The sequence below is a fragment of the Myotis nattereri genome (assembly GCF_964212035.1).
Source record: "Myotis nattereri genome assembly, chromosome: 11".
Classification (NCBI taxonomy): Eukaryota; Metazoa; Chordata; class Mammalia; order Chiroptera; family Vespertilionidae; genus Myotis; species Myotis nattereri.
The window spans coordinates 6379549-6517259 of record NC_138086.1 but is presented as its reverse complement, the minus strand read 5'-3'; the positions used below and the strand labels follow the sequence as shown (position 1 = coordinate 6517259).

At 56.1% G+C, this 137711-nt stretch overlaps 6 protein-coding genes across 7 annotated transcripts; 3 read left to right on the top strand and 3 right to left on the bottom strand.

Moving 5' to 3' along the window:
- Positions 1-29924: 29924 nt before the first annotated feature.
- KCNH2 (potassium voltage-gated channel subfamily H member 2) lies at positions 29925-62143 on the bottom strand (the record flags this gene model as incomplete). Its single annotated transcript, XM_081102108.1, has 15 exons — positions 29925-30480; positions 31691-31868; positions 32167-32359; positions 32436-32708; positions 33346-33445; positions 33711-33904; positions 34904-35156; positions 35622-35821; positions 36105-36492; positions 37025-37453; positions 41704-41915; positions 42607-43071; positions 44101-44265; positions 59111-59341; positions 62068-62143. 15 exons carry the CDS (start codon positions 62141-62143, stop codon positions 30331-30333), a joined length of 3507 nt encoding a protein of 1168 aa, XP_080958234.1. The 3' UTR covers positions 29925-30330.
- A 16433-nt stretch (positions 62144-78576) lies between these two features.
- Positions 78577-96404, top strand: NOS3 (nitric oxide synthase 3). The gene is made up of 26 exons (XM_081102742.1): positions 78577-78771; positions 80032-80134; positions 80441-80589; positions 80777-80939; positions 82149-82240; positions 82317-82458; positions 82677-82816; positions 82920-83094; positions 83679-83780; positions 84287-84481; positions 84579-84652; positions 84827-84971; positions 85183-85287; positions 88474-88541; positions 88878-88994; positions 89092-89266; positions 90947-91079; positions 91193-91271; positions 91387-91574; positions 92074-92246; positions 92487-92697; positions 92777-92864; positions 93964-94085; positions 94832-94980; positions 95274-95468; positions 95569-96404. The coding sequence occupies exons 1-26, from the start codon at positions 78605-78607 to the stop codon at positions 95728-95730; spliced, it is 3612 nt and encodes a 1203-aa protein (XP_080958868.1). The 5' UTR covers positions 78577-78604; the 3' UTR covers positions 95731-96404.
- On the bottom strand, positions 96292-104074 carry ATG9B (autophagy related 9B; the record flags this gene model as incomplete). The annotated part of the gene is made up of 14 exons (XM_081102741.1): positions 96292-97151; positions 97314-97452; positions 97539-97662; positions 97849-97945; positions 98122-98255; positions 98432-98668; positions 99124-99303; positions 99494-99647; positions 99787-100541; positions 101963-102104; positions 102812-102973; positions 103132-103196; positions 103350-103393; positions 103525-104074. The coding sequence occupies 13 exons, from the start codon at positions 104072-104074 to the stop codon at positions 97328-97330; spliced, it is 2769 nt and encodes a 922-aa protein (XP_080958867.1). The 3' UTR covers positions 96292-97151; positions 97314-97327.
- Positions 104075-106895: 2821 nt separating this feature from the next.
- On the top strand, positions 106896-124224 carry ABCB8 (ATP binding cassette subfamily B member 8). The gene is made up of 16 exons (XM_081101971.1): positions 106896-107080; positions 110694-111006; positions 111347-111502; positions 111577-111671; positions 111814-111919; positions 113159-113320; positions 113423-113508; positions 113622-113719; positions 114085-114190; positions 117999-118032; positions 118167-118303; positions 118469-118563; positions 118699-118832; positions 119520-119667; positions 121424-121674; positions 122313-124224. The coding sequence occupies exons 1-16, from the start codon at positions 106986-106988 to the stop codon at positions 122436-122438; spliced, it is 2142 nt and encodes a 713-aa protein (XP_080958097.1). The 5' UTR covers positions 106896-106985; the 3' UTR covers positions 122439-124224.
- Positions 124225-125029: 805 nt separating this feature from the next.
- ASIC3 (acid sensing ion channel subunit 3) lies at positions 125030-129674 on the top strand. 2 transcript variants are annotated; one of them, XM_081101972.1, is made up of 13 exons: positions 125030-125068; positions 125657-125845; positions 125984-126525; positions 127209-127359; positions 127580-127707; positions 127891-128092; positions 128186-128242; positions 128341-128488; positions 128711-128802; positions 128879-128958; positions 129068-129139; positions 129287-129345; positions 129489-129674. In XM_081101972.1, exons 1-13 carry the CDS (start codon positions 125047-125049, stop codon positions 129565-129567), a joined length of 1821 nt encoding a protein of 606 aa, XP_080958098.1. In that variant the 5' UTR covers positions 125030-125046; the 3' UTR covers positions 129568-129674. The 2 variants fall into 2 exon arrangements, with proteins under 2 accessions (XP_080958098.1, XP_080958099.1); XM_081101973.1 differs by lacking the exons at positions 128879-128958; positions 129068-129139; positions 129287-129345 and having other exon boundaries at positions 128186-128488; positions 129489-129623.
- Positions 129675-130668: 994 nt separating this feature from the next.
- On the bottom strand, positions 130669-134633 carry CDK5 (cyclin dependent kinase 5). The gene is made up of 12 exons (XM_081102405.1): positions 134488-134633; positions 133800-133888; positions 133642-133709; positions 133443-133503; positions 133290-133346; positions 132532-132627; positions 132333-132407; positions 132076-132172; positions 131838-131907; positions 131220-131280; positions 131038-131118; positions 130669-130948 (listed from the first exon to the last, which is right to left on the bottom strand). The coding sequence occupies exons 1-12, from the start codon at positions 134522-134524 to the stop codon at positions 130862-130864; spliced, it is 879 nt and encodes a 292-aa protein (XP_080958531.1). The 5' UTR covers positions 134525-134633; the 3' UTR covers positions 130669-130861.
- Between the last annotated feature and the right edge of the window lie 3078 nt (positions 134634-137711).

Genomic DNA, 137711 nt, shown 5'->3' with positions numbered 1-137711 from the left:
ATGAAAGTAGTAGCTCGTGCATATCTCTGAAGGTCACGAAATATAAACCTGATGTAAAATCTCTGTCATCAGTGATGCAGCAGCAAAAGTCCCACTGAAATATCAAACGGAGTCATAAAGTTTTCTGTCGGACTATCAGTGTACATGTATACATTAAAAAATAAATGTATTTTTCATCATCATATACTGTGTTTTTGTCGCTCGAATGAATTTTATTATTTCTTCAAGGTTCTTCACATATGTACACCTTAAGAGATATCAAGTAGGCATAACATGTTCTCAAAAAAATTAGGGTTGGCAGAAGAATTTTGAGTCAGAGATTTTGCTGGTTTTGGTACACACTCACAAAAAGGTTGCCCACCCCTGCACTAGACTCTTCTCACACAGCTTGTGTCTGGGAGTCTTCCTCTGGGCTTGGGGCAGGATTGAGTTGAGCCATTCAGCCCCTCCTACCTACTCTTCCCAGGGGTGTCTCTGTCCCTCAGAGGTGCAGAGCGGTGGAACCCGTTCAATCAATGTCTACTTGGACACCAGCATCTCGCCCCAGCTCTACTGCCTCTCAGACCCTTTTATTACCCACTCTCCATGTCTGACTCCCTGCTAGCTGGCCCTGGTCACAGGACCAGCCTCAAGTGAGCTGTGAGGGGATCCTTGGATCAGAAGGCACAAAGCAAGGTTATCTTGTCCTGTCCTATATCTGAGGCATGTCTTTCTACAGCCCTTGGTTCTCAAGCAGGGGTGATTTTGCTTCCCAGGATCTGATGATGTCTGGACACATTTTTGGTTGTCACAACTAGAGGTGGGGGTAGGTGGCATTGGTGGGTAGAGGCCAGGGATGCTGCTAAACATCCCACAAGGCACAGGGCAGCCTCCCATGACAAGGTTATTTGCCTAAAATGTTAACACTGCAGAGGCTGAGAAATGCTGTTCTGTCCCTTCCCCTTACAATATGTTGGAAAGAGGGATATCGCAGACTTCTTTCCCCCTGTCATGTGGTGAGTCATTGTTATACCTAATTTGACTCCTACTTTGGTGTTTTCTCATTGAAAGTGGGGACAGCCTTTCTATCCTCTACATGTAACAGAAAAACTATTCTAAAAAGCTGACTATAGTCAAGGACATGTGCCTGGGTTGCAGGTTCCTTCCCATGGTCAGGGAGCAAACAAGTCTTTCACCATAGGAGAAAAGGCAGAATATTCCTGCTAGGAAAGACCTTTAGGAATATCTCTGTGGGCCTTTTTGGTTATTAAAAATGAGGTTCCTAGAGATAGGCCTGGCTAACTGAGCTCAGGGCAGGGATGGAAGAACAGAAATAATTTATGGGCATCCTGGAAGAGAGAGTTCAGGACCCAGAGATGAGAGGGAGAAGGATCCAGGAAGAACTTTGGAGCAGGAAATGGCCAATGAATTCTTCAGAAAATTGATGCTTGATCTTCAGTGTTGTAGTATTTCCTACCTGTAATAAAATCACTGTCTGTGCTGCATAAGCCTTCAGGAGAAGTCCACTACACACATCACTGTGTGATAACAGTGCTTTGGGGATGGAGGAAGGGGAGTTTCCAGGAGGACACAGATGCAAAGTGGGTGAGGCAGAGAGGAGAGAGATGATTAGAAGGCAGACAACATCTTTTCTTCCTCTCCTGTAATCTCTTGTCATTGGTTCTCACTGATGAAACTTAACTGGAAGCCAGTTGGCGAGGAGTTTGGGATATGTGTATTTCAGATTTCCAGCCCTCACAATACAAAGGCAAGTATGGAAGGTGAGTATGGGTCTAGGACCAACAGACAAATAATTGGTGCATGGAGGAGAGCAATGTTTACAGTGCTCCACTTTCCAGATGAGCCTCACTCCGAGTATCTCTTCTTTTAGGGATTAAATTTTATTTTTAATATGGAAAATTTTAAACATATACAAAAGCACTAAGAACAGCATACTCACCCTTCATGCATCTAAGTTCAATAGTAATCAGTTAATGTCTCAGCTACACCATTCACACCCCTAACATCAGATTATTTTGGTACAAACCCCAGAATATTTCCTATTCATCTGTAAATAGGAAATAACCACAATAGCATTGCCATACCTAAAACATAATAATTTCTTGATTTCATCAAATCTCCAGTTGGTGATTAAACTTCTTCAGGTGGCTCACACGTTTTTGAAAAACAATTTCTTTATTTGAATCAGAAAACCCATTAAGATCCATACATTGTAATTGGAAGATACCTTTTCTATAGGGCTCTCCTCCATATATTTTTCTTGATTTTTTGGTTTCATCGAAGGTTCTAGGTTATCTTTTAGAGTTTTCTCCAATTGGATTTTGCTGATTTCATCTTGTGGTGTAACTAACACTACAGTGACCAACTGACCCAGTTCTCAACCCGGAGCACTCCTGAGCACACCAGATTGGTCACTCACCCTATATTTTTCTCTGTCACCTATTTTTCTCATTAGTTGGTCATTAAATCTAGAGCCATTGTCATACTCAGGTTTAGTTTTCTGATAGAATTATTTCATAGTGGTACATTATTCTAACAGGGGGCACATAAATAGTTGGTTGCCTTTTGTGTCTGTGGCATTAGCTGGTATTCGTGACCATCACTTAAATCCATTCATTTGTAAAATGGTGATGTTCTAATTCTACCTTCCCTTCCTATTTGTTATCTGGACTTCTTGTTTTTTAATTCGTTTTTATTGTAATATAATTTACATATAACATTGTATTAGTCTCAGGCGTGTAACATAATGATTCTACATATGTATATATTGTGAATAATCTCTAAGTCTAGTTAACATTCATCATCACACAGTGACCATTTTTTTTCTTGTGGTAAGAACTTTTAATATCTACTCTTTTAGCAACTTTCAAATATGCCATACAATATTATTAACAATAATATTAATACACCCTCAGGACTTACTTATTTTATAATTGGAAGTTTGTACCTTTCGACCCCATTCACCCATTTCCCCTACCTCTCAATACCCACCTCTGGCAACCACCAATCTTGGCATCTATGACTTTGATTCTTTTAATTTAGATTTCACATATAAGTGAGATCATATGGTATTTGTCTTTCTCTGTCTGACATTTCATTTAGTATAATACCCTTGAGGTTCACTCATGTTGTCATAAATGGCAAGATTTCCTTCTTTTTATGGCTAAATAATATTCCATTGTATTATCTATAATAATAAAAGGGTAATATGCTAATTAGACCAGACATCTTCCAGATGTTGTTCCAGACGTCCTTCCTGACAAAACTGGGGCTGGAGGGATGCTGACCAGGGTCCCGGGTGCCTGCAGGCATCCTGAGAGAAGCCAACTGGAGTCCCAGGTGCCTGCGGGTAGCCCAAGGAAAGCCATCTGAGGTTCCAGGTGCCTGCAGGCGGCTGGAGGAGGGAAGCAGCCCAGGTCTCAGGTGCCGGAGGGAAGCCGGTGCCAGCAGCCAGGGGAAGGAAGGCCTACTCTTGCACGAATTTTTGTGCATCAGGCCTCTAGTCCTATATAATAAAAGCCTAGGTGGCAACACGCGACATCGTCACAAGATGCCACCGTGATATCGTCACATGATGGCTGCCCTATGTCATCACAAGATGGCCATTCCCACTTCATCACAAGATGGCCATCCCCATGTCGTCACAAGATGGCCTCCACAATATGGCCGCCCCCACATCATCACACGATGGCCACCACAAGATGGCTGGCAGGGGAGGGCAGTTGTGGGCAAAATCAGGCCAACAGGGGAGGGCAGTTAGGAGCAACCAGGCCAGCAGGGGAGGGCAATTGGGAGCGAGATCAGGCCAGTAGGGGAGGGTAGTTGGGGGTGATATCAGGTCTAGCAGGGGAAGGCAGTTGGGGGCAAGATCAGGCCAGTAGGGGAGGGCAGTTGGGGGCGATCGGGCCAGCAGGGGAGGGCAGTTGGGGTGATCGGGACAGCAGGGGAGCAGTTAGGTGTCAATTAGGCCAACAGGGGATTGGTTAGGGGGCAATCAGGCAGCAGGCAGGCGAGCAGTTAGGAGCCAGCAGTCCCAGATTGTGATAGGGATGTCCCAGATTGGAGAGGGTGCAGGCCGGGCTGAGAGACAACCCCTACCCCATGCACCAATTTCATGCACTGGGCCTCTAGTTTCCTTTATAAGTGATGTGGACTATTTAACCAATGTTCAAAGGTATTTTTCCTCTTTAATGTTCATTTGTCTAGCATTTGTCATTGTCAGCTGTGCTAGAATGATTTTCCTGAGGGGTACAGTGTGCCATTAAGTACAGTTTTATGTATTTCAGAAACAATTTTTCAAAATTCTAGTTTTGAGTATTATTCTGTTTTACAGATTTGTTTTTCTTCTTGGGATTCTAGTCTATGAATATTTGTTTGATCTTCTTCACCTATCTCCTGTTACTTTCTCTGGCATTCTTTTTATTTTCTAACTCATTCCTTTTAACTAAAATGTTTTCTTTTTTCATATTTTATTTCACTTAAGACATTACCCATTGTGTTTATTTGCATTTGTGATTATTTTAGCTTGGTCTTCATTTCTGAAATAATTTTGATTTCATGTCTAATTCTCCCATCTCTTTTCATACCTTCCTTTTCTCCAGTCACCTCCTTCCTGGGCTTCTCTGATTAATGACGTTCTTTCCCAGCTTCTATCATTTTATTTCCTTTAGCTCATTTTGGAACGTTAAGTGGCCAGCTTCTTTTATGTTCTGGCCTCATCACTCTGGTCTGTCCTTACTGGCTGTGGGATGTCATGCTACCCCCATCTCTCTTCTTTCCATTTTATGTGCTCTCACTTGGTATTTAGGAAGGTTTGAATTATTGTTCTAATGAGGGCATTTATTCTAATACCATTACATGACACTTTTTGTTCCTAGTTTTACTTACTCTTTATTAGCTTCCTGCTAGGAGCAATATTAAAATGAGCTGGTAACCTTTCCTTCTCACTCCCCTGTGTCTTCCTCAGCATATAATTGGAAATAACATTCTTTTATTTCCTGTTTCTACCTTTGAGGCAACCAGCAAGCTAATTCTACACTTTACATTTCTTCCCACTCTCCCTCCATCATTTTTGACAGTTGCATTATATCTACAGACACAGCAGTTCCCTTCTCTGTGGTCTCTCATAATTATCACGGAGTCTCAGCACCAGTCTAGCTGCCTGTCCTTATCCTGATGGGAATCCTAGGGGAGGTATCAGGGAGGGTCTTACAGAATATTCATTAATTTTCAGGTGTGTCCTTCAATTTTGATTCATCAAAATGAGTGTAGAGAGGGGTCAGGGTCATTCTCTGGTCACTTTCATCTTTAAATGATGCTATTAAAGAGGGACTGGGACTGAGGCAGGTCTGCCCCAACATGGTCTAGTGTGTAAATCATTTGTTCCTAAGTGTTCTTGGTTAAGGAAGATAATATCTTGTATTCACTAGCTGGTTATAAATTGCTCAGATGGTTTGGCCTTGTGTAATTATTTTCTCTAAATTTCCCACATTCCACCTGCCAAAGAATTTCCCTAGCTTCTTATTATCCTGCCTCAGAAGTATGTACGTGGTATTCATGAAATGCTAACCAATCATTGTATCCTGTGTGTTAGAAATGTCCTATTCAGGGCAAAGTGTCCAGAAGACACACCCTGAGCAAATGTAATAAAGATTTAGGAGTTGTGTTGATTTCCTAGGGCTGCCATAACAAAGTACCACAAACATGGTGGCCACAGAAGTTTATTCTCTCACAGTTCTGGAGGTTGAGGTGTTGTCAGGCCACACTCCCTCTGAAGGGTCTAGGGATGAATCCCTCTTGCCTCTTCCAGCTTCTGGTGGTAGCCAGCAATCCCTGGCTAGTGGCCTCATCATTCCAATCTCTGCCTCCATCTTCACATGGTCTTCTCTCCATGTGAGTGTCTGTGTCTCTTCCTTCCTTATAAGGACTCCTACCGGTCACTGGGTTAGGGCCTAATGCAGTATGACCTCATCTTAACTTGATTTCATCTGCAAAGACTATTTCAAAAAAACCTTCACTCCCAGGTACAAGGTGGACATGAGTTTTGGGGGACATTATTCAACCCAGTACAAGGGTGATAGACTACATACCAGTACATGTATAATAGGGGGGTTTCCTGGACAAAGAAGAACAAAAATGTCTCCAGAAGAAGAGAGTCAGAAAAAGGAGACATATGTAATACCCTTTGTAATACTTTAAGCAATAAAAAAAAGAAGAAGAAGAGAGTCGGAAGATTTCAGCCCACTTCCTCCCATCTAGGTCATCAATCATGAGGCATGTTCCCCATTAGTGAGGCATGGCCATGGTGACATGTTCTCTCCAGGCAGCTCAGGGCTCCTCCTGCGGTCCAGTGTGCCCTTGACTGTGTCCTTTGGGCTAATCTCCATGTGGACCCTGCACCGGGCAGGGGAGTAAATTTGGTTCAGAGAGAGCTTAGCTCCCTGCCAATCTTCAGAAAGGCCATAACCTGAGAAACTGTCAGAGAGAAGCTCTCTACGTCCAGACCCAGTGGGTGGCAGCAGAAGAGAAGGGCTGTTCTCTGCTCCCTATTCTGACCATAGAATTCATATAAATGAGCTTCTTTTTAAAAGCCTGAAACACTCACACAGGCAGAGAAGGAAACAAGGAGGCAGAACAGGTGCCAAGAGCTATAAATTTTCTCTGTCTGTCTGGAGCCATTATTCCATTGCCTGCAGGCACTCGCTGGGCAGCTCAGAGCAAATCAGTCACATCCAGGTGGATGCACGGGTGATTTAATTAATCGGATGTAGAGACCAGGGTCCTAGCTCTGGCTCGGGGCCTCTGCCAAGTTCTCAGTAGTCTAGAAATATCCCAAGGAACTTTTCTGACTGATGAGTAGAATCACTGTAGCCATACCTCTCTTGTTCTAACTCAGAGCCGATCACGCATCAGCCTATTTGAACAGCAGCAACAACAGAACAACAGTGACTCCGCTCCAACCCACCATTTCTGGACACTGTGTGTGTCCTTAGAGCATTTGCAGCTGCTTCACAATGAATTCAGGGGAGTCTCTCAGTTGACATGGTCTTATGCCTGATTAATGTGCCCTTTGCCTTTATGAAGCATTTTTTAAGAACTTAAATTCCATTGGAAATCAACTCTGTATTCTCTTTGCAACCTTTCTGTAAATCTAAAATTATTCCAAAATAAAAGATTTGTTAATATAATACATCTTTAAGAGAGAGAAAAGCTAAGCCACAGAGTAGAAGACAATATTTGCAAGGCATATAACCTACAAAAGACTCACATTTAGAGTATACAAAGAACCCTTACAAATTAATAAGAAAAATGCAGACAAACCAACAGAAATTAATGGATAAAAGAATGGAACAAGCACATTACCAAAAAAAAAAAAAATGGCCATTAAACAGAAAGAGGTGCTTTATTTCATCCAGGATATGCAAATGAATTATTTCTTTTTTAAATATATTTTTATTGATTTCAGAGAGGAAGGGAGAAGGAGAGAGATAGCAGCATCAATGATGAGAGAATCATTGATCTGCTGCCTCCTGCGTGCCCCCTACTGGAGATGGAGCCCACAACCCAGGCATGTGCCCTGACCAAGAATCAAACCTTGACCTCCTGGTTCACAGGTCAAGGCTCAACCACTGAGCCACGCACGCAGGGCTGAATTACTTCTTTAAGAATTTGTTGTTACTTTATTTTTCCTCTCCAGACCCTCCAATTATGTGTAATTTGGAGCTCTTTCACCTTCTCTCGCATCTGCCATTTTCTCCCTGTATTTGCCCTTTGGTTTGCTTGTCCTTCTAATTTATGCCTCCTTGTCCCTGTACTCAGAGATATCTGTTCTCTCTTGTGCTGTTTCCAGTGTTGTCTTCATTTCTGGGATGATTTTATTTTTGATTCTGCACTTCCCTGAGTTTTGACAACTTGGCTTTTCATATCCTTCTGTTTTCTCACCATCTTTTTCTTGAGCTGTTGCTTCATGAAGTTTAACAAATTCATGGCAAAATATTTGGATACAGTTTTTATCTGTTCCTTGCAACACATTTTTATGAGTATTTTTCATCTGCCAGTTTTTCTTTTATTTTCTATGGTACTGTGTTTTTTATGGATTTTTTTTTAAGTTCTAAATATTATCCATACTAGAAGCCCGGTGCACAATAATTTGTGCACTGACGGGGAGGCGGGGGGGGGGCGTCCCTCAGCCCAACCTGTGCCCTCTCACAGTCTGGGACCCCTCGGGAGATAACCACCTGCTGGCTTAGGACCGCTCCCCTGGTGGCAGATGGCACGCCCAATCCCACAGTGTCTGCCCCGTCTCCCCCAGTTGCAGATGGCAGGCCGGGATCCCGCGCTGGGACAGGCGGCCGCTCAGATCATGCTGCCACCCACCCCACCCCACACATGGCAGGCCCGGATCCCTGGCTGGGGTAGGTGGAGGCTCGGGATTGGGCTGCCGCCTGCGCTGCCCTACACACAGCAGGCCAGGATCTCCTGCTGGGGTGGCCAGAAGCTGGGGATTGTGCTGCCGCCAGCCCCAGGTGGGGCAGCGCAGCGGGATCTGCCTGCAGTATGCAAATTAGTCGCCATCTTTCTTGGCAGTTAATTTGCATATCACGCTGGTTAGCCCATGTGAGGCATAGCGAAGTTATGGTCAATTACCATGTTTGTCTATTATTAGATAGGATTTGAGCAGGTGAGTTTTTCCTGAACCAGATATCTTCAGAAGGTCCATAAGGATTAGGGTTCAGGGCCATTCCAGCTTAGAAAAAAATTTTCTTATAATTTTGAGTTTAATTTTTACTTTTCCCCACTAAATAGATAAAGGAAGGTATGGAGCTGTACTTAGGGGAGGAGAGAAATTCCCAGCAAACAAATCAATTGAGGACTGTACTCTTTTAAGAAAGGGACTGATGGAAACATTAGCTTTGGAGTCGGAAAGATTTGAATTCAAGTATGAGCTACAATAAGTGCTGGCTGCTGATTGTGTGACCTTGGAGACATTGCTTAAAGTCTCAGAACCTCAGTTTCTGCATTTATAAAGTGGGGGTGATATTATCTCCACACATGGGGTTATGGAAACTTAAAGAATATGTGAGCCCTGGCTGGTTTGGCTCAGTGGATAGAGCATCAGCCTGCGAACTGAAGGGTCCCAAGTTCGATTCTGGTCAAAGGCACATGCTGGGTTGCCGGCTCAATCCCCAGTGGGGGGCGTGCAGGAGGCAGCCAATCAATGATTCTCTCTCATCATTGATATTTCTATCTCTCTCTCTCCCTCTCCCTTCCTCTCTGAAATTAATAAAAATATTTTTTTAAAAGAATATGTGAAAAAGCAAATCACTAGTTATATAAATCAAGGCTATCTGCCAGGGCAGGCAAACTCCATGGTTTGTTTCTTGTTAGTGCAAAGTCCAGGCTGCTCAGCTCCATGCAGTGACAGAGATGAAGTTGGTTAATCTGTGCCTCTATCTCGCAACATGGGATCTGTACAGTTGCTGCCAAGTGGAGCTGGAAGAGGCATATTTGCTCTTTGTGCCTTGGGTGGAGCGGGCCACATGGCCCCACCAGGATGCAAGGGAGGCTGGGAAATATAGGGAGCACAGGGATATCGGGGGACACTCACATTTACTCACACAGCTCAGTGCTTCACTCCACCAGCGTGGTAATGTTTGCCTTTGCCTTTGCCTTTGCCTTTGCCTCTAATTGATCATTTCCCAACAATTCCTTTAGTGTATCCCAACATTGCCTCTGCTGTAACAACAGGAAAGGGAGTTTCACACTTTGAGACACAGGCCAGTATGGGGGGAAGACCAGGCATCACCCAGAGGATATAGTGATGAGCTTGACAGCAGGAAAGACATTTCTAAAAGAGACTGTAAACATATCTCAGGAAAAAAAAAAGGGGAAAAATACATAGGTTGGAGGAATTAGAAACTCTCTTTTTAGGATAGAGGAAAGAACTGGGGCTAGTGATAAATACAAATTTCTTCCTCTTGGAATATTCCGCCGAATCCACACAGAATGGAAACCCTTCCACTGAATCCCAGACGCACAGACCTCTGGGCAGCAGTGAACAGGTTCTACTTTATTTGACAATGTCTATTTTTATGATGAACCGTCTTCCTGTTCCTGTACCTTCCACTCATGGGTCCTGCTTCTTCACTGGGCAGCCCCTGCAGCCCCACTCTGTGACGATGACTCGATGGGTTAGATGCTCTATTCCCCTCAACCATTTCCTCTTCAGGCAGAACAACCCCCATTTCAGCCACAGCTTGTAGGATGTACTTTTGAGATGCTGACCACAAAAGGCACGGCAGCCCTCACCACTGGCCCAAAGGTGCTGGTTTCATCAGCCTGCAGAGCTTCAGCCCTGGTCATCCCATTGGGGCAGGTGGGCAGTAGGAGGAATAGAGGCCCCTCAAAGCTGAAAGCTTGACGCATAAAATCAACACAAATGGTAAGAGACAGTGCACCTCTGGGCCAAACATAAGCCACAGAGATGTCATTAGCAGAGCTAAAAAAATAATGTGATGGGGGGAAAAAGGGGATTTGGACATAGACGCAGCACAAAACGGGGACTCAGAGAGACGAAAGTTGACAGTGTCTGTCCAGTACAGTCTGGGGACTGGGACGTTGAATCTGAGTGACTTGAGCAATTAGGTCACAGGAGAGCTGGTCAGCATGGGCAGGAGAGTCACCAGTGCTCCTGGGTGGGGTGAAGTACCCCTCAATATCAGCCGCCTCGCTTGGATCTGATGCTACATGTTTAGATTAATAATTTCACCTCCAGGTTCCCTGATCCTAGAGAGGAAAATGTTCTGGTAGGAAACACGAGAATTCTGGTCACTGAAATGGGATCCTGTGCCCTGAGAATGAGTACATTGGTGTTTGGGTAATATCTCAGTAAATTGGGAAATATCAACCCTTCCCTGCTGCAGTGATGATCCATGGGTACTGTGCATCACTGAAAGTTGCTATCCAACTATTTTCTACGCTTTCTTATTAGTTGAGTGTCATGTGTCCAGCTAAAAAGACTCATTTCCCCAGACTCCCTTGCAGCTAAAGGTAGCCATGTGCCACCGTTCTGGCCAATGCAATGTAGATGGGCCTCGCTGAAGAGTGTGTTCCTTTTCTGGATAACAAAAAGTGAAGCCTTACTAGGAGAAAGCGGTTTTGCCCTTTTTTCATCTCTCTACCTAGGACATGGATGTGAGGCCTGGAAGTACAACAGCCATTTTGTGACAATGAGGATAAAAGCCATATAGGAGGGTGACAGAGAAATCAGAAAGAGGGGATCTGCTCTTTGATGACATCCATGAGCTGCTGCACCAGCCCTGAATTGCTTCTCTCCAGTCATTGTTAGAAAATTAAGCCCCTATCTGTTTAAGTCAAAATGGGTAGGGCTTTCTACTATTTACAGCAGAACATATTCTTCAGGAATACAGGTTCTAAGTGGAGTTTCTGAGTTAGCAAAGCTGAGAACAAGACTCTAGAACAGCGGTTCTCAACCTGTGGGTCGTGACCCCTTTGGGTGTCAAATGACCCTTTCACAGGGGTCACCTAAGACCATCGGAAAACACATATATAATTACATATTGTTTTTGTGATTAATCACTATGCTTTAATTATGTTCAATTTGTAACAATGAAATTGGGGGTCACAACAACATGAGGAACTGTATTAAAGGGTCGCAGTATTAGGAAGGTTGAGAATCACTGCTCTAGAATGTGGCTAATTGACACGGTGATGCACTTCTGATGCTCTTTGGTAGTCATCACAGTTTTCTTCTGATCATAAATATAGCTCATATATTCTGTGAAAATTCAAATGAAATAGTAAATCATAAAGAATAAAGAAAAAAATTCTCTCTAAGCTCACCATCCAGAGATAACCATTGCTTGCACAGTAGTAAATGCCTTCATAGATATCTGTGGGCCTATTTAAGTAATACATTTTTCACATAAATAGGATTGATGTTGTAACTTGCTATTCATTGGACAATTATGGGCATCTTTCTAGCAATTTTGTGAAGAAAACCCATTCTATTGTCTGATTAAATATAGATCCTCATTTTTAATTTTAACTATTTTAATATTCAAATACTGTTATTTAGTTAGGTACACTATAATTTAGCCAGCCAATCTTTGATTGTTATCTAGTTTTTTATATTATGTACTAGAAGCCCAGTGAATGAAATTCATGCACGGGGGTCCCTCAGCCCGGCCTACACGCTCTCACATTGCGGGACCCCTCGGGAGATATCCGACTGCTGATTTAGGCCCAATCCCAGCATGTCAGACATCCCTCTCACAATCCGGGATCACTGGCTCCTATCCACTCACCTGCCTGCCTGCCTGATCACTCCTAACCACTCTTCCTTCCTGCCTCATTGCCCCTAACTTCTCTGCCTGCCTGCTTGATCGCCCCTAACCGCCTCTGCCTCACCCCCCAACACCACGGCTTCATCTGGAATGAGGTCCAGAAGGTCGTTCAGCTGTCTGGTCTAATTAGCATATTATGCTTTTATTATTATAGATAGGGCTGCAGTGAAAGTTCTTGGATAAACATATTCAAGAACTTTTCTGATCATTTCCTAAGGAGTTCTAGAGGTGGGCTTACTGGCTCTGAGGGTTATGCAAGTGTGCCTGTGTCTCCCACGTGCCCTCCAGGCCCCACTGCTGCCCACTGTGTGACCCCTACATTACAAGGTCATTCTGGAGATGCCCTGGCTCTCTGCTGGTTTGCCCTTCCATGTGTCTAAGCTGCCTAGTCTCCGTGGACCCTGAGATAACTCAGCAGGGCTTTAATCACCACCTTTTCTCTAACACGTGCCCACAACGGCTGTTTAGTTTCCACATTTCTTAAACTCCTAGTATGGGCTAAATTGTGTCCCCTCTCAAAATCACATGACAAAGTCCTAACCCCCCAGTGCCTCAGACTATATTTGGAGAAACAGCCTCTAAGAGGTAATTAAGATAAAACGAGGTCATATGGGTGGGCCCTGATCCAATAGGACTGGTATCCTTATAAGAACAGGAGATTAGGACACAGACACACACAGAGGAAAGACCATGTGAGGACACTGGAAGCAGCTGGCTGTCTACAGGCCAAGGAGAGAAGCCTCAGAAGAAATCAACCCTGCTGACACCTTGATCTCAGACTTCTAGCCTCCAGAATGTAAAACATAAAAAATCTGTTGTGTAAGCACCCACTGGGTGGGATTTTGTTACAGCTGCCCTAGGAAATGAATGGAGACCCCCACCCCACCCTCTGGAACCACACTGAGGAGAGGGTTCCTTTTCTGTAGACCAAAATTAAGCTCAATTCAAGCTGTGTTTATAAGGCATTCTAAAATATTCAGCTTTCTAAGGGAGATATTATAATAGACTTTCTTTTTTTTTTTAAATTGTTGATTTTAGGGAGAGAGGAAGGGAAAGGGAGAGAGATAGAAACATCAATCATGAGAGAGAATCATTGATCAGCTGCCTTCTGCATGCCCCCTACCAAGGATCGAGCCTGCAACCTGGGCCTGTGCCCTTGATCGGAATCAAACCCAAGACCCTCCAGTCCACGGGTCAACACTCTATCCACTGAGCCAAACCAGGTAGGGCCAGCCTCTCTCTTGAAGAGGTCTCTCGGCACAGTTCTTTACTCCACCCCCCACACACACACACACCCCACCCCCAGGAGAGGTGGACACAAAGAGGTTAGTCTGCAGTCCACCTGGGGCTGTAGCCACACCAGTGCTTTTCTCCAGAGAGGCTGGCTGCTCCCTGCCCAAGCTGATGGGCAGTGATGACAATGGACTTCAATGTCCTAGTCCTCATGGGGGACTTGAGAAGAGGGGGTCCTCTGTTCTCCCACACAGATATTGTAAAGTAGCGAGCATGCGAAGTTTTCTAACCAAACCATCTATACTATTAAAAGAGTAATATGCTAATTAGACTGAGAGACCTTCCAGACAAAGCAGGGGCTTGGCTGGCCTGCAAACCACACCCAGGTCCTCGCCCAGGCCACCCCGCCCCCCGGTCCAGGCCAACCCGACCCCAGCAAGGACCCCCACCCCATCAGGGGGCTGGCTGGCCTGCAAACCGCCCCAGGCCCCTTGCCCAAGCTGCCCACTCCCCAGCGGGGAACCCCATCCCTATGGGAGTGTGGCCAGCCTGAAGACAGCCATCAGCCCCTCGCCCAGGCCAGCACCGTTTCCAGTGAGGACCCCCACCCTGATGGGGGCATGGCTGGCCTGCAAACTCCTGGTGGCCCCTCACCCAGGCTGGCCCCACCCCCCAAGGGGACCCCCACCCTGATCCAGAACCCCTTTCAGGGCAGACCAGCTGGCCCCCACCCATGCCTCTGGCCTCTATCTACACTAATAAAAGAGAAAAATGGTAATTGGCGTACGGCGATACCTTTTTCATTGGCTAATCAGGGCTATATGCAAATTAACTGCCAACTAAGATTGGCAGTTAACTGCCAACAAGATGGCGGCTAATTTGCATATGTAGGCACAATGCAGGGAGGCGAAAGGGAAAGCAGGAAGAAGCCCCCTGCCGCTGACAGTGATCGGAAAACCAGGGGGGAGCTAAGAGCCTTTGCCCTGCCCCCCAACCATGATCGGAGAATCAGGCGCCTTTTCCACCCTGGCCAGTGATAGCAGGAAGTAGGGGTGGAGCCAGCGATGGGAGCTGGGCACGGTCAAAGCTGGCAGTCCCAGGAGCTAGGGGTCCCTTGCCTGGGCCCAAAGCGAAGCCCACAATCGCGGTGCCCCCCGCTGCCACTGCAGGTCCCCGCTGCCTGGGCCGGACGCCTAGGCCAGAGGCGTTAGGCCTGGGCAGGGGCGGAGCCTGCAACCACGGGGAGCTGGGGGTCCCCTGCCCAGGCCTGACACCTCTGCCGGAGGCCTCAGGCCTGGTCAAGGGGCCGATACGGTGATTGGTGATCGGAGGGTGATGGGGGTCAACTCCTCTGGCTGAGGCATCAGGCCTGGGTGGGGGGCGGAGCCGGGGATTGGGGGGATATGATGGTCCCCTTGCCCAGGCCTGAAGCCTGGGTCAGAGGCGTCAGGCTTGGGCGGGGGGTGGAGCAAGCGATCAGAGGGAGATGGGAGTCCCCTGCCCAGGCATGATTCCTGGGCCAGAGGCCTCAGGCCTGGGCGGGGGCCAGACCCAGTGATCGGGGGGAGATGGGGTTCCTCTGTCCAAGCCTGACACCTCTGGCGGAGGCGTCAGGCCTGGGCAAGGGGCCGATCAGGCGATCGGAGGGTGATGGGGGTCAACGCCTGAGGGCTCCCAGTATGTGAGAGGGGGCAGGCTGGGCTGAGGGACACTCTCCCCCCCCCACACACACACACACACACACACACCCAGTGCACGAATTTCGTGCACCGGGCCCCTAGTCTATAGTAATAAAAGGGTAATATGCTAATTAGACCAGACATCCTTCTGGACAAAGCCATGGTGGTGGTGCCAAGGCAAAGGCAGTTAGGGGTGATCAGGCCAGCAGTGGAGAGCAGTTAGAGCAATCAGCCCTGCAAGCAGGAGAGCAGTTAGGAGCTAGCAGTCCCAGATTGCGAGAGGGATGTCGACAGGGATTGGGCCTAAACCGGCAATAGGACATCCCCCAAGGGGTCCTGGGTTACAGAGGGTGCAGGTCAGGCTAAGGGACACCCCCTTCCTGTGGACAAATTTCGTGCACCAAGCCTCTAGTCTATAATAATAAAAGTGTAATATGCTAATTAGACCAGACAGCCAAACAACCTTCAGGATGAAGCCACAGTGGCAGGGGCTGAGGCAAAGGCAGTTAGAGGCAAGCAGGCAAGCAGGAGGGGTGATCAGGCAGGCAGGCAGAGTGGTTAGAGGCAATCAGGCAAGCAGGCGTGTGATTAGGGGCAATGAGGCAGGCAGGCGAGCAGTTAGCCGTGATCAGGAAGGCAGGTGAGTGGTTAGGGGTGATCAGGCAGACAGGCAGAGTGGTTAGGGGCGATCAGACAGGCAAGCAGAACGGTTAGAAGCAATCAGGCAGGCAGACTAGCAGTTGGGGCATCAGGCAGACAGGCAGAGCAGTTAAGGGCAATCAGGCAAGCAGGTGAGGGGTTAGGAGAGATCAAGCGGGCAGGCAGAGTGGTTAGGGGTAATCAGGCAGGCAGGCAGGTGAGTGGTTAGGAGCCAGCAGTCCTGGATTTGAGAAGGATATCCGACTGCAGGTTTAGGCCTGATCCCGCAGGGGTCCTGGATTGCGAGAGGGTGCAGGTGGGCTGAGGGACCCCCTCATGCATGAATTTTGTGCACCTGTCCTCTAGTCTATAATAATAAAAGGGTAATATGCTAATTAGACCAGATGTCTTTCCAGACAAAGCCAGGTCCGGAGCGAAGCCCAGGTCCTGGGTGCCTGCAGGCAACCAGAGGAAAGCCAACCTGGGTCCTGGGTGCCTGCGGGTGGCCAAAGGGAAGCCCAAGTCCCGGGTGCTAGAGGGAAGCCAGTGCCAGCAGCTGGGGGAAGGAAGGCCTGCTCTTGCACGAATTTCATGCATCAGGCCTCTACTGTAAGACATAAAGACTAAAGAACATCCTGGCCCTCCTATTTACCCACTTGTTATCATCTCCATTAAGTATCTTGTGGGCCAGGACATCCTAGGCCTTGGGGTACCAGTCTCTTAGGGATAGTTTTCAAAATCCAAACATTCACAGGTGAGTAATATTATAATTGACAAATGGCCAAGGGCCATCCCCCTACCCACCACTTGCATAGGATCACCCTGCTGTTCCCAGCACATCAACTCTTTTATTTCCTCCTGGATAAGAGGAATAGGAGATTTCTATTTGCTTTTTTTTTTAATTTGTAGTAAAATACACAGAACATAAAATTTATCATTATAACTATTTTTGAGTGTATACTTTAATAGGATTAAATACATTCACATTGTAGGGCAACCACCACCACCATCCATCCTCATAACGCTCTTTATTTTGTAAAACTAAAACCCTATACCAAATAATAACTCCCTATTTCTCTCTCCCCAAAGCCCTTGGCAACCACCATTCTACTTCCCCATGTTTATGATTTTGACTCCTGTAGTACCTCATAAGAGTGGAATCATACGGTATTTATTTCACTTAACATAATGTCCTCAAGGTTCATCCATGCTGTAGCATGTGTCAGAACTTCTTTTCTTTTTTAAGGTTGGATAATATTCCATTTTATGTATTTACCACATTTTTTAAAAATATATTTTATTGATTTTTTACAGAGAGGAAGGGTGAGGTATAGAGAGTCAGAAACATCAATGAGAGAGAAACATCGATCAGCTGCCTCCTGCACACCTCCTACTGGGGATGTGCCCGAAACCAAGGTACACGCCCTTGACCGGAATTGAACCTGGGACCCTTCGGTCCACAGGCCGACGCTCTATCCACTGAGCCAAACCGGTTAGGGCTATATTTACCACATTTTGCTTATCTATTTATCCATTAAAGGACCCTTAGATTGTTTGCAACTTTTAGTTCCTGCGAATAATGATGCTATGAACATGGGTGTGCAAGTACCTCTTTGAAATTTTGCTTTCAATTATTTTGGGTACACACCCAGAGGTGGAATTAATCATATGAAAATTTCATTTTTAACTTTTTTTAGGAAACAGTATACTGTGTTCCATGGTGGCTATACTATTTTCCATTCCTATCAACACTGCACAGGGCTCCAGTTTCTCCACATCCTTGCCAACATTATTTTCTCTGTGTGTGTGTGTGTGTGTGTGTGTGTGTGTGTGTGTGTGTGTGTAGTAGGTATTATAGCATCTCCTTGTAGTTTTGATTTGCATTTCCCTAATGATTACTGATATTGAATATCTTTTCATGTACTTATTAGCCATTCGTAATCGTCTATCGAGACGTGTCTTTGTAGGTCCTTTAACCGCTTTTGGTTGTTGGGTTTTAGGAGTTCTCTATATGCTCTGGATATTGATTCCTTATCAGATATATGATTTGCAAATATTTTTCCCCCATTATTTAGGTTGACAGTGGTTTTTGATGCCCCCAGTCCCACTTGTCTCTTGTTGTTGCTGCTGTTCCCTGCACCTTTGGTGCTATGTCCAAGAAATCGTTGCCAAGGTCAATGCGTGAAGCATTTCCATTCTGTTCACACATTGTTTTCTAGGCTTTCTCCCGTCTTCCTTTGGTTCTTCAAGCACCTTAAAGGCAGTTGCTTCAAAGACTTTGCCTAGTATGTCTGCCATTAGGGCTTTTTCAGGGACAGTTTGTGTTGAATTATCGTTTTCCTTTGATGAAACACACTCTTTCGTTTGTGTGCCCTGTGATTTTGTTGTCGTTCCATAATGAACATTTGAATCTAATCATGTAGATTCCTCCTTCCCGAGGGTTTGCTTTTTTTCTTTTTCTTTTCTTTTTTATTGTTGTGGGTTGGCTGTGTGCCAAAGATCAGCCTGAGGTGCACACCTAATACCCTCTCAGGTTTCTTCTGAGCCTTTTCCTGGGCATGCACAGTCACTTTCTTTTTTTTTTTTTTTTTTAATTAAATCTTTATTGTTCAGATTATTACATTTGTTCCTCTTTTTTCCCCCCATAACTCCCCTCCTCCCAGTTCCCGCCCCACCATCCACCCTCACTCCCCACCCACTGTCCTCATCCGTAGGTGCACGATTTTTGTCCAGTCTCTTCCCGCATCTCCCACACCCCTTTCCCCCCCCAAGAATAGTCAGTCCATTCCCTTTCTATGTCCCTGATTCTATTATAATCATCAGTTCATTCTGTTCATCGGATTATTTATTCACTTGATTCTTAGATTCACTTGTTGATAGATGCATATTTGTTGTTCATAATTTGTATCTTTACCTTTTTCTTCCTCTTCCTCTTCTTAAAGGATACCTTTCAGCATTTCATATAATCCTGGTTTGGTGGTGATGAACTCCTTTAGCTTTTCCTTATCTGTGAAGCTCTTTATCTGACCTTCAATTCTGAATGATAGCTTTGCTGGATAAAGTAATCTTGGTTGTAGGTTCTTGGTATTCATCACTTTGAATATTTCTTGCCACTCCCTTCTGGCCTGCAAAGTTTCTGTTGAGAAATCAGCTGACAGTCGTATGGGTATTCCCTTGTAGGTAACTGAGTTTCTTTCTCTTGCTGTTTTTAAGATTCTCTCTTTATCTTTTGCTCTTGGCATTTTAATGATGATGTGTCTTGGTGTGGTCCTCTTTGGATTCCTTTTGTTTGGGGTTCTCCGCGCTTCTTGGACCTGTAAGTCCATTTCTTTCACCAGGTGAGGGAAGTTTTCTGTCATTATTTCTTCAAATAGGTTTTCAATATCTTGCTCTCTCTCATCTTCTGGCACCCCTATAATTCTGATGTTGGTACGCCTAAAGCTGTCCCAGAGGCTCCTTACACTATCCTCACATTTTTGGATTCTTTTTTCATTTTGCTTTTCCGGTTGGGTGTTTTTTGCTTCCTCGCATTTCAAATCATTGACTTGATTCTTGCGCTCCTCTGTTCTGCTGTCGGGAGTCTGTATAATATTCTTTATTTCAGTCAGTGTATGCTTAATTTCTAGTTGGTTCCCCAATATAACATCGAGGGTCTCATTAGTTTTCTTGTAGATCTCATTAAGTTTATCGGCGGCTTCTAAACAGTTCTTGAGAGACCTTAAAAGTGTGGTTCTGAACTCTATATCTTCCATTGACAATTTTGTCCTGTTTCTTTGTCTCCGCATTTTGTTATGCTTCCTTGGTGCACCCCCTAGTGGTCTTTGTTCGTGGTCTTATAGTTAAATCTTGATTGTTGTAGCTAATTCCAGGGAGGGTTTGACCTCCAGGCCAAGTGGCTATGAGAATCAGCTGTGTCAGCAGTGAGAGAACTTCTGTCCTCTAGGGAGGTGCTAATCTGGCGTTTGCCTGAGGCTATCCGGCAAATGCCTCTGTGCAGGGCTTGGGCGGGGCGGGTCGCACAGGATCAACAGGGTGGGCCGGAGAGAGCAGTTATGGCGGCTCTCAGTCCTGTCCCCAGGGGCTCTGCCTCTCTGAGTCCCAGCACCCGCTGCAAAGCTCGGAGAGAAAGCTGCACTCGCTCTGACCGAAGCTAGGCAGTCCCGCTTCTCCCGTTTGAGTCTGGGTCCCTAAAGACTCGCCCGGATCTGGAGCTCAGAGTCTGCGACTCTCTCCCGATTGAAAACGCCAACCGCGCCCTCCGCCGCCAGCCTGCTCCGCGCACTCCGCACCTCAGAATTTGACTTCAGCACTGCGCCTCCTCTGAGTGTCCGTATGCGTTTCTCTTTCCTCCTAGTTGTAGGACTTCCACTCAGCCAGCGTTCCAGTGGTTTTGGGTGATGTCCGTTCCGTCTTTTAGTTTCACTTTTGAAGTAGTTGTTCAAAGCAGCAAACTCCGGCGTTAACCTATGTCGCCATCTTGGTTCTCCATCCACAGTCACTTTCTAATTCCCTGTATATGCGGTTGCTTTTTTTAAAATTTTCTTTATTGATTAAGGTATTATATATGTGTCCTTATCCCCCTCCTTGCTCCCCCCGACCCCCACTCATGTCCTCACTCCCCTGTTGTCTGTGTCCATTGGTTAGGCTTATATGCATGCATACAAGTCCTTTGGTTGAACTCTCTCCCTTATTCCCAGCCTCCCCTACCTTCCCCCTGAGGTTTGAGCATCTGATTGACGCTTCTCTGTCTCTGGATCTGTTTTTGCTCATCAGTTTATGTTGTTCATTATATTCCACAAATGAGTGAGATCATGTGATATTTATCTTTCTCTGACTGGCTTATTTCACTTAGCATAATGCTCTCCAGTTCCATCCATGCTGTTGCAAAAGGCAAGAGTTCCTTCTTTTTACCGCAGCATAGTATTCCATTGTGTAGATGTACCACAGTTTTCTAATCCACTCATCTGCTGATGGGCACTTAGGCTGTTTCCAAATCTTAGCTATGGTGAATTGTGCTGCTATGAACAGAGGGGTGCTGTGGTTGCTTTTTAATGTCCTGGTCTTTTATGTCAGACTCTTAAGGGGGAAAGAGTCTTATTTATGAAATCTTCCCTGAATTCAACCTCAGGTATCAAATACATTACAAAAACACATTATTGTATGTTTTTCCCCTCTTAGTTTTATAGTTAAATCTTCTCCATTTAGATCTTTAATTCACCTGGAACTAGTTTCCCCAACAACTATTTACTAAACAAGTTCCTTCTACACTGACTTGTCATAACTTCTCTCTCATGAACCAAATTCTTGTATATACAGGGGACTATATCTAAGCTCTCTATTTTGGGTTATGGTGCAAGACTTTATTGTTTTATTACTATGGCCTTGGAGTATGTCTTTATATCTGATAAGATCAATTTCTTCTCACCCTTCTATTCTAAAATTACCTTAGTAATTTGGGACCTTTTATTATTCTTCCTTATAAATTTTAGAATAAGTTTAAGTTCCTAAAAAAGTACATTTGGAATTGATTAGGATTATAATTATGATAATATTTGGGTGGAAGTGACATTTTTATATTACATGGATTAGTTCATTTACTTAGATCTTCTTTTATCTCATTTAATAGAAGGCAAAAATTTCCTCCATTGAGGATGATGTATTTTTTGTTATATTTTTAGAGATTTTACAGGTTTTGTTGCTATTCTGAATGAGATCCTTTATTCTATATCCTAAATTGTCATATTTTTAAGTGGTTATTTTGGTCTAGAGAAAATGCTATTGATGTTTGTAAGTTGATCTGACATTTATCAAACAACCCTTTTATTAGTTCTAATAATTTGTTCAAATTTCTATGTAGATCATCATATTGTCGGAAAACAATGATATTTTAATCTCTTTCCTCTCAATTCCTATGTTGCTTATTTCTTTTTCTTGTTTTATAACATTGTCCAGGACCTCCAGTTCTTTGTTACATAATAGCAGCACTAATAGGCTTTTTATCTTGTTGCCAATCTTTTTTTTATATGTTTCATTGATTTTTTTAAAAATATATTTTATTGATTTTTTACAGAGAGAAAGGGAGAGGGACAGAGAGCCAGAAACATCGATGAGACAGAAACATCGACCAGCCGCCTCCTGCACACCTTCTGGGGATGTGCCCGCAACCAAGGTACATGCCCTTGACCGGAATCGAACCTGGGACCCTTGAGTCCGCAGGTCGTCACTCTATCCACTGAGCCAAACCATTTAGGTCATCTTGTTTCCAATCTTGATCAAATGTTTCTAAAGTGACACTAAGTATGAAGATTGCTGTGGGTTTTGATATACAGCCTTTAAAAGGCATGGAGAGAACACTGGCCATGAATCAGGCTGTTTTGGCTTCAAAACTGGGACCTGCCACTTACTAGTGTGATGATGACAGGCTATTTAAACTCTCTAAGTCTGAGTTTCCCCATTTGCAAAACTGGGAAAATAACCATACCTACTTCCCTGGGGAAGCCACATGGCAGGCTGTCAAATGTAATAATTCAGAAAAACGCTTAGCAGAGACTAGTAATTGTCAGCTATTGTATTCTTAACCCACACAAGGAACATCATGGACACACAAAAAGTTTCACGGGACTTTTAATGATATGCAAAATGCTTTTGGTAAAAAAGTTAAACAAAAGCTATAAACTGACTAAGTCAACATTTATTCTAAAATGTTTTTAAGTCTGCATAAATAAGAGATTAAAGAGAAAGATGTTGAAATGAGGGGTTACAGGTGATTTTTAATGATCTTTTTATTTTTCTGTGTTTTCGAATTTTTTTCTAATGAGCACAGGATGACTTTTATAATCTTTAAGACATGTTTTCTGGAAACAAAAACTCAGTGTGACTCAGCAATGACGAGGCTGCCAGGAAAGCTAGTGCCATCTTTGGCCGCCCTGGAGAAATACCCAGGACCGGAGGGACGGCCTGCAGTGTTTGGCACTGGCCAGACCCTGTCTAGATCAGCGTTTTGTTTAGCTCTGAGCATAGGTAACCATGGGGACCTTAAATGTCAGGGAGGAACAAAAATGTGGTGAGTGCGTGAAGGCCTCACAATCTAGAGGAAAACAGGGCTGCAAAAGCAGGGAGGGAGTGACGCCAGATTGGGAGAAGCAGAAGAGCCCCCAGCTTGGGTGTGGGGGACAACAAGATGACACATGGGGGTTGGGTGAGGGGAGAAGAGATGGAAATAGAGGTTGGGGAGAGGAGAGGACAGAAGAGGGAGAGAAAGAGAGGGAACAGGGAGGGGGGAGATAGAGAGACAGAGGAGAGGAAGGGGGGAGAGAGAGAAATATCAGCATGGGAAGGGGGCTTCCGTAGGAGCCCACCTGGACCTAGGGCCCATCCATTGCTTTCCTTGTGCCTGGTACCTGAAGCATTCTTCTGGGCACCAGGTAGTTGACTCTGAGTTGCAAGGTATCCTCTGGTCCATTGATCCCAGCGAACAGGTGTCCTTCTGGGGAGCTTGCACATGGGCCCTGGGTACACAATTGCCCCTCAGTGAGGATGAACTCACCTTGGAGGGCTCAGGCAGCAGCTGGACCCTAACCTCTGGTGGTGGCCAGTGCTGGGTCCCCGTCAACCTGTCCTCCTCCAGGGCCTGGCCCTCCTAATCTCCTGCACCCACCAGCTTTTCAGAGCAGATTTCTTGTTTCTTAACCTTCAGGCTGGGTTTTATCACCTGAAACCAGAAGGGTCCGGAGGAACACAGCATGACAGACGTTAGTGGTAAAGAGGAGCTAAAATGAGAGGCTCTAAGGAGGCTTCATCTTGGACACCTTCATAGAGCTCCTATACCAGTCCCAGGATGCTTTTTTAAATAATTTTTATTGATTTCTGAGAGGAAGGGGAGGGAGAGAGATAGAAACATCAGTGATGAGAGAGAATCATTGATCGGCTGCCTCCTGCACGCCCCACATTCGGGATGGAGCCCACAACCCCGGGCATATGCCCTGACCAGAAATCAAACCGTGACCTCCTGGTTCATAGGTCAACACTCAAACACTAAGCCATGCCGGCCGGGCCCAGGCTGCTTTTTCATAAAACAAAACTTCTCTCTTGCTGAAGCCACTGTTTTATTTTTCTATAAAATTTAGCTGAACTTAGTCCAAATGAAAACATTGTGATTCTGTGATGTTTGTCAAGCTGCAGCCTGGCACCCGGGAGCATTTCCAGGCGCTGCTGTGCTAATCTCTGGAGCGGGTGCAAGTGAAAGGCCAGCTGCGCCAGGGAGCTGATGGCTAAGGTGAGATTCGTCACCAGGTGCACATATGTCAGACAACACCCCTTTCAAGGAAGGTGCAACATAGCTAGAAGCTAGGATGCTCTCCTGGGCTGTCAGGCTTTTACCAGAGATCCTCACCCCAGTTCGCTAATTTGACCTCAGTCCCAAATCATTTTTTAAAAATCTTTATTGTTGAGAGTATAGCAGATGTCCCCCTTTTTTCCACCCAGTGCCCACCCAATTCCTGCCCCACCCCAGGCCTTCACCATCCTACTGTCTGTGTCCACAGGTAAGATCTTTGGTTGATCTCTTCCCACCCTCTCTCCCCACTTCCCTCTGAGATTCGTCAGTCTGTTCCATGCTTCCATGACTCCTCCTATTCTTCTTCTTCTCCTTCTTCTTCTTCTTCTTCTTCTTCTTCTTCTTCTTCTTCTTCTTCTTCTTCTTCTCTTCTTCTTCTTCCTCTTCTTAAACATTTCATGTACACTGGTTTGGTGGTAATGAAATTCTTTAGCTTTTTCTTATTTGTGAAGGTCTTTATCTGATCTTCAACTCTAAATGAGAGCTTTGCTGGCTAGAGTAATCTTGGTTGTAGGTCCTTACTATTCATCACTTTGAATATTTCTTGCCACTCTCTTCTGGCCTGCAAAGTTTCTGTTGAGAAATCAGCTGGCAGCTGTATGGGTGCTCCCTTGTAGGTAACTAACTGCTTTTAAGATCCTCTCTTTGTCTTTTGCCCTTGGCATTTTAATTATGTTGTGTCTTGGTGTGGGCCTCTTTGGGTTCCTCTTGTTTGGGACTCTCTTCGCTTCCTGGACTTGTAAGTCTATTTCTTTCACCAGTAGGGGGAGTTTTCTGTCATTATTTCTTCAAATCGGTTTTCAATATCCTGCTCTCTCTCTCTCTCTCTCTCTTCTCTTTCTGGGAATGGGAATGTTGGTACACTTGAAGTTGTCCCAGAGGCTCCTTATACTATCTTCATATTTTTGGATTCTTTTTGCTCTTCTGATTAGGTGTTTTTTGCTTCCTCATACCCTAAATCATTTATTTGATTCTCTGAATCCTCTACTCTATTGTTGAATCCCTGTAAATTATTCTTTCAGTTGTTATGCTTAATTTCTGACTGGTCCTTTTTCATGTCTTTGACATTCTCACTAAGATCCTTGAAAGTTTCATGAAGATCCTTGAGTAACCTTTAATTATGGTTTTGAACTTTGTATCTAGTAGTTTGTTGCCTTCTATTTCTTTCATTTGTGACATGTTTCTTTGTCTCCCCATTTTAGCTGCTTCCCTGTATTTGCTTTTATGTATTAGGTAGAGCTGCTATGTCTCCTGGAATTGGTAGAGTGGCTTTGTGTAGTAGATGTCCTGTAGGGCCCAGTGGCTCAGCCTCCCCAGTCATCTGAGCTGGGCACTCTAGGTGCACCCCTGTGTACTCTGTGTGCACAGTCTTGTAGTTGAGCCTTGATTGCAGATGGCATCACTAGGAGGAATTGACCTCCAGGCCAATTGGCTGTGAGGACCAGCTGCAACTATAGTGGAAGAGCTACTATGCAGGGAACACCCTATGAAGAAGGACTTGCTTCAGTGGTGCTTTAGTGCTCACTGAGTTTGCCTTTAGAGTGTTGCTTATGGATGTGTAGAGTTGTAATCTGCTATGGTCTGAAGCTGTCCAAAGGTACACTGGCTCTCAGGTCTCCAGAGATGTGCAAAATCAGCCACTGCCTGGGGCCACCTGTCAGGAGCTACAGAGGGATCTACAGAGGGCCACTATTTGATACTTATATTGGGCTTGGAAGTGCCCAGGAGAGGCCCAGCTGTGAAGCAAGTCAGGCCAGTCCTAATACCAGGTCTTAGGCCTTTTATTAATAGGTTTGGGGCATGCTATCACCAGCTACTGCTTGTTTGAGAGATTTTAGCAAAGTCTGAAGCCTGAACAAAGACTGGCCATTCATATGGAAAAGCTGTTGCAAATAGCTTGGGTGGTGCTGCAAATTGGATAAGGTGGATCTCAAGGAATCCCTAGGGCAGAGCAAACAGTGTGCTCCAAGCTGATGGAGACTCAGATATGGCTGACAGTCAGCCCTGTAATGGGGGAGGTTCCGGTACAGGAAGGATGACTCCTGCAAGCACTCCTATCTGGGAGAAAGCCACCCTGGAGTTTCTGCCCCTATGTCAGACAATCCAGTTCCTTCCCATATGTGTCTGGGTCCCCCAAAAGCCACCCAGTGCTATAAGTTCGAGTAAGTTTGTGCACCAGCCCTTTAAATGGAACACCTAGGTCTCCAGCAGGCTCTGTGTCACTCAGTCACATCCCAGCTGGTTTTTACAGTCCAAAGTTGCAGTAACTTCTCTTCCCAGATTTGATACCATGGGCTGGGGGGCTGGTGTAGGGCTGGAACCCCTTGCTCCTCATAGGCAGCCTCCACAGAGACAATTTCCCTCCCAATTAAAAAAACTGGCACATGCGGTTGTCAGACCAGCCCATTCCATGCCTCCACCCCTCCTACCGGTCTCAGTGTGCTTTCTTCTTTACTTCTCTAGTTGCAGGACCTCCATTCAGCCAGCTTTCAGGCGGTTTTGAATGATGGTTGTTCTGTATTTTAGTTGTCATTTTGATGTGGTTTATTGTCAAGTACCTTTTAATGTTAAGGATGTTAGTAGTAATCAAATCCCAAATGCATTTAGTAAGTTGCTCAGTGCCTACTCTTTGGGGAGCCACTGTGCTTGGCTCTGGAGGGGACAGAGTGTAGCACAGAGGCAATGAATCCCCCATATCCAGCAGTCCTGTATACTGAGAGTGGGGTGAGGAGAACAGAGGGTGGGGAGGTTGCACAGTGAAGCTCCCAGCCTGACGGAGGGGAGCTCTGAGCCTTTCTTAGGAGAGTCCCCTGAGGACCAGCAAGAATTCACCAAGCAAATGGTGCTCCAGGCAAAGGAGCAGAAGTACAAAAGTCTGCAGGGGAGAGGAGGTTCTAGAAACCCCAAAACCTTGCAATTATCTCCTAGCCACTGTCCCTTGAGCAAGGGAAGCTGTGTGAGCAAGGGTTAAGCCAGCAGGTGGTGGTTCCAACCACCTGGTTCACTACAGCTCCATTCTCAGAAGCTGTGGGCTCAGGCAACTTACTGCGTGTCCTTGGGTGCAGCCTCAGCCTTTGGTTTCAGACAATAGGAATAGCACTGGCCACAAAAGATGTGTTGAGTATCAGTTCCTCCTATTTGTCAATGAAATGTGAGAGCTGGGCTGCCTGGGCTGAGTAGGGGCAGAAGTCCAGGTAAGGACAGGTGCGGAGCTTGCACCTGGTTGCGGGCAGTGGCTGAGTCATGAGGCCAGAACACACCACCAGGGCCTCATTCAGCTCCCGGGCCCTTGGTGCACAGGTGGAGGTGGGGGAGGCAGCCTGGTCCTGTCCCTTTGGTTCCAGCCTCAACCCTTGACTGTGTTCCAGCTCTAAGCCCTTCCTGGGTGCTGGCAACCACATGGAACTCTTTCCTTACCCAACACAGCTCCTCCACCTCCCACCCCGCCTCACTGGCCCTCGTAGTTTGGGAGAACCTTCAGTTCTGGACAACAGCCCCCCCAGCAATTTGGTGCCCAACCCTGCAGGAGAGGAGAGGACTACACCACCACCCTAGCCCCACTCCATCACCAAAGTTCTTGTGGCTCTGCGAGCCCAGGTCACAGGGGAGGCCAGGGAGCAGGTCTGATGCAGGCCTAAGGACAGACACAGAGATATGATCACCAGGGTGAGGGACCAGAGCCCTGGGAAGGCGCCCCTCTCTGCTCCCACCAGCCAGGTGAGGCCTCCCACAGTCCTGCCTGTTCCGCCCAAAGGCCTCTGTCCCAGGGAGGAGGGCGCTGCTTGCATTCATCCATTCATTTGTTCGTTCAACTGAGCATGTTCCAATGGCAGGCATTGCACCTCCGCCTCATGGAGCTGACAGCCCACATCTCATTGCCTGCAGGCCAGCAGAAGGAACAGCCCATTTGTCTGACCGGACCTGTCCTAGGATGCACAGTGGCTGCATGGTGGGCCCCAGGCAGTTAGTGGGGCCCACCTCCTCCTTTCTCCCTTCCTGAGGCCCAGGCATCAGTTGCCTCTTAGGCATCCCTTCTCCCAGGCTCACAGGCTACTATCACCCTTTCTGCCTGGCCCACCTCTCTCTGCCGCCCCTCTCTACCCTGACCCCAGGGTCACATACTTCTCCTGTCTCTATGCCCTGGTGCACAACTGTCTGGACAAAAGAAATTCTTCCCCTCTCTCCTATCTGCCCTGGACACAGCAAAGACCCCTCCAGGCTGCTCAGAGACCTGGTCTCTCCTCCCAGCACACCCCATCCCTGGCAGTGACAATGGCCGAGTTTAACTTTCAATCAAGGTTAACAAAGTCACCTCACAGGGTCAAGGGTTGTGGGACTAGGTGGACTCTGGAGTCCTTTGGCAGCAGCTTCGCCCACCAGCAGAGCTGACTAATGCACTTGCTCCTCAGGGAGACTGGGTGTCCTTTCGGGGCCAGCCGCCCACACACACCTGCCCACCCACACTTGCGCACACGTGAGGGCACCACCCTTCACTAGCCCAGAACGTGTTCTGACTTGTTACCCCAATAATGGGAATGAGCCACCCTCTTTCGGCGGCTCATCTGTGATCAAGGACCACAGGTAATCAGGTGATCAAGGTGAGCCCACCTGCAGCCAGACACCAAGGAAGCTCTAGTCAGGGCTAGGAATCCAGTGTGCCCAGAGTGGGGTTGGCATATATAAGGTCCATAAGAATCTGGGTTAAGGTCAACATAAGGCCAACTTGAGCGTTTAAGCAGCGGTTCTCAACCTGTGGGTCGCGAACAATGAAAATACATCCTGCATATCAGATATTTACATTACGATTCATAACAGTAGCAAAATTACAGTTATGAAGTAGCAACGAAAATAATTCTCAACATGAGGAACTGTATTAAAGGGTCGCAGCATTAGGAAGGTTGAGAACCACTGGGGGTCATGGGCCAAGACTTAGGCCAAATCCAGCTGCAGGTTACAGTCCGCATGACTGGGTTTATGAACTGTGTAGGAGATAAGAGCATGGCTGCATTAGTGGTCAGTGTGGGAAGGGCTTTGGGAACCAGTACCAGGCAGCAAAGCAACATGACCTGGAGGGGCTGAACCCTGGCCTGCATCCCATCAGGACTGCATCCCATCAGGACTGCATCCCATCAGGACTACATCCCATCAGGACTGCCTCCCATCAGGACTGCCTCCCATCAAGACTACATCCCATCAGGACTACATCCCATCAGGACTACATCCCATCAGGACTGCCGCCCATTAGGACTACATCCCATCAGGACTACATCCCATCAGGACTACATCCCATCAGGACTACATCCCATCAGGACTGCATCCCATCAGGACTGCCGCCCATTAGGACTGCATCCCATCAGGACTGCCGCCCATCAGGACTGCATCCCATCAGGACTACATCCCATCAGGACTGCATCCCATCAGGGCTGCCTCTACATTCAAACAGCTCAGGTGGTTCTTTGGTTCCCTGAACCCAGGGCCCCACAGAGGCAGGAAACCCTGGCAGTGACCTGTGTCACCCCAGGGATACCCGCCACCACATATACCCCACACTCAGCGAGGCAGCCCCCACAGGCCCTGCATGTGCATTCCTGCAGAGGCCGGTGCACACGGACACATGTGAACGTGAACACAGGCTACTGTATGCTGATGCCACGCCCTCCCAGCACCACTGGAGTCAATTCAGGATAATTATTTATTATTCATAGTCATCAGCATCTTCATTAATTATTCATATGATCCTTAATTATTATCCTTAACAATAAGAGCAGTAAATAGCAGAAAAGTCCTTGAGTGCCTAAGGCCTAGGGCCGGGTGTCACCAGGCAGTTAGACCAGCTACTGCCCCCAGAGCAGTGGGGGGACCACAGACCCCCGTCCACTGCCCAGCCCTGCCCCTGCCCCTCCCACTGCAGGAGGAGATGGTCCCAAGAGCTGGGGAGGGGCTGTGCCTTGAGTTCCTCTCCCCTTTGAGTTCCTCTCCCCTTCGTGGCCAGGGCCTCCTGGGTAGGGCCTCCAAGGGGAGGGGCCCAGGCCGTGTGCTGAACCCGAGGTGAGCCACGTGTCCACACTGGGCCGCCCCACTAACTGCCTGGGTCTGAGCCGTGTCTGTGCAAGGGCTGGGAGGTGAGGGCGCCCAGCTGGCCCGGCAGGGAGAGACGTCGAGTAGGGCCATCTTGAGGGAGCTCTGGGGCCCCCGGGGGGAGCTCCTCACACACCATGAACTGGGAAACCTGCAAAGAACAGAGAGTGTAAGAGGCAAGGAGCCCCCAGAGGGGGAGGGGATGGAGATGCAGTCAAGTGGGTAGAGAGGAGGTCAGAGTTTGGAGAGGGTTGGGAGAATCCGGTGGCAGAGGACAGGAAGACAGAAAGGGGTTGGAGAGGACACGTTGAAGGGCCAAGGCAGACAGAGCAGCACAGGACAAGGACCACAAGGGAGGCTCTGAGGATGGAGGTAGATAAATGTACTGTCAGTGGGCAAGAACCAAACCAGGCAGCTGGGAGCTGTGGGAGCTTCCCTGACAGGGGAGAACTCAAGGCCACAGCTACTTCCCAGGAACGGGGCAGCCGAATCCAAACCAACCCAGGACAAAGGGCCCTGAGTTGGGACAGAAGCTGGGACAGAAAGAGAAACAAGGTTCCTTCCTCCAATCTAGAAAGAACTCAGGGACCAAATGCGGAAGGCCAGGGAGCATACAGGGCCAGCAGAGGGGTTTTCAGGTGCTGACGAGTCTGTGTGAGGTCTGCGGGGGGAGGCTGTGAAGGGAGACTGGCACATTTGCTGGCGTGGGCCCTGTGTCTGAAAACAGGAGCTGGCAGCAGCAGCATGGGGGGCGGGGAGGGGTGGAGAGGGGCGTCAAATGCCAGAGGAAGGGGCAGATCCGGTTAGGAAGCCATTCAGGAGAAGACAAAGGGCAACAGAGGCCTATCTCCAGCAGGAAGAGGAAAATAGGGCCAGAAAGCTACCCTAGGAACTAGCCAAAGCCCTCAGGACAACCCTGCAAGGCAGCCAGTGTGAGAGCCACTGGCTGCAACAGTCAGGTCTGGGGGTGCCCTTCACACCAGAGACCTGGGACCCTGTCCCAAGGGCTCACTGGCACTCAGCACTGACTACCAGGCCATGGGGTCAATTAGTATCCCCTGAAGACCACTGGTGGTCACGACACAGGCATCATGAGCAGATCGGGCCCTCCAGCGGCATAAGGGAGCCCACACCACTCAGCCTGCTCGTGCCTCTGCCCAGCTGCCTGGGAACCTTGGTTTGGGGGCTCTGCTGCTTTGCCCTGTGCCCACAGCTCCTGGGGCTGCCCTCCTTTAGGAGCACAGTCTGGGAGAGGCTGGGGCCCACGGCTAAGCAGAAAGGGCAGCAAAGCAGGTTAGTGTGGCACTGGCTCAGAAAAGGCAGGGCTGTGGTGCCATGGCGGAAGGGGGTTTGGAACTCACCTGAGAAAGGGAGTACTGGGTGAGGGTGGGGATGGGGCTGACAGGCAGCAGGGGGCAGGTAGAGGTGGGGCCGGGGCCGGGGGTGGTCACAGCACTGTAGGTGGGCGGGACCAGCGTCATCTGCCTCTGTAGCAGCTGCAGGATGGTGGCCATGTCTGCACTGAGCCGGGACTCCAGCCTGGGGCAAGAAGGAGGATGCTCTGGGTCTCGGGGAAGCGGAGACATCAGTAACTGTGACTTTGAGACACTCTTGATGGGCCAGCTGGTCAACCCCAGGTATGTCAGCCCCTGGCTCAGCTCTGAATGGGCTCAGCTATGAATGGGACACTCGGGCAGGCCTGGACAGAGCACACTCTCCAATCTCCATACAATACAGCCAGGAACCCAGAGATCACACTGCAATATCCCGCACCACACAACTCACAGACCCCCAACACACAGCTGGCGCTCGGCTGGACCCCAGGGGCTGCCCTCACCTGTTGAGCTGCCTCTGGAGGGCATCCAGCCTGCTCTCCACATCGCCCCGGGACCGCCGGCCGGGGCTGGAAAGAGGGATGTTGAGGAGGCTTGGGGCGGGGGCGGGGGCGGGGCATCGAGGCAGCTCCTGGTACTGGCGGCCCCGACTGTCCCCCCAGAAGCTGAAGATGTTGGACACTCCTGAGAAGGCCCCTGGAGCCAGAAAGCTGGGTGAGGGAGGCCAGGACAGACGCCACGCCCCCCCTTCCCCACTCAGCCCTCGCCCTACCTGACAGTGGGTTACAAGTGTCACTGCTCTTCTCACAGTCCTCAGTCAGGGGCTCCCCACCCGGCAGCTCTCCAGGGGGTCTGGGGCTGGAGAAGGGCACCAGGCGGAGGGGGCTGGAGCTGCGGCCTGGGCCTTCGTCGTCACTGCTCTCAGGGCTGGAGGGGCCACTGGACGGGCTCTCCCCCCATGGCCCCCCTGGCCGGCCCCGGCCACTAGGCGCTGCCCCCACCCGGCCTGGCCCCAAGGCCGACACCTCCCCTGGCTGCTCCGGGTCTGTCAGAAACAGAGAACGGGCCTCAGAGAGGGCAGGAGGCATGGAGGAAGTCAGAGTGGAGAGGCAGGAAAGGGGGGAGAGGGGGAACCAGAGCAGGCCCGGAAGAGGGCTGTGGCAGGCCACCCTGGGGTGTCTTCCCCGGGCAACAGGCCCAGGTCCTCTCCAGCCACTGGCTGCCTAAGATGGGCAGCAGCAACGCTGGGCGGGCGCCTCTGGGTCCCCGGGCCCTCAGCCCAGGTCCTGCCCCTTGCTCTCCTTTGTCCTGACTCTTCTCCCCTCATCAGTTCAAGGCAGCATCCACCCAGACACCAGCCCTGGGAGGACCAACGAAGCTCAGGCGCGCCCTGCTGTGAGGGCAGAGGGCTTCCTGGAGGAGGTGACAGTTCAAGTGGCCTGAAAAGACAGGCTAAGTTTGGACAGTTAAGGTGAGGAGTAGGGAGCACTGAAGGTAGAGGCAGGAATGTCTGTGGAGCCAGGACAGAGCGATACTACTGGACCCCGAGCTCCGCCCTCCTCCTTGTCACCTGGACCCCATCCTCTGCCCTCCCTCCGCCTGCCTGGACCCTGCCCAAGCCCCCCCCTCCCTCCACCCTGTCCCCTCCTCAACCGGACCCGCCTGCCCCGCCCCCGCCTCACCCTTGTCGGTGCGCCTGCGGAAAGACAGCTTGCGCTTGCGTTGCCGGTTGAAGCCACCCTCTAGCTCCGCGCTGCCGGGAGAGCCGGGGATCATGTTGGTCTGGAACCAAGGCAGGTGTCAGGGCCCTTCCACGCCACCCACCCTGCCCGGGGTCAGGCTCAAACCCCTCATTAACGGAGATGGGGGGGGGGGGAGCGCTGCCCTGACCGCTGCCTCAGGACAAGGGCGGGGCGGGGTTTTCACCTCCTGGTCAGACTCTGTGCCCTTTGACAGGCAGGGAAGCAGGCCCAGGAGGGCAGGCAGCTTAAGGGCAGCCCGCGCCCCCCCCCCCCCCGGGCGCAGCCCGCAGGGGCAGCCCACTCACGTCTCGCAGGTTGAATGTGATCTCCAGGCTGGACCAGAAGTGGTCGGAGAACTCGGGGTACATGTCCAGCACCTCCAGCAGGTCGTCCCGGTGGATCTTGTGCAGGTCACAGTAGGTGAGGGCCCGCACGTCCCCGTTGGACTTGCCGGGCCTCGCGTAGAGGTTCAGAGGCTCTCCAAAAATGTCGTTCTTCCCTGGAGGCCGTGGAGAGGGGGACTCAGCCCCGGGCAGCAGCCAGACAGCAGCACCTGTCTCCCCGAATGCTCACCCATCGTCCACACCCAGCCCCCGCCCACAGAGCCAGAGACCTACCAGCCAGCCCCTCCTCCCTCAGCTCCCAGCAGTGCCTGGGCGGTGAAGGCAGGAGTCTGGCTCTCCCTGTCTCGGCTCTCCCTGCCTCGCAACACCAGGAACCAGCCAGCAGGACCAGCCGGATGCCCCGCTGTGCCCACAGCCCAGGCTGCTTTAGATTCTTACTCCACTTCTCCCCCCAAAACCCATGTTCCAAACCTCCCCTGGCCAGTCACCGCACCCTCATAAGTGTTATTCAGACTACAGATCAGAACGCAGTAGGGACTCGAGGCCCACATTTTGTTTACCGAAAGAAGACAAGTCAGCATAGCTTAGCACAGCAAATACCTAGTAAGGCTGACTGTTGTGTAGAGAAACTGGTTTCGGTTCTGTTTGGGGGTGTTTGTGAACTAAAAATCTAAAGTGGCCCTCCGTGACAAGGAAAGAACAGGAAGAAGACAGGAGGTCCCCTGCCCAGGCACACCGCCCAGGAAGGGGCGAGAGGGGAAGAGGGCAGGACTCCCTTTGCTTTGCAGACTGTGCTGGGCCTGGTTGTATAACATGAGACTTAGTACGTTTCCTTAGTAAAATCAAATGCATAACCTCCCTCCACTGCCCACCTTGGAGCAGGATTTGCTGCTACTCTAAGGAAGCCAGGTGTCGCTGCCTGTGGGGAGCTCCTGAAGGGAAACAAAGTCTGGGAACCCTCAGGGTTCAGCAACCCTACCCGCTGTGGGGCTCCTCTCTGCGGCCCCTGGGGCCTGAGCTTGGGTGAATTAAAGGAGCCCAAGGTCCCTGTTAGCAGTCCCTGGTCCACAGACCCCACATCTGTGTCCTCAAAGGGCTCAGACCTCTCCAGGCCTTGGCAGACATTCCGGCGCAGCACCCAGTCCCCACCGTACCCAGGATGGCCACGACGATGTCACCCCGCAAGATCTCGATGGAGCCCCGGGAGATGAAATAGAGGGCAGTGAGCAGGTCCCCCGCGTGCACCAGCGTGTCCCCTGGTGGCGCATGTGTCGTCTTGAACTTCATGGCCAGGGCCCGCAGGCAGCCCTTAGTGGCCCCGCGGAAGGGCTTGCAGTGCTGCAGCAGCGAGCGGTTCAGGTGCAGGCAGATGTCGGCCTGCAGGCACTCCGGGAAGCCCTTCAGCACCTGGGGGCAGGGCCAGCTCAGCGCGGCACCCTGGGACCTCACCCCACCCCCACCCAGAGATCCAGGGAGGAGCATCAGGGTCCAGTTTGGGGGAAGGTCGTGGGTGCCAATTCCAGCTCCACTCCTTCTAGCTAGGCACCCTTGGGGACCCACCTCATTGCCCGAGGCCCCCATTTGCTCATGTGTTCAGTGGGAGAGCAGTTCCGGGCAGGGCTGTTGCAAGGATTAACCATAATGGCCTTCATGCAAGAGCTGGTCGCCGTCTGCCCCAAAGTGAGAGCTCTCCCAGTAAATGAGCTCCAAGGGCAAAAGGAGGGTGACCACTTCTCAGGGGCTTTCTAAGCACTAACCGTGACCACCTGAACCATAGGATGTGAGGTGTGATCACCGCACCTAGAGGCGTTCCCACCGCCACTCCGCTCCCTTCAGCCCACCAACCAGCCTTCTACAAGCCAGGGGCCTCACCGCGTTCATGTCGATGCCGTTGGTGTAGGACCAGGCGTGCTGGAAGTACTCCTCGAGGCGCTGGCGCAGCGGGTTGGGGATCTGGTGGAAGCGGATGAACTCACGCACCCGGAGCATCTGCGTGTGGTAGCGTGCTGTACCCGAGTACAGCCGCTGGATGATGGCCGACACGTTGCCAAAGATGCTGGCGTACATGAGGGCTGGGGGCGGGGGTGAGTGGGGCTGTCAGCATCCAAGGAACCTGCCCGCCCCTGCACCAGTCAAGGACACATGCATGTGAGCGTACACGCAAGAGTCACAAACACAGAAGCCCAGGCCTGCATGCCCTTGGGCTCTGCCTGTGCCCCTACCCCAGTGTCCCAGCCCCCAAACACACCATGATAGTGGCCCTGGAGTCTCCAAGTCCCAGGGCCCTAGTTGGCCCCCCCCAGCATCTACCCTTTCCTCCACCTGGGGCTCTTCCCACACCCAGCGCACACTCACAGCCGATGAGCATGACGCAGATGGAGAAGATCTTCTCTGAGTTGGTGTTGGGGGAGACGTTGCCAAAGCCCACGCTGGTGAGGCTGCTGAAGGTGAAGTAGAGGGCGGTGACGTACTTGTCCTTGATGGAGGGGCCGCCCAGGCCGCTGCTGTTGTAGGGCTTGCCAATCTGGTCGCCCAGGTTGTACAGCCAGCCGATGCGGGAGTCCATATGCGGCTGCTCCATGTTGCCGATGGCGTACCAGATGCAGGCCAGCCAGTGCGCGATGAGCGCAAAGGTGCACATGAGCAGGAAGAGCACGGCTGCCCCGTACTCCGAGTAGCGGTCCAGCTTCCGGGCCACGCGCACCAGCCGCAGCAGCCGCGCCGTCTTCAGCAGCCCGATGAGCTGGGGTGGGAGGAGATAGTCCACGTGGGGCCAATGGAAAGTGGAGGCACCGCAGCCCTCGGGGGACATCAGAGGAAAGGTCCCCAAAGACTTCCTCCCAGAACTTCCTCCTAATAACTGAAGCACCTGCCACTGAGCCCAGCACAGTGTCCAGCTAATCTTGGCGCTAGCTTTGGGACAAAGGGCTCATGGCCCCCATGGTGAGAATGAGGAGACTGAGGCTTGGAAAGGTGCAGCACCCACCCTCCGGTGCCTGGCCAGAGGTCCCACTGGCGTCCAGGGCACTTTTCTGTGAATTAGAAGAAGTGGCCTCTTTGGATAGACAAATGAGAAAAAAGCACCCCCTCTGGACCTCTGCATCTGGCGCGTGGCTGGGGTAGACAGGGACTGGCATGAGCCAGCGGGGGCGGCCTCCAGGCCCCTGCAGCCCTCTTTCTAGCCACCCCTTCACCCCACCACCTCCTCACCCTTCTCCCACACCCTCCAGAGGCCTCTGCTCTCCTCCCCTCCCCCGGCCTCCCTCCCAACCCACCTCCTCCGAGCCAGAGCCAAAGATGAGCAGGTCGAAGGGGATGGCGGCCACCATGTCAATGAGGAACCAGCCCTTGAAGTAGTGGACGGCGATGCGCCCCGGGTGGCTGACCACCTCCTCGTTGGCGTTGACGTAGGTGGTCCGGAAGTTGATGAGGATGTCCACGATGAACATGATGTCCACAATGAGGTCCACCACGGCCAGGGGCTGGCAGGCGTAGCCGCAGTCGGGGGCCACCGGGCCCTCCTCCGTCTCCTTCAGCAGGAAGGCGGCTGAGTAGGGCGTGAAGACGGCCGTGTAGATGACCAGCAGCAGGATGAGCCAGTCCCACACGGCCTTGAAGGGGCTGTAGTGCAGGATGGTCCAGCGGTGGATGCGCGGCGCCTGCAGCTTGTACTCGGGCAGCACGTCCGCCCCCAGGGACAGGACCTGGACAGGCAGGGAAGGTGGCGGTGAGGGGGTGGTGTCCAACTGGAGTCGGGAGCGGGGAGGACAGGCCATGGGACCTCCAGGGTGGGAGCAGGTGACATCTCTGTTGGAGCCTCCAGAGAAGAGGCCAAGCAGAGTAAGGAGGGAGGCCAAAATGTTTTGATCAGAATGCCCGCCCCTCAGCCAAGTGGCCACAGCCACTGACCACCCCTCAATCTGGGCACTCCAGTTCCCCATAGCTGGCTCCAAGTCCAGGGCACCATGCAGTAACGCCCAGAATGGCCCCCACCAGCAACACAGACCCCTGCCTGGGGGTGTGACTCCCATCCGATCTTGCCCACATCTCCCCAACAGCCCCCCACACACATACACCCACACACACACCATGGCCTCCGTCCATGCCACTGGCCCAAGGATACCAGCCATCCAGACTCGGGCCCCTTGGCCCCCAGGGGAGAGAGACTAAAACACCCCACGCCTGCTCCTGTAGCCCCCTCTCGCCTGGCCCAGGGCAGCCCTCTCACACTCCTACAAAGGCACGCAGAAGACCTCACCCAGCAGAGACGTGCCTACACGTACACAGAGGGACATGCACACGGGCAGACGTCCAGAAGTGACGCAGACAGCCAGCAGAGGCTCACCTTCACATCCTGCCCCACAACATCAGGCAGAGGCAGCTGGCCACCCAGAGCAGGTCGCAGTAGGCACGCCACAATTTCTCCCCAAGCCAAACTAGGAAGAGCTGAGGCCAGCTTCCCCCTGTCCCAGGAGCCTCTGTGCGTCTCCCTATGGCCTCCCCCTGCCCCTGAGAATCCTCTCACAGACATTTGATTCAACCCAGGAGCCCCTCCCCAAGCTCTCCCGTCCTGGCCCACCCTGAGAGCCAAGGTTGCCAGCCTTGCTGCTGTAGCACTGAGTGCCAGAGTCCCTCCCTGCCTCCCCCCACCCCACTCTGTCCTCAGGCCTCTGGGCTGGGGAGGTGGAGCCCCCTCCTCCATGGTGGGTGGAGCCTCAAAGAGTCCTACTCACATTCCAGCTGGGAATCCCCTGGGCCCCCCCTCACCAAAGGGACTGTTTGGAGAACATCGCCTTAGAAGAAGTAACTGGAAGTTCAGACAGGCAATAGTTAGGGGTTGGTCCACCCTGGGCTGGCCACAGGGCTCCAAAGGCACATCATGGGTGGAAGGAGCAGCTGGGGCCAAGGCAGGGGAGGGAGCGTGAGGCTTCCAGGTCCCCACTCTGCCCTGCCTTCAGCCCAAGTTGCCTGCTCCTTAAGGCAGAGAGCATGGGGCAGTGGCCTTTCCAGGGTCAGGTGGGGATTGGGAAAAAAGGAACTGACCGGGGCCCCTGCAGACAAGGGACGGTATAAGGTAACTGCCCCCTACCCCCCCCATGGGTCTTCTCCAAGTGCCTGAGAGGCAAAACCACGCCTGATAACAGAGACCTAGTCCCTGAGGTCTGCCCACAGCAGGACCACCACCACCCTAACGCACACACGCACACTCCAGGGGCAAGCCTGGACACAAGCCCTGGACCTGCAGACCTCATCTCACGGGAGCCAGGCCCAGCTCTGCAACCACCAGTGTACTGTATGGCCTTGGGCCAGGTGTGTAACCTCCTTTGACCCCCAGGATACCGAAGCCCACTTAAGCCAAATCCTGGATCCTCACCTGTGGGTGGGAAGGAGTCTCCCCATACCTGTCCCCGAGCTGGGAGGAGCACATGAGCCAAGGCAGAGAGTGTTGCCAGGTGGTGGTGGCAGCGGTGGGATCCTCAGACGCACCCTTGAGCCACCTCCAACACCCCCTCTGCCGCCCTCCCCAGCTTGCTCCAGGCTCTCTGACATGGGATGGAAAGGTGGCTCCCAGAAGGTACCTACAGAGTCATCAGCCTAGGGGACCTGGGGCAGCTCAGGCTGTCCCAGGTGAGCCAGGTGCCTCAGTTCAGCTACCCTCACCGCATCCATTGTCCTCTGACCCCGCCCTCCTCAGACTCCAGCCCCAAAGCCTGGACCACTGAAGCAGCCCGCGCCTCCCTCACCACCACTGGCCCACCCCCAGCACGTGGAGAAGAGGAGCAGTGGAGCCCATGGCTTCCAGGCCAGGCCTGGCCGCTGCCCACTGCGGGAAGTGTGGTGGGAGGGGGAGGCAGGCTCCTCTCCTCCGTCTCCCGCCCTCCTCCCTGGGCACCCATTTTATTCCTACTCTTCCTCCCCTCCCAGAGCATTTTGAGCTAGAAGAGTATGGGCCATGGAGGCCCTCGGAGAGGAAAGTCCTGGCAAGAAAAATACTGTCTGCCAGGCCCAGCAGGCCTGGGGAAGAGCAACCTGGAGCCAGGAGTGGGATGAGCAGGGCTGCGGACCCTCTGGCTCCCCAAACTGTCCTGCTTCTCAGCAGCTCTCTCCGGCCTGGAGCCAGAGTCGCTCCTCTGGGCTGCATCCTGAATCAGTGCCCCAGCCTGGAAGGGAGAGGGAGGGGCTGGGGGGTCACCTACCTCCTGGGCCACCAGGCTGGAGATGCGCACGGCCCGCCTGACCCGGCCCTTCTGGGCCCTGGGCTGCAGAGCCCCAGTCCCGCTCGCCTTCCTGGCGGAGGCCGCCATGGAGGACCTGGCTCCCCCCAGCCTGCCTGCCCTGGGGCCCGAGAGCCCAGCCAGCGCCTCACCTGCGCCCCAGCAGCAGTCCCAGCCCAGGCTGCGCCCCAGAGACTGGCGGCCTGGCTCCCAGGGCAGCCTCTGGAATGAAGCCAGGGTTGCTGGGGCTGGGCCCCAGGGCTGGGGTCACCCTGGCAGCGAGCGTGGACAGCAGCCCGCCTGGCTCAGGCTGCGCATGGCCCCCTGGTACAGGCCCGGCTGCCAGGGTGCTGCGCTCTGCCGGCCGCCAGCCCAGTGGCGGCTCCGCGGTCAGAACCTCGGCTCCTGGGCCCGCCCCTCCTCCTCCCCGTCCCCACCCCCACCCCGCCAGCCCGGCCAGCGGCCCCCTCCCCCGCAGCCGCTCTGGGCTCCTGCTGCAGCCGCTCCTGCAGCCCGCACCCCTCCCCCTCCCCCAGCAGCCCGGCCTGTCACCACAGATTAATGGTCTCCCCAACACCCCCGCCCGCCAGTCCAGTACCCAGCCAGCCAGTCAGACAGACGGCCAGAGATGGAGAGACTGGCAGAGCCAGGAACACCGGACACATAGACGCACACGCACAGACCACAAGTACACAGAAGCGCACGCTGAGGGCCAGGAACAGGGCTCCAGGTGGGAATAACAGAGCCAGCGGCCAGAGGGGAGAGGGAAAGGCAGCCAGATATGGGGCCTGGGGTGTGGGGGAACATTCTGGACTCAAGGCCAAGGGGCTGGAGACCTGGCAGGGGCCCAGAGAGCCAGAGGCAGTGGGAGCAGGGCCAGGGGGAGGGCTGAGGAGGCCGGTGCTGGCGGCTCGCACGTGGGCCAACTAGGGGAGTTGCTGTGGAAGGGGCAGGAGGCAGCCACGGGGATTGCGGCATGGCGGGCAAGGGACAGGAGCCCCCTGTCCCAGGCTTCTCACCCTCTGCCAGGACTTGAGGAAGGATCTGGAATGGACTGGGCAGTGAGGGTGATGCAGGCGATCTTGCTGCCGGGAAGGGGCAGGAGACAAGGCTGGCCCTGCCACCAGGCAGTGCTGGGCACAGCCCCCAGAGTCAGGGACTTGATCACTCCATATCTGTACACCCACCACCATACCCTCCCCTCCCGGCCTTGCTGGGGAACAGGGGTGGGCACTTCCAGGCCATCCTGGCCCCTAGCACCAGTCCCCACCCTCTCCCTGGATCATCACCTTGGCCTAGAAGAATCAGGACCCCCAACTTTGACCCCTGTGGCCCCTTCTAATCAAAGCCTCCTCTTGGTTGCCCCTCAGTACTCCCCTCATGACACCCTAAGAGCAGACCCTGTCATGCCCCTGTGGCTGCCTTCTCCCACCCACCCTGACCCTCTCAGGTACCCAGCCTCAACTGCACTGTCCCCCTGAGCCCCACCAACCTGTTCTCTGTACCCATCCTGTCCCAAAGCCACCTGCCCTCCAGTCTCCCTTTCTCCAGGACCTCCCAGACTGTCTGTCCTCTCACCCCAGCTCTGAAATCCGCCCCCCCACCCCTAGCCAGCAGGTCTGCCCACCCTCAAGAGGCCCTCACTGTGGCCCCCCTCCTCCCCACCTTTAACCACAGCCCACAACCACCCCTTCTGAGCTCCTGCAAGCTGAGGGGAGAGCCAGGGACTGGGCACCTACCTGGGTGACCTTCTCCGTGACATTGTGGGTCCGCTCCTTTATCTTGGGTGCTATGATCTCCCGGTCGCTGGAGGGCGAAGCCAGGAAGGGGTCGCCCTTGAGGTCCACAAAGTTGAGGGTGATTTGGGGGATCTTGCTAATGGTGCGGTAGCGCACGAGGTCCGAATCTGATGTGGAATTAAGCAGGCCACTGCGCAGGGGGTGCATGGCCCCTGGGGTGAGGGGAAATCGGAGTCAGGGTGGCAGGCAGGAGGTGCATGGCCATGGGGGAGGGGGGGAGTGGGGTGTGGGTGGCAGGCAGGGGGTGCATGGCCCTGGGGTGGGGGAAAGCGGAGTCAGGGTGGCAGGCAGGGGGTGCATGGCCCCTGGGGTGAGGGGAAAGCGGAGTCAGGGTGGCAGGCAGGGGGTGCATGGCCCTGGGGTGGGGGGAGAGTGGGGTGTGGGTGGCAGGCAGGGGCCGGCATGACACTGTGGTGGAGGCCAGGCCTGCAGGAGCCAGGCCATGGGGGTCAGTGTGTCATGGAAGCCAGCTCAAGAGCTGGGGCAGAGGAGACGCAGAGGAGGAGGAGCCTCCCGCGGGCTCTGTTCAAGGGCACTGAGACCCCGCCAGAGGGCCAAGTAGGGACAGGGCCCCAGATGCTGTCCTGCCCCTCAGACTCCCCCAGGCCACCCCTGCTCCAGGACCCCAGCGGGAGCCGGCTTCACGGGCCCCGCAGGCTCTGAGCGTGCAGGAATGAACCGCGACGGATGGGCATTCAGTGGGATTAAACAGGCGCGAATGGGGTTTCCATCCCCCAAGCACCCTGGACGGGCGGAGACCAGGAAGCTACGGCCCTGGAACTGGGCCGGCTGGCGGCGGTGGGGAGATGCTCTCACCGGTGGCGGGTGGGGAGGTGCCCTCACCGGTGCTGGCGTGGCGCGGGGGCGGGGGCAGCACCCCAGCGCGCATGGCCTCGATGTCGTCGGCTGAGGAGGCGCGGCGCACGCTGGCGCAGCTCTCCCGGGAGCGGGTCCGGGCCAGGCTGCAGGTGGAGCCCGAGGCCTCGGGGTTGAGGCCCTGCGCCTGGGGCGCCTGGGGCGATGGGTGCGGGCCTGGCTCGCAGGAGGGCGGGGAGCTGGGGGCCACCAGCGCCCGTCGCTCCTCCGTGGGCCGGAGCCCTGCCACGTGGTTGTCCATGGCCGGCACCTCGTCCAGGGCCAACGACTCGTTGCTGGGCGCCGCGGGCGTCAGGTCCAGGTCCACGTCCACCACCACCGCCCCCGCGGCCCCCGCGCCGCCAGTGCCTGTGCGACCCGGCCGCCCCGAGGACTCCCGGGCTGTTAACGCCAGCATGGCCGGCAGCTTCAGGCGGAAGGTCTTGGCGCGACCTGTGGGGAGAAGGGAGCTGTCTGGCGGGGGTCAGGAGCGGCCGGAAGCGGGCAGGCCCAGGAGCCGGAGCCCCTGCCAAACAGAAGGGGAAGGTGGGGAGTGGGAGCCTGGCAGTGGGCACCCCTCCACCCGACTTCCACTCATCTCAGAAAATTCTAGGACCCGATCTTATCCTAGGCTCTGAAAATAATAAACTACTATTTCTTGAGCCAAATACCCCAGTGGGCTCTACTCAAACCGCTGGTGACTCGACTGCACTGCGGGCAGCATTTCCCCTTAGCGAGGCAGGAAACGCAGGCGTGATGCACTGTGACTGCTGGAGGCCGCATGGTGCCTGGGGGGCCTGCCTCCAAACGGGCAGCGACGCAGGCCCTCTTGCCAGACCCCGCCAACTTGCAGATGGCCCCAGCGTTAACACTGCCAGGTTAGAGCTTGAGAGACCACGGGGTGGACTCCTTGCCATGACCCTAAAGGGCAAATGAGATTTAAACCCAAAGAGGCCACAGCGGGGAGGAAAGGAGTCTGCGCCTGGGTCACAGGGGGATGAGGTGAGGGTTCCATGTCTCCAGCCACGGTGAGCATTTCCCTCAAATTCTCTCCTCAATTAGCCCAGGCCACACCAGGGAGCTGTCCTGTCCAGGAACAAGGACCAGGGGCAGAAGTTCCCCAGAAAGACATCTGGGTCCCTGAGAGACGGGGCCTTCTGATGAGCAAAGGGCCAGAATGTCTGGAAGGGTGAATGCCCTAACCCTGGGCAGCAGAGAGGACCACGCCCAGAGGATGCTGCGGTGGAAACCTGAGCAGGTGAAGCTAGGACACCAGGTGCAATCTAAGGACCTGTGGCGCCGTCACTCCATCCCTGTCTGTTCATTTTGAGCCAGATGAGACCAGGCCACGTCCTCGGTAACCTCTGAAGGGACCCCGCACACACATTCCTTCCTGCAGGGGAGTGGCCTTGGGGAGCCTCAGGGCCCCAGAAAAGGGAGAGCTCGTTATTCCTGCACCAGTCCGAGTGTGGCTACACTTACCTGGGGCCAGCCAGCTGGAGGGGGGCCCGCGGTGATTGGTGTCATGGGCCGGGGACCCCACCATGTCCTTCTCCATCACCACCTCGAAGTTGAGGATAAACATGATGACAGCTCCATCCTCGTTCTTCACGGGTACCACGTCCACCAGGCACAGGAAGCAGCTCCCTGTGGAGTGGGGGACACGGCCACTGTGGCACCAAGGCCCCTGATGGGCAGAGCAGAAACCTGAAGGGGCCCGTCCACGTCTGCCTCCCCCAAGGCCACACACAGTTCTGCCCCTTCCTTGCCAAGTCTCCTTCCCACCCCCCTCCCCCCTGCAGCTTTGTGCCAGCCAGACCGAGCTTGTGACCTCAGTCTACCTGCTCCGACTTGCTGGTGGCCAGGCATTCCCTCTCTCTCCGCCTGTCTTGTTTCTCTAGCCCTCTCCCCGGGTGCATTCTCCCTCACCTTGGCTTAAGCTCCTTTCTGCCTCCACCTTGTCTTCTCACTCTCCCTCGCCTCTCAATGTATCCTTGTGACCCTCACACCGGGCAGTGTGTGGGAAGCCGCCTATTGTCTTCTCTAGCGGAGAGGTGTGGACAAGGAGCCCAGAATACTGGTGACCCTTGAGCCCTGGCAAAGGTCAGAGCTATGTACCCACTGTTTAGTCGAGACAATGGAAGCTGAAGCAACTTCCCCACCAGATAGTCACGTAAATCCTTACTGATAAGATAGTCTCTCTGTTACTGGAACTTGCCTGTCTAAGGGCTATGGATGGATCCCAAACTGAATAAAAGGATGGCAAGGCCTGCGCACAAGCGGAGTCCATCCTCTTGGGATGGGCTCTTGCCTGGCCCCCCAATTTCCAAATTATTATCTCTTGTCTCTTTCATTTGTGTGCGGCCCCTCTTCCAGATCCTGAACCCTGAACCACACGGGACGTGGGGGTACACATACACAGCAGTGCAGTGTGGGAATTAAGCCCACAGACTTTAGACCCAGGGTCTCTGGGTTCAAATCCCACCTCTGCCACTTAGTCATTTATGCATTATGCTCAACTTAGTTAACCTTCCTGTGCCTCGTTTTCCTCATCTATAAAGTGGGAATAGTAGTTCCTTTGGCCTAAGTTGCAAAGATGAAGTCAACACATGCTGAGGGCCTAGAGCAGGGGTCCTCAAACTACGGCCCGCGGGCCACATGCAAATACAAATATTGTATTTGTTCCCGTTTTGTTTTTTTACTTCGAAATAAGATATGTGCAGTGTGCATAGGAATTTGTTCATAGTTTTTTTTTAAACTATAGTCCTGCCCTCCAACGGTCTGAGGGACAGTGAACTGGCCCCCTGTTTGAAAAGTTTGAGGACCCCTGGCCTAGAGCAATGCCTGGTGTACACTGAACACTGCACACGGGTTAGGGATCGCTCTTTGTCCCCATCCTGGCTCTCTCTGCATTAGTCCCAGCTCTTTCTGCATTAGTCCCACCAGTCGGTCCACAACAAGATACACTCAAAGTTGAGAGCAAGAGTTCCAAAACCTTCAAGCAATTCAACATTGCCACGATGTCCAAGCATGTGATTTTGTACTTCACAAAGGTGTGTGATGTATTAGAAATAAAGAAAAGTGATCCTTCACCAAAGAGCCGTGAAGCACTGCTCCTAAATCTTGCATCACTGTCTCTCCTTGTCTTTCTTTTTCTAAAAATATTTTTTTATTGATTTCAGAGAGAGGAAGAAAGAGAGAGAGAAACATCAATGACAGAATTGTGGATCAGCTGCCTCCTGCACGCCCCCCACTGGAGATCGAGCCCACAACCAAGGCATGTGTCCTGCCCGGGAATTGAACCATGACCTCCTGGTTCATCGGTTAATGCTCAACCACTGAGCCACGCTGGCTGGGCTCCTTGTCTTTCTCTTCTCTCCCAGTCTCTCTGTCTGGCCACCAGGTGAGGCCAGTCCACCAGGCCGGATGTGCCCCATCCACCTCTGCTCCCTGTCCAGCCCACAGCCCCTCACCCTCCTCTGCCAATTTCTGAAGAAGGCCTTGATGCTCATATTAACATCCTGTTCCTCTTTCTCCATGTTCCCTGCGGGCACCAGGCTTATCCCTCATCATGCTTTCTTCTCAGGACAAACTTCTTTTCTTGTCCACCTGCTCATCTGTCTTCTCTGAATTGCAGGGGCCTAGTGTCTGTGTCCCCTCTGCTGGCCTAGCACCTAGAACAAACACTAGGGAGCAGACATTGGCCAGTGGGGCTAGTGATGGGGCAATGCTGATGGAGAGCGGTGGAGAGGAAGTATCGGTGGTGGATTGAGTCAAGGGAGGGGCCAGCAACCTGGAGGCTCTCTGGACAGGCCCTGGTGGCTGAGCCGTGGGGAGTGCGACGGCAACGGCCGAGCAGACCAGGCGTGAAGGGCCTGGTTCCTGCAGAACAGCAGTTCTAACAGCCGTGGGATTCATCTTGTGGAAGCAGATCCTCTGCAACCAACTGAAACAGGATGGCGGAGTGGGGAGGGGAGAAGGGGAGGCCGGACCAGGTGAGGGGCTGGCAGGGATTCTCCGCTCTGCCTGAGGTCCTTCTACTCACCTCATCCCAGGCCCTTCTGGCCCAGCCCTCAGAACCTAAGCTGGGGGCTCTGTCTGGATCTCCCATCAGCAGCCTCTACTGTCCCCTGACCTCCGGCCTCTGAAATGGCCCAACTGAAGCACAGCTGTGGTGCTGGGAGCTGCAGGGGGCCAGACCCAGCTGGAGGCTGTTTGGCACCCAACAGCCCGCCTAGAGTTCATGTCCTAATATGGTGATGGCCGACAGCGGCCTGAACAGGGACTGGCCCTGATCTGGACTAGAGAGGCCAGAGACCAGGAAACCTTAGCCCTGGAGATCCCAAACACCCAGCCCCAGAACCCCAGGCATCCAGGCTCCTGGTCCTCATTCCTCACTAGGAACTTGTCCCAGAAGTCCTGAGTCTGGAACCCGGAAAAGCCCAACCTTTCAGGACAGCCTGGGGATTCTGACCTTGAGGCCTCCGCACCCTGCCCGCTCCATTCAGATGTCTCAGCGAGGGAGGGCAGAGCTGCATTCTGCCAGCCCACCCCCTGCCTGGCTGCAGAAACTCCAAATAGAAGCCTCCTTGCAGCTCAGCTCACCCCTGCCCCTAGACACACACTCAGACACAGAGCCCCCTTGGCCCTCTCTCCCTTTGTGACATTCAAGGAATTTTTCCTTTCAAATAACCCTGTCAAAGCCCAGCTTCTTCCAAAAATGTGACCTGGAGCCCTGCCTGGTGGCTGCGGGACGTGGCAGGGGGAGAGGAGGCGCCAGCTGCTATTTTCAAGGAGACACAGAAGGAAGGAAAGCGGGCAGCGGACTCGGGGCTCTCTGAGGCTCTGCCTGCCCAGCCCCTGCTCGCTTGGACGGAGGGTTGGTTGGTTGGTTGGTTGGTTGGTTGGGTCTTCAGTGAGCGTCACATCACTCACCCCCAGCCAGGCCTTCCAGCGGACCCCATGGACCCCATCTCGTCTTGGGTTGGGAGTATGGGGGGCGGGGGTCCCTGAGGGCAGCTGAGGTTCAGACCCAGGTCAGGGGTGGGGCACAGGGATAGCAGGAGCCTGTCAGGCCTGCAGGCAGGTGGTCTCTGACCCTCACACAGCAGAAATGTTGGCAGTCGGTGGCTGAGCTGCTTCTGGGAGACCCATGCTGGCACTAGCACATACAGTGCCTTGCCCCCCACAGTCCTGCTCCTGGCCCCCACTCGCTGCTCTCCTCCCTCAACCTTGCCCTGCACCCAGCAGAGGCTGACTCTGCCCGCCCAGCTGCGTGAGGTTGCAGTTCCGCGGAGAGCCACACCGTGGCAGGCGCGGCCCACACTCCCGAGGCAGCCAGCACCAGAGCGCGCTGGGAAGGAGGGAAGGGGTGGAGGGGAGCAGAATTCCCACCCCCGGGCTCCCCCCAGCCCCGGCTCTGCCCACAGATAGGATGTGGGGTTCCCCGACGCAAAGGGGAGGGACACGGGCTGTGGAGTCAAATAGCCTTTGCTCCTTATGTCAGAATGACCTTGGGCAAGTCACCTCCCCTCCCCAGCCCCAGGGTCACGCCCACCCCAGGAGGCTGGAGGAATGGATGACATGTGTGAAGCAGAGCGGGACTCAGGGGAAGTCCTGATCCTGGGAGGAGGAGAGGGAGAGACAGGTGGCTGGGTCTCCCCAGTGGAGAGGCCCCGAGCCACCTGGCTCTTGTAGCTGATGCCAAGAGCCCTTACTCACACTCCCAACCCCCAGCCCAAGCTGAGGACACCTGGCTCTGGGTGGGGAGGCTGAGTGCCCAGCCCTCGCCTGCCTCCTGGAGCTCAGGGCACCCTGGGTCCTGTGGGATGGAGACAGGAAAGTAGACATAGCCATGCAGCTCACCAAAGGTCACCGAGGAGGAGAGGAGGAGGGGACAGCAGAGGGACCCTGGGGGAGAACCAGGCCTGCACACATTCCAGGTGCAGCAGGTACAGCTCTTCCTGTCCCCAGGGAAGGGTGCCGTCGCTCATCAGAACCCAGTGCTGGCTTACTTTCATCTGCTGCCAACCCTGGGCATCATCTTGCCCAGTGTCCCAACCCAACCGGGGCCCCACTCATGGTCCCAAACTGGATTTCCCACCTCTGGGCACCCCTGGACTCAGCTTATCACTCCCAGGCCTTATCCATCAGGGCGGTGTGGCCAGGGGTGGAGGGGCCAGCAAGGATTCGGAGTGTCCTTCAGCAAACCCCAAGTCAGCCCTCTGCCTGTAAACAGGTCATGATGCTCCTTCATGCCCCACGAGCAGTCACTGAGGGCACCAATGTCAAGCGTTTGGGCAGCACAAACCACACAGGCCTGGCACCTGCCCTCACTACGCCAGAGTCAACAGGACCCCAATCCAGAGCCCAGGCAAAATGAGGAAGAGAGAATAACCGAGGCAGAGGGACGGGCCCGGGGAGCAGAGGTGATCTGCCCAGCCATCAGGAGACCTGAGCAAGTGCTGTGTGACTGTGGGCAGGTCGTCCGCCTCTCTGAGCTTCAGGCTCCCTGGGGGCACCACAGGGATGAGCGATTCCTGCCCTGGCCGCCAGATGAGATGACAGATGGCTTGTGGAAGCATCCAGAGCTGTAACGAAACAGGGCCCTGCAAGGAAGGTGACCTCAGGGAGGCAGCCATCCTAGCCCTGGTCCCTTCCCTGTCCCGCTCCCAGCAAGAGGAGCTGAGCCCAAAGTCACGCTGAGGGCAGGAGGCTGGGGCCCCATCAGCCCTGTCCGCCCCCAGGCAGAGACGCTGTCTTCATGCAGGGCTGTGCAGTGTCAGGTTATATTTAGCCTGGTGGCGGCGACAGGAAGATGCAGAAGGAGCGACTCCTGGACGGGGGCCATCGTGTCACTAACACGGCTCTCATGGGCAGCCTGGGGCCTAGGGAAGCGAGGGACATTGCAGGACCAGGGGACAGAGTAGGGGAGCCTGAGAGGCCAGCCAGTGAATGAGTGCGTGTGAGATGGTGGGGTGGGGAGGGGGTGGGGAGAGAGAGGCCATCTTCAGGGGCTGCGAGGCAGACACCCTGGGGAAGACTCACTTGCAGGGCAGGAGTGGAAAGCCAGGGTCCAGACCCCGACTCACACAAAAAAGGCATCATCCCCAGACAGACCTCCACCACCCTCCCTGTCTAACACCTTCCTAGGGAGTTAGAGGCCATATAGAGGGTCTCGGGGGGCCAGTCATCTAGACCCCCCAAAACCCACTGCCTGTGGCCTGCCTGCATCATCTCCCCCTCCCCAGCCACAGTGATAGTCTCAAGAGAAGAGCTTCTTCTAGAAGAGCTCTGGGCCCAGCCCGGCCCTGCGCCAGTCCTCTGGGTGCCACCCAACCCCTCGGGGGCACGGCCTCCTGGTCTCTAACGTGGAGTCACGGCCCTGTTCCCCATGAGCCCGAGGCGGTAGAGCAAGGCTGTGCTCAGGCGGAGAAAGCTGCTCCGTGGATCCATTCCCTTCCTCCCCAAGGCCTGCATGCTTCACCTCCCTCCTCCGACTTCCTGGAGTCCGTCCCCGCTGAGAATCCTTCAGGATCTGCCCTTCTGGATCCCAACAATCCTTGCACACAGACACCTGAGACAGGAGTGGGCTGGCCTACAGGGCACCCCCGCCTCACCGGGCCTCCCACTCCCCACAGCCCTGACCCTCTCTCCTCCAACTCAGCCATCCTCTAGGCTCTGCAGGATCCCTCCACAAAGATTTCCCTGACTGCTCCATCCAGCCCCCATGGATGTTTCTCATTGAGAACTCTTCTAAAACGATATCCCTAATTTGGGAGATAATTGCATACTGGCTTCTGGAGTGAGGTTCCTCCCTCCCCCAGAGTCAGAGCCCTGAGGCTAGGGCTGGGCTGTTGGAAGGAAGTACTGGGGAAGCAGGTGCTTGAGGACTGCTGGTGGACTTGAGGCCTCCACCTGCGCCAATGGCAGGTGTGTGTGAACAGGGCCATCTCCCACCCTCGAAGCTCTTCCAGATCCAAGGGTACCAACTGTCCCTTCACAACCTAATTTGTCCATTTCAAACCATCAGAGTCTAGACAGCAGTCAGGACCACCGTGGGAATCAGGCGGTATCTTTGCTGACGTGTTATGAAATCTGGTCAGCAGTTAGCATGGCACATGGAGGCTGCCCGCCCAGGAACCTGGGGAGCAGTGGAGCAGGAGCCTCACAGGTGTGGGATTTCTGAACCTCAGACCCCTACCAGCCTGCTTCACCATGACCCCACACAGACGTGTCCACCAGGAGACAACCTGGGGGTCCTGCCCTCCCCCAGGCTCAGCAAGCTTCCAGAACTGTGCCTCATGTTAGCCCCCAGCGTGCCCCAGAAAGCCTGGGGTGCCTGGAGAACATCTCTCCCTAACTCCAGCTCTCCATCAGCCACAGCTTCTCAATCACTCAACCGAGACTTGTAATCCCTCCAGAACTCGACCACCTCACAGGACTCTGAGACGTGCCACCACAGACAGCACACATGAAAGCTTCCTGAAAAGTCCAGTGGAACATTCTAATGGCATCAGAACATACGACAATGACCCGAACGTAAACAGAAAACCGGCATTATGTGCAGATGATAGGGTCATCTCCCTAAAAATACAACCAAATCAACAGATAAACTATTAGAACAAATGGTGGCGTTCAATACAGCTGCCTGGTACAAGGTCAGCCCACAAAAATGGGCAGCATTTCTCTCCACCAGCATGGAGCTATTCAAATAGGTGTTCCAAAAGAAGACCCTTTTCATAACAGCAACAGAAGGATATAATATCTAGAAATTGACTAGGAATGCACAGGCCTTTGGGGGGGGGCGGGGGGCAAAGATTTAAACTAATAAAGGATACAGAAATGATCTGATAAATGGAGGGATAATCCAGGCCCTTGGATAGGAAAATTATTATAAAGATGTCAGGTCTCCCCAAATTCAGCTATAAAACCAATCTAATTCCAGTCAAGATTATAGTGGGGTTTTTCTTTGCAGGGACTTGATAAAAGTTTTTTGAAAGTTTATAAAGAAAAAGAGAAGCCCACAAACCCCTATGTCAACCATTAGAATGAAGAATAGAGAGAAAAACCCTAGCCAGTTTGGCTCAGTGGATAGAGCATCAGCCTGCGAACGGAAGGGTCCCAGGTTTGATTCCGGTCAAGGGCACGTGCCTGAGTTGTGGGCTTGATCCGGTGTGCAGAAGGCAGCCAATCAATGATTGATCCTGTCTCATCATTGATGTTTCTATCTCTCTCTCTCCCGTTCTCTTCCTCTCTGAAATCAATAAAAACATATTTTTAAAAAAAAAGGATAGAGAGGAAAGATGTGCCTTTCCAGATGCTAAGATATACTAAATGTCATTGTTGTTGTTTTTTCATGTGGTTTTGATGCAAGAACAGACAAATAAATATTTGGAACAAATAAATATAGAAAGCTCAAAAACAGACCCAAGGATATATGGGTAATTAACTGGTGGTACAGGGGCCCCACACACCAGTGGAAAAGAACAGGCTGTTTACTCGTCATGTTGGGAAAATTGGCTCACTACATGGAAAAAAACATAACTTGATCCCTCCTCGACACCGCAGACAGAGGTAGGCTCCGGATGGATCCGAGACCCAACCGAGGAAGGTGAAACAATTAAGTAAATAGAAGAAGGGGGTGTCGACTTTTGCAACCTCCGGATGGTGAAGAATTTCTTCAACAAAACTTCAAAAGCTCAAACAAAGCTAAAACTCAGGCAGTGTGTTTGTTCAAAATTCAGTATCTCTGTTGGATAACTTGAACAGACAACTGAATGGGAGAAAACATTTGCAGTATCTGGATTCAGCAGGAAATAATGCCCAGGATATGTATGTTGAATATTTAACTAGGCATTTGCATTTCTAGAATACACAAGCAACTCCTGCAAACCAAGAACAAAAGACAGTGGCTTCGGTGGAAGAGTGAGCAAAGGATATGAGCAGGTGATTGACGGGAAAGTAAGCTGAGAGGCTGTCCAGCCTATGAGGTGGATGCACGAACTCATGTGAAGCCAAAGAAATGCAAATTCAAGCAGCAAGATATCCCTTTCACCTATTAGACTGGCAAAACTTAGGAAGGTAGACAATGCCAGGTGTGGCGGAGATATGGCGGAACAGCAGCCTCGTGCTCTGTGTAGGCGGGTGATGATGGTGGCAGCCAAGCTGGTACACAGTCAGACAATACTTAGTTGAATTAGGTGCCCACAGATCCCATGATCCAGCTATTCCACCTCTGGGGATGTATCTCAAAGACACCCTCACATGAGACCAAAAGGGGCCACGGGTGAGGATGGTCACTGCAGCATTATTTAGGGAGACGCTGTGGAGGGCCCTCCTTGGGAGGAAATTAGGTGGGTTCGCCTCACAGAATATGAAGCTACAGACTAGATGTCAAGTAACAGCCTGGATGGACTTACAGGCGTACTCCTGCGTAAGGAGAGTGAGTGCCAGAACACAACAGCTAGCACATCCCATTTACATAAATTAAACCTATACGCATCCAGACAAAACACACATTTTGCAAGAACATATGCAAGCAGCATATTCACAGGAAGTACATTTCAATGGTTGCCTACGGGGAGGGTAATGGGACTGGGGAATGAGAGCAAAAGGGAAAAAAGCAAGGGAAAGAGAAGGCGAAAACAATAACACAAATATCGTGTTTGCATGATTTGAGGGAGAGGCAGGAGCTGGGACAGGCAGGGTCCCTTGCAGGACAGGGCAACGGGGCACAGGGGTGCTGAGACCCTGGCTCAGCTAACTTCAGTACCTGGGAGGGCAGGCGCTGGACGCCACTTAGCCAATGAGGAACTGTGGCTCTGGAACCGAGCTGACACCCACACTTCTTGGGGCCCTGAACCCATTGTGCCCTCAAAGGACTCTCTGGGGCAAGACAGCTGGTGTGGCAGAATTCCAGCTTCACGTGGGAGGGCTCTAGAGCTGAAAGAGGAAAACTGGGTTCCAGTGCCCACTCAGGTGCCCACCAGCTGGGTCAACAGGCGCAAGTCCCCTAGCCTTTCTGAGCAAGCGTTTCCCTCCTGTGAAACGATGGAGAGGAAGTCTGTCTCTTGGAGGGCTGTGAGGACCACCTGCCAAAAAGCATGCCTCCCTCCCTGAAAAATGGAAGGGCTGTGCCTGTGAGTGCGGCCCAGGCAGCTGCCACCGCCACCTCCCCCAGCTTTGCTCCACCACTCAAGCCTCCTCGGTCCATCTCTGGGGAGGGCAGGGGCTGGGAGTCCCAGATACCTTCTCTGTACCCCACCATGTCCCCACACACAGCAGGGCTGGAGGACTCCTAGGCCTCTCAGGCAACCTCTCCCTGGCCCACCTTTCTTTGGCCCTGAAGCCTCCCCATCCTCTAATCCTCATCCCTCACAGAGGGAGAGACTGAGGCCCAGAATGGAAAGTGATTTGCCCAAAGTCACACAGCAGCTCTATAACTGGGCCAGAAACTGCTCCCAAGTCACTGACACCAGTGTATGGCTTCTGCAACAACACCCTGCCCACCTTATTCATTCTTTCATTCGTTCATTCATTCATTAAGTGAGCAAGCAAGCAAGCATATACTGAGCTCCCACTGCTAGACACACAGATTCAACAGAGAACTGAACAGACTGCTGTCTGCCCTCACGGAGCTTGCCGTCTGGTGGGAGAAGTCTGGCATGGCAACCTCATCCACAGCTGTGAACAAGGAAGACGGCGGGCCAAGGAGAAGACACTGCCCAGCCCTCAGGCGCTTCATGTCACCTAAACAAGGAGAGGTTTGCTCGAGGCCAACAGTCCACAGCATGGAGACCTGTAGGTACCAGGGCAGGAGGGGCCTCTCCTGTACTAACCACCTGCCCAGGTGCCCCTCCACTCTCCTTGTTCTGGCCTTGACCCCAGGGCCCTCCTCCGTGGCAGGGAGCAAAGTTTCTGTTAAGCTCCCACACACGAAGGGGCTAGATAACTCCATGTTCCTCCCTGCACGTGGGGGAGGGGTGATGAGAGAGAATGTATTTTTAAAGAAAAAGACTCATTCTCCCTCAAGCAAAAGGTTCTCTAATGGAGGTATTTGAGGCACCGTGTGTGTGTGTGTGTGTGTGTGTGTGTGTGTGTGTGTGTGTGTTGGGGGGGTGGGGAGTTGTTTAAGTGTGAAAGGGGTTTCTTAGAACCTGTCACAACACCCTGGAAGCCACCTCTGGGCTAAAACATGCTGAGTCTCACCAGTCTCACCCCCACCCCACACTGGCCCCCCTCCCTAGAGTCCAAGGCCATCACCAAACTCTGCTCCCATCCCGCCCGCTCTGTGCAAATATTTACATAGCTCCTCTCTGGGGTCTACAGCAGACACAACACGGAGGAGCCGCCCTCCTGACACTCTCCAGAGCCAAGTGTGCAGGAGTGGCCCACACCCCTCGGTCCTGGCAGGCCTGCCTCACTTCTGCCCCAGGGGCGGGAAGACCCATCCAGAACTGTGAACAGGGCACCCTGCTCCCACTCCGGAATGTCTCCTCCTGGAGCCTTGAGGAAAGGTGCTGAGTGGGGAGAGCCCTGGGCACCGCTCCTGGCCTCCTGGCCTCCTGGCCTCCTGGCCACAAGCAGGTGCTCTCACCTGCCCTGTCTTGGAAGGCCCAAGGTGAAGGGAGCCCCTGATGGCTTCCGCCCCTCCAGAGAAGTGCTCCCTATGTCTAACCTTGTCCTCGGTGCTCAATCTGGGCTGCTCCCATCTCAAGGATGGCACCAGCCTGGGTCCCGCCCTGCCTGCCCAGCTCAATAAACCCTGGGGCCGCCTCGCCAGCATCCCAACCCGGGGCTTCTGCACACAGCACACTGCAGTTAGGGGTCTGGGCCTGAGGGCCATGGGCCTGGAGAGGGTGGAGGAGGGTGGGGGTCTGAGCTTGGAGAGAGGTCAGCTGTGCTGGAGGAGGGGCATGGGAGGAGATGGGGAAATGGCCTGGGTGTGTGGAGGGTCAAGGGAGGCCCATAGGAGTGTCACTGGTGCCAGCAGCGCCTGCATAAGCTGGGGTCTGAATCTGGGAACCATAAACCAGCTGGTATGGGGCCACCTCTGGGGCTCAGGTTCCCCACAGGCACTGGGGGATCCAGGGCACAGGCTGGCCCACTGGTCCCCACTCCTCCCCAACCCACAGCTCAGCTGTTGCAGTGGGTGCCCTCTGACCCTGTTACCATGGCAACCAGCCTGCAGCTGGAGCAGAGAAGCAGACAGATTCTTCTCTAGAGACACCCCTATCTCCACCCACGCATGGGCTCCTGGGGACACAGGGACACGGAGACCAGGCCAGTGCAGGCAGAGGTATGGGGGAGCCAGACAGAGCCCAGAGGGAGAAAGGCTCAGGAGGGCTGGTGGGAAAAAGAAGAGAGACAGATGCAGGGAGGAGGAGATAAGACCAAGGGGACAGGGTGTCTGCAGGGAGGGAGCCCTGGGGAGAGGAAAGCAGCAGAGACCACGGGCACAGGCAGACAGGCTGAGCGCTGCAGGAGGTGGGGCGAAGAGAGACAGCGGGAACAAAGAGCAGGGGGGCCAGGGACCCCAGGGACAGAGAGCAGGGGGGACCTCCGCCAGGCCCGGCAGAGGAGGGCAGCAAGCGAGGAGGAGCCTTGCTCAAAGGGATCCCGGGCCACCCCTCCAGCGATGTGGGGATGCAGATGTGCTCCAGCAGCACCTGCTGCCCAGGCAAGGCCCCAGGGCCCAGCAGCCATGTTACTGCCTGCCAGCCCCACACTAGCTGGCTCTGCCCCCAGTGCCACTTTAATCCTGGGCCTGATGTGAAGGGGCATGGACGCGGGGCCAGCAGGTCCCTGGCACCTTGTGTCTCTCCCTCCAGCCCACACACCCCCAGTCCAGCCTCCCTGCCTCCCCACAATCCCAGCAACTAAGTAACGGAGCTGTCTGGCTCCAGGCCCTGATACTGCACAGAGCTGGGCCGGAGGCACCGACACAGCACAGCTGTCCGCACTGGCGCCTGCCAGCAAAAGGCCCCGCCTCCTGCCCAGCCACCCACCTCCCTGGGGCTGAAGCCCAGGGACCTACTCCCCCGTGGCTGGCCCAGGCAGAGACCCTGAGAAAGGCCTGGACAGAAACAAGAGGTGGCCCTGGCATTCTACCCCTCTGCCTCCCTCCTCTGCCCGGGCGCAAGTGTGAGCTAGTGCACACACGCACACAGCACAGGTCAGGCCACACAGAACCTCCCTAGGGACCCAGCGTCTCACGGCAGACGGGGGAGGCGGAGGAAATCTGTCCGCTTCCTAGGCTCCAGTGCCAGGACAAGTGGGACTCACATGACCTGAGGGCCCGGGCCAGTCTGCTGGCCAACAGGAGATACCTGGCCCCATGGGAAGTGTGAGAGCAGCGAAGGGGGGCGGGGGGGGGGGGGGGCAGAGATGACTGGCACAGGATTTTCTGGGTCACAGCCTCCTTTGGACTTGTAACCTGACGGGGCAAAGAGACTGAACCCGGGCAAGGGGCTTGGGTTCTAGTCCCACTCCCTCCACTGATTCACTGGTAACTGGACCTCCGCCTCTCAGTTTCTCCATCTGTAACTGAGTGAGCTGGATTGTGATCCTCAAGGTCACCAAGATTCCAAGCACCCCTGCAGAAAGGGTCCCTTGGCCATCCTCCCCGAAAGGAGCCAACCTGGGGAAAGAAGGAAGGCCTGCTCCACACACACTACCACGCAGACAAAGCACTCAGGCCCCTGGTGCCAAGGGGCCGAGCAGATACATTATCCCAGAACTAGAAAGAGGTTCAAGACAGTAACCAACCTGGCCCTACATTACATTATTTCTGGTGTCAGACCTGAACATTAGACTTAATGTATTCACATTCTGTTCATTCCACCAACGGTTTGCAACTTTCAGATAAAATTGTACATGAAGTCGTTCGAATCTGTAGATACCCCTGTAACTAGTTGGTGTCATTGTTAATACATATATGACAGCAAAGCAGAGTGGGGAGGCTCTGATCAGACAGACACAGCTGCACTCGCCACTCTGCCACTTACTGGCTGTGTGACTTCGGAAAAGTTTCTTAATTTCTCCAAACTTGTTTTCTCATCCATAAATGGAGAAAAAATTATATCTACCTCCCAGGGTTGTTGTGAAGATTCTGTGAGATAATGTAAGTGAAACATTTAGTAGCACAGTGTCCAGCACGTAGAAGCCACCCACCGATGTTAGCTAGTACTAGATGGCCAAGCAGATACAAAAGCAACGCGGCCCTGGTTTAGGTTCTGGGAGACATCGGTGAAAAGGCAGACCGAGGCCCTGCCTTCCGAGTTTCCATCCATTCTTGCAGCCCCTGCCTCCTAGCCAGAACCCCCACGTGCTGTAAGCTAATCCTCTCCCACCGTGTCCCCTCTATGCTGTGTGTGCAGTGAGGTCCCAGGCTGGGCACCCCTGCAAAAGCAGGGCCATCGGGGAGGCACAAGCCTTTCCAGGGCGGCCTCCGCCAACCCTGTGCATAGAGAGGAGGTTCCAAGAGGCAGGGCCAGGGGCCTGGCTGCTGGCTCACTTTGCCTACCCCCAGGGGGAGACAGAGCATGCGCTCCAGCAGGTCAGCTCCCTATAGGCAGGAACCCCGTGTGGCGTTCACTGCTCTGTCTGCAAGACCCTGAGTTCAGCAAATGCTCCTCCGCAAGCACTGAGCAGCAAGGTTTGGGCACCAATGGGCGGTCCAGAGGCACCTTCTGGAGCCACCTCCCTAGCCCTCTGCAGACCTCCCAAAGCCCTGTGCACTGAACTTCCAGAGCAAAGCCCACCAGCCAGGACAGACACGTGTGGGAGCAGCCCCGCCCAGAGCTCTGTTTATCTGATCTCCGGAAGCCCAGAGCAGCAGAGCTAGGAGGCGGTGGCTGAGCCGAGACACCTGGCGCAGGAAGGGAGGGCAGGCGGGGCCTCAACAGATGAGACAAAGGGAACTGGGGTTGGGAAGAGGCACACACCTCATGCCAGGTGCAGCTGAAGTGCAGAAGAGAGAGGGGGCAGGAGAAGGGCAGCAGAGAGCGAGCTAGTCCTCAGCCCTCCCCACCCTGGCCCTAAGTGACTTCTCCCCAGACCTCTTAGGCACACGGCAGGGGCTGGCTGCTAGGGTCCCTAGAGGCCCGTGACCAGAGGTCAGCGCCCAGCCGCCAGTCTGACCTATTCTGTCCACGCACGCACCTGCCATCCCGGCCCCATCCGCCTCTAGCTCCTCATGTCCACATCTGCCCAGGGAGGAAGGAACCAGAGGAGCCAGACCTACAGCCAAGCAGCCCCCTGGCTACCCCGAAAAACCATCCCGCCGGAGAGAGGTGAAGACGCAGACCGCCCTGCAGCCCCAGTGCCCAGCCCTGGTCTCCCACCTGGCCCACTGCAATGACCCCAGCTGGGGTCACGCAACTATGGAACCCGCCCAGGCTCGGGCCATTTTCCAGCTGCCCCCATCCCCGGTCCGCACCGCCCCCGCCGCGGCCCCGCCCCGCGGCCCCGCCCCCGCGGCCCCGCCTACCATCCTTCCGGTAAAAGGCGATCTCCACTTTGCGCTCCTCGGCGCCCAGCAGGGCCTGCGCGATCTGCGCGGCCGCCCGGCGCTGAGTGCGCGGCCCGTGCAGGAAGTCGCAGGTGCAGGGCCGCTGCATCACCTCGGCTCGCGAGTAGCCGCACAGCTCGCAGAAGCCGTCGTTGCAGTAGATGACCGCGCAGTTCTCTACCCGAGCGTTGGCGATGATGAACTTGCGGCCTGGGGGGCGGTAGGGGCGGGGAGGTGGATGGGGGGGATTGAACAGGCACGTGAGCAGGGACCCTGCCCCGAGGGCTCCAGCCCTCACCTATATCCTCTCGTCACACACTGCCGCCTGCCCGGGGACTCCCGGCCTCAGGGAGCACCGCGGAGCCGGGGTCCCCAGCAGGGGGGCAAACGCAGCTGCGCCCCGACACAGGTGCCTCGCCAGCCCGTCAGGCGGCGCCCCCCGCCTCCTCCCGCCGGGCCCTCGGGCTGGCTCCGTGGCTTCCCCTGGGCAGGCTGCCAGCGGCCTGCCGCCCCTCCGCGCCTGGGGCCAGGGCCAGACTGGGCGGGTGTCAGCAACGTGTGTCAGCAGCCGCGGCGGAGGGATAAACACTGGGCCTGGAGAGGGAGGCTGGGAAGGGTCAGAGATGGCGGCCAGCCTTCCCTTTGCACGGCTCCTTCAGCTGCTTCTGCAGACACACACCCCATCTCTAGACTGAGCGGAGCTCCCTGGACACTTCTTACCCCGGGGATCCCTAGGGAATCACTCCCCCGAGTATCAGTACTTCCTGGAAGGGCAGTCGGGGGCTGGGGAGGCTGAGGAAAGTACCACGTGAGCACCTGCTATGCTGTATCTCATGTAATATTGACAACCCCATAAGGTAGGCGTCCTCGTATTATAGATGGAGAAACTGGGACTCAAAAGAAGTTCAGAGCCGTGCCCACAGTTTGCAGCTTGTAAATGAGAGCCAGCTTCTAAACTCAGTTCTGGCAGCAGGTGAAGGAATATGCTAAGGGCCACAGGCAGAAGCCCAAGGTCATAGGGAGCAAGGAAAGGGACCTGCAGCGCCAACCCTGGGAACACCTGCAGCCGGGGAGGCCTGAGGCAGGGGCCCACTTATAAGAAGACAGATGCAGGAAGAGGACCTTTCCCGGGAATGTGAGGGCTGCCTCAGTTTTGCCCCATCGAGGAGGGGTGCCCCAATGGACCTATTTCAGCTAGACTGGGCTCGCCCCTCCATGCCTGCCCTGAGGGCTGAGCTGGCGGGTGAGCAGCAGGCAGGCAGCAGGAGCTGGTGCCAGGGAAGATGCTCCGAGGATAAGAGCTTTTTATCAATGCATACGTTTCCGGCCACTATGGCCTTTAATGCTGGGGCTTTCAGTAGCAGTCGGGACTCTGTCCCCTCCCTTCGCAGCGGGCACAGGCCGCAGGCTGCAGCCCTGGGCAATCCCAGGGGCAAGGCCTCACTGAGGCAGGCGCGGCCACAGGACCTGCCTCCCCCTGCCTTCCTCTGCAGCCCCTGACCCTGGCCTCCAGGAAGTTACTTTTTGAGGTTGGGTCATCTTTAGGTCAGTTCCCTAGGCCTCAGGCAGTGGTCAACCCTAGTCAGGGCTCTCTGTCACATACAAAGACCCCAGATTCGGCCTCCATCTCCACCTAAGTCCATGGCAATCCAGAGTTCCAGCCACCCACCAGCTTCGGAGGAAGAAGAAAACCACCTGGCACCCATTGCCAGGCCTGAAGAGGAGTTTCTTCGAAGGCAGGCCCCACCCTCACCCCCTTCACTGAGCTCCTGGAAAACTGGACAGAGGGGACCTGAAAGGCTCCTTCAGTCTCATGCACCCTTCTTCCCAGATGTGGAAACTGAGGCTCAGACAGGGAGGAGACTCGCTCAAGGTCACAGTGGCAGAGGCAGGGCCAGAAGCCAGGCCCCCAGACCCAGCCGAGGTGCCTGCACTGGAGCTCGTGGGAAAGACACCCCCAGCCTCGGGGCCTCCGCCCGGCAGTCTCCTCCCCCTCGGGATCATCGTGTTCCTTGCTCAGACAATGCTGTGCATCGAACGGACCCCTCCCTCTGCCCACCACTGTAACAAGCACACGTTGTCCTATGTTCGCAGGGTCATGGGCAAGGAATGTCACCAGCTCTCTGCTCCCAGGGCCCTTGGCAGTCACACCCACCACGGTACACGCAGCCTTGGGACAGACACATGCGCTCAGGCAGGTGCAAAGCCCCTGCGAGCACACTCACCTAGCCTGGGACACTTCTGGAAGCCTCCCCTGCCAGGCCAGTTTAGGGTGCTGAGTCCCCGAGAAGGGGCTCACGGCAGGAAAATCCACAGCATGGGAGCACTGCTTTGGGGCTGTTAGACCCTCAGAACTGGGGTGCAGCCCATGACATCCTCTCAGCCCAGGGCCCACAGTGTGTAGCCTTGTCTAAGACACCTCCCCGCTGCCCATGCAGGGTCAAACTCATGGGTGACAGACACACATCCCACACCCCCAAGAGCAGGTTAGGCAATGATCCTACCTGCTGGCGTTCCCTCTCCCACAGTACAGTCAAGACCGGCACCCATACGATCTGTTGGGGTCCCACAGTTTGGGAGATACCTCCTCTCCTGTCCTTGCACCCACACAGCCCCTCCACATCCAGGCACCCAGAGCCAGGGGTACCTGCACACCCCATCCCATCTCCCTGCCCTGCACACTCAGTGTCACACACCCTCCCCATCCCGGAAGACTGAATTGAGCCTCCCACCCGGCGCCCCAACACCAGGTCCCTTGGCCCCCAGCACCAAGCCTTGCCCTCGCGACCCCTGGCCAGCGCCCTGAGGACATCAGCCCCTCTGACTCGCACTTGGCAGATGCACACGTCCCGGGCACGCCCCCCTCCCCCCATTCACACTCGGAAGAGCTCGCCCCCCGCCCAGTGCCCGGCCCCGCCGGCCCCTCCCCCACTCACTCTGGCCCTCAAACTTGCGGATGATGGTGTCCAGGAAGGTGTTCTGCGGCGCGACGTGGCCCCTCCGCACCGGCATCCTGAGCCCATGGGCGGGCCGGGCGGGCCCCCACCCACCCCGGCCCAGCCCGGCCCAACACTCGGCTTTGGGTAGCCCTGCCTAGCCGTGGTCCCCGCACCCCGCGGCCAAGCAGAGCACGGGCGGGGCCGGGACTGGGCTGCGGGCGTGGAGTCCCCGGCTCAGCTCCCGGCTCCGGACGCGGGCCCGGCCTGGAGCCGCCTGAGCTGGGGCCGCCCGCACACCTGTCCGCCTGCCCCCGCCGAGCCGCGGGCCCCGCTCCGCCGCGTCCCCGCGCTGCGCTCCGCTTTCCCGAGCCCGGGGCTCCCGGCTCCCACCCTCCGCGCCCACAGCGGCTCCGGCGCCGGCGGCTCGGGCTGCGCCTGCGGCTCGGCCCGGCCGCGGAAGGGTTAACGCGTCGCGCGCCCCTCGGGCTCTGGCCCCCGCCTCCCGGCCCCCTCCCGCCCGCCGCGCCGGCAGCGCCGCCCTCTCCCCACCCCCCTACACACACCCCGCGCGCCCGCCCTTCCCATTGGCTGAGCAGCGCCGAGGGCTCCCCCCACCAGCCCCACGCTCAGCCCCGAGCCCCCGGGACTCGCGCCCCCGCGAAGGGAAGGGACCCTTAGGGAACCTTGGACAGGTGCGCAGCGGCAGGGCGGGACCTGGGATTCCGCGCCCCCGCCCTGCGCTCCGAGGCCTGGGGACCTGACTTGAAGGGAGAGGGCGGGTCCCTCACGCCCTGGCCCGCACCGCGCGGAGCACCGCCGGTCCACCCCGCACGCGCTCGGTGGCCGCTGCAGGTGACAGGGCGAGGCCTGGGCCCGGGGAGGACGAGTCCGGGGTCAGGGGAGACCCGAGAAACGTGAAGGACAAGACAGTCTGGAGGCCCCGGCCAACCGAGAATTGAGATAATAATGGGTGAGATTTAGGGGGGACGCGCACCCCGAGCGGGACGCCCCCACCAACACACACACACACACACACACACACACACACACACACACACACACGGCCCTCTCAGGGTTATGCGGGGCCCTCCTCTACAGGGACATTCTGACAGTTAGCTGCGGGATCAAAGAAAAGCCCCTGAGCGCGAGGTCCCAGCCTGGGGATCCCCTTGAGCTAGCGGCCCGCCCTCCGTCTGCAGCTCGCGGCTGCGGTGCAGGCCCAATGGGCGGGCTCGGGGGCCTGAGGCTGCGGCGGCCCAGCCCCTCAGAAAACCCTGGCCTCGCCGCCGGCCCCTCCCCCCGCCAGCTGGCTTGCTGCAGCTGCAGCTCCCTTATTTAGGCAAGGAGGCCTGAGGATGCTCAAGGGCAGGCAGGGTGTCTGTCTGTCGCCTCCCCATCTCCTGCCTGGGTCTGAGTGAGGGTCTCCGGGCGCGGTGTCCCTGGCTTGAGCAGCCAGGCACGGCCCTGGGAAGGCCAGGGCGGGAAGGTGAGTGTTGACAGCTGTACCGACAGGCGGGGATGAGCCGGCAGCCTGCCGGGTCCCCTCCCCTGCAGCCCGGATCAGAGACCCGGCTAGATGGATGGGGCCAAGTGGGGGCCCCTGAGGGCTTGCAGCTGCCTCTGTCCTTGAGCTAGGGGGTGGGCCTTGTCACCAGGGAGAACCTTCATGGGATGTGGGGGAAGGGGAGGAACAAAGGACAGAGAAGGAAGCCGAGTCTGAAAGAAGAAAAGCGCAGAGGAAGAGGTCTTATGGAGACCTATACAGACTCTCACCTATCACCCAGGAGCAAGAAGACGCAAACAATGGGGCCATAGGCCAGCAGATGACACCCCTTTTTTATTTGCTGGTGGGTGGGCAGTGACTCAGGGAGGCAGCCAGTGGGAGAGAAGGAGGTGGCTCTACCCGCTGATGCTAAAAAAGACCAGCGGCTCCTGCCTGAACAGTCATCTCGTCCCTTCAGCCCTCTCCACCTCCAGCAGCTTCCTCACTTGCATTTTCACTTGGCCTCCAAGATTCCCAGAGCCTTCAGTGGCACAGAGTCCCCTTCCGTTCTGCCTGGCATCAGGCACATCCACCCATCTTGGGTGCTAGGCAAAACCCAGCCTATCGTCAGACTGGCCCAGCACCCCACCCTCACCCCCACCACTCCCTGGGGAGTTAGTTACCTGCCCTAACTCCAGGGTGATTCCCATTTGAGTGGAGTGTTTGCCCCTCCGGATTGGGGATCTAGAGAGTGAGAAAGGGCCTGCAATGACATCTGTAGGTAGCATCCCTTTCTCTGCAGACCAAAGGTGAGGACGAGCCAGGCTGAAGGGGGCTGGGGAGGGGGGCGGGGTGTGCTACTCATCTAGCCCAGACAGCTGTCCACACTCCAGTACCCATGTTCCCAGGACAGGCATCTGCTCTCTTTCTAGCTGCTTAGGAGGACAAAGGAATCTGAGGGGCCCTTGGTCTTCCCAAAATAAAGGTGACAAGGCTCAAAGTAGCCTCCTCCTGGGCACAGAGGCAGGCAGGGGAGCGCTGCCTCTCTCTCTCTCTCACACACACACACACACACTTCATGGAGGCTGAGAGGAGAGCCTGAAGGCAGTTTCACTGAGCCACCCCCACAGCCAAGAACTGGGACAAGGAAGGGAGGTTGTCAGATGGGGACAAGCTCTCCCCAAAGGCATCCTTCCTGGGCCCACAGGTGTCAGGCACCAAAAGGTAAAGGGCAACATGTGAGCTGAAGCCTCCCTGCCCATCGCTTCCACTTCCACTACCCTGGACCCAGGGGAAAGAGGCAAGTGCCCAACCTTAATCCCCGGAGCAACTGGAATCCGTCCCACCCCAACTTCCCTTCACAGAGCCATTTGCAGGGACTGGTCCTGGGAAGAGCTCTCCCCACCCAGCCTGTGGCTGAGAGACCCTCACTGTATCAGCGGTTCTCAACCTGTGGGTCGCACCCCCTTTGGGGGTCGAACAACTCTTTCACAGGGGTCGCCTAAGACCATCGGAAAACACACAAATAATTACATATTGTTTTTGTGATTAATCACTATGCTTTAATTATGTTCAATTTGTAACAATGAAATTAGGGGTCACCACAACATGAGGAACTGTATTAAAGGGTCACGGCATTAGGAAGGTTGAGAACCACTGGTATAGACAATGAGACACTAGGCTCCTCCCAGCTCCCAGAGACAATTTGAGAAGAGTCTGTGGAAAACATCCTGCCCACCCCACCCTCTGCTCCTGCTCAGTCTGAAGGAGTCAAGCCAGGACATCCTGGGAGGAAAAGAGAAACTACAGCCTCCCTGCTGTGGACCCCCAAGGACTGGGCCAGGCAAGACAGCCAAGGCCCAGGAGAGCGAGTGACAATCACAGGGGACTGGGAAGCAGCTGAGGGAGGAAGGGTGCCTCAGAGCCCCTGGGAAGGGAGCACACAGAGCAGCCCTCCCTGTGCAAGGGGAGCTCGGAGTGCACGGTGGGGCCTTGCTCTTCTTGACAGTGGGGTCCTGAAGATGCAGATGCTTTCAGGTAGGACCTGGGCTGGAGGAGAGAAAGAGCAAAGAAACTGCATGTTTCCTCCCCAGAAGTGGGTGCTCAGGGCTTGAGGAAGGCCAGAAAGGATGGGAGGAAGGGGAGGAGGGAGGGAGGAAGGGATCCACCTCAAACCCATAGCCAGGAATCTGCGCTCCCTCCACTTATTGCCACCTGCAACCCCACATGCAGCGATCCCATCACACACACCCCACACACCCAGGGCCATAACCCAGGTCTTCACCCACCAACCTGATACACACCAATGACGAGGCTTTTTCCTCGCTGTGGTGATATAAAACGAATCAAAGAAGATATGCCGAGGAGCCCTGGCCGGTGTGGTTCAGTTGATTGAGTGTGGACCTAAAGCTTGCTGGTTTGATTCCCAATGGTTAGGGCACATGCCTGGATTTTGGGCTCGATCCCCAGTAGGGGGCGTGCAGGAAGCAGCTGATTGACGTGACACTCATATCATGTTTCTCTCTCCCTCTCCCTTCCTCTCCATCTAAAAATCAATAAAAATTAAAAATAAAAAGATATGCTGGAGACTAGGACCCAGAAGACTTGACTTCTAATTCTGGTTCTGCTACTAATCACGTCACCAAATGTTTACTGGAGGCCTCCTGTGTACTGATCCCAGCACCAGACGCTGGGCGGTGGACTAGAGAAGGGACAGGAAGGGAACCCAGGATCTCTGCTCCAGGACTCAGGCCACTGAGGCTGAGAGAGGCAGTGGGCAGGCAGAACTGTGCGGTCTGCGCTTAGTGGGGTTGCCAGGAAGTGTTGATTGCACACACGAGAGGAGTCCAGGAGGGCCTGGCGAAGGGAGGAAGTTTTGGAGCAGGTCCCCGAAGGTCGAGATGAGGCAGGACAGAAGCACGGCAGGTGGAAGGGACAACATGAGCAAAGGCATAGAGACTGGAGACTGGGTCTGGGCAGCAATAGGCTGGAGCCATTAGTGGAGGGCTGAGGAGTTTAGTGTTTATTCTGTGTGCAAAAAAAAAAAAAAAAAAAAATGGTGGTAAGTGAAATGTATTGTCCACAAACATAGAAATCATGTGTGCATTTACACAGATCCTAGCATGCAGTCGGTACCTAATAAAGGTCTGTTGAATGAATGAAACACGTAAAATAGGTGGGAGAAACTGAGGCAGCTATGAGGTGTTTCAGTTACTATTGCCTGACAGCTATGCCCAATCCCATGACTTAAATCAATGGCAGCATTCATTCTGCTCATGGGTCTGCCATTTGGGCAGGTGCAGCGGGAACCACTTGTGTCTGTTCCACTCAACTCAGGACTGAAAGGCTCATTCACTCTTCACGCCTGGTGGTTGATGCTGGCTGTCAGCTGGGACCTCACATAGGACTGAGGCCAGAACGCCTACACGAAGCCTTTCCTCGTGGCTGTCTGGCTTCCTCACAGCACGGTGGCTGGGTGCCAAGGGCATGTGACCCAAGAGAGGTCCAGGCAGCAACTGTACCACCTTTAATAACTCGGCCTCAAAAGTTGCATAAAATAACTTCTGTCACAAGCATGGCCAATCAGATTCAAAGAGAGAAACATAGATTCCACCTCTCAATGGAGCAGTGTCTCTGACATAGTTTAAGAAAAGCATGTGTGACGGGATCTATTGGCACAACCATCTTGGAAAAATAAAATCTGCCACAGGGAGCTATGCAGTAGTCCAGGATGTTGAAGACTTGGACCAGGTTAGAGGTGATGTGAAGGGGCCTGCTCACTGGGTAACTTTAGGAGGATCACGAAATGTCACTTTCCTTATACCTGTAAAATGAGGAGACCAAACAAGTTGATCTCTCAGAGTCCTTCCAGCCCCAACAGTGAATGATTTCTTTTTTTTTTTAATTAAATCTTTATTGTTCAGATTATTACAGTTGTTCCTCTTTTTTCCCCCCAAGGCTCCCCTCCACCCGGTTCCCACCCCACCCTCTGCCCTTACCCACCCCGCCACTGTCCTCATCCATAGGTGCACGATTTTTGTCCAGTCTCTTCCTGCACCCCCCGCATCCCTTTCCCCCCTGAGAATAGTCAGTCCACTCCCTTTCTATGGCCCTGATTCTATTATATTCACCAGTCTATTCTGTTCATCAGATTATTTATTCACTTGGTTTTTAGATTCACTTGTTGATAGATGTGTATTTGTTGTTCATAATTTGTATCTTTACCTTTTTCTTCTTCTTCCTCTTCTTAAAGGATACCTTTCAGCATTTCATATAATACTGGTTTGGTGGTGATGAACTCCTTTAGCTTTTTCTTATCTGTGAAGCTCTTTATCTGACCTTCAGTTCTGAATGATAGCTTTGCTGGGTAAAGTAATCTTGGTTGTAGGTTCTTGCCATTCATCACTTTGAATATTTCTTGCCACTCCCTTCTGGCCTGCATAGTTTCTGTTGAGAAACCAGCTGACAGTCGTATGGGTACTCCCTTGTAGGTAACTGACTTTCTTTCTCTTGCTGCTTTTAAGATTCTCTCTTTGTCTTTTGCTCTTGGCATTTTAATTATGATGTATCTTGGTGTGGTCCTCTTTGGATTCCTTTTGTTTGGCGTTCTCTGTGCTCCCTGGACTTGTAAGTCTATTGCTTTCACCAGGTAGGAGTTTTCTGTCATTATTTCTTCAAATAGGTTTTCAATATCTTGTTCTCTCTCTTCTTCTGGCACCCCCATAATTTGGATGTTGGTACGCTTGAAGTTGTCCCAGAGGTTCCTTACACTATCTTCATATTTTTGGATTCTTTTTTCTTTTTGTTTTTCCGGTTGGGTGTTTTTTTGCTTTTTCATATTTCAAATCTTTGACTTGATTCTTGCAATCCTCTGTTCTGCTGTCGGGAGTCTGTATAATATTCTTTATTTCAGTCAGTGTATGCTTAATTTCTAGTTGGTCCTTTTTCATATCCTCGAGGGTCTCACTAGATTTATGGAGGGTCTCACTAAATTTATCGGCGGTTTCTAGAAAATTCTTGAAAAACCTTATGTGTGGTTTTGAACTCTATATCCAGTAGTTTGCTTTCCTCCATTTCTGTCATTTGTGACCTGTTTCTTTGTCTCTGCATTTTGGCTGCTTCCCTGTGTTGATAGAGTGGCTTTCTGTGCTAGGTGTCCTATAGGGCACAGTGGCTCAGCCTCCCCAATGACCTGAGGTGGACACTCTTGGTGCATCCCTTTGTGGGCTTTGTGCACAGTCTTGTTGTAGTTAAGCCTTGATTGTTGTAGGTATCACTGGGAGGAATTGACCTCCAGGCCAATTGTCAGTGAGAATCAGCTGTGTCTACAGTGGGAGAACTTCTGTGCTGGAGACACCCTTCTGGGGCAAGACTTGCTTCAGTGGGGCTTTGGTGCTCACTGAGTCTGCCCCCTGAGTGTGTCCCTTATGGATCTGAGGAGTTGTAATCTGGATGGTCCCACTCTGACCACTGGGTACACTGGCTCTTGGATCTCTAAGGAGGTGCTAATTTAGCCTCTGCCTGAGGCTACCCAGCAGGAGCTATGGAGAGATCTGCAGATTTCTCTTCTTTGTTTGGGGTTTGGAGGTGCCCTGATGAGGCCCAGCTGTGAATCAATGCAAGCTGCTGTGGGGCCTTGGGCCTTCTTTTGGAAGTTCTGGGTCTCTCTGACCCAGCTGCAGTTTGTTAGGTAATTTTAGATTGCAAAGGGCCAGGCCTTTGATATGCAAAAGCCTCTGCGCACAGCTTGGGTGGGGCGAGGTCTCAGGGAATCAACAGGGCAGAGCAAGCCGCTATGGCTGCTCCTCAGTCCTACCCTAAGAGGCCCCGCGTCTCAGTGTCCCGAGGTAATCACTGCAAGCACCTCTGAGAGAAAGCCGCCCTCGAGTTCCACCCACTGCCAGACAGTCCAGTTTCTCCCATATGAGTCTGGGTCCCCAGAGACTCATCTGGATTCAATTTCCCTCCCAATTGAAAAAGACAACGGCGTCCTCAGTTGCCAGCCTTTTCCTCGTGCGCCTCTGCACCTCTGCACTTTACTTCCGCAACCCTCTGAGTCTCAGTGAGCTTTGCTCTTTCCTTCTAGTTGTAGAATTTCCACTCAGCCAGCCTTCCTATGGTTCTGGATGATGTCCATTTTGTCTTTTAGTTGTATTTTTGAAGTGGTTGTGCGAGGCAGCAATTTCCGGTGTTTACCTATGCCGCCATCTTGGTTTCTCGTGAATGATTTCTTAATGCCACACAATCATATTGTCCACCCATCAGTGCATCCTCCATTTTCCCTCAATACTCATCTCCAGCTCCACCTCTTGTCTGCTCAGTGATCCTAGGTGCCCTTAAGGCCAATGGTTACTCCAGAGATAGCACCCTGGTCCATCCTACATATTGATTCAGAATTTAAAGAGTGGACTGGGAGAGCCTTAATGATATGTGAGAAGACCCTCAGGCTCCTCAGTCTCCCACTCCCCTCTGTGGTGTGCTCTTTACCGGAGGGTCTTCTGAAAGAAGACATGCGATATGGAGTCCACCTGCGCGGAGTTCATAATCTAATGGGGGAGAGGGATCTAATGGGCATGAAATGTCATGAAGACAATCTGGCGTGACTCTGTGTAACTGACAGCACATGCAGGGGGTCTGGAGGAGATGGGCTCTGAGCTCCCTGGGGCAGCCAGGAGGGCTTCCCAGGAAGGCTGGCCCTCCTGGATGGGAAGGGTTTTTTCAAGCACCGAGGGAGTGAGCATCTTCCTAAAGCAAGATCCCAGCAGGGGTCATGTGTGGAGTCTTCCCACCCATCTACTTACCCCCAAATGCCTGAGAACTCAATAGATTTAAGGATGAGGCTCAGCTTCTTCAGACACCAGAAGGAGCTCTCCAGAACTTAGCGAGTTGAAGCTCTAGAATTACTATATAGGAGTCACTGATGGGAAGGGGAACCCGCGTGTAAGGGAGACTAGGACACGTCACTATTGGGTGTCTATGAAGGACCGAAAAAATATTGAGGCAAACCCCTCTTTGGTGCCACCCTGCGGGGTAGCTGGCCTGGAAGGAAATCCCAGGCCTTCGGGCTGCTCAGGTCCAGCAGGGCTGGAGCTCTGTCCCTGTCCGAGGTGCTGAAAGCCCTTCTTGCCAAGCTGGGCAGGAAACCAGGGACGGCCACTCAGGTGATTAAGACTGGGGCATCCTGGGACACCGTGAATCAGACAGTCACCCCTAACCATGAAAATACTCTTGGAACTGGACGTAGCTCCAGGAAGCAGCATATGGTGAAGCAAGAGCTTGCTTTGGGGGGAAAGAAAGGGGAAATGGGAGACATATGTAATACTATCAACAATAAAAAATAAAAATAAATAAATAATAAAAAATTTAAAAAGAGCTTGCTTTGCCAATCGGTGCTAAGAAGCCAGAGTTCTCACTTCCATATGTCCATAATGTGCCTTCCCTTCCACCCCCACCCAAGTCTTCAAGAAAAAGATATAACTCCTCCCCTGAACTTTATACTTGCAAGCTGTGGGCTTTCCCTTGGGGGTTTCTGTTGCTTTATGAGATACTAGAGCAGCGGTTCTCAACCTGTGGGTCGCGACCCCTTTGGGGTTCAAACGACCCTCTCACAGGGGTCGCCTAAGACCATCAGGAAACACATATATAATTACATATTGTTTTTGTGATTAATCACTATGCTTTAATTATGTTCAATTTGTAACAATAAAATGGGGGGTCACCACAACATGAGGAACTGTATTAAAGGGTTGTGGCATTAGAAAGGTTGAGAACCACTGCACTAGAGCCAAAAGGAAGCATTTTCATATTTTTAGATGAGAAAAAAGATTGAGAGCCCTGCAGACCCACAGAGCTCTAAATACAGAGATGGCTACCTCAGCTCTGCAGAACCAGCCCTGCTCATTCTGCTAAATTCATCAGGCAGAATTCAGAGCCTGACCCAGCCTGGGTGAGGGGTGAGCATGTGGATGCCAACCTGATACTAGTTCTATATCCTGTAGGTAGCTATCCCACCCCATGGATCAACGGCCAACATGAAGGACCAGAAAAGAGAACTCATGTCCACCGGGCCCCCCAGTCCATCATCTCCTCAGTCTACTCACAAACAGTTACCCACCACTTTCCATGTGCCCCAAGCTGGGTGGGATCCATCTATACTAATAGAAGGGTAATATGCTAATTAGACCAGGAGACCTTCCTGATGTCCTTCTGGACAAAGCCATGGTGGCAGGGCCGAGGCAGAGGCAGTTAGGGGCAATCAGGCCAGGAGGGGAGAGCAGTTGGGAGTGATCAGGCCAGCGGGGGAAGGTGGGCAAGCAGGCTGGCAGTGGGGGGCAGTTGGGGGCTATCAGACAGGCAGGCAGGTAAGCGGTTAGAATAGGGTGCAGGCTAGGCTGAGGGAACCCACCCCCAGCTGCCGTGACGAATTTCGTGCACTGGGCCACTAGTAGGGTAATATGAGGCATACAATCCAGGCCCTGGGCCTTAAAAAGTTTGCAATAAGTTGGGAAGAAAAGATGCTCACACAGGAAGACAATATTACAAGAGCCAAATACAACTCTTGGCAGCCAACAGAGAAGTGCCTAAATCCCAAATACCAAGAAGTGGTGCAGACCATGAACGTTTTGACTTCAGAGAAGGAAGAGACCATTTTCAGGCTGGAAAGGGTGGAACCTTCACAAAGGAGAGGGGGTTTGGGATCATTTGACTGAGTTGAGAACAGAGGCCAGGACACCCCCTCTCTGTCCCTCTGGAGAATAGCAGCCCAGCGCTGGGCCTTCCTCTAGGAAGATAAAGCTGGTGACGGTGGAAAGGCGAGCTCAGAGGCCAGTCACAGTGCACGGGCCCAGGAGGTCCAGGAAGAGAGGACTCTCTCCCCCGGGGGGGGGGGGGGGGGGGGGAGGTTTATAGAGCTCCCCCTTCTGGATCCACGAGGCAGAACACCATCTAAGTCAGGATCCTCCCAGGGGGGACCACACAGCCAGACCAAAGGCTGTATACGGACCGCGAAATCATTTGGTCTGGCCCTGCCAAGGCATTAGGGGTGAGCTAATTAAATGTTTGACCAAAGATAGCAGGCTAATTTTTAAGTGGGCAATTTTGTGTGGCCCGCGAATGGTGTTAGAAATACACAAATGGCCCTGGGCAGAAAAAAGGTCCTCACCCCTGTTAGGAACTGGAGTCCGCCAGTCCTTCAGCAGCCTCGCTGGAGTTAGAAAACCAGACAACAGAATGGGGCCCAGGAAAAGTCAAGATCATCATCTGCAGCGAACATACCAGGAGCATCTCACTTGCTGGTCGTTGGGAGTCAAGGGGCTTAGGATCCGGTTGGGAGAGCAGGAAAAAGACCACACAGTAACTGAAGCTACGTCAGGGTTTGGGGTCAGGGTCTCCACATCTCACAAATCAGTACAGGGGTCTAAAGGCCTTCCTCCCACCCCGGTTTGGAGAGAGGGTCTGGCCCCTCCCCGGGCACCTGAGACGCAGGGGAAGGGTTTCTGCCCAGCCAATCCCCAGTGATGGTTGCTATGGAATTTCCAGGCTGGGCACACTCGATGCTCAAAGCCCTGGTTCCCAAGAGACCCAGCACCACAGCAACCACGCCAGGAAACTGAGCCAGCCAGAGGGATTGAAAGAGAGAGGAGGGGGAGAGGAGGAAGAAGGGGGACAGGGCCTGTCAGACTGATCCCTGACAACTGGGACCTTCTTTGTAGGGCCCCCATGGCCTGAGACAGGGGCCCCCATAGTCATCATTCGGGAGAGCGCCACCTGAACCTAAAAACTCCTCGTTCACTCAGGATCCCAAGAATGAAAGATAATTTCAAGTCCCCGTGGATGTGACAGGATTCATATCCATACTGTGTTCTTGGTCCAAATTAGCTTTGGAGGGGCAGGACCAGATGAGGAGGCCAGTCAAGGAGTGAGACTCAGGACACACTGCCCAGGGACACATGCACATGTGTGTTTACACGCACGCACGCACGCACACATGCTTACATGCATGCACAGTCACACTCACACATACATACATATACACACTCAAACATATACACATAAATATACACACATACACACTCACACCCATGCACACTCACACATAACTTACACACACACACACACACACACACACACACACACACACACCACAGGCACAGGATCTGCTCAGGATGTTCAGAAGGCAGAGTCTCTAACCCTCAGGACAATCAAGGCCTCAGGAATTAGTGCAACTCCCCAGGAGCTCCCATTGGCCAGCACTCACCCGTCACCCCAGTGCAAAGACTTAGGGTTCTCAAAGCCTGTCGGCCCCGGGACTTTCCTACCAGGCTGAGGACCAAGAGGCAGAAGAGTGTCCAGAACAAACAGGGGCCATCTTCCCTCCCCAGCAGCTGCCTCATGGGGTTGGCTCTCTGCGTCTTCAGTACACCACACCCCGAGTGGTCTGTGCAGAAGCAGGGAGGTTTCTCAAGGGAAGGTACCCCGGTTCCTGTCGGGTGGGCTGATCACAGAGTCGTCGTCAAGAATTTCAGGCTTAGTGAGACCACTTTAGGGTCCTAGAGGGCTGGGCTGACTCACCAGCCCAACATGCCAGGCATGGGCCACACTTGCCCTCCCTCACCCTGGTCTCATTGTCTGTCTCAGGGTGCCAGGGCCCAGGCCGCTGCTCCAATCTCTTCTCATTGGCTCTCTGCTGCCCCCATGTGACTGCCTCAAGAAGGGCCGGGGCTGCTGGATGGCTGCACAGTGCCAGCTAGGAGTCCCTTTCAGACAGGCAGCGCCTTCCACTGCCTGAGCCCTAGACAGCCAGACCCTGCCCAAAGCCTCTCCCCAAATGCCCAGCCTCCACCTTGCAACCTGGAAGCTGAGCAAACCTTTCTGGGCCTGATCTCACAATGCAGCATGAGTTATATCCTGAGTCAAAGAGGGCTGATCCCCTCCCCTCTGCCCACTTCCCCCCTCCCTCCCCTCCCGTCCCCTCGCTCCCCACCCAGGCCTTGCCAGCGGGCAGGAAGGAAGCTGCTCATAGTGGGGAGGGTGGGGCACTTCCAGCTCACACTGAACAACCCCGGGTTGGGCTATAAAGAGCCAGGGCCTTCCGCTCCCATCACCCGCCACCCTCCACAGCCCCCACAGCCCCACACACACCCCTGTGGCCAGGGCCTCCCCTCCCCCAAGGTCAGAGCATCCACCTCGAGCACTGCCCAGCCCTGTGCTCTGAAAGGGAGGCTGGAGCCAGGTTTGCCACCCTCAGAGAGAGCAGGAAGCAGGGTCCTGATACTCACCCACAGAGGGTCTGTCGCCCTCATCTGCCTGGGCCACTGGGGGTTGGGGTATAGGCCAGCCTCCCCAGGGGCAGAAGACACAGGCGCTGTCAGAGACCAAGGAGCTAGGTTCCCAAAAATCCCCTCCAACGCCCTTGCCAGCTTGAAATCCCACCATTTAACGTTAAAGTTCTTCCCTATCTGTGGGATTTCAAATCTGTAGGTCTTGAAAAAAAATTTTTTTCAGAAATTACTCTTTAAAATGCAAGTACTGAGAAGAGCATTCAGCCACTGGGACGGGACGCAGAGGCCTAAGTGCCCTGGCAGGATGGCTGCCAAAGAGCAAGGAAGGCAGAGAGAACTGGGCAGGGTCCAGAAGCCGAAGAATCAACAACTGCCAGGAATGCCATAGTCCCTTGATGGCAATTAGGACACTTGGGACAGTGTGGCCACAGCCCCAGGACAAGTAGAAGGAGGAAAAGGCCCCAAAGAGAAAGCTTCCACCTTCAACTTCCTCTGCCTCTACCTTGACTTTCTCCTCCTCTTCCTAAAACCCAGGTGGTGGCTCCTTGTGTTCAGATCAGGACCAGTTCAGGACTAGCTGGCCCCTGCCACCAGTGAAGCTGTGCTGGATCGTCCCCTACCTCCCTGTGGCCAGAGAATGCCCCTCTTGGGGCCATCACCTTCACCAGCCAGGCCCTTCTTTTTGCCCACACAGACCCTGTCCAGCCTCAGCCAGTTCCCTTCTTGGTGGCCCCAGAATACACATCTGCAGTGAAACAAGCCAGTGTTCACAAAGCACCTATCTGTGCAGGGCCCTGGGGCCCAGCAGCATCCCACATGAGCAGCACTTGATCTGTTATTCCAGAGCACACATGGTCATTTAGGAGAGAGCAAACTGCCCCAAAACCACCCCAGGAGGAACCAAGCAAGTGATGCTCCGTGATCTGGGGAGCATGGAGAGGGGGTGCTGGCAAGGCCTCCCAGGGGAAGGATACCGGGGCTGGGTATGGACAGAGCCCTCTGGAAGCACCTTGAGAAGGAGTTAGAGGCACAAGAGAATGACGGGGGTGATGCCTGTGAACGATGACAGGAGGCAAGGAACTTCTCTGGAGTGGGATGCAGGTCTGACATCTGTGAAAGGAGAGAGGGAAGGAGCAGGGTCAGGTGGGGAGAGCCTCAGACCAGAGTGAGCTCCGCAAAGCTCTCTGCCAGGCAGACGGACGGGAGCTCTGCAGAAGCCGACCCCAGAGGAGCCCCGCTGGACAGGCGTGGAGCCCGTGAGCCTCCTGAGGCTCAGTGACCCTCTGGAGCTTCTGGAGGAGCACGGGCCTTGGGGTGCACGCTGGGAAGATTCTGAAGACATTGCAGCTGGAGCTGTCAGCCACCTGGACCTCCTGCAGCAAGTTCTCTCTTGAAGGGAGATCTGGGCAGGACGCGTCCAGAACTGCCCAGGCTGAGCCACAAGGAAGAGGAAGAAAGATTCCAATGAGTCAGAGGGCAAGGGGAGAGGTCAGCATAGGCAAGCGCCCAGAGGCAGGAAAGCACAGGGCTGTTTGGGAATCCGTGAGGAAGCCCGTTTGTCTAAAACAGAGGGTGTGAGCAATGCGCTTGGAAAATTGAGGGCCCGGCCAATGTGTTGGAGTGGCCTTGGCCTTAGATTAAAGATTTCAGGGTGAGCCAAAGCATGAGGTAAGCCCTGCTTTTGAGGTGAATTTGACAGCCTTGTGGAACACAGCGGGGAGGGGAGCCCCCAGGTCAGGGAGGGGTGGTAGTCAGTGGTGCAGGCAAAAGGTCAGGAGGACCTCCGTATCTGACGCCTATCACCTTGTCCCTGAGGAGGCCAGCCACAGTTCCGTTAACTGGAATCCGGGAAAAGCCATGCACACTTACTAGGTGGTGGCTGAATGAGAACCAGAAATGGGGTCTGTTGCTCAGCCATTGGGGGTGAAAATGTCTAAGAGGAGAGGCCTGGGTCCCATCTCCTGCCTCAAGGGAAAGGGGGCAGGTGGGGTGGGGTCTCGAGCTCCAGGACCTCGGGACCAGGTCTGGACTCAGCACAAACCTCATGCTTCTGCCCCTCGTCTGCTCCTTTGCTGAGATAGGCAACAAAACTCTAGGACAGGAGTGGGCAACTTTTTGTGAGTGCGTGCCAAAACCAGCAAAATCTCTGACTCAAAATTCTTCGGCATGCCAACCCTAATTTTTTGAGAACATGTTACGCCTACTTGATATCTCTTAAGGTGTACGTATGTGAAGAACCTTGAAGAAATAATAAAATTCGAGTGACAAAAACACAGTATATAATGATGAAAAATATATTTATTCTTTTAATGTATACATGTTACGTATAATTATTTATTTATCTAAGATGCACCTACACTGAATTTATCTGAAAAATAAAAAAGTCGATATTAAGAAAAAAATTGTAAATGGATGGAAGATTATAAGAGGGTTTTGTGTGCCAGCAAAAGTTACTGGTGTGCCATGTTTGGCACGCGTGCCAGGGGTTGCCCACCCCTGCTCTAGGCGCTCAGGCTTGTCCAAGTTTACAAGGCCCCCTCACCCTCCTCCCTCCAAGCTGGCAGACCCTACCTTCTCGTTGTGACCCCAGAACTCACAGCACACCCCTTCCTTCCGGTTGATCCGCCAGCCACCCCCATCCAGGCCCACCCCAGTCTATCCTCCACTGCTTTCCAAAGGAGTCCAGCCAACACAAATCTATGTTTGTTTGTCTGCCTGTCTGCCCCTCCTAGTCTCTGCCTGTCCTGTCTCTCAACTTCCATTTCTTTCTTGCAGTTTCTCTTGGTCTCTGTGGTCTCAGATCCACACGGCTTGGACCCCTGTAGATCCAGATGCCCCAGCCTATGGCCTTTCTCCAGGCCACAGATGTCTTGGAACTACAAATCCCAGCATGCACTACTCTCCGAGGTGTCTGGAGAGTGCTGGTGTGCACCATCTGCATTCTGGGAATTGTGGTTTCCCTGTCTCCATTCTCTTGCTAGTGCTCTAAGGTCTCCCCAGTGGGCAGTCCCGCCTCAGCCCTGACTACTGGATCTACCACCCCCAGGGAAACATACGTCACTGGCTGACAGGGTAGGGGGTGGAGGCCCTGGATGGCAGCTTCCTGCAATTTTGTGTTCCCCACTTGAGTCACAGGGGGGCAGGGTTCCAGGAAATTGGGGCTGGGAGGGGAAGGGATGCCCTAATGCCAGACTCAAGGACAAAAGGTCACTGCATCCCTGCTGGGTCGATATCCCTAAGGGACTCAAAGGCGGGGTTGGGCGGCACTGAGATGTAGGGAAGGTGGAGAGGAGAGTGCCTGAGGGGGCCCTAGAGGTCCCTGTGGTCACTAAGAGTCTGGGACTCATCCCTTGTTGCTGACAGTGCTCACCTTCCACAGGACTCTTCAGGGCACGGCAAGCGCCAGGTGCAAGGTCTTCCCTGGTCAGACACCACTGAAGAGCCTTTCTGACCCTCTGGTTGGCCATTCTGCCACCCCCTGCCCCCGCACCCCCCCCTCCCCCGGCTCCTGCACTCCAGCCCCAGAACACAGCTGGACACCTGGGTTCCCACTTATCAGCCCTAGTCCTTGGAGCGGAACCCAGGCGTCCGCTCCCCACCCTGTGGGCGGGCGGGCATGGAGCCCGAGGCTTTAGAGCCTCCCAGCTGCCTTGTTCCTGTCCCATTGTGTGTGGACAGGGGCGGGGCGAGGGCCAGCACCGGAGAGCCCCCTCCCCTTCCTAAGGAAAAGGCCGGGCTCTGCTCAGAGACGCAGAGCTGAAGCGAGGTCGACATGGGCAACTTGAAGAGCGTGGGCCAGGAGCCTGGGCCACCCTGCGGCCTGGGGCTGGGGCTGGGCCTCAGCCTGTGCGGCAAGCAAGGCCCCGCCTCCCCTGCGGCCTCCGAGCCCAGCCGGACACCACCAACCGCACCCGCACCCCTGCCTGCGCCAGACCCCAGGTGAGCTAGGAGCAGGTGACAGGAGAGCCAGAACACAGGGCTTGCAAGGGCGAGAGCCTGCAACCCAGCCAGGAGGGCCAGTGCCAGTGCGAAGGGCTGTCGGTGTGGACAGAACAGGTCAGGGTTAGGACGTGAGGGGCACTCACACAAGAGGCCAGGATCAGGGACAGCAGGCAGCAGGTGAAAGTCGGAGGTAAGGGCACCCGCTTACCAGGTTTGAATGCTGCTCTGCTGCCAAGAGCTGTTTGACTTTGAACAAGTTACTTAACCTCTCTGAGCCTTCGTCCTATAAAATGGGGATGTAGCGTACCTACTCCATGGGATTGCTGTCAGCTTCCAGCTCAGGACAAGTCTTCCACAAGCAGGATGATGATTGAACAGAAGAAAGTTGCTGGGGGGCGGGGGTGGGGGCTGGAGGTAGTTACAGGAGACCAAGGAGACAGGTCTCGTGGGAAGGGAGAGCCAGGGCACAGGTCCTTGGGGTGGGAGACTGAGGTCTCTTTTCCCTGCTCCAGGCCCCTCCTCCTCACGGCCATCAACCCCAAAAGTAATGGGCAGCCCCAGAAGGGGCGTCCCTGGGGCAGAGGTCCCTGGAAGGAGGAAACTGGAATCCAGGTGGGGAGCCCGGCTGGCAGGGCGGCTGGGCTACAGGCAGCTCCGGGGAAGGTCTCCGCACAGGCGCACTGGCGGCCTGAGGCCCTCCCTTCCTCCCGGGGGCTGGCCTGGCGGCTCTGGGAGGAAGTGATAAGGCCTCCAAGGCTTCCCTTCACACGATGGCTACTGTCAGGAGGGGTGTGAGTGAGGAGGGAAATCTGGGCTGAGAATCCCTGCTGGGCACGGGCCTCTACACCTTCAATGTAGAGCTCATTGCAACTTCGGGGGGTTGGGCACCCCATGTTCAGAAGAGGTGAAGTGGGCCCAGCAGGGGGATGAGGACCCAGCCTTGGCCCAGGGGTTCGGGGGCTCAGCACTAGAACATGGCTGGACACCTGGGTTCAACCCCAGCAGCTCCAAGTCGGGGGGCGGGGGGCTGTGTGTGGACAGGGCCAGCGCTGCCTGTGTGGCCTCTGGCAAGATACTTAACTTCTCTGAGCCTCCAGTAGGTCCCTCCTCTGTGAATGGGATGCAGATATAGCCTACCCCCAGGGTTGTGGTGAAGGGAGAGAAAATGTAAGAAAGCAGCAAACCAATGGGAGTATTGGTGCTGTCGTTGGGGCCTTGGGTTCATCTAAAACGAAACACACTCCCCGCTCCCAACAGCCCTCCGCTGACCCGGCCCCCGGAGGGGCCCAGGTTCCCTCGTGTGAAGAACTGGGAGGTGGGGAGCATCACCTATGATACCCTGAGTGCCCAGGCGCAGCAGGTAAGGGGAATCCCCACCCGATCGGCTGAGGTCTGGTCCCTCCTAAACTGGCCAGGAGACAAGACGAAGAAGAACCGGAGGAGCTAAGGGAAGGCAGGGGACCTGGGGACTCCGAGCCTCCAGCCCCGGCCCAAGTCCTGCCCTCACCCAGCCCAACCTCACCCCATTTCCAGCCTCAGCCCCGGCCCTGAGCCCACACCTCTTCACTCAACCTCCCTCTGCCCCCGACCCCTGGTTCCCGCACCCTGACCTGGCCCTGACCCGTGTGCTCCCTGCTCGCTCCACCTCTGCTCCCCACCGACGCAGGACGGGCCCTGCACCCCACGACGCTGCCTGGGCTCCCTGGTATTTCCACGGAAACTGCAGAGCCGGCCCTCCCAGGGCGCTCCCCCCGCCGAGCAGCTGCTGAGCCAGGCCAGAGACTTCATCAACCAGTACTACGGCTCCATCAAGAGGTGTGACCCTGACCTGACACCCCCAGCCCACCCTGTCCTGCCCCAGGGTCACTCCCATCCCCCTCCTGATACGGCCCACACGGAGCCTGAGCTCAGCGCCACGGGCCTCCCCCACACCCACACCCACATGGCCTTGGGGGCTCTCTCCGCACCCCCCCACTTCCTTCTGCTCCCCTCTCCTCCGCAGGAGCGGCTCCCAGGCCCATGAGCAGCGTCTTCAGGAGGTGGAAGCCGAGGTGGCGGCCACAGGCACCTACCAGCTGCGGGAGAGTGAGCTGGTGTTCGGGGCCAAGCAGGCCTGGCGCAATGCCCCGCGCTGCGTGGGCCGGATCCAGTGGGGGAAGCTGCAGGTGTGGCTGACTAGCAAGCACCCAGGATGGGGGGTGGGGGACACGAAAAAGGAGGCAGAGGGGTGCAGGCAGCTCCTGATGCTTCCTGGAGGGTCCCAAGCGGTGGGAAGATCCCCGCTGTTCCCTCAGAGACTGGCTCCCCTGGGACCCCTGGCCCAGTTAAACCCCTGCAGTGCCGCAGCAGAGAAACACCAGCCTCACCGCGTCAGTGAGGGTAGCTGAGCAGTGGTCCCTGGGGGCTGACAGAGCCATGGGAGCTGCCTTCTGGAAAAGCCCAGACTGCCTCTCCCATGCGGGCCTCACTTGCCTGGCCTAGTCCCCTCACCCCCAAAATACTGCTCCCTTCCAGCCCCGTGCCCAGCCCAGGCCCTCCGGCACAGCCCCACCACGTGACTCAGCATGCCTGGGCTCCTGGGACAGTCTGTGGCGCTCAGGAAAGCCAGCTGACCCACAGGGGAACTAAATGCATGACCTTGGTCTCCTGGCTGTAACTGACCACCAAAGCCTTTGGAATAAAGCCACGTGCTTAGTCAATCCCAAAGGAGCATCAAGTAGAATGAGAACAGTCTGCCTGACGCGTGCATAGCCCTTTCAGTGGTTCAAAGCTCTAGCTCCTATCTGAACCCATCAGAGCCTCCATATTTGACCCCACTCACTGCTATACCCCTCCTTGGCCCCAGGACAGCCCCTGTCACCTCCTGCCCTGTCACTAGCACAAGTCTCCTCCACCCTCAGGCAGAGAAGGGGCCTCCCAGCCTCCCTCCCGCTGGGGGTGGCTCCTCCTAGCACCAGAAAGCCAGCTCGCGCCGCCCCCTCCCTCCCCAGCGCCAATGTGCCAGGGAGAGTCGGTGACTTGGCTTAAGCACCGTGAATAATAGGGAGCCCACCACCCACACCTCTAGGTGGCCTCCCCTTCCCTGGGTGCCCCTCCCCAGGGCAGTGACCGGGTCCCTCCTCTGTACCAAGGGCCAAGTCTTCCCCTGTAGGGTGGGCTAAGGAGCAGACCAGGCTATCCGGGCGGTGGAGGGCAGGGCAGGAAGGGTCAGTGTGGCTGCAAATGGTCAGGGAAGCGCCTGAGAGGAGAGCAGTGGGCTCCCAGCAAGGGGCCCCCAGCCTTCAGGCTGCAGAGGGAGGTCGCTGCTCTCTCCGGCCGCCCAACCTCCTCCTGGCTGGCCTCACACCTGCTCTCGCCCTGCCCCACCGGCCCAGGTGTTTGATGCCCGGGATTGCAGCTCTGCGCAGGAGATGTTCACCTACATCTGCAGCCACATCAAGTACGCCACCAACCGGGGCAACCTCCGGTGAGTGTCCGAGCCTGCCAGCCCCAGCCCACCCGGGCGGCAGAGCGGCTGGGGCTGACCGGTTCTCTCCCGTCAGCTCGGCCATCACAGTGTTCCCCCAGCGCGCCCCGGGCCGGGGAGACTTCCGAATCTGGAACAGCCAACTGGTGCGCTATGCGGGCTACAGGCAGCAGGACGGCTCTGTGCGAGGGGACCCAGCCAACGTGGAGATCACCGAGGTGGGCACAGCCAGGTGGAGAAGGGGCCAGCCATCCAGCGAGCGCTCTGGGGTGAGGTGCGGGTGGGGCGGTCAAAGAGGGGTCAGTGAAGCAGGGAGAGGGCACCTCACCAGATGAAGATGAGTGATGCCCAAGAAGGGTCCCTGGTGGAACCGAGATCCAGCCACTGAGGGTCCCTGGGAGGAAGGGTGGCGATGGCTGATGAACGGCGCCCACAGCTCTGCATCCAGCACGGCTGGACCCCAGGCAACGGTCGCTTCGACGTGCTGCCCCTGCTGCTCCAGGCCCCAGATGAGCCCCCGGAACTCTTCACTGTGCCCCCCGAGCTAGTCCTCGAGGTGCCACTGGAGCACCCCACGTGAGCACAAGAGGGAATGGGCCGGTGGAGGAGGGGGCTGTCCTGAGGGCGGCCAGGCAGGCAAGTCTCCACAGGGGCCTGACCCCGAGCCCCATACCCCCAGGCTGGAGTGGTTCGCGGCCCTGGGCCTGCGCTGGTACGCCCTCCCGGCTGTGTCCAACATGCTGCTGGAAATCGGGGGCCTGGAGTTCCCTGCGGCCCCGTTCAGCGGCTGGTACATGAGCACAGAGATCGGCATGCGGAACCTGTGTGACCCTCACCGCTACAACATCCTGGAGGTGGGCCCCAGCTGCAGGCGGGCGGGGAGGGTCCAGGCACTGGTGCCCGGCCCTGCAAACAGAGCCACAGGATGCCGGCAGAGGGAGGAGCTGAGCGTGGGCAGGCCAGGCCGCCTCCTAGGTCAGAGCTGCAGGCGCCTGGGGGCACCAGGGCTGTGTGTGTGCTCCCAGGAGTACAGCTGACCCTTGAACATCACGGGTTTGAACTTTGAGGGTGGGTTGGGGAAACCAGTGTGTAAGGGAACCCCTGCTGTTCAAGGGTTACCTGTATGTAGTTACTTTTCTGGGAATAGGACCTATAGTTCCACCGCTTACATCAAATTCTCAGAATGGACCTTGACCCCAAACTGTGGAGACCCATTTAGAGATGAGAAATTAAGGCCCAGGGCTGAGAAGGGTCTGACCCAAGGTCTCTGCTCTGTGGTGCCCCCACTAGCAAGGACCCGAACCCGCCCCAAACTAGGTAGTCGGGCCCCCAGAGGGCCACCCACCCACCTCATTGCTTCCACTCCCGAGTATGAGGCAAAGACGCTGTTGGCACCTCCCCACCCCGTGCCTACAATGCCACCCACCTCTGCTCCCAGGATGTGGCCGTCTGCATGGACCTGGACACCCGGACAACCTCGTCCCTGTGGAAAGACAAGGCAGCCGTGGAGATCAACTTGGCTGTGCTGCACAGCTACCAGGTTCGCAGGCCCAGGCTGGCCGGGAGGGCGAGGGCGAGGGCGAGGGCAGGGCTGCCAGAGAGGCGGCACAGGAGTTGGACAGTGGGAAGGAGTCCCACGGCCAGGTATGATGGTGCACACGGGGCTTGCATTTTGGGCACAGCACACACTAGTCCGGGTGCTGCAATACGGGGCTTGTGTGTGCTGGGAGCCCAGCGACCAGTGCATGCTCAGCAGTTCTGGTCCCCAGGCCACACTGGGCACTGACGTCTGTGCCACCCTCTGGATTTTGAAAACTCATTCCAGAGAGCGGCACAGTGCCTGCCGAGTACTTCTAAGGGGTGTCGAGAGTTTAGGACATTGGGTTTGGGGGGGGCTGCTATTGTCTGCTGAACTTTGAGAGTGACCTTGTATGCTGCAGGTAGGGGTCACGTGCGGTTGGGAGAACACAGGATATGTTGGGTTTGGGGTGACGAGCGGTGGGGGCTGTAGGCTGAGCCTAAGCCACCCCCCTCCCACTCGCCCAGCTGGCCAAGGTGACCATCGTGGACCACCACGCCGCCACCTCCTCCTTCATGAAGCACCTGGAGAATGAGCAGAAGGCCAGGGGGGGCTGCCCTGCCGACTGGGCCTGGATTGTGCCCCCCATCTCGGGCAGCCTCACCCCTGTCTTCCATCAGGAGATGGTCAACTATTTCCTGTCCCCTGCCTTCCGCTACCAGGTGCTCACCCACTGGCTGGCCCCCCCCAGGGTGGCTCTAACTAAGAAGCCCCCCGGGCTGCTATTTTCATTACTCACTTTCCCCTCCACCCCTGCAGCCAGATCCCTGGAAGGGAAGTGGAGCCAAGGGTGCCGGCATCACCAGGAAGAAGACCTTTAAGGAAGTAGCCAAGTAGGTGCCCCAGGAATGCCACCCTTCACCCACACCCAGCGCCCAGCCAGTGGTGGTCTGGCACCACCCCTCCATGCCTACCACTCAGGGTCCCAAGGCCTTGCTTGGCCCACGCGCCTGGGGGGACCCCAGCTCTGTGTGCCTGGGCTCCCCTCACGCCACCCTCGTCTGCAGTGCGGTGAAGATCTCTGCCTCACTCATGGGCACGGTGATGGCCAAGCGTGTGAAGGCCACGATCCTGTACGGCTCCGAGACCGGCCGGGCCCAGAGCTACGCGCAGCAGCTGGGGAGGCTCTTCCGGAAGGCCTTCGACCCCCGGGTAGGACTGAGCCTGCAGAGGCAGGGACCTGGAAGGGGGGCAGCCCTTCAGATATGCCCTGGAGGATAGGAGAGGGTCACAAGGCAGAGCTCACAAGGACCCTGGGGATCCACAGGGAATCAGGGGCCGAGTCAGGGCCTGCGTCTTGCCCACCAGGGAAGCCAGAGTGAGAAGGACCAGGCAGTAAGGACACCTGTCTTCCCACCCACAGGTCCTGTGCATGGATGAGTATGACGTGGTGTCCCTTGAGCACGAGACGCTGGTGTTGGTGGTGACCAGCACATTTGGGAATGGGGATCCCCCAGAGAATGGAGAGGTGAGGCCTGGGGGAAAGGATGAGGGGAGAATCAACACTGGGGTGGCTGGGCAAGACCCCCCCCACGATGGAAAGTGGGCGAGCAGAGAGTCCCCCAGAGTGTGACCTACACGGGCCACACTCCAGGCCCACCCTCAAGCTGCGTCACTGTTTTACTGGGTCCCCGAGTGATTTCCATCCCCAGTGCATGTGTGTAACACGCTAAAGGCACGTCTGTGAGGCTGCTCGGGGACACTGACAACTGAGGAAAACAGGAATACTCCATTTAATACGCAATTTCAGCTTTTTCTTCTTAACAGAAGAAACTAGCCCTGTTCAAATGTCAGCAGATTAGGTACCTTTCACTTTCTGAACAAATATTAAAAGAAAGAAAGAAACTTGAGCACCATTCAGTCCTTTACGGTTACCCATCATCTTCCAAGCGTCTCTGTCCCCATCCACTCCTGGTGCCCTCCTGCCTGGGGCTTCTCCGCACCTAAAGCAGGAGGCTGATGCCAGCCTCTCCCCTACCTTGCTGCCTGGGTTAGGCCTTTTAAAGAAAAATAGAACCACGAGCTTTTGTTTAGTATGGAAGTATTTACACCCACGTGGCCCGCAACACTACCAAGATCTAGAACATTTCCATCCCCCTGAAAAGCTCCCTTGTCGATTCCCCCATCAACCCCTTCCCAGTCAACGTGTCCCTCCCTCCGCCCCGCCCGCCCACTGGCAGGCCTTCTGACTTCTGGCCCCGGTTAGTTCATCTGCCCTCAGAAGGCAGGAAAGGGGAGCACACAGTACCCCGGCTTCTTTCGCTCACCCAGCTCCCAGGTCCTCTCCAGGCAGGGGGCTCGGGGTGCGGTCCCAGGCGGCGAGCAGCGTCACTGTGTGACTACCCCGTGTTTCTCTCCACTCTCCTGTGGACGGACACTTGGGCCCGGTCCAGTGCTCAGCTATTGTGAATCAAGCTGTTATGAACATTCCTGTGCAAGGCTTTTGTGGGCTTATGTTTTCATTTCTCTTAGAAAAATACCCAGGGGTGGAATGGCTGGGTCATCGGGTAGATGTATGTTTAACTTTTTTATTTAACTGCCAAACGGATGGAACTACACCCTTAACTTCTGTGCATTTCTATGTATGTAAACTGTGCCTCAAATTTTAAAAAGTGGAGCAAACCTAGGCATACACCCCACATAAAAGTGGGATATATTCACTAAACGCACAAACAAGAATATTCATAACAGCATTGTTCATAATACCCCGACACCGGAAATAACCCAAGTGGCTGTCAACCGCAGGCTGGATAAGTAAATTGCGGTGTATTCGAACGCCTCCCAGTAAGGAGGGTGGACGGATGACAACCACATAACGACGCAGATGAGACTCAAAACGCCACGTAGAGTGAGAGCCAGGCACAAAGGAACACAGACCATGGGATTCACTCTGTAAAGCTCAAAAGGAGGCGGCACACGCCTGTGCTGCTTTGCTCAGGAGAGCGCTAGTCCCCTTAGGGTGGGCTGGTGGCTGGGAGGGGCACCGAGGTGACTTAAAGGACGCCGGTGGCTTTTCTTGACGGGATGCTGATTGCACAGTCTGTTCTGTTTGTGAAAATCTAGAAAGCTGTACGTTTATGACATGTCTGATTTTCTGTCTGTACTTCGCGCTTCAACAAAATGTTTTAAAAATCAAATCAAAGTAGGACAGGCCAGTTATGGCGAACCTGACAGACCCAAATACATCTGCATTTGACACTGGATGCGATGGCCTGGCCGCATTTTGCTGTTTCCTGCGGAAGGTTGAGTAGTTCTAAGCTGGTGCCATGGCAGCGGTAATGTGGCTCGGCTCCTGGGAGGTGTCCGTGCCAGCAGGCACCCGGCAGTGCAGGGAGACCCGCCTGTTGCACTGGCTGAAACATCAGGACTCATGATGCCCGGTGGTTTTGGTTTTGTTTTTGTTTTTAATATACTTTTATTGATTTCAGAGAGGAAAGGAGAGGGTTAGAGAGATAGAAACATCAATGATGAGGGAGAATCATTGTTTGGCTGCCTCCTGCATGCCCCCCACTGGGGATCCAGCCTACAACCCCGGGCATGTGCCCTTAGCCGGAATTGAACCTGGGAGCCTTCAGTCTGCAGGCCGATGCTCTATCCACTGAGCCAAACCGGCAAGGGCATGACACCCAGCGTTGATGGCAGTGAGGAAAGAGCAGTCCTCTGCCCTGATGCAGTCCCCTGACTCAGCAATCCCACTTCTCAGGACCACCCTACTCAAATATGCAAAAGAAGAAGCAGTATCTGAGCCTTGGTCATAGACTACCCAGATTCCTCGGTCAGAGGGAGTCTCATATGTGAAATGTACACATCATGGGAGACAGCATAGCCATGCAGTTTTGGTGTACTGACCTGGAGGGAGGTCCGTGACAGACTAGTGATAAAAAGCAGGTAAAGCCCTGGCTGGTTTGGCTCAGTGGATAGAGTGTCAGCCTTCGGACTGAAGGGTCCTGGGTTCAATTCCAGTCAAGGGCACATGCCCAGCGTCGCAGGCTCGATCCCGTGAGGGGCACGCAGGAGGCAGCTGATCAATGATTCTTTCTCATCATTGATGTTTCCTCTCTCCCTCCCTCCCCCTTTCTCTCTGAAATCAATAAAAATATACATTTTTTTAAAAGCAGGTAAATACAGTTTAGTCCCATTTTTACTTTTTTTAATATATATATGTTTTATTTCAGAGAGGAATGGAGAGGGAGAGAGAGATAGAAACATCAATGATGAGAGAAAATCACTGATTGGCTGCCTCCTGCACGCCCCCCACTGGGGAGCGAACCCGCAACCCAGGCATGTGCCCGTGACCAAAATCGAATCCGGGACCTTTCAGTCCGCTCTATCCACTGAGCCAAACTGGCCAGGGCCCATTTTTACTTTTTAAAAAATTATAAATGCAGGTATATGTATAAAGACAACAGGAAATGGGCGAGACGGTCAAATGCCTATCAGGCGTTCACGTGCCTTCGGGTGAGACTGGAGGGAAGATGAGGGCAGATTTTCTCTTTTATCACTTTACATGCTTCTGGAATGTTCTCAAAAAGTCACTTTGAAAATTTCAAAACAAATTGAAAGTTACAAATAATAAGAAGGCCCAGCCTGGCGCTGGCCTAAGCTTCCGTGTACTTACAACCGGACTAACCGCGATGCCCACGCTTCCTCGCAGAGCTTCGCGGCGGCCCTGATGGAGATGTCGGGCCCCTACAACAGCTCCCCTCGGCCCGACCAGCACAAGTGAGTGGCGGGGGAAGGGGGGGCGGTCTGGGGGCAGGGGGCGATGAGGCACCGGGAACACAGCCTCCCACAGCCCCCCTTCCTGTGACCTGCCCCCCTGCAGTCCCCGGGACTCTAAGAGGCGACTGTCCTTCAGAGAAGGGAAGGAGGCAGAGCAGAGCCCGAGGCCTGGAGACCCTCGGCCTCCACCCGAGACAGCTCCGAGAGCAAAGGCCAGCCAGGCAGGGCCTTTCCCGCCCCGATGCAGAGACCCCGACGCTGTGCCCTGGCTGTGTCTGGGCCTGTGCCGTGTCTCCAGCCGCCTGCGTCACCCTTGTCTTTGTCCTCTCTTGCCAGGAGTTACAAAATGCGCTTCAACAGCGTCTCCTGCACAGACCCGCTGGTGACCTCCTGGCGGCGGAAGAGGAAGGAGTCCAGCAACACAGACAGCGCAGGGGCACTGGGGACCCTCAGGTCTGGGGGCCTCAGGGAGGGAGGCGAGCGGAGGGCCAGCTCCCTGGGCACAGGGGCTGGAACGGGGTGGGCTCTCGTGACAGCTCCCTGCCCCCAGGTTCTGTGTGTTCGGCCTGGGCTCCCGGGCGTACCCCCACTTCTGCGCCTTTGCTCGCGCGGTGGACACACGGCTGGAAGAGCTGGGTGGGGAGCGGCTCCTGCCTCTGGGCCAGGGCGACGAGCTGTGCGGCCAGGAGGAGGCCTTCCGCGGTTGGGCCAAGGGCGCCTTCCAGGTGAGCCCTGGGCCTGTCCCAGCATCTGACCCCTGTCACTGCTCCGGCCCCAATTCTGACTCACTCAGACCTGGGCACTTCCCCACTGAGACCTGTAATACTAAGACAGGGCCTCACTGCCACCCAATCCTCTCTGGGTTTTTTGGTCCCTTCCTGTTCCTTCCAAAGTCCACCCTCACTTGGCTCAGTCCTGAGCCGTGGATGGCATGGCCCTAACCTCATGGGAGGCTGCTGGTCAGGACAAAAGAGGCAGACAGGCCCTGGCAGGTGGGGGCCTGAGCGGGCGCACAAAGGGAAAGGCTTCGGGGGGCAGGTGCAGGGAGAGGGAAAGGATCGAGAGAGGGCTAGGCAGAGGTGAGTGTAGAGCTGAGGCCAGCACAGAAACTCAGGGAAATCAGAGGCCAGACAGCTCGGGGCAGTGCCAGGGGGTGAGTCCCAGGGCTGTGACTTTCTAAGTCGGGTTCCCTGCAGAAGCAGCTCTGCCTGGTCTGGGAATCATGCCTGGACTGAAGGAGGCTTATTGTCCCAGTCCTGACAGGGTTCTGGGCAGTGCTGGTCCCGCTGGGGTTCCCGGGCTTGAGCTCAGCAGGTGTGGGAGGAGAAGAGGAGGGCGTCCCAGAGGTGGGCTGGGCAGGCCGCCTGGCACAGGTGGAGGGTTTGCTGGAGAGGTCAAGCTGGAAAAACAGGCTCAGATTGGAGGAGAAGACAGGAATGGAAAACAAGACCACAGAATCTAGACACAGGGAAGCAGCCGGAGGAAAGGAATGGAACAAGAGAAGGGGCCCAATGTGAAGTTTCCGGACCTGGTCTAGAGCACAGGGTGGGCGGAGGAGAATCCCGCTGGAAGCAGGAAGGCTCTGGCTAACGAGGGTGGTAGCAGCGGGGGAAGGAAGGAAGGAAGGGAGGGAGGGGGCCAAGGAAGGAAGGAAGAGATATAAGACTTCACACGCACAAAAGAAAGATTAACAGGACTGGCGGTGCAGGGTGAGAAGAGAGGGGAGACCCAGCTGGATGAGCCTGGAATTGCAAGCTGGGGGCTGGCCATGTGGTTCACCAGGCTTGTGCCTGAGCAGAAACTAATGAAATACGGACCCCCCTGGGGCTGGGCTCCAGCGGCTCCCCCAGCCCCTGCGTGGGTGCAGGGCAGAGCCGACTGCCAGAGACCCCTCCGCGGCCTTTTACATAAAGTATCTCATGTCATCGTCACCGGACCTACTGAGCTGTAAAGACAGGGAAACAGGCAGTTTACTGTGAGGGCAAGAGCAGAACTTGAATGCAGGTCTGAACACAGAGAACGAGAACGGCAGACACATTCAGCGGGTGCTACCGTGTCCCAAGCACTGTGCTCCTCGGGACACGAGACTAACACTCTCCAGATTACGGAACTAGTGGCTGTGGCAGAAACCCGTGCAAAGGGACAGCTAGCTCAGCGGCCGAGGCAGGACGTGGGCTAAAGATCGAGGGGCCACAGCCTCAGCCTCCATTTCGGTCCCATTCTCCCTCCTGCCACTATGGCAGCCGGTCCCACAGTCGTCTGTGAGCCTCGGATGGTGCCCCCCGACTCCCGGACCCCTCTGCTCTCACAGTCCCAGGAAGGTGGCAACTGGGGACCCAACAGGCCAGCCCCACCTCCCCCATCAGCCCCCTGAGTTCCACAGCCCTCATCACCTTGCCCCTCAGGCCTCCTGCGAGACCTTTTGCGTGGGAGAAGATGCCAAGGCCGCTGCCCGGGACATATTCAGCCCCAAACGGAGCTGGAAGCGCCAGAGGTACCGGCTAAGTGCCCAGGCCGAGGGCCTCCAACTGCTGCCAGGTGCGCCCTGACCTCCCGCTGACCCTGCTGGCCCTCTGGACCCTCCAGGGTCCCAGGACCAACTCCCAGGCACCCGCTCCCTGGCTCAGGCTTGTCTCACCCCCTGCCCCCAGGCCTGATCCACGTGCACAGGAGGAAGATGTTCCAGGCCACAGTCCTCTCAGTGGAAAACCTGCAAAGCAGCAAGTCCACGTGAGGAAGGCTCCCCCCCACACCTGTCCCAGCCCCTCCTTCCCCAGAACCCGGCACCCTCCTCCTCCCACATTCTGCCTCCCACTCCCTGTAACTCCCCTCTCCTCACCCCTAGCCGGGCCACGATCCTGGTGCGCCTGGACACTGGAGGCCAGGAGGGGTTCCAGTACCAGCCGGGGGACCACATCGGCGTCTGCCCGCCCAACCGGCCCGGCCTTGTGGAGGCCCTGCTGAGCCGCGTGGAGGACCCACCGCCCCCAGGCGAGCCGGTGGCCGTGGAGCAGCTGGAGAAGGGCAGCCCTGGTGAGGAGGCTCAGTCTGAGCCATGGCATTGAGGGCTTGCTCCATCCCCATGGCGCCAGGGTTCCCTGGGTTCAGGACCTGGCAAAAGGTTGCCACATTCGCTCAGCTGGGCAGTCCACAGAGCGAGGCTCTGTTCTCTGAACCTGTCCCCACACACCTCTAGCCTAAAGGCTGTCTCCTGCCTCGGGGCTCCTCCCACAAGCTCCGCCTGGCCACTAGCCTGCTCTGTAGCTGGGATGCGGTCTACCTTCCGCTGCCCCCCGAGCCTGGAGTTAAAATAAGTTGGGTGGGGAGAAGTAGAGGAGCCCAGACCAACCCAATCCAACCAGGGGCCCCAAAAGAAACACCATGGGGGCTATCCAGACAGTTCCAACACCGCTGTTCAAGGGCAAGTCACCGAAAACACGAGGCATGGCCAGGCCCATGTCCTCTCCAAGAAGCAATCATCACCCCAGTCCGGCTGCCCCTTCCTCAGAGCTCCCCTATGCACGACCCCCAGGTGGCCCTCCCCCCGGCTGGGTGCGGGACCCCCGGCTGCCCCCCTGCACGCTGCGCCAGGCTCTCACCTTCTTCCTGGACATCACTTCCCCGCCCAGCCCTCGCCTCCTTCGACTGCTCAGCACCCTGGCTGAAGAGCCCGGCGAACAGCAGGAGCTCGAGACCCTCAGCCAGGTTGGGGGCCACCCAGTGCGGGGAGCAGGGGCTAGTGAGGCTGGATGAGCTGGGGGGAGGGGAGCCTACCTGGCTAGCAAGTGCTGACCCAGCTCAGAGTTACTAATGCATCTAGAATGCTCAAGGTCTGAAAGAGCTGGGCACGGAGAAGGTGCTCGGGAAGGCTGGGCTTGGGTGGGGTCAGAAAGTGACGTCAGCAGGCAGCACGGAGGTTCCAGCACCCTGCACCCCACCCCCCAGGACCCCCGGCGCTACGAGGAGTGGAAGTGGTTCCGCTGCCCCACGCTGCTGGAGGTGCTGGAGCAGTTTCCGTCGGTGGCACTGCCTGCCCCGCTGCTCCTCACCCAGCTGCCCCTGCTCCAGCCCCGGTACTATTCCGTCAGCTCAGCACCCAGTGTCCACCCACGGGAGATCCACCTCACAGTGGCCGTGCTGGCATACCGGACCCAGGGTGAGCCTGGGGAGGTGGGGAAGGGCCACGTGGTGACCCTGGAGTGGCCCCTCACTGACCCCATCTCCTCCCAAACTAGATGGGCTGGGTCCCCTGCACTATGGAGTCTGCTCCACATGGCTCAGCCAGCTCAAGGCCGGAGACCCTGTGCCCTGCTTCATCAGGGGGTAAGTGAGCACGTCAGGGGATGGAGTGGACAGACAAGAAGAGAATGTCTGTCCGAGCAGGGGCAGAGAAAGAGCCACATGGGCGGCCAGGACAGATGGAGGACTCTGTGGGGGTCGCACAGGGTGAGGTTGGAAGCGCTGGTGAGAGATGTGACTGGGAGCAGGGAAGACCCACTTCACATATCAGGGACGGGGTGTCCGGCTGAGCCACTCCAGGACGTGGGCTAAGCTTTGGGCCTTTCACCAATTTGGATGTAGGGTCCTGCTCTGAAACGGCGGCCCCCAGAAGCAGGGCTGGGGTTCAGCCTGAGGTTGGGAGGCACAGCCCCTAGGCCCGTGGTCGGCAAACTGCGGCTCGTGAGCCACATGCGGCTCTTTGGCCCCTTGAGTGCGGCTCTTCCTAAGCCTTAGGAGTACCCTAATTAATAGCAATGTACCTACCTATATAGTTAAAGTTTAAAAAATTTGGCTCTCAAAAGAAATTTTAATCGTTGTAGTGTTGGTATTTGGCTCTGTTGACTAATGAGTTCGCCGACTACTGGCCTAGGCACTGTGCCCGTTCAAGGATAAGTCTCTCTCAGTCCAGGGAGAACCAGTTCAGTTACCGTAGGATCAAGGAGGACTCAGGGCACCCTCCCCTCATGCTGTGTAAGTCCTGCCCCATCTAGCAGCGAGGAGCCGAAAGTCTCAGGCAGGACAATGACGAGTTCCCAGGATGGCCCAAACCCATCCAGGAGGCGAAATTACAAATAGGCTGTGACCTACTGAATACAAACTACCCACCAATACGGAGACGAATAAGCACCCTCAGGGAACTCGTAAACCAGAAGACTGGCCTTCCCTTCCCCTAGTTTCTAACTCTCCTCAACTGAGACATCAAAATGGTCTTCAGTTCAGGTTTGAACTGTTTCCTTTCACCCAGCGAGCAGAGTTCAGTTACAAAACACATCGTGCCTACTATGAACGAGACACGGCCATAGCACTTGACAAAGCAGTCGCTCCGTTGCCAACAGAAGCCGAGTTCTCTCTCTCCACCCGCACGAGTGGTAAGACTGGGAAGCGGGGAAGCAAGAGGCCTGACGAAATGTCTCTCTGCTAGGGCTCCCTCCTTCCGGCTGCCACCCGACCCCAGCGTGCCCTGCATCCTGGTGGGCCCAGGCACTGGCATCGCCCCCTTCCGGGGATTCTGGCAGGAGCGGCTGCACGACATTGAGAGCAAAGGTTCGGCTGGGGGCCAAGAAATGACGGGGTCACAATCTAGGGACAAAGAGGTGGGGGCTGGAGTGCAGGAACCAGGTAGGAAAGAGGGCAACGAATGGGCCACAAAGGTGGTCTAATAAGCTCAAGGGGAGTGGAAGGCCTAGAGGCCGGGGCAGTGCCCGGTAGGTCTGGCCTCCTGGTGCTGGGCACAAAGTCGGGGTTGGATTGGATTAAGGACAAAGAGAACTGGAAGGGGACGGGGCTGAGACTCAGGAGACAGAAATGCCCCAGGAAGACTCACCCAGGTGAGGCCAGGACCCGAGGTACTGGGTGTTCAGGTTGGGCACAGGGTGCCCAAGGCCTCTGGTAAGTCACAAGAAGGGGGCTGTGACTGAGAAAGGTAGGAAGTGTGGGAGCCCAAGGTGGGGGGAAATATGGGCTGGAGAAGGGAAGGAGCCAGATAGAATCCCCACTGCAGCTCAGAGGGTGCAAAGGACAGCAATTCTGAGTACTGAGCCCATGTTCTAGCGCCACACACTGGCCACTGGAGCCCAGGAAAGGCACCGCCTCCGGCGAACGTGGGCTTCCCTGTGTATCAGGATCAGGCAAGGCTTCTGAGAAATACGTCCTGCGCTCACCTAGGAGCCAAACAGCCCAGGGTGGTTGTTTCTGCCCGAAGGACGGGGCTGTCAGCCTGGGCGAGAGTAGCCAACAGGAGGTGCGCCCCGCCCGGGGCGACAGCCTCCAACCCGCAGCGCTGCTTGCAGGCCTGCAGCCCGCCCCCATGACGTTGGTGTTTGGCTGCCGATGCTCCCAGCTTGACCACCTCTACCGCGACGAGGTGCAGGGTGCCCAGCAGCGCGGGGTGTTCGGGCGCGTTCTCACCGCTTTCTCCCGGGAACCCGACAGCCCAAAGGTGCGGGGCCCCGGCGGGCGCAGGGGCAACCTGAAGCGAGGGATGTGGGAAGGCCCGGCGCGCACGGCGGGGGGGCGGGGGGCGGGGGGGTAGGCACAAGCCCCGCCCCGCCCCGCCCCCTAGTGAACACCCTCCGCTTGGCCCCTCAGCTCCCGCCCAGCCCCGTCACTGGCCCAAGGCCCTAGGGGTCTCCCCCACCCTCCCCCAAGCCCCGCCCCTGTTCCATCTACCGCTCCAGACCCCACCCCAGTTCACTTTGGCCCGGGCGGGCCCCTGACCCTGCCTCCCCTCAGACCTACGTGCAGGACATCCTTCGGACAGAGCTAGCCGCGGAGGTGCACCGCGTGCTGTGCCTTGAACGGGGCCACATGTTTGTCTGCGGCGACGTCACCATGGCAACCAGCGTCCTGCAAACGGTGCAGCGCATCCTGGCGACAGAGGGCAACATGGAGCTGGACGAGGCCGGCGACTTCATCGGCGTGCTGCGGGTGCGAGGGCGCGGGCGCGGGCGGGCGGCGGCCGGGGAGGGGCCCGGCGTGCTCCGGCCGAATCTGGCTGCCGGGTTCTGATCGGCTGTTTTCCCCGCAGGATCAGCAACGCTATCACGAGGACATTTTCGGGCTCACGCTGCGCACCCAGGAGGTGACCAGCCGCATACGCACCCAGAGTTTCTCCTTGCAGGAGCGGCATCTGCGGAGCGCAGTGCCCTGGGCTTTCGACCCTCCCGGCCCCGACACCCCTTGCCCCTGAGAGCCCTCTTTCTTGCTTCCCACGCAGTTCCCGGAGAGGGGCCGTAGTCCATCCACACTGGCGCTGCAGCTCTCCCCTCGGCCTGCCCAGGCCCGGCCACCTCTCCCTCCCTTCGCCAGGTGCCTTCCCCCGTCTGTGCAGAGTCCGCGGAGACTCGCCTAACACCTGGGGAGCCTTTCTCCCTCTAGGCCTGGTTCCCTACCTCGGGTCTGACTAATCTGGAAGGCCCCTCCCACCAGTGGTATTCCAAAGCCTCCCGTCACCCTCTTCGTGTTCTTTTTAAAAATATATATATTTTTATTGAGTTCAGAGAGGAAGGGAGAGAGAGAGCTAGAAACATCAATGATGAGAGAGAATCATTGATCGGCTGCCTCCTGCACGCCCCACACTGGGGATGGAGCCCACAACACGGGCATGTGCCCTGAGCGGGACTCAGAAGGTAATCAATCTCCTGGTTCATAGGTTGATGCTCAGCCACTGAGCCACCCTCCCCGTGTTCTTTAGGTGGGTTTTAGATTTCCCTTACCTCTCTCAGGAGTATTTTATCTCGAAACCTAATCTCCAAATCATTCAAATATTTATTATTGAATATTCACCATAAGAGACTGGACCAGGTGTTATGAGAGCGACTGAGATGCCTAACCCAGCCCTGTGGATTAAAATTACAGAATGACAAGCTCTGTCTTTTAACTTGTGCGGACGGGGGAGGGGGGGGGCGGGGGGGCGGGGCCTGTAATTCTTGGAGAGCAGTCCTACCCTATATACTCCACTTTGACCCAGCTCTCTAGGAGCCAGGCTGTCTGTCAGTCACCGGCATTCCGGGGAGCTGCTCCCTCACTCTTCGCTGAGAAGCAGTACCGCCCTCTGCTGCCAGGAATGGGAACACTGGAGACCAAGGTCGTAAAGATGAGCAGCCGTGAGCAACCTTTACCACTGGTTTCAGACAGGATGGGCAGCCACACCCACTTCCTCAAACGTCATACTGATGCCGAACTCCAAAAACATCAGCCCTCGCTAGTCTTTCCACTCACAAGTCCCCGTGTCCCCCCTCCACAAATCCCATGGGAACCTGAAGAACCAACTGCCTCCCAGGCACGTTCCTCACGGTTTCCATACACTGAGCTTGGCCTCCACCTTGGCCTTGCCTCCCACCTGGGACTTGTTCCCAGGTAACAGTCCCAGGACAGCTAATGGGGGCGGGGAAGTCGCCTTCTCCCCTCCATGTGGGGATTGTCTCTAAGACTTGTTTCCAGATGCCCTTGCATCTCCTCTCCTACTCTTTCTCTGCTCTCTGGGGCCAGATGGTCATTGACCCCCAAGTCCTGCCCAACTAAAGCATCTCGGGGGCGCCCCTAAAAAGGGCTTGGCGTGTTCTTCCACTCCACCTCTTCTGGTCTCCTGGGCTGGAGACGCTGGGGAACCTGAGGGAGGAGAAGCCTCTTGGCAAGCAGTCCAGGGGTTTAGGTTCCAGAGATGACCATCCCCCTCACCTCAAATACCCACCCCTGTTTGTATTCCTCCAAGTCTGGCTCCATCTAATTTCCTACTCATCCCCTCCCCCGCCCCCATTAGACAATACTGACTCTGAGGAGGCCTCTCAGGCAGTGCTATGGGTCTGGCCAGGCTCCTTCTGAGTGTCCATGGTCTGAAAACCTCCAGGGAACAGATTCTGGGTCCTCTGGGTTCTCCACTGCTGTCTGGGGCTGGAGGCAGGACTGGAGCCTAATGAGAAAAGCCATCAGCTGGGCAGTGCCCTGGTGCCTGCTATGCCCCCAGGACCTGTCCCCTGCACACCCTGACCGCCTCACCATCACTTGACCAGGATGGCTTCTCCTCATCAGGTGAGAGTGTTTGCGGGGGGCTGGACCAGGGTCTGGACAGGGAGGAGGCTGAGGGCTCGCCCCACAGTTCCTGCTGCTGCTGCTGATGGAGCTAAATGGAAGAAAAAGAAATGAGGACTCCCTCCTGCTCGCAGCACGAGGCCCAGGCCCTGGGCTGGGCCCAGAGGGCTGTGAAGCCTCCTCCCCAGCCCCTGTCGGATACGCCCTTACCCCTTTCCTCAGCCTCTATGTTGGGCAGTTGCTTTCTCCCCACATCCTTCTGCACCTCTTTACTCACCTGGTGCAGGTAGATGGCATGAAGACTCATCTCAGCAGAAGCAAGCTCTGGTAGCTGGGCCAGCTTCGGGCCCCCAGTACCTCCAGGGGACACACAGCTGGAACAGAGGGTGGCAGAGATCAAAGACATGCCCCTCCCCCAGCACCCCACAGGGAGGGCAGGCTTGACCTCCCCTTCCCAATCACCCACAGTGCTCCCGCACCCTGCACCCTCCTCTTGGAGGATCAGCCCCACCACCCCTGCTCCCCTGAATCGGAGGCCCCCAACCCTCACCTGTGGTCCTGGCCAATTCGGGAAATGGAAGCCAGGAGGCTGGCCGTGGCTGCAGCTGGGCAGGGGGCTGTGGGGCTCAGGTCCCGTGGGGGCAGGAAGGGGTGCACCAAGAGGTTAGCCAGGAAGGCCTCTGGCTGCGGGCAAGAGAAGACGGGTCAGGATAGAGGACAGAAGGGGGAAGGAGGTCTCAGCAAGGCAGGAGAGCAGGCTGGACCGGTGAGTGAGCAGGTTAATACAAACGGTGAGGCAGAGGGAGGGGAGGTGGGCGGGGCCGGAGGTGGGGGCAGGGGGCCGGCCAGGCTTGGCTCACCAGAGGTGAGGAAGAGTCGCTGAGTACCCCGGGGGTGGCAGGGCTGCGAACCGAGGTGGCGCCCAAAGCGGCTGCATCCTGTTGTACCCGACCTCGAAGTTGCCCCAGGAACTTGGAGCTGTGCCCTGGGGGGCGCCATTGTGGGTGCACCAGGGAGAACCTCATGAGGGAGAGCTCAGTCTTCCCGTCCTCTGCACGCTGAGACTGCGAGGCCTCGGTCTGTCCTGCCGAGAGCCACTGCGAGAGAAAAAAGCCGCAGTGGGAGCCTCTGGGGCATGGGGGACAGGAAACACTCGCCCCAGCCAGTCTTCAGGCCACAATAGACACCTGCTCAAGGTCACCCCAAAATACAGCCGCAGAGCTGGGACCGGGGTCAAGGCCCAGCCCTGGAAGCTGGTGTGGGCTCAGTGTTTTGCCAACTATACACACCAGACCCGAGGCTAGCCTGGGCCTTGGTGGGGAAGGCCAGCCTTACTCCAGCCCCACCCACTGACCAGCCCATTTCTCGGCCTCTCTGGTGGCCTTCACTCCATTTACTGACGCTAGGATTACACACACGTCATCCTTACACAGCCCTGTCCACTGGCTACAGTCACTGTCCTCAAGGACACTATGGCGCAGGGAAGTGACGTGAACTGGGGGGCAGCCCCTTATCTAACCATCACCCCCCACATCCTGGGAAGGACTCTAACCTGAGGGTGGCCGTGGCGCTTCACATCCATGAGGGCAAAGGAACAGATGTCACCAACCCCAGCCACATCCACAGTGAAATGATGAAAAAAGTCAATAATCTCCAGGGCACGAGGGCAAAACCAAAAGAGCAGAAACAGTGGCGTGAGGAGCGGGGACAGGAGCTCCTCCAAGAGGGAGACCTGGGGAAGAAGGGGTTGCTGGGGGTGACCACGACCAAGAGGCCCCCGGGGATGCGGGCCAGGGCAGGACACCTCCAAGCCAGGCACTCCCCGGCTGCCAGCCCCGGGGCCATTTGTCCCAAGCCCTTTCGAGACCAGGCGGCTGCACAGCTTCCCAGCGGAGCAGCCCCGCTTGGGTCTGGACCCTCACCGCTCGGTATTGCAACAGCCGCGCCATCTGCCGGTAAGCGCTGGCCCTGCCGGCAGCACCGGGCTCCTCCGGGAGGTAATGCATGTGGGCCAAGGCCGACTGCAGCAGGAGCTGCGGAGAACGCGCCTGGCACTGCTCCTCCGGAATGAAAGACCTGGAGGGCGGGATCCGGGCGGAAAAGGCGCCTGAGGTTAGGAGGCTGTGCGGACGGGGAAGCCGGGCTGGGAGGAGGGAAGGGGGACTCAGCCCTAAATCAGAGGCATGCCCCCCTCCCTGGGCAGCTCCCGTCGCACCTGGCCACGGTGGCCGTGACCCCGAGCGCGGTCATGGCGGTGAGCACGTGCTCCACGGCGAGCACGTCCTCGTCATAGACAGTGAGCAGGAGCAGCGCGGCGAAGAGCGCCCCCGCGAAGAAAACGAGCTGGCGGGCCAGCAGCGCGAGCAGGGGCGCGGGGGGCGCCGCGGCGCGCAGGAAGGCGGCGGCCGGCCGGTAGGCGCGGGCCAGGCGCGCGCGCAGCTCGTGCGGCAGCTCGTTGAAGTGGCGGAGCTGCAGGCGGGCCAGGCGGGACCAGCGGCGCGCCCCCAGGGCGCCCGGCTCGCGCCGCAGCAGCTCCACGTGGCTGTAGAAGGCGTACAGCACCTGCCAGGCCAGCACCAGCGGGCTCAGCGCCAGGTTCACGGCGGCCAGCAGCAGCACGGTGCGCCGCCAGCGCGCGGCCAGGGTGCCCCGCTGCTCATGGCGCTTGTAGGCGTCCGGCAGCTCCCAGCCCCCGCGGAAGAGCGAGAAGGGCCCTCGGAAGAGGAGCAGGTCGACGTTGAGCGCCAGGCCGCGGCTGAGGAAGGCCAGGCTGCCGCCCCAGGGCAGCGCGCAGCGCGCCGGCAGCAGGCCCTTGTTGGCCAGCGCCACCTGGTAGTTGGTGTAGCGCAGGATGCGGTGGTGGACGTCCAGCTCGGTCAGCGGCCGCGGCTGCACGCACAGGCCCCCGCTCCTCTGCAGCGCCAGGAGGCGCGACTGCACCTCGGCCCAGGGCACGGAACTGAGCTCCTCCTGAGGACAGGGGCTGGTGAGTGCCGCGACCTGGATGCCCCTGCACGGTGATGCCCAAACTCACCATGCCCAGAGCTGCAGCCAGAGCTAGCGCCTCCCCCGCCCCCTCCTCACTGTTGTCCTCAAGTGGGAAACCTGTCACCACTCCGCCCTCCTTGCCCTTCCTTAACTGTGTCACCACCCGGGGGCCCTTCCTACTTCCTTTCATCCTCTTCTGCACGGTCCCACGTGGCCCTGCCACTCCTGAGGCCATGAGTCATGTGCTTCCCAGCGACACCTCATAAACTAAACTCTTCAGGTATTTGCTCTCAGCGCCCTCAGAGCAGATTTTCCTGAGCCTCCCGCCCTCACATCCTACACATGGAGGACACTGCCCGGCCTCAGTGCCCAGGGTGCCTGCCAACGCTCGCCTCGCCTCCACATGCTTCCAGGCGGCCAGCCCCATCCCATGCCATCCCCACAGTAACCTTCCTAAGACTCTGCAGTGTCCACGTCTGGGTGGGGCCGTCAGATCTCACTTGGACCTCCTCTGCAAGCCTCACGTTAGCCCAAATCACCCCGCTGCCCCCGTCCGCTGAGTCAAGTCCCTTTGGGCCAGCCTCTCCAGTCCATCCCAGGGTCTCCCCTACCCCTGGAAGGAAGAGGGGAGGAGGAAAATGAAGAGAGAGGAGAAAGAGAAGGGTGAGCAGTGCTCTGACTCCTGCCCTCGCTGCCTCTGCGACCCTGGCCCTCCTGCCCTTCCCTGTGCTATGCCGAGGGAAGACCAAGGAGACTTCCTGGGGCCTCCCCCGTGGCTGTACGGGAGGACGTGCAGGAGGCCTAGACTTCTAGGGGCAGCGAGGGAAGCTGGCTGCGGAAGGGCGCCTTGGGCAGTGCTTTAAAGGGAGGACTCAGACACAAAACAAGGAGCGTGAGCAAGACAGGGAGGTAAGAAAGAGCAAAGCAGGACCCAGGGACAGTGACGGGGCCCATGCAGTTGCTGACCGCAACACGGGGCAAAGCCAGAACGGGGAGTGGGATCACCCCGCAGGGCCTGGGCACAGATGCAGGCGATGGGTTGCTCTCCTCACTGCTGCCCACAGATATTCACTGCCTCCCTGCTCCCTGCATCCGGGTGTGGCCTGCCTCCCGACCTCCTGTCCTTCCCAACCCCACCCCAGTTCCTCCTCCTGTAAACATCACAAGCACGTGACTGTAGTAATTCTCTATAACCCATCTAAACCCACTAGGCCTCACTAGAGTGGGGACCGTGTTTTATAAGTGGTGGTACCTCCTAAGATTATTCGGGGCCTAGAGTAGGTGTCAATGAGGCCTTCTGCCAGCTTTCCAATGGGCCCTTCTGTCTGTACAGCCCCTACTCCTCCCCGGACTCTGCCCCATGACATGGCACCCCTCCATACAGACACCCCCACCCAGCTCACCGGGGGGATGTGCAGGGCCTCCCTGTAAAACACCTGGATGTCCCAGTAGCTGAAGAGGTTGCAGACTGAGCGAAGCAGCTGAACGAGCCAGAAGGCCGCAGCCAGGATCAGAAGGAAGACCAGCAGAGGGCTTGAGCGGATCCTGGGGGTGGAGGGTAACATAGCGAGAAAGTGGGACCCCCATGGAGAGGGAGACAAGACTTGGGGAGCAATGGGAAAGTCATGCAGGAGATCCAGCAAGACCAGCGATTCTCAAAGTGTGGGGTGTCTGGCGGTCCTTGAGACCCTTGAAAATGTCTGCAAGGTCAAAACTTTTTTCAGGTAATATTAATGTTTCTGCCACTTTTCTTCTCATTATTTCATGAACATAGAGTTTTCCAGAGGCTACACTGGCAGCCAATGGAATATGTGCTCTTAGGTTTTGCAGCTGTCCTCACCTTTACTTTCTAATGAGGTAACTATAGATATGATTCTCATAAGCAAAAGTTCCTGGAGTTCTCAATAAATTTCAAGGGTATAAAACAGGGGTGGGGAACCTTTTTTTGCCAACGGCCATTTGGATATTTATAACATCATTTGCAAGGCCATACAAAATTATTAACTTAAAAATTAGCCTGCTATATTTGGTCAAACATTTAATTAACTCACCCCTAATGCCTTGGCAGGCCAGACCAAATGATTTCACTGGTCTTATATGGCCCGTGGGCCAGATGTTCCTCACCCCTGGAATAAAAGGTACAGTATTCTGAGACCCAAACCTTGGAGAACCGATGATCGAGCCCAGGGACAAAAAACAGGTGGCTCTTGTCTGCTCCTCTCCCTCACCCACCCCCACCAGGTGTCACTCACCGCTGGGCACACTGGGACGAGGGTAGGATGGCATCTGACAAAGTCACTTTGCTGTGAGGCAGCCCAGGTCTTGTTTGGTTGTTTGGTTGGTTGGCAAAGAGAATGTTGTAATCCACGCAGCGAAGAAGGAAGGTCGTGAAGGTGATGATGAAAACAAACTGCCTGGAGAGCCGGGAGTTCAGTGATTAGCCTGAGAGCAGAGGGGTGCGGCCCAGCCTCCAGGCCAGCTCGGTCTGCTCCCCGCTTGGCAGAGCCCCTGGCTGCTTGGGGAGGCTCTGGGTGGGCTAGAAGCACAGGGGCTCCCGGGACAAGCATCTCACCCCAGCTGGAAGACATCCTCCAGCAGGATACAGGCAAAGCCATTCCGCTGGTGGTAGCTGTAGATGTGGTGGTGTGTCAAGAAATAAGCCTGAGACATGAAGGGCCTTCCCTGAGCATACCTTCCCCTCACTCCACCGATAAGTCCCCCAAGCCCTACGCCCTCAGAGTCCCCGGCCAAGGATGGCGCCTGCCCTGCCAAGTCCAGTACAAAGGATATCTTGGTGAAGAAGCTGTCCAGGTCCTGGATGTGGTGCCAGGAGCCTGGGCACAGAGAGAGGAGCGTTAGGACTCACCTCTCATCTAAGCAAGCTTTCCACACTCTCAACCTGCTGCCTCGATCCCCAGGCCCTCCCCAACCCACACCCCCCACCACCCCACACCCACATGCTCACCTCGGAGCCCTTCAGGCACATGAAGCAGGGGCTGCTGCTCCTCCCCATGGAGGGGTGAGTCTTGGGACCCCTCAGGGTCACAGTCCTCCAGCCGCTCATAATCCTGCTCAGGGATCAGAGGGCCTATCCGCAGCCCAGGATTGTCCTGGGGGCATCGGCGTGAAGGAGGGGCAGTCACCGAAGCCAGGCGTGGGGTGGGATGGGAACCCCAGGAGGGAGGAGCAGTGATGGGTGTCATCACAAGCTCTACCTGTGTTGGGGGTGTGGCTGGGGTGGGGAGGGCCCTGTGTGGAGGCTGAGAAGCCCCTGGGGTCTGTACAGCTGGGCAGGAGGGCCCCAGGACGGGGGGAGGAACTGAAGAAGGCACACTTCTTGTGTGAGGAGCAGGGGACAGAGAGAAGATGGAGAGCCTCCCTCCCCCAGGCCCCCGACACGGAGGAGGAGGAAGAGGAGGCAGTGGCATGGGGAGGAGGGGCACTGATCCAGGCCCCAGGTCTCCCCATTGCCCCAGCTGCCCCCTGCTCCTCCCCCAGCCCATTCGCCTCACCATCAGGCTGGTGGCTTCTCCTGAAAGTTTGGAAGGCTGGCAGCCGCTGCTGCTTCCACAGAGGTTTGAGGAGCTGAGCAGGAACTGTGACAAGACAGTGACAACAACACAGTGACTCAGTGGGGGCAGGCCCCGGGCGTCCCAGCTCCCAGTCACCTATATAAGCACTCACACCCCCTTCCAGGACAACCTGCAACTGAAGCTCTCAGGCCCCGCCTCCATACCTGGGCGGGGCATCAGCCGAAGGGGCGGAGGCTGAAGAACAGACCAGAGGAGACATCTAGTGTCCCATCCTCAGACCTCAAGAGGATTTGAAGGGGAGTCTAGACAGTAGCAGCCAAAATAACAAAAGCAAAACGAAAACCCATCAAAGAAGATTATAGGACGATGGGGCCAAGATATTGCATCTTTGATTTCTTAAAATCATGTCTTTTCTCCCTACACACACACACACACACACAAAGTGATCAACAGAGAAATGCTTTAAGACCAAAAACAGGAAGGAAGAAAGGAAAGGCTTCCTATTTTGTCTGATCGTACTCAGGAAGGGAAGAGGGGAGACTGCCTGGCTTCGCATCCAGGTTAGGGGACACTGAACGGAAGGAAGGGAAGGAAGGAGGGGCAGCTATTTTGTACGTGAGAAGTGGGTTTTTGGAGCTTACAGTAGAAAAGCAGGGTTCCTTGGGGGTTCCATTATGCTTACTTCTTTATCCTCTTGAACAATGATACCCTCTCCCCAAAGCCCTGATCCAGTTTTTTAGACCCCTGAGAAGCATCAGGGCTGAACCAGCAGAGGGAAGCTGGGTTAGGGATTTGGAACAATAATTTGGATAACAAGGAATGAATTGACTGAGTTGTGTTCTTTGTTGCCACGTCAGTGAGGAGGAGGAGGAGGAGGCAGCTGGCCTGGTGGCTTGTCCAACGCCATTCTTGAGGTCCTGAATCACCAGGTTTCCTCCTGAAGCCCATGCCTGAGATGCTGACTCAGCCACCAGGTGCCAGGCCTGGTGGGTTAGGGTAAGGGCTGACGTAGGGGCCAGTGTCCATGAAATGGAGAGTGGAACAGACTGTTCACTGGAAGAATATGGAGGCTATCACAGAACTGCCCACAACTTTTGAGTCCAGATATGCCCGTTTCTCCTTCTGTGCCTCCTTCCGGGGACAACTGTCATCCTAGCCCAGGACTTGCATAGTTTTATCCCTAATCAGGAGGCAGAGCTATGAAAACAAGACTTGTCCTTCCTAGAGATGTCATACTAGTGCCCTAAATGGAATCCCACATTGTAGAGGGGCTAGGAATTTCCCATGAACTCTCAGAGACATCTGTCCAGATGGATTCTGTGGGGTTTCATCTGCTCTCCCCTCAACCTCAATATTTTGCTACACTCACTATAGGACCCCTCCCACCCACCCTCTCCATATACCCAGCCCAACCTCAGACTAATCCTGGAACCTTTTCTTACCAAGTGCCACCCACATTCATCCATTTACAGCCTCCCTACCACCACCCCCAGTTCAAGTCAATTTAAAGGGCACGTTTTCCTGCCAGGCATTTGAAGGGGATGGGGGACGGATGAATGAGACAGAGCCACTACTGAAAAAGAAGTCGCAGCCAGTGGGGGAAGCAGCTACACACACAAATGACACGGAAGAAGCGCTAAACAGAGGTTCAAGAGCTGTGCTAAGGTGAGCGCCTTAGTCAGCCTGACCTGCGGTGAGGAAGACATCTGTGGGGAGAGGCGTCCGAGGTCGTGCCTTGATAAGCCACCGGACCTCGATATCAGTGGTTCTCAATCATGGAGTAGAGGGAGCGTATCAAAACCACACGGGGAGTTTTTTCTCAATTATACGTGGCTCCGTTCCCAGAGCTTTGACCAGCCTAGGACCGTGGTCGGCAAACTGCGGCTCTCGAGCCACATGCGGCTCTTTGGCCCCTTGAGTGTGGCTCTTCCTAAGCCTTAGGAGTACCCTAATTAAGTTAATAACAATGTACCTACCTATATAGTTTAAGTTTAAAACATTTAGCTCTTGCCAAAACTGGTTTGGCTCAGTGGATAGAGCGTCGGCCTGTGGACTGAAAGGTCCCAGGTTCGATTCCGGTCAAGGGCATGTACCTGGGTTGCGGGCATTTCCCCAGTGGGGGATGTGCAGGAGGCAGCTGATGGATGTTTCTCTCTCATTGATGTTTCTGGCTATCTCTCTCCCTTCCTCCCTGTAAAAAATCAATAAAATATATATTTTTAAAAATTACCTCTCAAAAGAAATTTCAGCGGGGGGGAAAAAGGGACACATATGTAATACCCTTTGGAATACTGTAAGCAATAAAAAAAGAAAAAAAAACACACACACAAAAAAAATAAAATAAATTTCAATCGTTGTACTGTTGATATTTAGCTCTGTTGACTAATGAGTTTGCCGACCACTGCAAGGCACGTGCACTTGTTTTGAAAAAGAACTCCGCAGCGGACTTTTGTCCCTTCTTTTCCCAGCGCCAGCGCTCTACACTCCCAGGAGACCCAGGGAGCTCTAGAGTCCTCTGGGAGCACGGATGGAACAGCAGGGTGGGCTGCGGATGACGCGTTGCTATGGATACCCCAGGACAGGGGACGCACCGAGCACACTCAAAACTTTCGCCCAGAGCCCCGTCAGGCCGCGGGCGACGGCACAGCCCCAACCTGCTCGGCCCCGCCCACAGCCTGGGCGGGGCAGGTGGCTCTGTCCAATCACAGTTCCGGAGGGAGAACTGACAACGTTCCCCCCAATCATAGCCTGCAACGACATTGATGCCTCTTTCCTCCAATCATCACCGAGTCGCGAGGGGGTTGTCGGGATGGTGGCCGGAGCCAACATGGAGTCCTTAGTAGGATAAGGGTGAAACTGCTGTTGCCGGCTGCTCCTGTTCTTCCCCCCCATCATGTTGGTGCACTTATTTCGGGTCGGGATTCGGGGAGGTACTGTCCTAGGCAGGCCGCTACTCCCCCTCCGCTTCCAGACATTCTCGACCGTCAGGTAAAGAAAAGACCTACTGAGAGCGCGGGGCCATTGACCGGCTGGCCGGGCAACGGAGCCGCCGGGAGTTGGAGTCCCGGGCTCGCCCGAGGCCTGCTGGGAGTTGTAGTCCGACCGGGCCGAGGGTGGAATGTCACTCCCCGGAGAACTGGCCTCAATTATTCATAACGATGAGCCTGGTGCCTGCAGGAGGCTCCGCGCATCTGTGTCCGCGTGGGGGCCGACTGAGGGAACGCTCTGGGTCCGCGACCACGCCCGACCCGCACTCCCTCCCCACCAGGGGGCGCCGAGCTGCACAGGTGTCGGCCCTTCCGGTGCTGAACCGGCCCTGTCCTCTCGTAATTAATTGGTCTGACAATTTGGATAAAATTTATTCGGCTGCAGGCCCTGGCTTCAGCCTCAAGTTCTGAAGTTCAGAATGGACCCCAGAACAACCCTGCTGTAGGCAGCGTCCGGGTCAGACCCAGGTCCTGCCTCAACGACGCAGCTGCCGCAGCCTGGGCTGCAGTAAATAGTGACTTCGAGTCTTGGACTGCTGGTCTTGTTTGGTTTTCCACGGTTTTATTTTGTTTTCTATTTTATCTTGGCTTGTAAATGTGTAGAATTAAATCGTATTTCCTTGTGGGGAAAAAATGATTCGTGTCCAGAGACACTTAGTATTAGTGGTGCTCCCAAGATTCAAAGTGAGCCGAACAAAAATGGTTCCTGGATGCGGGTACTTTCAGCAAAGACAGGCAGTCCAGTAAGTTGTCCATGTGTGTTCTTGTACGTTCACTGTGCACACATGGGTCCAAAGAGAGAGAAAGAGAGGGGTGGGAAACGAAGAGGACCCCGAACGGAGACTCCAGTGTAAATGCTTTATGAGAAGGCACTGGTTCCTTGTGACCCTGGAGTGAATGATCTGAGGGTCCAGCAGCAGCGGATTGCCAGGGTGGGTGGATGTGAACTTGTGCTTTGGTAAATCCATCCGATTGATACAGGGCAGGGGCCGAGTGGAGCTGGAGCCAGAAGTACCGGTGCTGGGAAGTAATCTGTAAGTTCTTGGCAGTGACCAAGCCCTGCTTAGAGCCTTAGTTTGGAGAAGATAAGGAAAGCTGGAGCCCAGCGGGTGTGGCTCGGTGGTTGAGTGTCGACCTATGAACCAGGAGGTCACGATTGGATTCTGGCCAGGGCACATGCCTGGCCTGTGGATTGAATCCTCAGTAGGGGGCGTGCAGGAGGCAGCCAATCAATGATTCTCTCTCATCCTTAATATTTCTATCTCCCCCTCCTTTCCTCTCTCTGAAATCAATTTTAAAAAATGAACATATTAAAGAAAAGCTGGAAAGTGTCCATGGTAAATTATTAAAAGGTTGAACAATCAGTAGGAAAAGAATAAGGCTATTAGTATAATTTAAGCCAAAGAGAAACCCAAGGAAAGAGACCCAATAATATTCAAGTATTTGTTCGTGCTTTTGTGCAGTGTTTTTCAAATGTTCAAGTTATAACACAATAGATCATAAAATGAACTTAATGGGTTGGAGCCATTTAAAAGTGAACATAATAGAAAATAGCATACATATTTAAAAATAGAGAAAGTATCATTTTGTGAAGCATTTCAACTTTGTGTGACATATTTATGTTCCGTACTGGGTTACTTTGTAAAATGAATTTTTTACTGTTGGCCTCAGTAAATCTGAAACTTTGCAAACCCCGAAGTTGTGTGTTAGGTCCGGTTGTTCTGCATTTCTAATGAGGGCATTCATTCAACAAACATTTTTTAAACATCCATTATGTTCCTGAGCACTGCTAAGTGGTGAGGATGCGATGGGGAATAATACGAGTTTCCTAGGATATTCTAATGGGGAAGTTGGACAATTACACTGGGCAGAAGGAGAGTGAGCTTCTCTATTTACACTTAGGATGGCCCTGGCTGGTGTGCTCAGTGGTTAGGTCATCGGCCTGAGCACCAAAGGGTGGAGGGTTCAATTCCTGGTCAAGGGCATGTACCTGGGTTGCAGGTTTGATCCCTGGGCCCCAGTCCCTGGTTAGGGCAAGTGCGGAAGGCAAGCAATCAATGTAGGATTTTTCTCTCTCCTTCCTGCTCTCTAAAAATCAATGGAAAAAATATCCTCAGGATAGTAACCAAAAAAAAAAAAACCCTGAGGACGGACATAAATTACACAGTGAAAACAAGACCTAAAAACCGGGCAGGTGGAAAGGGGTGAGTGGAGGCATAAGGTAGAGGTGGAAGAAGCATGGGCCTCCTGCACGAAGGGAAGGTTGAGGTGAAGTCTGCAGTTAGGAGGGCCTGGGAATATAAAGCACGATCACCGTGAAGGGAAAACTCACTGCCTTTCCCCATCGATAATCTCATTTGGGTTTTTGAGCATCCCACTATATACTCTTGGTTATAACTTCCACTCCTAACGCCTCTGTGGCCAAGCTTGTCCTCTTCCAGCCACATCCCTCTGCTATGATCTATAAAATGCAAATCTGATTATGTCACACCCACCCCAACCTAAAAACCAGAAATGGTCCTCACTGCCCTCCAAAGTCCAGCTGTTACAAGGACTGTAATGACTGCTCCCTCAGACAGGAGGGCAGTCCCTGCTCTGCACGAGGAGTGCCGCGTGCCCCTCGGTTCCCCTACCCCACACTCTGCAAGTGAAACTGCCAGGAGGTATTTACGTGGTCTCCTGTTCAGCTCCTGCTCTCCATGCCTCACAGCAGAGCACTGGGCACAGTAGGCACACAACTCTACATGGCTATTTATAGATGCAGAAGCTGCAGGAAAAAGGAGGTGATCCTGGCCTATCCGAGATGACAAAATATGTTATTTGCATTTTTAATCTTTTTCTTCCTTCAGCTGGCAGAGTGGGAGCGTGTCACACTTTCCCTCCGTACACTGTCACATGAGCACTGGAGGCCTGGGAGGAGCCAGGTGATGGGATGCAAAAAGCATTGACCAGTAGTCAGAAGCCTTGGGTCCTGGCCCTGCCCCACATGGCTTTGGGCACGTCACAGAGGGCAGAGTAGAATAAGCCTAGATCCTGGAATCCCGTGTCCGGGTTCCCCTCTAGTCCCAGTTCCGCCGCTTGGGGACAGTTTATTAGTTCTGTCAGCCCCACATGATTTTGCCGTCTACCAAGTGAGAATAATGGCATCTCACTCCCAGGGACTCAAGATGAAACGTAGACCATGAACACTTGGAGGCGGGGCCCTGGCTGGGTGCTCTCCCCCTCTTCTCTGAGCCGTGTGCACTCACGACTTCTGTGTCCTCCACCGGGAGGCAGTGCCGTGAACTAGCTGCCAGGCAGGGTGTCCCCCAGCTCTGCCATCCTGGGTCCTGGGATCTGACAGCATGTGGGTTGCAGCCAGTCACTGGTCCAGAGGTGCCTCCGGAGGCTGAGAGGGCCTGGCTGGCTGAGTGACTGCACATGCCCCTGTCTCATTCCTCAGCGACTTTGCATGTGTATGTTTGTCTCAGAAACAGTTGCTTCAGAGCAGCCTGAGAAACGCAGTGCAGGGCCTGGCAGAAGGGAAGTGCTGCCCTCCAGAGGGCTCACCCCAGGGCTCAGCTGGTTCATGATCAGCGGGGCCTCGAGCCATCAATGCAGTTCTCTCCCCACAGGCACTCTGATGGCCGCCACAGCTCCTGTCTCCTCAGGGCTGTGGCCCAGCTGCGGTCCCAGCTCCGGGCTCGCCTCCCTCAAGTGCCACCGGGTCCAGGTCGAAGGCCCTTTTCCTGGTGCTGGGTTGGGGGAGCCCTCCTGGGCCCCGTGGTGCTGAGTAAGTGCCCCCGCCTCTGCCTTGTGGCTCTGTGTGAGGCAGAAGAGGCTCCTCCTGCCTGGACCAAACCCTATGATGTGGAGACCCGCTTTAACTGGAAGCTCTTCTGGCAGTTTCTGCGCCCCCACCTGCTGATCCTGGGGGCAGCCATCGTGGTGAGATATTCCGCTGCATCCCTAAAACCAAGGATAGGGAACAACTCAGTCAAGGGTTTGCAGAAGCCCCAGCCAGAGCTGCGTGGGGACAGCTTGCCTGCCTCTTGTAGTCTTAGGAGACCTTGGGAAGCATCCTGGGCTGGCTTGAGGAGGGAGGCCAGGGGTACAGGAGAACCTGGGTGTACAGGGTACAGGGGTCCCCAGGGCCTGGCAGCCTGAGCTTAGACTCTCAAAGAGGCACAAGAGCAGCCAAAGCATGGACAGCAGCAGGAGAGGAAGGGCTAAGGTCAGAGCTGGGGGTGAAGAGTCTGGCCCCCTCTCAATGTCTGTGCTCCCCCAGCTGGCACTGGGTGCGGCACTGGTGAACGTGCAGATCCCGCTGCTCCTGGGCCAGCTGGTGGAGATCGTGGCCAAGTACACGAGGGACCACATGGGCAACTTCCTGAAAGAGTCTCGGAGCCTCAGCACCCACCTGCTCCTCCTCTACGGCCTCCAGGTATGGCAGGACAGGGGCCCGGGCAGACAGAAAAGCCGCCTGGGCGCCCCTGAGTGCCCCTGCTTCTCTCCCAGGGACTGCTGACCTTTGGGTACCTGGTGCTCCTGTCCCGCATCGGTGAGCGCATGGCTTTGGACATGCGGAGGGCCCTCTTCAGCAACCTGCTCCGGTACGGCCAGCTGCAGGGGTGACTGCGGGTAGGAGTGACCGATGGGCCCCCCGGGGGTCCCAGTGAACGTCTGGAGGTGGGGCCTTATCCTGAAGTAACGTCTCTCTCTTTCCCCCACCGTTGCCCCGGGTCCCACTGCCAGACAAGACATTGCTTTCTTTGATGCTAAAAAGACAGGGCAGCTGGTGAGCCGATTGACAACTGATGTGCAGGAGTTTAAATCGTCTTTCAAACTTGTCATCTCCCAGGTCAGTGCCCCACGTTCCCTACCCACACCCCCCCGTTCAGACACACTGGCCAGCCCCCCCCCAGTCCTTTGGGCCCCGCGCCTGGTGAGGGTGTGGGTGAAGGACTGGGGAAGTTCAGGGAAGAGTGCCAGGGCAGCGTCCAAGGTCAGGATAAGCTGTTTCTCTCCTGTTCTGAAATCCTACCTCCCCCGGAAACCTTCCCAAGGACTCAGACAAGAGCCTTTCCTGGCCCAGCTTGCCAACAGCAGAATCACCTGGTCCCCAGGAGGCCTGGCACGTTGGCAGTGTTGAGGAGAATGAGCGATGGCTTTTACTATATTACTGATGTCCTCTCCTCGTCCACCGTGTTGGCACTGTGGCTGCTGGATCACGGCAGACACCAGCCCACAGCATCAGTTTCTAGAGCAGAAAGAGAGGCACACTGGGATCTGTCAGGGGACGGAAGCCATGTCCACACTCTCATCCAGCCCCTTCATGCCTGCTTGTCAAGCAAGGGTTATGGTGCTAGCCAGTTTGGCTCAGTGGATAGAGTGTCAGCATGTGGACTGATGGGTCCAGAGTTCAGTTCTGGTCAAGGGCACATGCCCAGGTTGCAGGCTCGATCCCCAGTGGGGGGCTTGCAGGAGGCAGCAGATCAATGATTCTCATTATTGTTTCTATCTCTCCCTTCCTCTCTGAAATCAAAAATATTTTTTTAATAATAATCCTATGTAATAAAAGGGTAATATGCAAATCGACCGAATGGCAGTCACTATGACATGGGCAGCATGGACAGGGACTCAACGCAGGAGCTGCCGCCCTGGTGGTCGGTGCGCTCCCACAGGGGGAGCACAGCTCAGCCAGAGCCCTGAGCCAGGCCCACAGCTGGGGAGCGCAGCCAGGGCTCGGGGCAGCACTAAGGATGTCCGACTGCGTGGGGGGCGGGCCTAAGCTGTCGGTCGGACATTCCCCCAGGGCTCCCGGACTGCGAGAGGGCACAGGCCTGGCCGAGGGACCCCAGAGTACACGAATTTTGTGCACTGGGCCTCTAGTAATAAAATGTCTAAAACCATTTACTGGAAGAAAAAAAAAAAGAAAGGTTATGTTCTGTGACCAGTGGGTCACCAGTGGCCTCCGAGGAGTGAGGCCTGTAGCCTTGGCCTTGTGGATGTAGAGCTGTAGCCAGCTGACCCTTCATAACATCCCCCATGTTGTGGTGCTGGTGCCAAACTGCCTTCCTGCCTCCTTCCCTCCACCCAGGGGCTTCGAAGCTGCACCCAGGTGGTTGGCTGCCTGGTGTCCCTGTCCATGCTGTCCACACGCCTCACGCTGCTGATGATGGTGGCCATGCCCTCCCTGATGGGAGTTGGCACCTTGATGGGCTCAGCTCTCCGAAAATTGTCTCGCCAGTGTCAGGAGCAGGTACCAGAATTCCCACCCATCCTCCTTAGCCTACCCTTTCTCTCTGCTCTGTCACTCCTCCTCATCACCCACCTGACTTCCTGTCTCCTGGAATCTCTGCAGGTAGCCAGGGCAACAGGTGTAGCGGATGAGGCCCTGGGTAACGTTCGGACTGTGAGAGCCTTCGCCATGGAGCAGCGGGAAGAGGAGTGAGTCCCGGGCAGGGGTGGAGCCCAAAGCAGGGGGGCTCCCCATATGCACTCCCATGCCCTGCGCCCGGGCTGGCTGCTTCCTGAGGGCTGGGCTCGGCCTCTGTCCCCAGACGCTACGGAGCAGAGCTGGAAGGGTCCCGCTGTAAGGCAGAGGCACTGGGCAGAGGCATCGCCCTGTTCCAGGGGCTCTCCAACATCGCCTTCAACTGTGAGTGAGCAGCGGCCTCGGCTGGGGGGCAGGGCTGGGAGGAGCAAAGGACAGGCCCCCGCAGGGCAGCCCTCACCTGCTTGATGTCCTTCAGTGCCAGGAGCCCAAGCTAGTAACACAGGCAGGCAGTGGGCAGGTGGGCTGATGTCACAGCCGAGCTCTGTGTAGCATGCCCAGGAGGAAGCAAGGACGTGGCCCCTCCTCCCACCACTTGTTTCCAAAGACAGAGACCATGCAGGGGACTCCCCGGAATTCAGCCAGTGGAGGCACAGCTGGGACTGGAACTGGGGACTACCACCTGGGCCAGGCTCTGCCCTGTGCTTCCAGCTGCTTCCTTTCTAACCACCTGTCCGTTCCCCACGCAGGCATGGTCTTGGGCACCCTCTTTATTGGGGGTTCCCTCGTGGCTGGACAGCAGCTGACCGGGGGAGACCTCATGTCCTTCCTGGTGGCCTCCCAGACGGTGCAGAGGTGAGTGTGGGCGGCCCCTTCCTCAGCAGCGCCGAGGGCTGAGGGCGAGTGCCCCCTGCTGCTCCCGTGAAGCACAGGCCCTCCTCCCCGAGTGCCCTCCAGCCTGCTTCACTGACTCCACTCAGGAATGCAGCTGTCAGGTCAGCCTTCCAAACCACTCGGGCTTTAAGACATTTTTTGGTTAATCCTGACCCAAGAATATGTTTTCAACTGATTTTTAGAGTGGAAGGGAAAGATGGGGGTGGGGTGGAGAGAAACCTCAATGTGAGAGAGACATATCGATTGGTTGCCTCTCACACACACCAACTCGACTAGCGATTGAGCCTGCAACCCAGGTACATGCCCTTGACCGGAATCAAACCCTTGACCTTCAGTCCTCAGGCCAATACTCTAACCACTGAACCAAGTTGGCAAGGGCACATTTTTAAAATTATAGTAAAATACACATGACATGAAATTTACCATCTTAACCTTTTTTAAAAATATATATTTTTATTGATTTCAGAGAGAAAGGGAAAGGGGGAGATAGAAACATCAATGATGAGAAAGAATCATTGATCGGCTGCCTCCTGCATGCCCCCCACTGAGGATCCAGCCCACAACCTGGGCATTTGCCCTGACTGGGAAGTGAATCATGACCCCCTGGTTCATAGGTTGATGCTCAACCACTGAGCCACACTGGCCGGACTACCATTTTAACCATTTTTTTAAAAATATATTTTATTGATTTTTTTACAGAGAGGAAGGGAGAGGGATAGAGAGTTAGAAACATCGATGAGAGAGAAACATCAATCAGCTGCCTCCTGCACACTCCCTGCTGGGGATATGCCTGCAACCAAGGTACATGCCCTTGACTGGAATCGAACCTGGGACCTTTGAGTCTGCAGGCTGACGCTCTATCCACTGAGCCAAACCGGTTTGGGCAATTTTAACCATTTTTAAGTTATAGCTTAGTAGTGTTATATATACTCACACTGTTGTGTAACCATCACCACCATCATCTTCAGAACTTTTCATCTTGGAAAACTGAAACTCTGTCTCCATTAAACACTAACCCCCATGCTCCCCTCCCCCAGCCCCTGGCACCCACCCCCCTACTCTCTGTCTCTGAGTCTGACTACTCTGGGTGCCTCCTGTAAGTGGGATCACACAGGATTTGTCCTTTGTGGTTGGCTTATTTCACTCAGGTTCATCCACAATGTGTCAGAATTTCTTTCTTTTGGGGGCAGAATAAGATTCTGGATAGACCACCTTTCGTAAGAGCTGGCCTGCCCGCCTCTGCCTGACTTGCTCCCCGGCCCTGCACCCTGGTGGCTCCTTGTGTTGGTTTCTCTGAAGTCTACCTGCTCCTCTGGGCCCCGTCTGCCCATGGGCAGCCCAGAGCTAGGCTGACATTGCCACAAGATGGCCTCAGGCCCCCTTCCCTGTATCTTCCTTCCCAGTAAACAGTAGCAGTGCCTTCTGCCACTTCTCCACACACTTCCCATGTGCACAGAAATGTATGAAACTTAAATATATGTTCCAACAAGTAGTTGAAGATTGAATATTACACAGTAAGTCATGAAGAGCCAAGACCTGTGTTACCACCAACCACGTTAAGGAAATAGAGCCTCACCCCAGGTGCGCCCCCCCCCCCGCCCCCGTGCCCTTTACCTGCTGCTCCCCATTCTGATGGCAGTTGGCACCTGGCTCCGCTCCGTGTCTCCCACCTGTACCTCACAGAATCCCTCACCGTCGCCTTATTGTCCTGGGCAGAATGGAACTAACCCCGGACAGGCAGCTGGAAAGGACTCCGTCCTCGGCCCCATTTCTGATCTAGGCCTGCTTAGCCCCTCTGGTCCTGGGTGGCCCCCTCCTTCCTCCAGCCTGGGAACTGTTCCCTGGTGGCCGTGGGACTCAGAGGCCCTAACTGTCACAGTGCAGGGACCTGGGGCCGCTCCCTGCTGGCCTCCCCAGGCCCACCTTTGGCCTCATTTTAGTCCTGAGGACCCTTATGAACCCACCGGCTCCCGTCATGCCCTCACCAGACGGCCTTCCAGGGAGCAGTGGCAGGAAAGTCTTGTAAGGAGGGAAGCTGCACCCTCCAGGCTGGCCTCGTCCTTCAGACTCACCTTCCCTTGGCCCCACCCACCCCGCTTCTGGCCTGTGTACAGACCCTCTCCTCCCTCCCCCTGCTCTGCTGGCCAGTTAACAGTTCAGACAGACGCAAGGGGCCTTGGGAGTGCCTGGGAGCGTTCACACGGCGTCTCGCAGGCTGCTAGGTCGGCCGCTCCCACAGCCACGGGCCTTTGGCCTACCTTTTAGGGGCCCCTCACCTCATGGGAATCTTCACCACCCACCTTGGAGGAATTGGGTTTCATTTTATTAAAGAAGCTGGTGTGTTTCCTCCTGGGTCCAGCAGGAGAGAGGGGAGGGGTGGGGAGGGGAGGAAGGCAGTGCTGCCCTGCCTTCAAGCTGCCCCAACCTTTGGACCCCATCCAGTTATTCTTTTTGGTGGCATTGGGGCCCCCCAAGCGATGGGGAGGCACCTAGACTACAGTCAGAGCCACTCCAACTGGTCCACGTCCGGGTCTGGGCTCACCTGGGCCTCCCCGCCCCCGCCCCACCCCGCCCCACCAGCCAGGTCTCTAGGGAGAACCCAGGCCTGGCTTCTGAGCCATCTCTGAGAGCAAGGTCATGCTCACCAGCGAGTCATGTGCATCTGGTTTTCGGTTGCTGCTGGCACCTCTGCCAGGCACTAATGGCTTCCAGATCTCTCCCTTCTCACCCACAGATAACGCTGTCCTGGCTCTTCCTTGTTCAGTGCATCCTGCTCCCTTTGGCAAGTGCTGATGCTCTAAGCCGCCAGAGCCACTTCCCCGCAGGCTTTCCCCTCCCCCACCCGGGGCTGGAAGAAGTGAGATTGCTGAGGAGTCAGCCTTTCCTCTCAGGAAGGCCCTGCACACACAGCCACACGCTGTCATGGGCCGCCCAGGCCAGTGCAGGCCTGGTGACTAAGAACAGTGACTCACCGCCCTCCCCCCGCCCGCGGCCCTGCGTGATGGAGGAGGTGGCCTGCTGTCTAGACAGAGACACACTCGCCCATCCCTGCTGTCAGAGCCACGATAAAGTGCTCCAGGGCTGTCCCCGGAGTTTGCCTTGTGCTGTGCTCTCTTCTCTTTGTTTGTTTGTTCGTTTGTTCATCCTCACCCGGGATATTTTTTTCATTTATTTAAAGAGAGAGGGAAGGAGGGAGGGAGGGGGAGAGAGAAACATCAAAGTGAGAGAGACATCAATTGGTTGCCTCCTGCACATACCCCACCTGGGCTGGGAATCCAATCTGCAACCCAGGTTCGTGCCCTTGACTGGGAATTGAACCCTCGACCCTTAGGTGCACAGGCCAACGCTCTACCACTGAGCCACCCTGGCCAGGGCTTCTGTTTTCTTTCTAAAAGGACTAACATCCATTTCCCCCTTTAATTAGCCTTTGCTTCCCCCGTGGTTCAATATCTAGCTCTGACCTGCCCTTGTGGGCCTCACAGCCCTGACTGCTGCTGATGGCTGCAGGCCGTGTCGGTCCAGCCCCACTGAGCCCTGGGGTCCTGGTCCTAAGGTAGTGACGCCCATAAGGAAAGGATGTGGCTCCGAAGGGAGGAGCAACTTGCCCTGTGACCTGCCGGGGCCCAGCGCTCCTAGAGTTGCCGATCGCAGGACCTTCCTCTGCGTTTGGCTCCAGCCCACGTTTCCCTGCCTCAGCCCACACGTCCCCAGCTGAGACCCAGGCCTCCCTCTGGTGCCAGCCTTCTCAGCCCTTCTCTGCTCCTCACAGGTCCATGGCCAACCTCTCTGTCCTGTTTGGTCAGGTGAGTGGCAGAGTCGGGGGTGGGTCCGGTGGCCGCCAGTGTCACCTGTGCGCTGCAGGAACTGGGTGTCTGGCCACGGGGATGCCACACCTGCCTGCGTGGGAGCCCTCACTGCACACTAAATCCCCTCCCAGGTGGTGCGGGGGCTCAGCGCGGGCGCCCGGGTGTTTGAGTACATGACTTTGAGCCCGTGCATCCCGCTGTCCGGAGGCTGCTGTGTCCCCAGAGAGCAGCTGCGTGGGTCCATCACGTTTCACAACGTCAGCTTCAGGTAAGTGTCGGTGGGTGGGGGCAGGGTCATTCCCTCCAGGCTGGGGACCTGCAGGCCACTGTCCCGCTAAATCGGCCCCCTCGGGTACAAGGAGACTTCAGGAGGGACTGGGGCAACCAGGGACCGGGAACCTGCTCTGACTGAGGGTGTCTTGGCTCCTCCCAGTTACCCCAGCCGCCCGGGCTTCCCCGTACTCAAAGACTTCACCCTCACGCTGCCCCCTGGCAGGATCGTGGCCCTTGTGGGCCAGTCCGGTGGAGGTAAGAGGAACTCACGGCCTCTCACCCTGTGACTTCCCTCCTGTGGTGGCCACTCAGAGCAGAACCCCTCCACTGCCACCCCTGAAACCCCTGCCCCTCCCTAACTGCCCTGTCTCCCTAACCCCCATTCTGCAGGAAAGACCACCGTGGCTTCCCTGCTTGAGCGCTTCTACGACCCTACGGCAGGCAGGGTTACCCTAGACGGGCAGGACCTGCGGACCCTCGACCCCTCTTGGCTCCGGGGCCAGGTCATCGGCTTCATCAGCCAGGTGTGGAGAGAAGAGGCTTTCCTCGCCGCCCAGGCACTCAGACGTCTCCCTCCTCCTCCAGGCCCTGCCTCTCTCAGTTCTATGGCACCTGGGCCTTTCCTCCTTCCCAGCCCCTTGTCCCTGCGCTGGGGGTGGGGGGAGGCTCTCGCCATCTTCGCTTGTTCCCCGGCATTCCTTGGGGTCTGAGGCTTCCACGTCCTGGACCACCGCCCCCCTGCCCTGGTCTCACTAAGGGCTGCTCCTCAATCAAAGCCAGGAAAGGGGCTGGGATGGCTGTTGCAGGATCCCTGGGTTATGACAAGCCCACGGTGTCCAGAGATCTAGAAACACCCATGCGATGTTGCTGGTACTGCTGGCAGCCACTCACTCACTAAGCAGGTCTGACACTGCCTCTGCTTGAGGCGGTGCCGCCCAGAGAGGGTCCACTTTCCCGCTGGGCATGGATTAAGTGGGCACCTACTAACCCCCGAGGCTGCCTCCACAGCGGAAGAAAGCCGCAGTGCACACTCCTCTGTGCCCATCCCTGCAGAGGGGAGGGGCTCTCTGTTCTCACTTGAACTGTAACTGAACTGGCCCTGCCTGCCCTCCAAGGGGTCCTGGTTTGTCCAAAATAGCCGCTCCTGACATCCCCCTCGGGGTTGGGGCAAAGTCAGAGGGTTTCCTGTGGACTCCCCCCTCCCACCCCAGGAGCCAGTCCTGTTCGGAACAACAATCATGGAGAACATCCGCTTTGGGAAGCTGGGTGCCTCTGATGAAGAGGTCTACGCAGCTGCCCGGGAAGCCAACGCACACGAGTTCATCACCAGCTTCCCCGAGGGCTACAACACCGTCGTCGGTGAGTGCCAAGTGCCTGCTGGGTCTGCAGGGCCCATGGTGTGAGGCTGGGGCCGAGGGGACAGGAATAGGCATTGCATCGGGGAAGATAGGCCAGAACTGCGGCCTGTGGCGACCGGGGAGTCCAGGCACAAGCAGGCTGCACAGACAGACACGACAGGGAGTGCAGTCACCGTCCGGGCCGATAATGATGTCCCGGTCAACAACGGACCACGTGCAGGACCGGGGTACCCGCACAGCCTGGCGTGCTGTGGGCTGCACAACAATAAAAGTCACCAATGACGCATTTCTCAGAATGCTGTTTTTTTTTAATTCTCATTTGAGGATGTTTTTCCATTGATTTTTAGGGAGAGTGGAAGAGAGAGGGAAAGACAGAGAAATATCGATGTGAGAAACACATCAATTGGTTGCCTCCTGCATGAGCCCGGGCTGGGGAGGACCCTACAGCCAAGGTACGTGCCCTTGACCAGAATTGAACCCGGGACCACTCGGTCTGCAGGTCAACGCCCTATCCCAGGGGTGGGCAAACTTTTTGACTTGAGGGCCACAATGGGTTCTTAAACTGGACCAGAGGGCTGGAACAAAAGCATGGATGGAGTGTTTGTGTGAACTAATACATGTTAACACTGCTGCTGGTGAAGGAGTGGAGGGGAGAGCAAGAGAACCCTCCGCTCTTTCGGCTCCGCAGGCCGGATAGAACAGCCAAACGGGCCGGATCCGGCCCACGGGCCGTAGTTTGCCCACGGCTGCCCTGTCCACTGAGCTAAACCGGCTGGGGCTCTAGGAATGTATTTAATCGTTAAGTGATGTAACTGTACAGGACCCGCCAGGGACACAGCGATTGGGTGTTGGGGCCTGTGTTCTGAGACGCGAGCAGTGGGTGTGATCTCGTAGTCGTTCATCCTCTGACTCCTGCGCCGTCCCTGTCCTGCTCTCTGACTTAAAGGAGTGTCCTCTCTGACTTACCCAGGAGAGGACTGGCCCTGTAGGGCATCCGAGTGGCAGCTTGCAGCGTCGCTCATCTTGGAGGTCTTCCCTCCAGCCCCTGGGGCATGTTATCTGTCATCCAGTCTCTGGGCTCTTGGCTAATGTCCCCGCATGTCTCTGGGCACAGGCACACCAGGTTCTCCGCTCTCTTCTTGAACTTCGGCCTCAGTCTAGCTGAACTTCCACCTCCCGAGGGGTGCTCCCGTGTGTAGCCATCTTCATGTCCCGTGTTACTGATCAGCTGGGTTACTCACTGCTCAGATTCCACAGCCTCTTGGGTGGCACTGTCGTACCTCGCACCCAACACGCTCCAGGCTTCTCTGGGGCTTCAGCCTGCCCTTCCCTGCTCCGTGACTGCCGCCGCCCGGAGGCTCTTTGGCTCCAAGGCTGCCACCCCTGCAGTTCTCCCCAAATGTGGCCTACCCAGAATGCCTGTGCTGTCACACCCCCAGGAGCCTATATCAGGTCTTGGATGTCCCCACAGCGGAGACCCATGAGGCCAGGGAAGGCAGCTACAACCTCAGGTCCCATCCTGGCGCTGACACCCGGAGCCCTACTGTGTGCACAACTCACATCACCTTGCACGAGTGTGCGTGCATTTGCACAGGGATGTGGGAGCCGATGCAGAGGCAGGGCGAACACACACAGGCCAAGGGGGGACCCCAAGGGGCTAGATGGGAAGTTCCCAACAGACCCGTGCCCCTTTGCAGGACTCCCCCAAGTGCAGAGCTGACTGCTTCAGGCCCCTGCCCTGTCCCCTTCCTCCCCAGGTGAACGGGGCACAACCCTGTCTGGTGGCCAGAAGCAGCGCCTGGCCATCGCCCGCGCCCTCATCAAGCAGCCAGCAGTGCTGATCCTGGACGAGGCGACTAGCGCTCTGGATGCAGAGTCCGAGCGGGTCGTGCAGGAGGCCCTGGACCGAGCCAGCACCGGCCGCACTGTGCTGGTCATCGCCCACCGGCTGAGCACCGTACGAGGGGCCCACCACATCGTCGTCATGGCCCAGGGCTGTGTCTGTGAGGTTAGTGGGTGCCGGGGGGGAGGGGGGGAGCGGGGGCGGGGGGTTGTTGGGAAGCTTGAGCCGTAGACACACTGGAGCAGTGGCTCAGCCGAACTGTGTGAGCGTATGGCTGGGTCCTGGGGGCTTGGGGCTATCTTCTACAAGCAGCACCCCATGTGGATTCAGAAATTTCTGCCCTTTGGTAAGCGCTGGCCTCTCAGGTCCCCAGAGTCTTCCTCTGTTCCCTGGGGGCAGGAGAGCTCCCAGGGTCACAGGGAAGTGTAGTGTGCCTGGGGCTGAGGTGCAGAAGAGGCAGCCCCAGGGACCAGCCAGGAGCTGCACCCAGAGGCAGGGTCCGCAGCAAGGCTTGGAGGCTGCGTGGGGCCTGTTCAAGCCAAAGCTGAAGGGTTTGCAGGGCTGCAGGCCCTGAGCTGGGGTCTTTGGGCTGTGAGGGGGCCTGGCGGACAGCAGGGAGTGCTGCTTACAGACACAGATGTGCCAGTGGCACCTGTAACCACTTGTGCTTTGGTTTCATAGTGTCCCCAACAGGGACGCTGGCTTAGGTGACAGTGAGCCCGATGGCCAATATGAAGCCAGCTTTGTAGGGCCCTGAACGCTGAGCTGTGTTGGGTGACCATCTGCCCCTCCTTCCTCTCCAGGAGGGGACCCATGAAGAGCTCCTGAAGAAAGGTGGCCTCTATGCCGAGCTCATCAGGAGACAGGCCCTGGGTGCCCCGTCTCCTGAGGCCCCCAGAGGCCCCAGGAACCACCACCCAAAGTCCTGAGAGCAGCCCTCTGCAGTCTGGTCACTGCCAAGCATTAGTGCCCAGGGCTGAGGACTGAGCTCCCCAGAGGGCCGGGCTGGGCGGTGGGCTGCCCCCCTGCCCACATAAACCCAGGACAAGCCCTAGGCTGGAAGGAAGTTGGAACTGCTCCCATCGCCTCCCCCACCTACCTCCTGGCTGCCTTCCTCCTGCCAGAGCCACCGAGTCATTGGGCTGCACAGGGAAGGAGGCAGAGTCCTGGGCCCATGCTCTGCTCTCTACCTCCCCCAGACCCTCCTCCCAGGAGCTCTGCCAGCCTCCCTCCTACCCGACAGCCTAAACTTGCCCAGGCCCCAGCTCTAAGGAGACTACATTCAGGGCTGGGGTGGGCAGAGAATTCACCCTGGGGTTCTCCCCACACCCATGCCAGACCTCAGTCCTAGGCTGATCCCAGCACCCCTTCGTCCCCACGGCCTCTCTGGGCCCTGAAAGAAGGAACCCCCACCTTGGGTCAACCCCTCAAACCCACAATCCCCATCCTCAGAACAATTTCTCTTCCTTCACACAATCCTTGTTTCTAGATTTCACCCTCCCTCATCCAAACAGGACGGATGCCTGACAGGCCCTCGGGGAGGGAGAGGGGGGTGGGCATTGTGGTCCAGCCTGGCTGTCTCACCACTGCCCCCCCCCCCCGAGTCTGTAACAAGGTGAGATTGTAGACAGCCCCCCTCTACATGAGGACACCAGCCTGAAGGGGACAGCAGGAGCCAATACACCCCAAATGACAGCCACAGCCACAGGAGCACATAGTACCAACAGTCCCCAAACCACAAGGGAGGGGCTGATGCTAAGCCCCTTGGGCAGACAAATACAAAACCAGTTGGAGGTCAGGCCAGGGGAAGCCAGCAGCCCCAAAGCTTGAATGAGGACCTGGGAGTAGCCGCGGTTTCCCACCGGCCCTCATGGACTGCCCTCCTGCCTTGGTTCTGCCCATGTCACCTGTCAGCGGGCAACCTTCCCCTTTCACAGCCACGTCCGGCTGAGGTACCCACTGAGCCCTGCTCCCTAGGTCGGGGAGAGGGATGGCCTGTGCCAGACCTTCGAGGCTGACCAAACATGTTAGGTTTCTCCTGTGGCACAGAGGGTGAGGCATGGTTGGGGGGCAGCAGCAGTTGCAGAAGCAGAGCTCAGGTGTGAGCGCAGGAGCTGGGTGAGGAACTCCACAGCCTCTTCTGTGTGTGGGTTAGGACCAGAAACCACCCAAAATACCACGGCCACAGCCGCCCTGCTTTGCTGCCCCACTCCCTGACCGATGAAGAAATCGCATCCCAGGGCACCCCCGCCCAGGAAGCAGAGCCCAGGGCTGACTTCTGGTTGCTTTGCCAACTAAGCACCTAGTGCTGCCAAGAGCAGGCCTTAAGCCCCCTCCCCCCAGTCCACACTGGCCCCTCCCTCAGGAGAGCCAGCTGGGCCAGTTCCTGCTACTCCAGCCCTGGCCTCGGCCCTCTGACACCAGATTCTGGGTCTCCTTAGCCCTTCAGGGTGGCCTCTCCAAATCCTGCTCCGACGCCCCGCTCAGCTAGGAAAGTAGCGAGGTCCACATGTGCCTTCAGCTGGAAGGCCATGAGGTTGGCGCCGTGTAGCCTGAGCCTGGCCCTTTGCTCCTTTGGCTGTTCCACATGGATCCTGAGCCTGGCGATGCTTAATTTTGACAGTTTAAGAGTTTCAGTGGTAAAGTACTTAAAACTCACAATGCTGCAGCCTCCGAAGGTGGTCAGATCTGGGCAATAAACCGTATTACCCACTTCCTCTGTCCAAAATGTGTTCATTGAGCACCTCGTGCCCACGATGGGGTTGACAGTCCCTGCCCATCGGACAGGCAACTGCAGTGCCGTGTGACCATGTTGTGAACTACTCACAGCCAAGAGCCCACCAGCACGAACCCAGTGGGCTCAGATGCTCTGTGGAGAGAGACGAAGTAGAAACAGATTTCAGTGAGTTAATGGAGATAAAAACCTGCTTTCTCTCAGGCCCCCAGTGCAGCATCTGTCTCCCCGTTCCCCATCCACCGGGCTGGCTCCTGTGGCCCTCAGCTTGGGTCCCCTAGACACCCTGATCCGTCAGGCCAGCAGGCAGTGACGTCACAGGCTGTGCTCTGCTCTCTGGAGGTGCCTGCTCCAGCTGCTGGGAGGTGCCCACTGCCCCACAGGCTCTGGATCCTCTGACACTTCTTCAGTCAGATGTGCCAGCTCTGGCCCAGGGCCCTCCCGCCAGCTCACAAAAAAGCAGGCACACTCCCGTATTACTGCTGGGAGCACAAAATGGTGTGACTCCTACGCCAGGAATTTTGTGGCATCAAATGACCCACGAAGTTGCCTCTTGACCCGGCACTTCTGTGTCTGGGAGTTACAGTGTTGCTGAGCACACTGTAATGGAAGACTGGAAACCCCCAGAATTCTTCAGGGACGCGGTGATATCAACAAGGGTGTGTCCGCATAATGGAAGGGTATGCAGCCATTTAAAAATGGGGAAGTTTTCCAGGTACTGGATATCACGTGGTCCCCAGAATGTGTTAAGTGAAAAAAGATGTGAAATCATAGAACACCATGTCATACCTGGGAACTGGACTATGTTACCTGGGAGTGTGGCAGGTGAGCCCACTTTCATTGTGGTAGAGACCAACCTTCCAGACAGGAGGGCATGAGTTGAGGGCGGGGGCAGGGGCAGGAAGAGGGTCACTCAAGGGACACCCCCCCAGGACATGGGACCTGCAGAGGCCTGGGCCATCTGGGGTAGGCTGGAACACTGGGGGCTCAGAAGGAGGAGATGGCCAATGCCAAACGCCCCACCACCTTCCAGCCTGGTCAAGAGCCAACTCCCCTCTTTGCAAAATGAACACCCCCCCACCCCCAACCCCGCCCCATGATGAGGTTAGGGAGGAGGGAGGAGCCAGGCCAAGGGCCAGGGACTGACTCTCAGCCCCACACACAGGGATTGCAGCTGGGAAACTAGAGGCCCCAAGGGCACCCCCAGCCCCGATTATCTCTGGGTTCTCCTCAAGCCCAACCAGGGTTGCTGTGGTTTCCTGCTGGCGCCTCTGGCCTCAACAAACCCCCGCCCCCCCCCCCCCCCATGCTGCACTAATGGCTCAGCCTGGGGCTCCAGGGACCTCCCCACCCCCCAGGCTGCTCTGCCAGCCCCCATGCCCCTCACTGCTGAAACCCAATCCTCTGCGGCAGCTCTGGCTCAGCAGAGCAGCAGACCAGCCCTGCCGGCCACGCAGGCTGCACCCTACCTGCTCAGCTGCGGAGCCCCCAGCCCAGCCCCGGCCAGTGGAGCCACAGCCTGTTCCCGGACGAGGCCAGCTGGACCCTTCAGGTCACTACATCCAACCCAGCCAGGCCAGTGCCTCCCCACCTCCCTTTCAGGTGTGGCTCCTCTCCTTGCCTCCCACTGCACTGTCCCCTGCCTGGCCAGCCCCTCCCAGACCTCAGACTGACCCTCTCCTGCTCCTAAGCCTCCGTAGCCTGGCCACCAACCCAGCCCTCTCTGTTCCCTCACCTCAGCGGGGGCCATGAAGCCCCCCTCAGGGCCGGAGGAGGCCCGGCGGCAGGCCTCGGACATCAGTGTGTTCGCCAGCAGCTGCACGCTACACGGGCTGAGCCATGTCTTTGGTCGAGGAAGCCTGACCCCGCGCCGGGGGCTGTGGGCGGTGGCCATGCTCCTGTCGATGGCTGCCTTCCTCTACCAGGTGGCAGAGAGGGTGCGCTACTACGGGGAGTTCCATCACGAGACGGCCCTGGACGAGCGCGAAAGCCACCAGCTCACCTTCCCGGCCATCACCCTGTGCAACATCAACCCCCTGCGCCGCTCACGTCTCACGCCCAACGATCTGCACTGGGCCGGGCCCTCGCTGCTAGGCCTGGAGCCCTCCGAGCACGCCGCCTTCCTGCGCGCGCTGGGCCAGCCCCCGACACCGCCCGGCTTCATGCCCAGCCCCACCTTCGACATGGCCCGACTCTACACCCGGGCTGGGCACACCCTGGAGGACATGCTGCTGGACTGTCGCTACCGCGGCCGACCCTGCGGGCCTGAGAACTTCACTGCGGTGAGCTGGCCACCCACCCTGTCCCACCAGAGACCCAGGAGTGCCTAGGGCTGGCCATCCCAGTCTTGGCAGCCCAGGTTCCCCCAAAGCCAGGGGATCTTAGCACCTGTGTCCTGGGACCCTGTCCTTCCCAGCCAGGAGGCAGGCCCCCACCTGACCAATACCCGCCTTTCTGTTGAGACCAGCCCTGTCACTCAGCTGGACTAGAGTGTGCCAGGTCACACCTTCCAGAGTGGGCACTCACCCAGGCTGGCTCTGGGCTCAGGACTGGTCTATGGAAACCTCACTACTGGGGGTGGAGGGATACAAGTGGGGCCGGACCATTTCAGGGCAGAAGACTCCACAGTCTGTGAGGGAGGGGCTGGTTTCCCTCTGTTCACATTCTGCCAGTCCTGGAGGGGAGCAACTGGGACCCACTGTTTTTCACCCCAGCCTCCAAAGAAACACTTGCCCTGTGGACTGGTGCCCTCGGCTGCGGATAGAAGGGGTGAGAAGGTGGCGTGATGGGAGCCCATGAGGGTCCAACTACATGCGCCTGTATGATGGGGGGCGCTGAGATGTGGGTCTCCGTGTTCAAAGAAGAAATCCAAACAGAGGATGGGGAAGGGAGCGGTCCCATGGCCCTGGGCTTGCCTGGCTGCCCTTGCTCCCCAGTGAGGGCTGCACCCGTCTGCTACCCCCAGATCTTTACCAGGATGGGTCAGTGCTACACCTTCAACTCCGGTGCAGATGGGGCAGAGCTTCTCACCACCCCCAAGGGCGGAGCGGGCAATGGGTTGGAGATCATGCTGGATGTGCAGCAGGACGAGTATCTGCCCGTGTGGAAGGACATGGGTAGGGGATCCTGCGTGTGAGGCTAGGGGGTGGCCACCGGGGGACGGGGGGGTGCAAAAGGCTCTGGGAAGGAGGGGAGGTGCTGGGAAGGGACCTGAAGCATGTCCTTCCTTTATGAGTAGGGAGCGGGCGGGGTTGGCCCATCACAGGCCTGGGGAGAGGGGCTGCAGCCAGGGCCTCCAGGAACCCAGGCCTCAGGTCCCTTCCTCCCCCCTCACAGAGGAGACCCCGTTTGAGGTGGGGATCCGAGTGCAGATCCACACCCAGGAGGAGCCACCTAGCATCGACCAGCTGGGCTTTGGGGCAGCCCCTGGCTACCAGGTTTTTGTGTCTTGCCAGCAGCAGCAAGTATCCTTGCCTGGGCCAAGCCCCCCTTCCCCCACCAAGGCTCCCACCCCCTCCTTCAGCCCACACCACTGAGACCCCAACCCTGCAGCTCTTCAGACCTGTCCCAGGGCCTCAGCCCCGCAGTGACCACTCACACTCTCCCTGGGTGCCCGCTTCTCCCCAAGCCTCCTTAACCCTCTACAGCTGAGCTTCCTGCCACCACCCTGGGGCGACTGCAGCTCCGCATCCCTAGACCCCGACTTTGAGCCAGAACCCGCTGGTCCCCTGGGTCCCCCCAGCCCCAGCCCGGGCCCCAGCCCTCCCTATAGTCTAATGGGGTGTCGCCTGGCCTGCGAAACCCGCTATGTGGCTCGGAAGTGCGGCTGCCGAATGATGCACATGCCTGGTAAGGAGCGGGGAGGGACAGGGAGCCGCGGGGCGGGCCGGGCCTGGGCGGAGCCCTGAGCTGTCACACACGCCCTCCCGTCTGGCCCCCCAGGTAGCGCACCGGTGTGCAGCCCGCAGCAGTACAAGGACTGCGCCAACCCCACGCTGGGTAAGGGGCCAGCTCCCTGCACCCCGCCCCCGCCGCGCTGGGCCCGGGACCCCACCCCACAGGGCAGGCAGCCTGACCCAGACGACTGTGGCCCGCAGACGCCATGCTGCGGAAGGACTCGTGCGTGTGCCCCAACCCGTGCGCCATCACGCGCTACGCCAAGGAGCTCTCTATGGTGCGGATGCCCAGCCGCGCCGCTGCCCGCTACCTGGCCCGGAAATACAACCGCAGCGAGGCCTACATCGCGTGAGCCCGGCGGGGCGGGGCGGGGCGGGCGCCCTCCCCCGGGCCAACCAGGCCTTCCTGTGCCCACCCACCAGCCTGCATGTCAGCACGGGGCTCTGGACTAGCCGCCTAACATTTCTGGCGCTGTGTCCTCTGCAAACGTGGGTGACGATGTCCCTCCTAGAGACCAGGGAACGCGCACCAGGGGGTGTCCAGTGAGCATTCCCGCCCCCTTTCCTCCAGGGAGAACGTACTGGTGCTGGACATCTTCTTTGAGGCCCTCAACTACGAGACAGTGGAGCAGAAGAAGGCCTATGAGGTGTCAGAGCTGCTAGGTGTGTGTGCAGGGCGCCCTGGGGAGGTGTGCACAGAGCAGGTGGCTGTGAGCCAACAGTGACCCCATCTCCACAGGCGACATTGGGGGCCAGATGGGGCTGTTCATCGGGGCCAGCCTGCTCACCATCCTCGAGATCCTGGACTACCTCTGCGAGGTGGGCCTGGGCCCAGCTCTGGGAGAGGGAAGGAAGCCACGGACCCACCCGAGGTGGGGGGAAGAGGAAGGGGTGTGGGCTGACCACCTCCCTCACTGCTTGCCCCCAGGTGTTCCTAGACAGGGTCCTGGGATACTTCTGGAACCGGAAGCGCTCCCAAAGGCCTTCCAGCACCCATCTGGTAACAGCCCGCTCTTCCTCCCCTGCCACCTCCACCTGGATGCTCTGCCTGTCCCCTTGAAGCCGGCAGGGAGGGGCATGCAGGACTTGGCTGGTCCCTGGGTGGGAGGAGCCTTCCCCTCCTCTGACCCTCTCCCTTCTCCCACAGCTTCAGGAAGGGCTGGGCAGCCATGGAAATCAAGTGCCCAATCTCAGTTTAGGTTCCAGGTAACACAAAATGCCCCCCTAAGGTCAAGGGAGATGGGGCAGGTCCAGTCCAGAGGGTGATGTTCAGGTCCAGGAGGGCAGGAGCAGGGTAGGGCATTGGTCCGAGGCCTCCTGTCCCAGCGCTGTGGTCTGTGTCTCAGCAGGCCTTCCACCCCTCCCTGTGCCGTCACCAGGACTCTTTCTGCCTCCCACCGCACCTGTTACCTCGTCACACGGCTCTAGACCTGGTGTCTGCGTCTTCAGGGTCGAACCTCAACATCCTGGACATGCTCTGCCTGCACATGACTTTGCCATCTTCATCCCAAATAAAGTTCTAGTGCATTAGCCTGAGCTATTCCTCTTACGGGCAGACCAGTCAGGCCAAGGTCAGCCCTACTCAGACACAAGACTTCTGCCAGCCATCATCTAAGGACATGGTGTCTGAAACGTGGGTGGCTTCCCAATTAGCCTGCAAATGTCTCTCTGGGAGAGAAGAGTAATAAGGGGACACCAGTCATTTGTACCTCAGTGGGAATGAGTTTCAGTGTGACATCTCAGAGAGAATGGAGCCCAAAGCCAGGTGTGCAAGCAGACAGGAGTCAGTGGCAGGACAATCCCATTGGGGGACTATAGGGAAGGGGGGAGCAGGCAGAGGGAATCTCCCACTTCCAAGAACACAAGCTGTTGTCCTGCCTTAGGTCATGACTATTTTTCTCACATATGGGATTAGGCTCAGCATGCTGTCTCCATGGGAAGAGCTCTTGCTTCCCCGGCCTCTCTTCAACAGCACATGCCCCAGCTTGAGATGGTGAGGGGGCCGGCCTCACTTCTGCTAGTAAGGACACACCCAGCCATAGCCCACTTTCCCTGCAACCTCAAATATTAGAAAACTGACATGGCAGCAGGGAGAGGTGTTCCTGATCTAACTACATCTTTGAGTCTCTCCTGTCCCAGCCTGCAGGCTGAGGTATGGGGGGATGAAGAGGGGGAGGGACAGGGCAGGCACCCATGGGATATGGAGAACCACAAGGAAACGCCTGGCCCTTTTCTCCTGTTCCAGTGGAAGCTCTCAGACACTGGCTGCCTAAGCCCTTAGTCACAGGCCCTCCTGGGCCGAGAAAGTGGTGTGCACAAGCACATAAGCACGTGTGGGCACAGCACTGCCCTGAGCCCAGCCACTGGGCTGAGAGTCATAGCCCCCTGCCCCCAGCCCTCAGCCCCCAGCCCAGGACCACGTACAGCGCACAGTGGGACAGGACAGGGTTGCATGTGGTGGTGAAGCGGGGTAGAAACCCCAATCCAAGCCCACCCTCTCAGAGCCACCCACCACCACATTAGCCAGACTGTGGGAAAGGAGCCAATTTATGAAATTAAATAAAGTCTGTAGAGGGAGAGAGAACCCAGGCGAGGGCGCCTCCACCCTCGTGGGCCCAGCACAGCTGGAGCTCAGCACACTGTGCGTCCTTGCTTTCCTCCCCTCCCGGGAGGGGGCTGAAAACAGGCCAGGCCCCAGCCTGGCGGCCCAGGGTCCCAGAGCCTAGGGGGGGCAGAAGTCGGAGAAGTAGGGGTGCTGCAGAGCCTCCTCTGCCGAGATGCGCTGGATGGGGTTGCACTTCAGGAGGTTCTGGAGGCACGGAAGGAAGGCATGGCAGGGTCAGGCAGGACCAGCTGCCCGGAGCCCCACCCTCCCCCAGTTCCCCTGCTCTCGGTCACCTGCAGCAGGTCCCTGCCTGTGGCATTGAGCTTGGGTACGACGTTCACCAGGGATGTTGTGGCCGGGTACATCGGGTAGGGCTGTAGGAGACAGAGTCAGACCAGAGGTGAGGGGCATGGAGGCTGCTAGGGCTGAGAAATAAGGACCACCGCTGAACCATGACCCCCAGCCCCCGTAACACCTTATAGTCCGGCAGCTTGGTCATGGCGGGCCATTGCTCCTCAGTCGGTGTCCCCAGCAGTGTGTCCAGGGAGTCAAGGACCACTCAGTGCAACAGGGCAGGGTGCGAGGCTCTTCTCCCAGGAAGGATTCCTCAGACTCACCCCTGCCCACCCCGCTTTATCTGCCAGCTCACGACAGAAGCAGCCCCAGCACATGGGATTCTCATTTTCAGTCCCACCTGCATGGTGTTTACCGTGGGCCAGGCGCTACAGATACACATGTCATCTGCTGGGACCTGAACCCTGATGTCTGTGTACTGAGGACCCGCCAGCCTTTCCCGACGCCCACAGACCCTCCTGCTGATCCTTTTGGCTCCCTGGTCCTAAGGAGTCACCTTGCAGCTGGAGGAGCATTCTCTTGGCTTCTTCCCCCAGGGATACCTCCTTGTCTACATGTCACACTCTTTCCAGCTGGCTGCATGCAGCTGCACTGTGACAACCAGGGGTGTTCCCCACCCTCTGCCCTCCATCCCTGACCTTCAGAAGCCCACAGCCCCTCCCATGCTGACCCAGCCCATCGCCCAAGGCTCCTTACTCCCCTTTCAGAGGGCTCGAGGCGAAGGGGAATGGAAGGATATCGGAAGATCCTCTTCAACTGGTCATCTACATCGTTGCCGGGGAAGAGAGGCCTCCCTGCATTGGCCAGCTCTGGGAGAAAGAAGACAGGGTGAGAGGAGCGGACACATGAAGAAACCCTCACTCCCGAGACTCCCCAGCCCCAATGGCCCTGCTCCTTGCCCCAGAGGGGACCCTCCAAACCCTATCTGTCAGCTCAAAGGGGAGAGAAAGTGCCTCTGCAGACCCCCAGCATGTCACCTGCAAAAATGCAGCCGGCTGACCACATGTCAATGGACGTGGAGTACAGCTTGGCCCCAAAGAGGACATCCGGTGGGCGGTACCACAGCGTGACCACCTGGAAAAGACCCCACCCACAGGGACCCCCCACTTAGAGGGCTGGGGGGGGGGAGGCTCAGATAGGAGAGAGTAACGTTTTGGGTCCTAGAGTAGGAGCTGAGAGAGATGCTCACTGGGGAAGCCCTCCCTCAACCCAATATCCCACCCCACCCGCTCACCTCAGCTGAGTAACAGCGAACAGGGATCCCAAAGGCTCGAGCCAACCCGAAATCAGCCAATTTCAGCTCCCCATTCTGAGGGAGATGGGAGGAACAGTGTCAAGGCTAGCTCCGTGGTCCCACCTTCCAGCCCGGCTTCCTCATCGTTCAGACGTTGGCTCCAGTCTCCCCCCTCTCCCACCTTCTCCCCAAGAGGTACCCTGTTTATGAGCAGATTCTGAGGCTTCAGGTCCCTGTGCAGCACGTTTCGGCTGTGACAAAATCCCAGGCCTTTTAGCAGCTGGAAGAGGAATGACTGGGGGAGGAGCAGGGAAGAGGGCGTCAGACCCTCTGGATGGGAAGCTGTGCCCAACTCCCCTCTTCGCCCTCTGCTTTGCTTCGTACCCACTGGACTTTTAGCACCAAGTTGAGCGACACACCACTCATTTATTATCAAGGGTTTACTCTGTATTATGCTGGATATTAGAAATGAACAATGAATGGGGGGACTTACAGCCATGTGCACCTTCCTACCTCCCCCCCCCCCCCCCACCACACACTATTCTCCCTTCCCTGGCCTCATTTGAACATCCACATCATAACAGTCAACATATACATATATTGTGCTATATTATTATTCAGCATTTGTTTCCCTTGGAATCTAAGACAAGGCATTTGGTCGTGGGCCTAGAACAGTGCCTGGCACACAGCAAAACATTCAGTATTTGTTGAATGAATAATGTCTCTCTTTGAATCTCATTTTTTCATCTCTCAAGTGTAAATCATGTCACTGAGACCATTACTGTCAGGTCAGAGATCATGGGAAAATGCTCCTGGAGAGTAAACACAGGATTCTCTCAGTCCCTGACACCCAGAGCGTCTCTGTTCAGGGCCTGAGCTTGGTGCTCAAAGGCAGGTACACTGAACGTATACTCGAACCCCAGCCTCCAAGAGACCCCAGAACACCAGTCCCCTCACCTTCACAATTTCAGGATCTAGATCACCATTGCAGCTGTCAAAATATTTCTTAAGGTCCTAAAAAGGGATGGAGTGGGGGAAGGGACAGAGTTTAACCTCAGTCTGGGCCCCTATATCCTCCCAAGGCTACTGTCCCCCAAGTCCCACTTTCACCTGGTCACAGAACTCAAAAACCAAAGTCAACTTCTTGTCGCTATGCAGGACATCATGGAGCCTAGGGAGAAGGGAGGGCTTAACCAGGCAGGTCCACAAGGATGCTCCTAACACCCCACTAGCAGCCCAGTCCATCGCTGAAGCCCCCACCTCCTTCGGATGGCCACACAGGCAAGGAGGAGCCTTCGGGCCTACACACCTGACAATGTTCTTGTGCTTCAGCTCTTTGAGTAGGCAGATTTCCCGAAGGGCAGAACTCGGCACTCCCTACACATGGGAGGGGGCAGGGTGGGCCACAGTCACATCCCACCCAACCTAGTCCCTCAATCCCCCCCCCACCAGATGCCCCAGTCCTACCTCATCATCGTCATCCAGCCTCACCCGTTTCAGGGCCACGATCTCATGAGTCTCCCGGTTTTTGGCCTTGAACACTGTTCCGTAGGTGCCTAGTGGTAGGAGGATGGGGTGAGGGAAAGAATGGGCACTCTTCCCCACCCCAAGAAGTCCTTCCCAAGAGGGGAGGTATCATGGGAGTGTGTTCTGATGCCTGGACGAGTAAGAGAAGAGAATCAGGGTGAAAGCCGGGCGTGGCGGAGCTTTGTGAGTGGGGACGTGGCACAGAGGGGCCTGCAGAGGCTCAGAGGTCTACAGCAGGGGGCGGCTGTGACTGCCAGGCAGGTCTATAATGAAGGCAGTGCTTTGAGAGGGGCCGGAAATAGTGAGCAGGGGTCTGGGAGAGGAATGAAGGCTGGCAGGAATGTTGAGGTTGAGGTCTGCTGCCAGAACTGAGGCTGCGGGGGAAGGGGGGTGTACAGGTGGTGCTGAGGTCCGGAGGTCGGGCCTACAGGGAGTGCTAAGTTTGGGAGGGGGGCGTCTGCAGGAAATGCTAACAGGAGGATTGTTGTCTGCACGGAGTGTGGAGCTCGGGCCAGGGCTGCAGCCGGTGCTGAGGTCGGAGTCTGTGGGCATTGCTGATGGTAGAGGAAGGAGCCAGAGATGCAAGGAATGCAGAAGATCTTGCAAGAACATCTCGTGGTCCTATTACCTTCCCCAATCTTCTCCAGTTTCTCGTATTTCTGCATCGCAGCCGCTCCGGGGACCCTTGTGGGCCCTCCGTTTTAATATTCTGGCCCCGGCAATGCAGAGGAGGCGGCACCCCAGCCTCCAGCCCGGCCCCGCCCTCCCGTCTGCCCATGAGCTTCTGGAGCTTGTAGTCCTAAGACCACCAGGCTTCCCAGTAATGCCCGGCGCCCGAGGCCGCCAGAGGACTACAACCCCCAGCAGGCTGCGCTCAGGCTCTCTGCGGCACCGGCTGCCCGGGACTCGGGTTCCCCGGTGGAGGCAAACCCTGGACTTCAAGTCCCAGGAAGCATCACATATCCGCTTTCCGGGCGCCGGGGTAGCGCCGCGGCTCCCAGTGTGCTCCGCTCTAATTTCTTTCCGTGACCACCACCTTCCTTTGAAAGAGGCCTCTCCGGGGCGACACATTCCAGAGTGCAGCAGGGCTGGGGGTGGGGCGCTCTCTGAGGTTTGGGGTTTGGTGGCCTACATCCCGAGCCCAGGCGGTCCGGCTCTGACCGGGTCGATGGTGTCGAGGTCTCAACGGCCTCGTGGCCGCCTCTGCACGGGTTCCCACTTCTCTCCAGGCCATCTGGTGAGCGCAGCGTTGATTGGGGAATGGCTCCCAGCCATCTCTTCCTGATGATGTCTTTACGGGGACCAGCTGACCCGAAGGCTGGGCCGAGAGGCAGGTGTGCCCCATTGGAAACTGGAATTAGCGTTCGCCGAAGACCCTTGTGTTCTCTGGGCCACCCGACTCCAGTCGCTCGCTTCCCCAGGCAAACCGGCTGGAGTCGTTCCCCGCCCCCCAACCCAGGCCAGTCTCCAGAGCCCGAGCCCAGCCAGGGTGTGGCCGAGGCTGGCAGGTTGGTTACCGCCCTCAACAGACAGACGCACAGACAGATGCAGCAGCCTTGACCGCATCCCGTACGGAGGTGATTATAGATGTGATCGCGCTGCTCTCATTGTCTCATGATTGCATTTCTGAGGGCTGTGAACCGACGAAATGGGGCCCAAACCGCACGTAGCGCAGGAACCCGAGTGGGTGCTAAACATGTATTAACTCGTTTACATCTGAACGTTTTGTGCGTTCACGATTCTGTGCTTCACCCAGGGGCAGACTATAGAAAAGAAGCGACAAGTATATTCCTTATCCGAAGAACTTATCATTTAGTTGAGAAAACCAGAAGTGCACACAGATTTTTAAATGACAGGTGATGGCTATGAATTGGGTTCAAGGACGGAGGTCACCGCAGGGAATCTCTCCCCGGCAGAAGTCCCCGGCTTTGGGGAAGTCAAGTCCAGCTCAGGGTACCGGCTTTGGGGAAGTCAAGTCCAGCTCAGGGTACCGGCTTTGGGGAAGTCAAGTCCAGCTCAGGGTACCGGGCATCCAACCTCCAGCCCGCAACACCCCTCTCGCCCCCCAGCCCGCCCCTCCCCCCCAGCCAAGATGGGGCTTTCGTGGAGGTGCTGGGGATTACTGGAGGGGAGGGGCGGCGGGCGCGAGAGATTCTTAGCCCGATACACTCCTATTTCAGCCTGTCGGTCCCGAATTTCCTTGTCATCTTCGTGCCTCCGTTTTCCTGCCTGGAATCCCCAGAGTGAGCGGGCTCCTTTCCGCCCAGCGGTGCCTCCAAGGGGCCAGACACGGCGTCCCCGCGGCACCCAAGCCCGGCGCGTGGGAGCCCGGGCGGCGGCCTTGCAGGAGAGCGGGGACCGCCTCCCGGACGCGGGGCTCCGGTGCCTGGCGGTGCCTGGCAGCGCGCTTCCGCTCGCGGGTCCGGGCCCCCGCTCCCCGCCTCCCATCCTTGCGCCGGGGCCGCGCACGGTGCGCCGGGGGGCGCGCACGCAGGGGGCTGGCCTGCCCGCGGCGCGGGGGAAAGTTGAGTTGGGAGAAGTTGGGAGCGGCGGGGGCGAGCCCCGAGGTGGGCACCGGAGAGCCGTCGGGAGCGCGCGAAGGCGTCGGAGCAGGGGGAGAGACCCCCAAGGCCCCCGGGGCACGAAGTCTAGAGCGAGCGGGTGAGCGAAGAGGGGGCGGCGGGGGAGGGCCCGGGCCGCGGGGGAAGGGAGGGGGAAGGAGGGGGAGCTCGGGACTCGGAGCCGGGAGGGAGTGGAAGTGGAGGAAAGGGCGGAGACTGGGGCGCGGGCGAGCGATGTCTGGGGAGAAGGATGGGGAGGCGAGGGGAGTGCTTGCTGGGCAGAAGCGGGATCGCGGCTCCGCTGCCTAGTTTCCTAAGGCGAGGGTGCCGCGCCCCCTGTCCCCGGGAGAGGGCAGTCCCGGGAGCGCCGTCGCCCCTCCTAATTCCCGGGCGGGCTCCACACGACCCTCTTCCCTGCGACCCCTGCTCTATCCTTTGGGCCTGTGCCCGGCACCCAGCCTGGGGGTTGCCCGGCGGCATCTCCCCCAGCCGCCGGGTTGGAGGAAGAGCCGAGAAGGGGGTGGGGGTGGCGGGTCAGGTGAGGACAAGGGGTCCGGTAGAAGAGGGAGCCGCTGGGTAGGGAAGGAAAAGACGAGCCCCGAGAGCTGGACCTGACTCCTGGGGGGCCGGCTCGACTGGGCGGGGAACTCCGCCCTGGGTGTGGGGGACGGTGCAGCCTGAGATGCAGGGTCCACTTTATCCTTCTCCCTCCGCCCGCCACCCCAGCCAATCCCACTCGGAAGAGCTGTGGAATGTGCGAATTCACGTGGTTAATGCCCCAAGTGGGGTCCGGGGTGCTAATCCCCTGGGCCGGGGGAAGATGCTAATCCTCCGGGCCGGTCAGGGCTGGTCCCGGAATGTGTCCCTACCTCGGATTATCGGCACCGGTGCTCCGGACAGAAGCCGCTTTGTGTTCTAGGATGTCGGGGGAGGGGGCGGAGGGGGGCTAGGGGAGGAGGGAGGATGGAGGAGCGTTGTGAGGGCACAGCCTGGAGGTGAGAGTGGGGCGCCTGCATGTGCTCAAAACACTCCACAGGCTTCTCAGACCAGGGCCGGGTGTCCCCCCTCCCTGCTCCTCTCCCCTGCACCAGACGTGTCCTGGCTAAAGGCCTGTTGGGGGAGGTGAAGGGAGCCGGCAGCTGAGTTGAGTGCTTGCCAGGAATGTGTCGCTTCAGGCACCCCATTCTGGACTGACACCCCCCTCAGACATATATTGTTGGACCCTCCACTGGCCTGTCTTACCTCGGAGGTAGCCCTAAGTTGGGCAACCCTGAGTCCCCCCAACCACACA

What these genes read in the sequence shown, in the direction of transcription:
- NOS3 (XM_081102742.1), top strand. Translation starts at nt 78,605, where the DNA reads ATGGGCAACTTGAAGAGCGTGGGCCAGGAGCCTGGGCCACCCTGCGGC. An exon ending in CCAACGTGGAGATCACCGAG is followed by an intron (nt 82,459 to 82,676) that starts GTGGGCACAGCC and finishes CGGCGCCCACAG; the next exon opens with CTCTGCATCCAGCACGGCTG. An exon ending in ACCGCTACAACATCCTGGAG is followed by an intron (nt 83,095 to 83,678) that starts GTGGGCCCCAGC and finishes CTCTGCTCCCAG; the next exon opens with GATGTGGCCGTCTGCATGGA.
- ASIC3 (XM_081101972.1), top strand. Translation starts at nt 125,047, where the DNA reads ATGTTACCTGGGAGTGTGGCAG. An exon ending in TGAGGTGTCAGAGCTGCTAG is followed by an intron (nt 128,803 to 128,878) that starts GTGTGTGTGCAG and finishes CCATCTCCACAG; the next exon opens with GCGACATTGGGGGCCAGATG. An exon ending in TCCTGGACTACCTCTGCGAG is followed by an intron (nt 128,959 to 129,067) that starts GTGGGCCTGGGC and finishes GCTTGCCCCCAG; the next exon opens with GTGTTCCTAGACAGGGTCCT.
- ABCB8 (XM_081101971.1), top strand. Translation starts at nt 106,986, where the DNA reads ATGTTGGTGCACTTATTTCGGGTCGGGATTCGGGGAGGTACTGTCCTA. An exon ending in CTCCAACATCGCCTTCAACT is followed by an intron (nt 113,720 to 114,084) that starts GTGAGTGAGCAG and finishes TTCCCCACGCAG; the next exon opens with GCATGGTCTTGGGCACCCTC. An exon ending in TGTGGGCCAGTCCGGTGGAG is followed by an intron (nt 118,564 to 118,698) that starts GTAAGAGGAACT and finishes CCCATTCTGCAG; the next exon opens with GAAAGACCACCGTGGCTTCC.
- CDK5 (XM_081102405.1), bottom strand. Translation starts at nt 134,524, where the DNA reads ATGCAGAAATACGAGAAACTGGAGAAGATTGGGGAAG. An exon ending in GGCTGGATGACGATGATGAG is followed by an intron (nt 133,710 to 133,799) that starts GTAGGACTGGGG and finishes TCCCATGTGTAG; the next exon opens with GGAGTGCCGAGTTCTGCCCT. An exon ending in TTTTTGAGTTCTGTGACCAG is followed by an intron (nt 133,347 to 133,442) that starts GTGAAAGTGGGA and finishes ATCCCTTTTTAG; the next exon opens with GACCTTAAGAAATATTTTGA.